The sequence below is a fragment of the Pygocentrus nattereri genome, chromosome 19, assembly GCF_015220715.1.
Source record: "Pygocentrus nattereri isolate fPygNat1 chromosome 19, fPygNat1.pri, whole genome shotgun sequence".
Classification (NCBI taxonomy): Eukaryota; Metazoa; Chordata; class Actinopteri; order Characiformes; family Serrasalmidae; genus Pygocentrus; species Pygocentrus nattereri.
This window is the reverse complement of record NC_051229.1, coordinates 7948807-8068886: the sequence shown is the minus strand read 5'-3', so window position 1 is coordinate 8068886 and position 120080 is coordinate 7948807. Positions and strand designations below refer to the sequence as shown.

At 39.7% G+C, this 120080-nt stretch overlaps 1 protein-coding gene across 2 annotated transcripts; it reads left to right on the top strand.

Moving 5' to 3' along the window:
* Positions 1–24849: 24849 nt before the first annotated feature.
* Positions 24850–117157, top strand: egfra (epidermal growth factor receptor a (erythroblastic leukemia viral (v-erb-b) oncogene homolog, avian)). Of its 2 annotated transcripts, XM_017702499.2 has the most exons (28): positions 24853–25175; positions 74465–74616; positions 75721–75910; positions 78286–78411; positions 78566–78634; positions 80301–80419; positions 82010–82151; positions 84081–84197; positions 85527–85653; positions 88095–88168; positions 90311–90401; positions 90532–90731; positions 90971–91103; positions 92256–92346; positions 93176–93333; positions 93546–93587; positions 95692–95836; positions 97222–97344; positions 98884–98982; positions 101411–101596; positions 103029–103184; positions 105684–105759; positions 107365–107511; positions 107753–107850; positions 109206–109373; positions 112609–112650; positions 114123–114216; positions 115233–117157. In XM_017702499.2, the coding sequence occupies exons 1-28, from the start codon at positions 25094–25096 to the stop codon at positions 115628–115630; spliced, it is 3645 nt and encodes a 1214-aa protein (XP_017557988.1). In that variant the 5' UTR covers positions 24853–25093; the 3' UTR covers positions 115631–117157. The 2 variants fall into 2 exon arrangements, with proteins under 2 accessions (XP_037387011.1, XP_017557988.1); XM_037531114.1 differs by lacking the exons at positions 90311–90401; positions 90532–90731; positions 90971–91103; ... (13 more) ...; positions 114123–114216; positions 115233–117157 and having other exon boundaries at positions 24850–25175; positions 88095–88173.
* The last annotated feature ends 2923 nt before the right edge of the window (positions 117158–120080 follow it).

Sequence of the window (120080 nt, the reverse complement as noted above, 5' to 3'; positions counted from 1 at the left end):
AGTTAAATGTGGAGGTGAAATTTCCCCGTTGTGGGACTAATAAGGGTCATGTAATCACTTAATGACTTAAAAATGGTTGTATTTGTGTATTAGACATCATGACTCCTGGTTCCTTTCAACACCACATCAAGAAAACTGAGTCAGTAAGTTTCTCTACAGTGAACAATCTCACATTAAACCACTCTGAATGACTTTGTTTAACTACGTTTACACAGAATTTTTTCAAAATCAGTGTAATTCCCCTTTAATCGGCTACATGTTTATGCACTCTCTTTTAAAATGGTAAATTCCCAAATGGTTCTTGATATATGGTTACAGTGTGTGAACACCACCTTGTATTCAGGGGGTCCCACGTTGGCTGGCTACTCCTGCACTGGCTGGCTGTTAACCCATTCACAATAGTGATGCTTCAATGGCAACAAAATGTTTGTTTCAACGACGCTTCTTCTGGAAATGCTCTTTCCTAGTTTGGTAATGCCCTCTTCCACACACTAACTGAGATCTTACACATCTCCTCTTTGGCCTTCAATTCAAGACATGAGTAACAGTTCACTCTTTCCAAATTGGGCCAGTTTTCAGATTTACAAATATTAGGTTAGGGTTAGATTTAATGAAATCTTTCAAATTGAACTTGAGGTGTTGTTTTATTTAATAGATATTTAGTTGAATGTTACTTAAAGCCAAGCTGAGCGTCTACAGTGGACCATCCAAATAAAGTGTCACCCAATTAGCATGATGCTAATTGGCATAGGCCCACATATCATGACCACCGAATCTCAAAATCTCCAAAATCACAAGAGTCAGGGTATGGTCTGTGCAATTATATAACACTTTTGAGCATTTGATGACACCACAAATGCACAACAACTATAAAATATATAGTATAAATATAAAGAACACACACTTTCAAATAGAAGGTTTTGTCCCAAAAGCCATGAGAGGCTTCCATTGCTTACCTATCCATCCATTCTAGACGGATGTGAGCATTTGAAACTTGTAAAAAACCTTAACACATATTTAACCTTCCAGTAGTTTTACACCGACTCTTCCAGTAAAGAATCCTGACGTAGACATAGAGCATTTAACCCTTTCCGTTCCAACCAAAGCTTAACCATGTGTAGCATCTCACTACGGGCCATGCCAGACAACTCGTGAAGAGGAGAGTTACTACTCTCGCCCCAGAGTAAGTCCAAAATGAATGGGTTAAGACTGAGCATTTGAGTGAAATCACAGTTTATAAACGTTTAACCATTTTTAATATGAAAGGATACATTCGTCTTCTCAACACAGAACACTGTGTCTGGCACCAACAACCACACCACGTTCAAAGTCCCTTAAATCCCCTTTCTTCCCCGTTCTGATGCTCGGTCTGCACTTCAGCAAGTTGTCTTGACCACCTCTACATGCCTAAAAGCATTGAGTTGTGGCCATGTGATTGGCTGATGAGCTATTTGTGTTAACAAGCAATTGAACAGGTGCACCTAATAAAGTGTCTGGTGAGTGTATATTTATAAAAAGGCACCAATATTGACATTTACTTACTAACTCACTTACTGATTTCTTATTTATTTACTTATTTGCGTGTGTATTCTTTGAGCACATGCAATTCTTTCATGTCTGCATGTTTCATGTTTTCAGGTCCGACATTGTTCTTATCGTGATGTAATGACTGAGAGGTATTTTCAGCTGAGAAACATTCCCTCTCACATGGAGTGGATGGTAATTAGTCGGTAATAGCAGGTTTCTCCAGGCCGCTGATAGCTCTGAGCTGAACTGTAATGGAAAAATTCTGTTCTCATTTCTCAAGCTTGCCCCCCCCCCCCCCAACACACACACACACACACACACACACACACAGACACCCAGGTATTTATTGTTTAACCCGGACGGAAGCCATGGTGACATGCGTGCTCTGACAAGTGAGTTCTGGCTAGTGACGCTCTGCCGGGCCTGTTGGGTAACACTAGATCTGCAACATCAAGTGAAAGAGCACAGAACACAGTCCTCACTCTCACACTCGTTTTTTTTGGAGTGATGCCACAGAAGAACCGCTCATGGCTCCATAAAGATCCTTTCAGTGGTTTGTTCTTTAAAGAATTCTGAAGAAATGAAGAGCCGGTTTTTTAAAGTCAAACAGTAAACAAAATGAATCTTTTTACCTGGTTTGTTCACATTAAGCACAGTTCATCGTCTCATATCATTTAAAAGACAAGCCTCTTGTTTTCCTGCAATCATCCATCAAAACATCTGATCACTAGATCCCATCACTGGATTAGAGACCCTCCCTCCCTGATAGCAGGTTTCCCTCACAAATACATCATCACATGGAGGGAAAATGAGTTATGACTTATTTATGAACCCCGGTGTGATGTTTGTTACTCAGTGGTCTGGTGGACCCACCGCATTATTGTTTATTTAAATGAATACAGCCATAACAAATCATGTAAAATACCAGATGTTTAAAATGTCACCAGCGCAGGGTTCTGCTTTAGCAGCTGTAGCCAGTCAGCAGCCTGTTCATGCTATCCACCCTCATACACACGTACACACATACACAAACACATTCATATACACACACACACACACACACACACACACACACACACACACACTAACAGCAGGCCAAGTAGGAGAACGGAATGAAGGACACAGCACCTCCACACCTTTATTCCCCACGGGTTCAGCCCAACACCACATGTGTAATATAAATGTGTAGGGGGTGAACAGAGTGAAGGCACTGAAAATGGGTTACTTTATATGGTCTTCACAGAAAATGAGCAACGACCAAGGAATTTGAGGAATTTTTTCCTTTGGTAAACATTGAACTTGGGTCCCACAGACCTGAACACCACACAAGGGTTAAGACTCCTAACTGATTCTTGGTTTGGACATGTTGGCCAACAATTATCCTGACTTTATAAATAGTTTCTTCTTCACGTTAAGGTTAGATTTAAGAAAAAATATTTATTTTATTATATATGATTTCTTTTTCTTTTATGAATTGCACAAATATTGGTTTGTGTTAACATTTTGAATGAAAGATCAAAAACTATATGCAATAAACAATGTTTTTATAGTTTATTTTGTTCATGTTTACCAAAGGTGCCAATATTTGAAAAGGAAAGCAGATAAACAAAGTGATAAAAACCAGAAGTTCCCAAACTGGAGTTGATTAAAATGATATAAAGCTGCTGAGAAAATGGGCCTCCTAACAACCACCTGGAAGACCTGGTAGACCCCAAAACTGCCCCCATCAGATAAAGAGCGCTTAAAGCTTTCTTCTTTGAGAGAGAGGAGAAAATCAAGCTGAAAACATCCACAGGTGTTTCTGTCCATCCTTCCCCTGTGAGAAGACGACTCAGCGCTCTGGGTCTGAAAGGATGTGTAGCTGTCAAGAAGAACCTCACTGAGAAAAGTGTTATTAGTTATTAGTTCTTGAAAAAGTTCTTTAAACTTTAAAATATTGAAAAATTGGTCGGATGATGCTTGCGCAATTTTCAAATAGTGACACAGACTCTTGTTTTGATTGAGACCTGGACTTTGACTTTGACATAGAACATTCATCTTTTTGTGCTGCTCTGGGATCCCTGTAGTGTGGCAAGGTGAGGCTTCTCAAAGCTTTAGTTTTTTAGCAGATGGAAGAAGGTTTTCTCGCAGTATCTTGCTGTATTTGGCACCTTCCATCCATCCTTCAGGTTTAACAAGATTCCCAGTCCCTGCTGAGGAAAAGCATCAACAACATGATACTGCCACCGCTAGGGGTGGGCGGAAAACTTGCTTCTTAGATGCATCGTGATGCGGACGTGGACGATTCTGAATCAATTCACAAATGCCAAAAATTTATTTTCTACATTTTTATTTAGAACGTTACGCAAAAGGCGGAACTTGGAAGTACGGAAGTGTACAAAACAAAAACACAGCTGGATGAGCGGAAAATCCGACCGGCTCCCTCTGCAGGTTAGGTCAGGAGTCACAACACAAATGTTAAGAAGAGCCATTTTGTCCTTTCAACAAAAATCAAACCACCTAGGGAGCCACAACATTTAATGTCCAATATGTCTCATTATGTACTGATATCTTAGTGTACGCTAAACAATATTTCCTCCCCTTTCCGTCAAAAAACTTTTCCTCTGAATAGCTTCTTGTAAAATGTCTCTCAACATTCGACTGTTTTATGAGGATGAAGTCGCTTCTCATTCGCCAGCTTCTTGTTCGAATTTTCCAGTTCCACCTTATATGGTGCCTGAGGCCAGAACGTAAATACTGCACCATTTAAGGTGGAACAGGACAACTCGATAGACAAGCTGACTTCTTCACAACCTTTTAAGTGTTTGACAGCCTCTAGTTGCAGATTGAACGTATCAGGAAACCAACTGTCCTACTTATAAATGCGAACAAGTCCGTTCGTCTCCAAATATTCAAGCAAGTGATGTTTGAGCTTCATCCCAATTTGAAAGTGAATTACAAACTTTGTCACAACTTTTATTGCCAGTACTTTCTTTATAAAACTAACTCCACCTTAAATTGATTACCTTTGAACGTCAGCCTTTTGAAATCATTTGTAATGCAAATCCGATGACTTTTTAGGGGGTTGAATACTTTTGCAAGGCGCTGCTTATAGTTCATAAGGGACGTATTATCATGACATATAGGTACTTACATCATTATAATACACATGGGTCATAATGTACATCTCCCATCCTTCATATCACATGAAATAATGTGTGTGTATGTAATTAGATCATAATCATAATCATCATATTGCATTTCAGCCCCATAAGTGCGCCTTTAACCTCTTCAACTCCTTGAGACCAAAACGCACTTCGTTATACTCTTCATTACTTCCATATTTCATAAGCTACATTCAGAAAGTGGGTGTCGTATGAGGCTGTAACATCTTACAGGCAAATAGATGGGTAATGTCATTTTAAACCCTTATCATAAAAGAAGCTGAATCACAGTTTTTGTTTTCTACTAAAATTCGACCCATTTTTCCACAAATCTGGGCTATAAACTATAAACAGATGGTGCCTCTTCAGTGATCTGCTCTGTAAAAATTATTTTTATAAAATAACACAAAGAGCGTCTGAGATTTTTGGCTTTCAGCAGTAAATTGTAAGCATATAGCGATGTGTGTGTGATCATAAAACACATTCTGTTCATTTAAAGGGAGCTTTTACAAAAAAATAAATAAAAAAGTAAAAATCTGCATTAATTCATATTCAATATTTATGCATATTCATACAGCTACTGAATAATTTGCCTTATAATTTGGTCACGTCAGTTCAGATGGACAAACAAAATACACCCATGAGCAGAAGAGGTTAACATCTATTTCACGTCAGCCGCCTCTCTAGAATGTAGAATACATGCTGTTGTTCACTTTTTGTGACACATCTGCCCTCTTATCTTTGGGCAGAGCGGTTGGCTGTGAATAGCCTTAAGAAGACCAGCTGCTGCGGAAAGTTACAGACTTCTTCCTCTCTTTAATTAAGACTAATTATTTCTCCTTTGTGTCGGCCCTGTGTCCACAAACAGGCTCAAATCCCCAAATCTCTAGAACACGCGGCCTGCGCTGCAGGAGTACGACCTGAATGCTGTGTTATGCGTCTCTAATTAGAGCAGAAACAATAGGACACGTGCGGTTGAATGCCTGATCCATAAAGAGACCGAAGACTCCCATGTGGAACCTGCAAGGGCTTCGGCGGAGCCTTATTAGATGCAGCCTTCACAAAAGGGAGCATGAATGCCTGGAAATAAATCTGTGTCAACAAATATATTACAAAATATTTGATGTTTGGTTAACATGAGCCCGGTGTAGTCATCGTTCAAGATGTTTGGTGTCGAAAGTGTGTGTCTTTAGTTTTACACTGAGGCTATAAGGCTAGTGTAGCCAACAAGTAATGGAAGCTTATTATACGAGTTAGCATTGTGCTAACTGCATGCGTAGATCATTGCGCTTAGCTCAAATTGGGTCGAGTCTCTTGTACTGATAGTGTATGTTATACTGGATTGGTGTAGTGTAGTGGATAACACATCTGCCTTCTACACTGTAGACTGGGGTTCAATCCCCCGCCTGACCAAGCACCCTACACTATACTAATAAGAGTCCTTGGGCAAGACTCCTAACTCTGCCTTCGCCTACCTGAGTAAATTGATCAAATTGTAAGTCGCTCTGGATGAGACCATCAGCCAAATGCCATAAATGTAAAATGTACTGGACAAGGTATTCAGCTACGCTGGGCACTTTTGTCTTTCTTCGTCCAGCTTGCCAATGTTGTCTGATTAAGATTAGTTAGCTGCCAAATTGTGTGACCTTTTTTTTTAGGCATACAATTAGTGGTCACACTTTATTTGGATGGTCCCCTATAGATGCTCTACAGATACCTAAATCACGAACAAACTTTCGGGTGATGTTCAGTCGATTATCAACAACAGTATGGTTAAGGTTAGGGTTAGGAGTAGGTGTAGGTTTTGCCTTGAGGTTACGATTAGGGTTAGGGTTAGATTTAATGAAATCTTTCATATTGAACTTGAGGTGTTGTTTTATTTAATAGATATTTAGTTGAATGTTACTTAAAGACAAGCTGAGCATCTACAGTGGACCATCCAAATAAAGTGTTACCCAATTAGCATGATGCTAATTGGCATAGGCCCACATATCTTGACCATCGAATCTCAAAATCTCCAAAATCACAAGAGTCAGGGTATGGTAGGCTTTCAAATCTTGTTTTGCTGGAGATACCTGCCATCATACCTACTCTAAAGCTTAATGACTTTTCGGAACTTTCTATATCCAAAAGTGAAAAACGTATTATTCTGGCTGGACTCACTGTGGCAAAGAAAATGATCGCAGTTCGTTGGAAACCTCCTCATTCTCTCTCAATTACAGCCTGGATTTTTTCTTTCTTGGACATAATGTACATGGAACTCTCCACTGCCCGAGTTAATGGTGCTAATGAAGTTAATGTTAATATTTGGTATGATGCAATTGAAACCCTGAAAAATATGTTGTAAACCCCCCCCCTATTTTATGGTCTTGTTATGTTCTTTGTTCTATCTGTGCTTGTGTTGGTATCTCTGGTGTATGTGTATATTTGAGATTTGTGTTATGTGTTTTTCGGGTACTGGTTACTGCTTTTGTTAAACATAATAAAAATTGATCGCAAAAAAAGAGTCTGTGCAATTATATAATACCTTTGTGCATTTGATGACACCACAAATGCACAACAACTATAAAATATATAGTATAAATATAAAGAACACAAATAGAAGTTTTTGTCCCAAAAGCCATGAGAGGCTTCCATTGCTTACCTATCCATCCATTCTAGATGGATGTGAGCATTTGAAACTTGTAAAAAACCTTAACACATATTTAACCTTCCAGTAGTTTTACACCGACTCTTCCAATAAAGAATCCTGATGTAGACATAGAGCATTTAACCCTTTCCGCTCCAACCAAAGCTTAACCATGTGTAGCATCTCACTACGGGCCATGCCAGACAACTCGTGAAGAGGAGAGTTACTACTCTCGCCCCAGAGTAAGTCCAAAATGAATGGGTTAAGACTGAGCATTTGAGTGAAATCACAGTTTATAAACGTTTAAACATTTTTAACATGAAAGGATACATTCGTCTTCTCAACACAGAACGGCTTTAAACATTTTAACATGTTATATTTCTCAAACATCTCTAGACTCCAGTTACAGGAGTTTAAAACAGCGTCTCATATAGGTTCATGATGTCGGTCAGCGCAAACAGCCAATGAGCTCCTCCACTTGCCAACCAATCAGCATTCAGTAGCAGTAACGCTAGTGTCTTGGTGCCCAAAACCTGTTTGCTGTAGACAAAAGGAAACATGCAAGGTTTCTTTCCTTTTTTAGTGAAATAAATCCTTCTACTTTCTAAAATCAAAGGAAGGTCCAGTGCAAGTGGATAGAAACTATTTTATTTTTTTGTTTTTGGCCATTTAGCTCCATTCACCTTTTTTGCAGGCACTCTCTGGCATTTTGCAGGCATGTTTTGATATAACGGGGGAAATAGGAAGAGGCCTGGCTCCTCAAAAACTGACTCTAGCCATGCCCATGCAAATGCCATGCGAGGAGGCTCATGGAAGGTGTACACCTCCAGAAAAGGGACTGTTTATTGTTGCTTATGTTGTATTCTGTTAGATTACATTGTGCGTACATGTGACCTGTGTTATTTCATGCCAGGCAGTGGGCTTAGGTAGTTGGGTTGAGTGTGTGCTCTGAAGCAGAGATGTACAGCTGGTGATGACCACCCTGCTATTCATGCTGTATGTTATGTACCTTTTCTGATGGTATGTGATATATGAGCACTTCTTGAAGCTGAATCATAGCCCCTTCTCTGTTTTACCATATGACCAGGGTCGGCAACCCAAATGTTAAGAATACCCATTTTATCCTTCCTGCAAAAATCAAAGCACCCTGGGATCCACGATTTTTTATGTCCATTTTACCATTTTGGCTGTCAATATGTCTCAGTATGTGCTAATGTGCCAGCACAGGTTAAAATGTTATATACTTTGCTCTGCTTTAGGCTTTAGCTCATGAATAGCCACTTTTTTCACATCTCTGGCAGGAAAGCTTTCCACAAAAGTGGAATAGTTTCCTGTAAAATGTCTGTCAACATTAATTTTTTTATGAGGCTGAAGTCAGTTTCTCCTTCACCAGCTTATTGTTCAAACTTTCCTTCCACCTTAAATGGTGCCAGTGACAGCAGAATGTAACTGCTGCACCATTGAAGGTGGAAAATTCAAACAAGAAGTTGACTTCAGCCTTGTGACTTTTTAGTGTTTGATAGTTTCTCGTTGCAGATTAAACATATCAGCAAACCAACTGGAGTTATTATAAAGGCAAATAAGTCAGATCATCTCCAAACTATCGATGTTCGTCTTAAATCTCCCTCTTTGTCTTTATGTTAGCTACTAGTTTGACGAGATTGTTAGCTGCGTTGCTATATGATCAGCAGTCTGCGTGACAATCTTCAGGGTTAAAGGCTGGTGAATTAGCAGTTATAGGCAACATTAGTGCCAACATTTAAGACCGTTTATTATTAAAACTGTGTGAGAACGACCAGCAGAGCTTTATTTTACTACAAAGAAGGGTTATTTTAATTTTACTTAAAATATTCGGCTGTAGAGCCACAACAGGGCAGTAAAAGAGTTGCACGTGGCAGACGCTTGCCCTATACTGATGGCACACAAAAAATAAGAGCATTAATACAAAGTTTAAATACAGCATGATACTTATTTTTAATAGAAATGAACTAAAAATACAGACATATTTTTTTATTTTACAGAAATCTTTAGATCAGTCGGTTCCCTGCTGGCAAAACTTCAGATGGGAACTTCAGACACCAAACATGTATTTGATTTTGTTTGAAATAAAGGGAAATCTTCTAAATTTACTTTGTTTTTGTTTTTTTTAAACCAAACTATCCTCTTTAATAAGCCTAATTAGACCACTTTAATTGAAGGAATTAATACAATTATTCATTAAAAAAGGTAACATGCATCTTCTCTTCCCTTGTCCTCAAATAACCATACATCTTTTGTTTACATTTAAGCACCAAGTTATGACCCCATTTCTACATCCAGCATCAGTTGTGACCAGTCTAAACCCCTCAGGTTTTCTTTTGTGCTTTATTGGACGGCGCTTTCGCTGTCCAGCTGGACTCCATCATGCGAGATCAAAGCCGAGTGAGACACCTCCCGCGCCGTGGAGCTCCACATCATTCCTTCTGCATCAATAAACAACTTAATTACTTCCAATCCTCGTCTGATGACGGACCTGACCAGCAACGTTTGCATCGTGTACGCGCGAGAAGGATGGGAATTCTTCATGCATGGAGAAAGTGTTGTTTAGGCTGTTGTGGACATTGTTATTGTGATCTAAAAACACAACAACACACACAGAACAGGACTGTGAATAATTCAGTACGCCCAGATGGCACTCTTGAACCTGCTCTTGACCCCTGCAGTCTGTGTGTGTATGTGTTTTGGGGTTTTTTTTGTTTGTATGTGGGGGAGTGGGGGGTGGGGGGAGGTCTTCATACTGTTCTTTAGTAAAAAGGGATCTTAAGGAGGTCAAGCATTATCTTATCATCCTCTGTGATCTACTTAATTTATTTGCTTTTCCTTTGTGTTCATCCATTGTTTTAAACAAAAATAAATGAATCGTGAAGTCATGTGCCAAAGTTTTGCGCCTCCGGTCGAAATCCATGCTTTGCTGGAGAAATGAAAATAAGTGAACACATCTTCCACAGAGGACGCACTTCTGCACGTTTTAATGCACCATTACTATTTATTTGCTGAATTTGGGGGAAAAAATTAAATATAAAATATGGCCAGTGCAAAACATGGTTTATATTTAAATTTTTTCAATATGTTAAACTCAGTCTGCCCTGCGATGGACCGGCGAACTGTCAAGGATGTTGCCTGCCTTCCACATATTGACCGCTAGGATAGGCTCCTGCTTCCCCCACAGCCCAGAAGGATAAGTGACTTAGATAATGTGCTAAACTCAGCAAATAAACAGAAATTGTACTCTAATATTTGCAGAAAAATGTCATATTTAAGTGTGTTCTCTGTAGAAGATGTTCATTTATCTCAACAAATCAAAAACAAATCAACAAATCAATTGACCGGGGTGCCCAAACTTTTGCAAACGAGTGTACAATCGCTCACTAACCCCTGGGAGCTGCAGTCATCATTGCTGAGAACAAAAGCATGTCATTTGATATTAATTATTAATATAATGGGGTAATTATAGTCTTTTATCAGAAGAAATATTGCTAAAGTTTTCTATCTCAGGACGATGAAGAGAAACTTGTTCATGCATTTGTTCCAAGCAGAGTTGATCACTGTAATGGTCTTCTTACTGGACTTCCTAATAAAACACTACATCCTCTACAACTCGTACAAAATCCTAACAAAAACAAAGAAGTCATATCACCACCTGTATCATTCAGAATAGATTTTAAAGTTCTGCTACTAGTTTTTAAGGCTCTGGAGGTTAGGGAACTGGCCCTGTGACCGGAAGGTTGCTGGTTCAATCCCAGAGGTGTCCTTGAGCAAGACACCCAACCCCAACTGCTCCCCGGGCGCTGCGGATTGGGCTGCCCACCGCTCCAGGCAAGTGTGCTCACTGCCCCCTAGTGTGTGTGTGCTCACTAGTGTGTATGTGGTGCTTCACTTCACAGATGGGTTAAATGCAGAGATGAAATAAGTATATAATAAGTATCAATTGAATGACCTCGAAGGCCCACTTACATCACTAAGTGTCTGTTCCAGCTCGAAATCTAAGATCTGTAGATACTGACGTTCTGTAAATATGTTCTGTAAAATATAGAAAACATGGAGAGACTCGTTTAGTTATTGTGCTTCTAAACTGTGGAACTCAGTTCCACCTTTTATTAGACAGCCAAGCTCAATGCTCACTTTTGAGAAGCACCTAAAAACGTATCTATTTAACTCTAACATTTAATTAAAACCACGTCTTGTGGTAGTTTTATCTTTTAATTTGATCTGTGTCATTGTCGTATGATTCTACATTGAAACTTGTTAATGAAAAAGTTAATGAGTTCTTGTGAAAAGATAGTAGACCAGTTACAGACAGGCGAAACAGATGCTTATGAAGACATAAAAAATGTATGTTTCTGTCAATATTGTGATCTTATTGAAACCCAGTGAAACCCAGTATCTGAGGCATCTAAGCATATTCACTCCAACAATAAGTAGGGATGTTGGGAGGACAATGGTAAAACGTGATATAGTATGGTAATATGATATGGTTATGGAATATTATTGGTAACGTGTTACCATATTATTTTGCCCCATCTGCCTGTGCATGGTGATGTCATCAAACTCAGAAGATGTTTAGAGCTGGGGAAAAGAAAAACCAAATTTGTCTTTTTAATGTTGTGATAAATGGTGCCTAATAGAAGCAAAGACAAGAACTAACAAGGTAAAAAAGGTCAATGTTGTTATCAGGTTGACTTTAAAAACACGATGATATTTACTTACATTAATCTGCTCCATTTCATTTTATAGTAAATTAGTTTGGGCTGGTTTCTGTTTATGAACAGAGGCCTACAGATCAACATAGTAAAGGAGCTCATCTGTGATCCTGAGTTTAAAGCCAGTTTTTATTAAACTTAAACTTGGAACTAAGTTGTAAATAAATCTGAAACTGAAACTTTGCTTGTGTGTAAAAGTGATTTCAGAGCCACTCGGTTCTCCCTGATGGAAACTGTTTACCTTCAGTGTTTTGTGCTTATGATCATTTTAATAGACGTCAGCGTCACTAATTAATGACGTTCTATTAAAAGACTGGTTTACCAAGAGAGACGCTGGAGGACTTTCAGCTGAAATGAGTTCATGAAGCCAGTCTGGTTATAAAAATGATAACAGGACATCAGTCATAATTACTCTTTTAGTACTTTTACTTTAGATACTTAAGTACATTTGAAGGTAAATACTTTAGTACTTTTACTCAAGTGGAGGTCTAAAGGGAGGAACTTCTACTTTTACTGGAGTAATATTTTACCTTGGGCGTCTCTACTTTAACTCAAGTACGTGGTTGTGTACATCATCCACCACTGCCAAAAAGTCACTTTACAGGAGAAGGAAAAAAACATCCTAAATTTTGAATGGAAGTTAATGAAGCAAGAGCTTATTCTAAGTTTTGGATGTTTTCTGTCGGCCCATTCATCATGAAGTTTTGACACAATGTAAAGGCCAACTGGTGTTTTCAAATCATGCCAACAAATAAAAACAACAGGAATGTCTGATCGTGACAATAATGTCATGAACGTTATCTTCACACCCCAACACATCTTCATGGAACAGGCTTTGTCTGTATTGTCTTTATCAAATAAATAAATAAATAAATACCCTGTCCACTCATCTATTCACTGACCCACCAAAACACAAATAATATTTCTTTTTGCTTGTGTTATTATTTAGCCGAGGCTAGTGCGGGACAAACATGGTCTGGGGGGGGGGGCAGTGGAGCACAGTCTGAGGGGCCATAAGCGAGAGAGCTGACACATATATGGGATTAAAATAATCTTTTTTTCCGTTTTAATCTTTTCAATTCAAGGAATATGCACATATGTTTGTGGTTTAATCTCCTCCGTCTCTCCGAGGAGCTGAACTCCACTGCGAAAGAGGGGATTCTTTGATCCTCTCAGCCGTTATGACTCAGAACCGGGCGGGGAAAAGTGTTGAGGATGTGATAGTGTTTAATCTACTGTTATGCCCAAATATCCTACATTGCTGTGTTCCAGTATGTCCGCAGTGGACAGTCCACTAAGACGACGCGTTCAGAGCGTACTCATTCGTTTACCAGTTCACGCTCAGCTATCCTTCTCAGAGTTGACCTGTGGTGTCCTAAAGTTTTCCGCCGCCCATCTTTTCTGAAGATCACACAGAGAGTGAACGAACTAAAAGGGGAACTCCTGGTTAACTGACTCATTTGGTTGATTTTCTGTGAGATAATAAGTTACATGTCCTCTACAGACACACAATTACGGTTTATTTGAGGACTAAATATATTGAGCGAAAAAGAAAACATGGACTGTGCAAAAGTTACAGCATATTTTATATTGTAATGCTGTGCAAAAATAGAGGCGGGAGTGGTCAGAATTTCTGCTGGGAAATGCCCTTTTATTTTGAATAAGGCAAAAAAGCCACTTGAAAAGGACCTGAAATAGAAGGCAGGTCACTCCAAGCCATATGCTTTCCCCTTATGGAAAACATTAGCCTACGCTAACTAAACCCATGCTCCAACACAACAAAGCACATAAAACACATAAACACATCCCAAAGCCCACAAACAACAACTTTAACAACAAATGTCACTTAAAAGAGGAACAAATGCTACTCATGAGTCTTTTTGCATGGTCCTCAGCATGGCCATGCCTACAGAGCCTCTGTATAATACTTGTGTGTAACAAATATATATATATATATATATATATATATATATATATATATATATATATATGCTGTATATGTATGTATATGGGGTGATTTTAAAAAATCATCCAATTTCAATTCAATTTAATTGAGCATAAAGTTTATATAGTCAAATTCATCCCATACTCCATTGAGCATGTCTGATGTCACTGCACTCAAGGTTGTTTCAATGCGATTTCAGAGGTCATCCAGTGCTGTGGAACCAACACTGAATGCTCTGAGCTGTTGGAGGTTCACTGTTGATGAAAATCACGTTGCACAGTTATGCCGGATTCTCTCTTATTTAAGAGGAGAACGCAAAACGCTTCCTGCTCAGGGGTCGCCATCTCCACTCAGACTGAAGGGAGCCATCTTCCAGTGACAGTCAGACACTCTTTGACCCCCTCTTTCAATTAGTATGTGATTGGTTCATATGCGCCTCATGGTTGTAAAATATGGCGCTTTGAAATCAAATGGATCTTTTTGAATCACCTTGTATATTACACACAAGCATTATAATATATATATTTACAGACTGTGTGAAAGTTTCAGGCATCTAAAAATTTTTAAACAGTTGACCTCAGCAGTGAGTTTATCACAATATACATTAGAATAGAGTCGTATTCATAATTCAAATAAACATAAAAACAATAAAAAGTAACAAGAGTTTCTTGGGTCCATATTTTTCCTTGACACCTTCACAGCCGCCACAGAGACTCGTTAATATCATCAATTACATCATGAGCTCAATTTACTGAGCACTGATTCAAACTTTTTATTATATATATATATATAATATGGTCCATGCAGGGCACTTTAAGGCAAAATAGACCCCGAGGAAGACATTTTTTTCAGATTTATCACTATTTTACTATCATCGACATTACATATTAAACCTCTTAAGGCACGTGTAGGTGATGAACAAATTGGATATGTCCGTTGAAGACATTGTGACCCCTGGTTCCTATCACCACCACTGTAAAGAAATCTGAGACAGTAAGTTTCTCTACAATGAACCATTTCACATCAAATCACCCTGAATTACTTTTACGTTTACGTCTCAACAATTATATCACATAAACATTGAAAAATCATTGGAATTTCCCTTTAAGTGACTGTTTACAGACACATCTTACCTAATGTCTGGTGATACATTCTGACACTAAGCCTTTGTCCCCTTTACCTTATTGAAATCTGCCCCTGAGTATTTGGTAAGCATACATGCCCACACTGGTCATAGCAAAATGGATCAGCATGTGGAATTGGAGCTTTCTATGTGCTACTGCATAACAGAAGCTCCGTGCTGCCTTTATTGTTGGATGCACTGTGATAGTTTGCTCCACAGTGAACAATAAAATGAATGCACCTGTGGCCTATTTTACAAACCTCAGTGCCACTGTATTACCCCAAAAACCCCAGCTGTGACTTCACCTCCCACTGCTAGATCTTGTTTTACGTGTCGGTGTTAGGTTGATGACATTTCCGTGGCGTCACTCACCGCTCCAAACTCATCAGAACATCATTTCCTGTCCGAACACCATTCATCGAAGCATTACTTCCTGTAATGCAATAATAGCTCTTAGAAATGACCAGAGATGTAGGAGGACCTTCATTCGTGTCCCCGCTCAGTCTGGCCGGAGACATTATCAAGATTTGTGTCTTGCTTGGCTCGCCGTAATGATCGCTATGAAACTCCCGTGAATTAATGCCCGCCATTACCACGTCCCAGGTTGTGCTCCATCAGCGGCCCAAATGACATTACGGTGACAACAGCGATGTTGATTTCTGAAAGCTACAAGGTGTCAGAGTAAACAGCTCAATCCACATGGATGAAGGTCATTGCAGAAAGCTTGAAAGATCTGTCCCTTAAGGTGACAAATGCACAGGCCTGAAGCTAAACGCTTTCTAAGATGACATACAGCATTTATGGATGTAATACTGAGTGATGGTGTGGCTGCGTTCAACACAATCCACACTACATACAGAGCATTTCATACTGCATGATGTAAGCTGAGGTATAAGGCAAAAATATAGCATCACAATTCCTGACGACATTTTTCACGAGTGTGTTCACGCTACAAGTAAAAGTGGCCCAAATCCGATCTTTTTCTTCACATGAGGCACAGATTTGTCCTTTTGTGTGATATTTTGAATGTTAAAAGCAGCTGAGCTTCATTTCAGATCAATCTAGGACCACAAGAGCCCATTTCTGTGTCCACACAGCTCTGAAAACATCAGATCTGTATCATATTAGGGCTGAAATCGGACTTGTGCCACTTCAGCCTGGCAATGTGAACGTAACCTTTTGTGTGTGGTACAGAAATCTGAGAAAGGTGTGGCACATATCTGATACGTGGAAGTCTTATCTTCACCTATACAGCCATCTTATTTGATGTTTACATGCAGGACGACCTGCCAGTCGCCCGTTGGAAACTGATCTACTGTTGATTATTAACTAGTCAGTGTGGAGCTGCTAGCAAAACCAAGTTAAACCAAAAAACCACCAAAAACCTGAAGCGCCAATTTCAATCTGTCAAACAATATATTTAAGGATACTTCTATAATAAACACTAAAGACTTCTGTACTTAGGATGTGGACTACTCGTCCACTTTGAATGCATTTTTTAAAATTCAGGGTGACTGGAGTACACACAGCACAAAAGACAGTCATGCAGGACTATATACTATATATATATATATATATATATATATATAGTTCTAAATCTGTCTTTTTAACGCATGCAGTTCAATTTCCTTTAAGTATTGATGATGTTCATGACATTCGTAACACAAGTGTATTGTTATTTATAACAATCATGATAACCTATTGTCATTTTGCCCACTTATAGTCTGATGATGCATTTCAAACAAACAGGTCCAACTGTAACGCCACGTGTCCAGTTCAGGATGTCTGATGAAATGTGAACACTAACGTTTTTGGATATTGAGACAGAAGTATTTCACAGCTGACTGTAGCGCAGAGTGGACATGGTGGTAATGCCATATTGCGAAACAGATAAGGATCTGCCACAGGCTAAAATCTGTAATTGTTCCAAAGGAGGAGAAGCCCAATTACATTCTTATGCAGAACAATCCTTTTTGTCCTGGTCATGTTTGTTGTTTTTGTTTGTTTGTTGTCCACAGTTTTTTTAAAGAAATGCTTTTAGGATTCTCCACATGTCCACTGTACACCTAAACTTGGTTTACAATAATTATAATCATCCCCATTCAGGTCATTAAATCACAGAGCTGGTCAGAACTCGCTTTAGAGTCCACCTTAGATGTGTGTAAAACTGCTAATGTTAAAATAAATTCTTAAATGTCTAAAATTCTTAAATGTTAAAATAAATTCTTAAATGTGTAGCTGACATAGCAACTCTATGGATACCTTGAGGTTTGTTCAGAATTTTCAGTAGCTGTGCAGTATAATTGCAATGATATTATATACAACCCCAATTCCAATGAAGTTGGGACGTTGTGTAAAACATTAATAAAAACAGAATACGATGATTTGCAAATCCTTTTCAACCTATATTCAATTGAATACACTACAAAGACAAGATATTTAATGTTCAAACAGATAAACTTTATTGCTTTTTGGAAATATTCACTCGTTTTGAATTTGATGCCTGCAACACGTTCCAAAGAAGTTGGGACAGGAGCAACAAAAGACTGGGAAAGTTGAGGAATGTTCAAAAAACACCTGTTTGGAACATTCCACAGGTGAACAGGTTAATTGGAAACAGGTGAGTGTCATGATTGGGTATAAAGGGAGCATCCCTGAAAGGCTCAGTCGTTCACAAGCAAGGATGGGATGAGGTTCACCACTCTGTGAACAACTGCATGAGCAAATAGTCCAACAGTTTAAGAACATTTCTCAACGTACAATTGCAAGGAATTTAGGGATTTCAACATCTACAGTCCATAATATCATCAAAAGACTCAGAGAATCTGGAGAAATCTCTGCAAGTAAGCGGCAAGGCAGAAAACCAACATTGAATGCCCGTGACCTTCAATCCCTCAGGCGGCACTGCATTAAAAACCGACATCATTCTGTAACGGATATTCCCACATGGGCTCAGGAACACTTCAGAAAACCACTGTCAGTGAACGCAGTTTGTCGCTCCATCTACAAGTGCAAGTTAAAACTCTGCCATGAAAAGCGAAAGCCAGATATCAACACCACCCAGAAACGCCGCCGGCTTTTCCAGACCCGAGCTCATCTGAGATGGACTGACGCAAAGTGGAAAAGTGTCCTGTGGTCTGACGAGTCCACAATTCAAATTGTTTTTGGAAATCATGGACGTCGTGTCCTCCAGGCCAAAGAGGAAAAGGACTGTCTGGATTGTTATCAGCGCAAAGTTCAAAAGCCAGCATCTCTGATTGGGGGGTGTGTTAGTGCCCATGGCAGGGGTAACCTGCACATCTGTGAAGGCACCATTAATGCTGAAAGGTACATACAGGTTTTGGAGCAACATCTGCTGCCATCCAAGCAACGTCTTTTTCAGGGACATCCTGCTTATTTCAGCAAGACAATGCCAAGCCACATTCTGCATGTGTTACATCAGCGTGGCTTCGTAGTAAAAGAGTGCGGGTACTAGACTGGCCTGCCTGCAGTCCAGACCTGTCTCCCATTGAAAATGTGTGGCGCATTATGAAGCGCAAAATACGACAACGGAGACCCCGGACTGTTGAGCAACTGAAGTTGTACATCAAGCAAGAATGGGAAAGAATTCCACCTACAAAGCTTCAACAATTAGTGTCCTCAGTTCCCCAACACTTATTGAGTGTTGTTAAAAAGAAAGGTGATGTAACACAGTGGTAAACACACCCCTGTCCCAACTTCTTTGGAACATGTTGCAGGCATCAAATTCAAAATGAGTGAATATTTGCAAAAAATAATAAAGTTTATCCATTTGAACATTAAATATCTTGTCTTTGTAGTGTATTCAATAGAATATAGGTTGAAAACGATTAGCAAATCATCATATTCTGTTTTACACAACGTCCCAACGTCATTGGAATTGGGGTTGTAATTAGATATTTGTTGGCCACCAGCAAAACCAGCCATGTTGTGTTTTGACAGTGGAATGCTGGTCAACCAGCACGACCCCAGACTATCACACACCAGTATAGACCAGCTCAGGCCAGCATGAAATTTTTTTTCAGCAGGGATTTTTTTCTGGAAATTCTGAAGTACCTAGCTCAGGTTAGCAGATTTGTTGTTTGTGTAAGCTAGCTATTTACTAAGTAAACAGATAAGTTAACTAGGTTTTTATTAAATAACTAATTTAGTTTATTAACTACATGCTAAGTACATTTGCTGCTAATTTATATAAACAATTAAAGTGAGGTTAGATTACTAAACTAGCTTACTCTTGTTAGGTTACTATGTAGCTAGTTACACTTTGTAAGTTTAGATAAGAAATAAGATAAACATTTACATTTTGAATATAAGTGTATATTGTATATGTGTATAGTGTGTGTGTGTGTGTGTGTGTGTGTGTGTGTGTGTGTGTGTGTGTGTGTGTGTGTGTGTGGTCTACTGGGAGCAGTGCTGGTTGAACAGTCTCACAGCAGCAGGAAGGAAGGACCGGTGAAGGAGACGGTTACTGAAGGAACTGCCCAGTGCTGCCAGAGTCTCATGCATGGGGTGGGAGTCGTTCTCCAGCATGGATGCTAGCTTATTTAGCATCCTCCTTTCTCCCACTGCCTGCACTGGGTCCCAGGACCGAGCCGACCCTCCTGATCAGTTTGTCCAGTTTCTTCCTGTCTGCAGTGGAGATGCTGCCGCCCCAGCAGACCACTTCATAGAAAATGGCTGATGCCACCACTGTGTCAAAAAAGGTCCTCAGGAGTGGCCCCTGCACTCCAAACGACCTCAGTCTCCTGAGCAGGTAGAGTCTGCTCTGTCCTCTCCTGTAAAGCAGTGTTGTCTGACCAGTCCAGTTTATAGTTAAGATGCACACCCAGGTACCCATAAGAGTCCACTCTTTCAATGTCCGTTCCCTGGATGTTCACTGCTGGAGGGGGATTTGTGCGCCTGTGGAAATCCACCACCAGTTCTTTGGTCTTCCTTGCATTGATCTGTAGGTGATTCCGCAGACACCAGTCCACAAAGTCCTGAATCAGCTCTCTGTACTCTCCGTCGTCCTCATTTGAGATGTGGCCGATGATCGCTGAGTCATCAGAGAACTTCTGTAGGTGGCAGTTTGGTGAGTTGTACATTGAGTCTGTAGTGTACAGGGTGAAGAGGAACGGTGCTAACACCGTTCCCTGCGGGGCCCCTGTGTTACAGACCACCATGTCGGAGTCACAGTCCCTTGTCCTCACATACTGTGGACAGTTGGTGAGGTAGTCCAGGATCCAGTGTGTTAGGTGATGATCCACCCCTGCCTGTTCCAGCTTGTCCTTCAGGAGCCCAGGCTGTATGGCGTTGAAAGCACTGGAGAAATCAAAGAACATGATTCTCACAGTGCACCCATTCTTCTCCAGGTGAGAAAGAGCTCCATGCAGCAGCTAGATGATGGCATCATCCACCCTGATACCAGTACCACAAGATGTTTTCCACAGTTGTGGTACTCTCCCCAGCTTCAGTCTTGGGTTGAAAATGTGCTCCACTATCCCACACAGCTGATCTGCACAGGACTTGAGGAGCCTGGCACTGATGCCATCCGGCCCTGTAGTCTTCCTCGCCTTGATCTTCCTGAGCTCATTTCTCACCTGGGCCATTATGAAGGTCAGACTGGAGCAGGGGGTGGTGCTGAGTGTTGGAATGTGTGAACTGGGGGTTACAGAAACCAGCAGAAGAACCAGTGGGTGTGAGCTGAAAGTTGTGGGGCTGGGGTGGGTGTGAGAGAGGGGTAGAGCAGCATGCTGGAAGTGCCAGACAGGAGGGTTTCAGCAGAGATGTCTGTGTAGTGGGAGGGGCGGGTGAGTGATCAAACCTATTGAAAAACAGATTGAGATCGTTTGCTAAGCAACAAAGTTTTACCAGAGTTGTTTTACGAGGAGCCTCTTCCTATTTCCCCTATTATATCCAAAACAAGACTGCAAAACACCAAAGGGTGTCTGCGAGTGAGTCCTCAATGAATGGGGGTGAATGGAGCTAAAAGGCTAAAAATGAAAAGTTAAAATAGTTTGTAATCACTCGACTAGAAGTTTCCTTTCATTTTAGAAAGCAGCAGGATGTATTTCACAAAAAAAAGAAAAGAAAACTCACTTTTTTTCCTACAACAAAGAGGTTTTGGGCGGCAGGATGCTAGCCTTACTGCTACTGAGCAGCTCATTGGCTGTTGGTGCTCACTGACGTTATGAACGTACATAAGGCGCCAGTTTAAACTCCTGCAACTCGAGTTCAATACTGCTCAAAAATATAACAACAGTGTTAAAATGTTTATGCTATTTGGTGATCAAGAGATCTCAGACACCTCAGTCATGTGCTGTCAGTGCTGAGGATTGAACCGGCAACCTTCTGGTCACAGGGCCACGTCCCTAACCTCCAGCCCACAACTGCCCCCAAGTCAGTTTACTGAGTAAGCTGACTATTTCTGAACGTACAGTGAGAAATAGCTAAAGGCACCTTCATTGGTTACTGACTAGTCTATAAGGGTTTATAAATACTTTAAATACTGACCTCAACATTACTACAGTCTTAAGCTAATGACAAAAGCATAGAATCCTTATACATATACATACATTATTCAACAGTTTCTGTCAGAGTAACAGTAGAGTGCTGCACCGTAACGCTATGTTTGTTCCCCTTTAAACACCAATGAGAGAGGAACTTTGCTGAGATTGTTCTGTCTCAAAATCACTGTGGCAACATGCCAACCTAAACTACAGCTTGTCTGGAGCACGTCCTGGAGGCAGATTCAGCAAAAAAGACACTTCAGTGCACAAAACCAGAGAACAACATTTGTCAGTATAATTTGAATGGGATGAATACACGACACGCTTGGTTAGGCCACTAAAGTCATCAATGAGGACTTTACGAATTGTGGCACCTGAGAATGTCCCTCATTCTTTCAGCTCAGGCTCAATTACCCCAATGATTTCATTTAGAAATTGGGAACCAAATACTATCCGGGCCTTTTCAAAGGCCTGCCTAGTTCAACCATCTCTCATTGTTTGTCTGCAGCAGGGGACATCCTAGCATATGCGTTGCGATACCTGAAGTACAAGATGTTCTAGTCCAAGGGTAATCAGCTCCAGTGTGTTCCCAGCCCCAGCACACCTGCTCCAGCTCATGAAGGGCTGTATCATTACCTGATGAGATGGCTCAGGTGTGTTCGGGCAGGGAAAACATGAACCTGTGGGTACCAGGACTGAGTTTGAAACCCTAGCTAGCTGTTACCTAACTGGGTCTTTCTCCATTTCAAGCGGGAATCAATGTCAGAAAGGTTGCAGGGCTTAAAAAGATGCTTACAATTGTAGGCACAGCTCCAAAAGCTGGTATGTACATTTCCACAGTTGAACTAAGATGAAATAATATATTTCCGTTATGATTTCACTGATTTTTCTCTTTTTATTCTGTTTCATAGTCACTCTGCATCTGTAAAACAGCTCGTCACAAAAGTAGTTTTCAATATTTGAGGAACAATTTTTAAAACAAAACAATATTTTTAAGAGGTTCAGCTTAGGAATTTGTATAAAATAGATTCATGTTTACTTCTTATATCATTGATGTTATACTACACTTAAAAATGTGTATTTAAAAAAAATCATTTGTCTCAGAGATTGTGGTCACTGGTGTTTTCAGGACTCTTATAGTACATTTTAACGCAATATTTCCAGCCCTATTAAACTGTTTCTTTGGATTGAGGCTCATCAGAGAGGAAGCATCGCAAGGCATGAGAAGGAGAGTCACACTCGCTCACTATATTTAATTAATTTATTAATTATTTTGTTTATCAGGCAGCACGTATCTTCTATGTGTCATCGGTGTTATGTGCTTTAATGACTGGGTAATTAAAATTTGTCAATTATGCTAAATATCATTTTTATTACTGTTTTTAAACCGTTGCACAAGGTCACCTGATCAACCAATGAGTCAATTTACAGAATCCTCAGTTGTAACCAGAATGTCACCGGAGTCACCGGCACTGGTGTTGCACCATATTCATACAACACCGGTGACTGTAAAATATGTGTGGAATGAAGCTCCCCTTTTTGCATATATGATAACAGGAGATGTTACTGGACATATTAAGATTAAGATATTAAGATTTTTTAAATGTATCCACCTGAATTCCCACTTCAAGTGGAGAATGACCCAAACTGTCATCGACAATGCATTTACAGTCTTTGCATGTGTCCCTTTTAAATCTGCTCTGAATAGACTTCCAGGTTAGTCCAAGTGTCGCCTTGGCATTAAAAGGTTGAGCTCTGCAGTTTCCTTCTTACCTTGTTCAGGTGTTTGAAAACAAAACCTGGCTGGAGTTCCTTGAGGGCTGGTTTCAGAATCTCTGCCCAGCATTGTTTCGTAATGGCCTATGTTGTTGTTACTTGCCTGCTGGCGTAAGAGCCCGGAGCCAGCAGGCCCCTCTTACTCCAGTAAAGAAACACAAGTGAAGCAGACTGGGCCAAGAATACAGCCTTCACCTGAACCTTGTCCACCCATCTGCTGCAGCCTGGGTTCTAAAAGTATACACGGTTGTGGGATGTGTGTAGGCTTTGTTGTACATTGAGGTCAGTATTTTGGGGCAGAAAGTACCTGAAACTGTCAAAAATGCAAAAACAGATAAATACTAAACGCAGCATTTTCTGCAGAGATAGCATGTTTGTTTACTAGTGTCACGATTGGCCCCTCCCAGTCCTGTCCATGTGTTAGTGTTGTTTTGGTTTAGCCCATGTGTGTTTGTTTTGGTCCAGCCCCCTTGTTGCATGACTCCGCCCCTGATTGTAAAATACACAAATAAAAAAAATCTGTTTTCCTATTTAACTGTGGTTAAAGGGTCTTTTACTTTGAAAGGACAAATACTTTACGGCATCACATGACCAGGAATTTTTATTATGATGTTGTTATTACCATACATTCCGAACACCAATTAAAACTGTATTAATTTGCAAGATCTGTACATTTTGGGCCACACATTTCACTAAGCAGAAGCTGGATTTGTTTGTCTTTTTTTCAAGAAGAGGATGTTTTTAGACAAAAATGAGATTTATTTTATTAGCTTTATTATATTTTATTTATTATATTTTATTAGCCTTATTATATTTGTTTTGTATGATGCTATGTTTCGGTTGTGCGCTGTTGCCATATGGCACCAATTTACCAAATACCTTACTTTAAAAAAAATACTTTTTTTCTCCACATATTTCACTTATTTAAGCAACTTTAAATAACAAAAGCAAAAAAGCATGTTATAACATTTTTATCATGTTTAAGTAATAATTCATGCTACAGAGGGTTAAATGAGTTCTTGAGGAAGGTACTAAGCACCTTGGTGTTCGAGGGTGTGTAGATCCCATAAGGAATGTCCGAATCTTGGTGAATAAGGCCCATTATCCTTTAATTATCATTCAACCTTATGTGGACATCAAATCTACTGGCATTGTTAACGGTGGCGAAACAGGGGGGGGAGGGTGTTAGCCTGGGGGGCAGAGGGGGTCACAGTCACAGTGGGGCCCATGAGTAGCTGACCTTCTCGCTCATGCCTTAGATAGAAACTCAAGATTCCGGCAGCACTTAACCACCTGATTCAGGTGGACGACAGAGCAGAAATCATGGTCAGGGGTCTCTGTGAAGGGGGGTGGGAGGTGGGGGGGTGGGTGATTGCTGGTTTTGGGGGGGGGTTGACTGGTTTGTATGGAAGGCTGTCCCAGCCTGCCTTGTTTTGAAAAGCCATTCTGCTCAAGTCCTCCCTCCTTTCACTGCGGCTGACGTCAGAAGGCTCCTCTCTCTCTCTGCTGAGCGCGAAGGAGGAGCTGTCAAAAGTTTCCAAGTTCTTTAAAGTCGAGACGGAGCTCCTTTCCACAAGACCTACGTGACCAACTTAGTCATACAGCGTTCCTACAAACGGAGAAGCCGTGCCATTATGGAGTAACAAGCCCCTGTGAGGAGAAACCAAGCGGCCAGGAAAAGGAAGAATAACGAGAACGAGACGAAATGGCAAACTCAGCTGAGGCTGGATTCCTCCTCACCTTCTTGCTCCTCTCCTCAGGCTGGTGTGTGACGCCGGAAAAGAAAGGTATGGAGATACTGAATTAGCTCCTAGTGCTGCTTCACGCCACGTTTTGGCTTGTGTTTGACTCCCGTCGTAGCCCAAATACCTGCGTTCAGGGTTTCTGACCTTACGGAGGGTGACCGAACCGTAAGGGACGGGGGGACCTGCCGTAGCCGCGCGTGGCTGCCTCTGCTCGGGGATGAGCAGGCGTGTTAGCGCGGTGTGGGAACGGGACGGAAGTTCTGCTGTGGGCATTTCTGAGCGCTCACATTAGGGGTCCAAGCACGCCGTGCTGTTTTTGGCTAGGATCGGTTGCTTTCTCTTTTTCTCCCTCGGTTTCTATTCCACTCTTTTCCCACAGAAACATCCCCAGTATGAATTAATAAGCTGCAGTGTTGACTTGAGTGATCAGGACGCTGTAATTGTGAATTCAACACATTTCACTGAAGACTATGTTAAAGGGATAAGAGGCATTTCAACATTGTAGGTGTTAATTTAACGCTGTTGGTTCTCCTTTGACATTAAAAGGGAAATTTCACTCTTTTTTTAATGCCTACACATTTCAGGCATTGAGGTGTAAAGAAAGTCATTCAAAGGGGTCTGATGTGAATTGACTGACTGTAGAAAATGTCATTTTACAGTGGTGGTGATAGGAACCAGGGGTCACAATGTCTAGCTATATTATTTACTACCCAGAACCGCCTACACGTGTCTTCTGAGCTTTTATACGTAATGTTAATGATGGTAAAATAGTGGTTAAAAAAAAAAAAACAAGTTTTCTTTGTCCTTAAAATGCCCTGCATGCACCTCTATGTCATGAATATGTTTAAAAAATACTGATGATTTAGGCCGAAACCTTCTCAAAATTATCATAAAATCAATTACTCAGTTATCGGGCAGCATAGTCAGGACATGTAATAACTTTCTGTGACACTGTAACACTTCAGACGTCTGGTTCCTATCACCGCCACTGTGAACACTTCTGACTCTGCTGCTTTCTCTAGATTTCACTACAAACCACTCTGATTTACTTTGTTTACATCTTTATATTTTAATTATGCAAGTGATTTTAAAAGTTTAAAAGTCTTTTTAGCACTTATGGCCATTCAGCACAGTATAGGTGTTATAGGAGGTCATTTAAGATTGCATGTTAATTCAGTGCAGGTATAAATAAAAGGTAAATGAAGCACTGTAGGTGCATTTTTTGTAACATTGAATGTGTTAATTCAGCACCGTGAAAGTTCATTCCAACCTAAGTTACTTCAACACTGGTGTTAGTTTAAGGGTTTAAGGGTTTAAGGGTTAATTCAGTAATATAGGGAATAATTGTAAGTTTATATTAAACTCTATAGGCGTGCATTCAGCATTGAAGCAGTCATTTTAACACGGTGCAACACTAGAAGAACTGCTTTAATTCATTGCTGTGAGCGATACTTCAACACTCTTAGTTCATTCAGTGCTTAGTGTTCTTTCAGCGCTTTTCTGGGCTGTTAGTGAAGACGCTTTGGAGAGTGCTCACCAGAGAATTTGTAGGATGTGCTTAAGCTTTTCTCCAGGCTGCTCTAGGACTGTTGAAAGCGGCGGCTGTTGGATTTATAAAACCAGGTGGTGACCTTCACAGCAGCTGGGCCATCTTTTATTTTATCCGTTATCCTTTATATTCAAACTCAAAATCATGTCCACGTTTACTCCCATCTCAGCTGAGGTGTTCGTCTCAGGTGCACTGAAGACCTTGTAGTAGTCCTGCGTATTTATTATTCACATTTACAGTAAAGTTGCATTGGGATACCGCCCTGTGATGGACTGGCGACCTGTCCAGGGTGTATCCTGCCTTCCGCCCTATGACCGCTGGGATAGGCTCCAGCACCCCCTGCAACCCAGGAGGAGAAGCAGCTTAGAAGATGTGTGTTTGTGTGTGTGTGCATTGGGATACCAGTAAATGACTCAAAGCATCCTAAATAAAATTGACTTTTGGACACTTGTATACCAGACGGATCACTTTGCCTCGTCTGCCAAAGCCTGCCAGCATGCAAAGTCTTGGGCTGTACCATTAATTGGCCTATTTAGGATGCTCATGTAACGTTGTTTACTGCTGAGATTTGTTTATTTAGAGCGTCTCAATAATTCAGTGTGTTTGTCAGGTCAACTAAGGGGTGTCCTGTGTGTAAACAGTGCACTGTGCCAATATTGACAGATGGGATGCACAGAAATCAGTTTATTACAGTCTGCTTCCTTCTTTGGACCGCCGCTCTGATTCAGGTTATTAAATTCAGGCCAGAACGGGGATCACCTTCAGTTTTCTTTATTGCAAAGCCACTAAATTGCCCACAGTGATTAAGTGCTCGTTTCACAATGCTGTTTTGACATACGAGGGCATTCATTCATGGCCAAGACTGGCATTTTCCAAGTTAATCCACAGTATTTTTTCAGTTAATGGCAGTGAGTAGCTTTCCATCCATCACTATGAGTAAGGCATAATGTGATAATTGTGCTTTAATATCTAATTTCTGTTGGATCAAGCTTCAGATCCTGAATTTTTGTGTATTTTTCTTTTCTTTTCTTTTTTTTTATTTAATAACCGAATTGAAAGGTGCCAGTACTTTACATTGTGTTACAGTGTCACGATGAACAGACAGCTAGAAAAGGTCCAAAATGACTTGTTCTGCATTTTGGAGGTGCAAAGTTTTGTTGCGACACAGACGATGTGAAATAGTACCCACTCTGCGCTAAAGAAGGAACCTGTTTCAGAGGATTAAGGAGGTTAGATATTGAAGAAATGAGCATACGGAGTGGAGGAGTAGGCTCTGCATTGTATTATCATTGGTCATCCATGCTGTGCTGACTTTAATACATGTAATCCAGTTTGAGGCTAATCTGAATAGTTTAGGCATGAATAAAGCTGCCAAAATGAGTTCTTTGTAGCAGTGCCCTACAAGAACCACTTTTAGTTCCCCCAAGAACCTTTCAGTGTATAGTTCTTGTACTGTTCTTGCCTGTTTCTTGAAAGAACCCTGTATTGAATGGTTCTTGGTGGAGGGAAACTGAGTTCTTTGGCAGCAAAGCCCTAGAAGAACCACTTTTGGTTCCCCCAAGAACCTTTCAGAATATGTTTCTTGTGAAAATACTCATGGAAATGAGATGTGAGTGTGAAGAACCCTTTTAAAGCTCAAAGAACATCCACATAATGTAAAGGTTCTATAGCAGTTTAGATTTTTTCCCCACAGAACTGTACATTCTAGACAAGAACCACAGAGAACTGCCATCCTCATGGCCGAGAGTGCGAGGAGAGAAACAAAGGCACCAAACAATGAGCTTTTTTGAGCAGAGTTCATGCTGTTATTGTCTGACCTTCCCTGCCGAGGCCTTGACAGGCCAAGGAGGAATCAGTGATCCAAAAAACGTACATTTCAAATAAAAAAAACTCCAATATATTTGAGATTTTTGCTTATACATTACATGAACCAACACAGTTCTCAGGCAACCAGGAAACCTGGACAGCTGCCCACTTTAATATCCATGTGCTGTTTAGCTGTTTCACTACAGAGCGCTTCTTTTTTCTTCAGCGGGTTCTCGACTGAGACTGAGGTCAGAACTATGTACTACAAGGAAGTGACTGATTTATTTCCCAGAAAGAGACACGGCCTCTCTAAAAGCCAACAGTTAAAGCAGCATTTAAAATAATGGACAACCACAGTTTATTCTCAAGAGTGTGCAAATATGCTAATGCCTCACAGAGGTTTTGTAACAGAACCCAACAACAGTGGTAAATGTGTTCTTTTTTTGGAGAGGATGGTCTTTAGTTAAAACTCAGTAAGATCCAGTTAGAGAAAATATCCTCAAGCGAAGGTCCAGAACATCATATTGTCTGACTTGCATCATGATTCAGTGCCATATACTGTAAGTAGGTATATCAACATCTTATACAGTCAACAACTGAATGTCAAATCAAATACAGGACAGTTCAGTCATATTTCAACAACATTTATTGTCAGTTTTCTCTTTTCAGCACAGCATGTGAAATAACTTCTCTCTGACCCACTTTCTTCTCTGACTGCTGTTTCTCGCCTCTTCTCTCACCTGTGTATGCGTCACTCACTCGAGTCTCAGGGCTCATCGTAATGCACAGATCTGATTGGCTGAGTAGCGTCACGTGGGATATTTACAACGCATGCGATTGGTCTGTGAGTTTCCCGAAACACTAAAACAGTACTGTAATGACTAGAAAAGGTAGGCCGATCAAAAGAGGACCACCCCGTCAAAATGAAATAATTCTCCATAGTTTATCAGTTATAGGTTCAGGCCCGCATACGACAGCATCTGGGTCCGGACTCAGACCGCGGTCCACCAATTAGTGACCTCTGGCCTACAGTCTTAAAAATAAAAGTTGATTAATGGTTCCCTTTAGGTAAGGTGGTTCTTCTGTGAACCCTTTTTGGCACTTTAACAGTGTAGGTCCCTAAAGATCTGCACTGGCCCCTTAATTCCTGGCTGAAGGTCAGAAGCGTGATGCAGCTATCAGGCAAAGCCAGAGACTGTTTAGTCTTTTCTTACTGTTACCTCGCTGTGGGTTCATCTCAGCCTGTTTGGTTAGTTTTATCAGTTACGAAAAACAGCTTCACCTTCATCACTTAACCCCTTAAACCCTCAGGACCTGTATGAGGGGCCGCGCTTCAGTTCCCCGCTCTCATCACTGCATAGGACCTGAGCGAACATTTTAAGGAGCTAATATGGGAATTTTAGGCTGATGTCCGATTCATGTGCACATCTGCTGATATCAGTGTTGATACCAATGCATAAACATTTATAACATGTAGAAACTGGGGCTAAATCTGCCTGGATTTGCTTTAAGGAGAAATATATGGTTACAAGTGCAGTAAAATAAATATAATATGCAAATAGTTTAGTGCTGCTTAAGTGTTCAGCCCTTCTAGAGTAAATTAAACATGCAAATACAGACATCTTCTAAGCTGCTTCTCCTTCTGGATCACGGGGGGGTGCTGGAGCCTATCCCAGCGGTCATCGGGCAGAAGGCAGGATACACCCTGGACAGGTTGCCAGTCCATCGCAGGGCAGACAGACAGACAGACAGACAGACACATTCACTCACACTCAGGGGCAATTTACCATGTCCAATTGGCCTGAATGCATGTCTTTGGACTCGGTGGGGAAACCGGGGTGCCTGGAGGAAACCCATGCAGACACAGGGAGAACATGCAGACTCAGAAAGGAACGTGGACACCCGGCTGGGAAATCAAACCCAGGCCCTATTTGCTGTGAGGCGACAGTGCTACCCACCAAGCCACCGTTCCGCCCCAACACGCAAAAATTGATTTGGAATAGCAGATAACTGCTTGGAAAAACATCAGCATTGGACACGTTACTGATATTTCAAAACATGCAAATATTGATCATTTTTATTATGTTTTATGTCTATTAAGTATTATTTATGTAGTAGAAGTGAGCATGTAGTGGTTTTCAGCTCAGTGTTCTCTTTAAAATGAACAGCTTTTCTTATATCCACGGTGTTTGTTCATTGTAATATAAAATAAGCCACTTATTTTCGGTGCTTTGTTGGTGAGTTTTCCACTGATATTTACAAATCTGCTGCATTTCAACATCAGCTGATATTATTAGCAAGCTGATATATCAGTTGAGCCCTACCGCATACCACTATATGGCCAAAACTATGTAGACACTCCTCCTAATTACTCAGTGACTCACATAGCCGTGCAGTCTCCATAGAAAAACATTTAAAACTCACTACAGAGTTCCAAACTGCCACAAGACCTGTGTGGGAGCAACTGCATGCAAGTGTAAGATCACCATGTGCAATGCCACATGTCGGATGGAGTTGTGTAAAGCGCCCCACCACTGGGCTTTGCAGCAGTGGAAACATTCTCTGGAGAGAATGTATAGTTAACTCAAAGTTTGCTGGAGGTGGGATAACGGTGGTCACGGGCTGTTTTTCAGGGTTTGGGCCCCTTAATTCCAGTGAAGGGTGCTGTTAATGCCATAGCATATAAAGACTTTTTAGGCAGTTATTTGCATCTAGCTTTGTGGCAAATGTTTGAGCAAGACCCCTATCAGTTACAGCCCCTATGCTGAAAATGAGTTTCATAAAGACATGATTTGATGGGTTTGGTGTGGAGAAACTTCAGTGGTCTGCGCAGAGCCCTGTCCCACTGAACACTTGAGTTGGGTTAGTTGGAATGTCAGTTGTGAGCCAGGCCTTCTCGTCCAACATCAGTGCCTGACCTCACAAGCGCTCTTTGGACCGAAGGGGCACAAATTCCCGCAGACACACTCCAAAATCTTGTGGAAAACCTCAGAAGAGTGGAGGCACTTATGGCCACAAAGCGAGGCAACTCCATATTAATGCCCATGGTTTTGGAATGGGATTTCCAACAAGTGTCCACACACTTTTGCTCATGTAGTGAAGTGTATGTATTAGTTTGATAGTAGCTACTGAGTAATAAGTATAATGGTTAATAACTTAATAATAAGCTTGCTGTTTAAGGGTTTACTATCTGACATCAGGCCCGAACACTCATATCCGTGTTGGTTTAGAGTTGAGACGCTGTACTGGAAGCTCTCAGGCCTGAGTGTACCTCACTGAGCTTTGCTCTAACTGTGTGTGCAGTGATTCTCCGTTTGTTTAGGTGGGTCGGGCGGATCTGACTGGGACTTGCTGAAACAGTAAGGCTGTGGGAATGCATTTGTCAGCATGGAAGGCTCGTCTAAAACCGTGCTTTACAACCAGGCCTGTAATGGAGTTCATATGAATGGTCTACACACTGACGCTGCTGTTACTAACCACTGCAGAGGAGTGATTAACTTCTAGCTTTAAGCCTCTTTGCACTGACCTTTAGTAGGTGTACATAGGAGTTTATGAGTGAGTCCACTGTCTTAATCTGTTTAGAATTGTCATAATTCCTGAGAGTCTTTGCTTCAAAAGAGATCAGTAGTAGTGTCCGGTTATTATAAAAAGTCATTGTGTGTGAATGTATCATACACTCTTAAAAACAATGGCTCTTCAAGGGTTCTCTTTGGGGGCAGTTGTGGGCTGGAGGTTAGAGAACTGGCCCTGTGACCGGAAGGTTGCTGGTTCAATCCCCAGGGCCAACAGTACATGACTGAGGTGTCCTTGAGCAAGGCATCTTACTCCCTGTTGCTCCCCGGGTGCCGTGGATAGGGCTGCCCACCACTCTGGGCAAGTGTGCTCACTGCCCCCTAGTGTGTGTGTGTGTGTGTGCCTATTCACTAGTGTGTATGTGGTGTTTCACGTCACGGATGGGATAAATGCGGAGGTGGAATTTCCCTGTTTGTGGGATCAATAAAGTATCACTTAACTTAACTTTAGTAAACAAAATGGTTCTGTACAGAACCATGAGAGGTTTTTATTGTGTCATGCAAGGGTTCTTAAGAATGTGCTGTAGAAAAGGGTTCTATATAGCATCAAAAAAGGTTCTTCTGATGTTACTGCTAGCTTTGGCTGCTATATAGAACCATCTACAGCACATTGTCTGTCAATCTGAAGAACAGTTTCATGATGCAAAGAACTCTACTAAGGAACCCTTGAAGAACCATCTTTTTAAATTGTGTAGGTTAGCATTAGCATCCAGCATAGGAGTATTAAGCTTGATTAACCAAGAATTGTACCAAGCAACTTTGGTACCAAGCAAATTTGCTGATGCTAATTAGTGGCTATTCATGTTAATTCGCCACAGCATGTAAAGATTTACTCGCTTTTCAGCATCTGGGCAAGAAACAGAGCAGATGTGTTTCACAGACAATTCTACAGAAACCTCAACACCTTCATTTAATATCAACATTTCCAGCTTTGCTTGCCTTTATTACAGGTTTCGTTCATTTCAGGAGACTTGCTTTCAGTTTTTCAAATAATTTTGCAGTGAGAGCCTCTTTACAGCTACACATCCTTTCAGACCCATAGTGCTCAGTCGTCTTCTCACACTGGAAGGATGGACAGAAGCACCTGTGGATGTTTTCAGATCTAAAGCAGCTTGATTTTCTCCTCTCTCTCAGAGACGAAAGCTTTAAGTGCCGTTTATCTGATGTTTACCAGGTCTTCCAGGTGGTTGTTAAATGGATTGTCTTATAACTGTCATACAGTGTCAGAATAAGCTACACAGGCAAGTCTGTTTGAGATTACTGATCTCGACACGGTTTGAGAGAAGAGGAATGAGGCCTGCAGTTAGTATAGTGCTAATTAGAGGCCTGCTTCTATTACTTGTTAGCTTCATTAGTCTTGTATCGCCAGTGCGAAGCTAACCCCAAAACCCAAACATGTGTAAATTATTCTCCAAACTGTGACTTTAACCAAAAGCACTTGCCTGCCTTGACCAGCTTCTACTGCAAACCGGTGTGTTCACCCAATCATAACAAATCCCTAGTGTTTGTGAGCTTAAAGACAGATCTCCCAAATATTTCAGGACGGCTAAACAAAACAGAGAGGGTGCGCTAGACGCTTGCTTATAAAGCGGAGAGCCGGCCCTGCGCGAGGCCTTTGTGAGGAGTTTCAGAATGCAGGATGTTCCAGTGAAACCTTAAGTTTTGCGTAAGCTTTTACTGAACTCACATTTACGTGTATATGCAGTTGTTATTACTGCTCTACTTCCTGAGCATCTCGGTATGGACCGGGACCAGCGCTTCATAAGATTCTGAGCGGCGCAGTTGTTGATGAGCTTTCCTTCTTTGTTTTTCTGTTTTTCCAGAGCCTAAGGCAGATGTTTCTTTTACGCATGACTTCTTCATCACGCTCATCAAAAAAAACACCCCAACACTCTTGCCAACACAAACATATTGTGCGTATAAAAAAATTGCCTACCTGCAAAACATGGTCAAGACTACTAATTTGTCAAAACAGGAGTTTCTGGACTTGTCAGCAGTTACTGCTGAGATAATAGGCTGGTTTTCTGGACCTGTGGGGTTAGACTAAACAGGGCTTTCATTGGAGAATCCCTGCTGGAAACATAATTCAGAGCAATTTAGACCAACACCAAGCTGACAGTGGGGAGGGATGCCATTGAGGAGCACTTTTGGTTCACTAAAGGACCTGAAAGGAGCTTTCACTAAGGTTTCTTAAAGGAGGATTCTTCTGACTTTTCTTCAGATATGATACCTAATGTAATCACTGAGATGCAAACAGTAATTTAACATGGTTTGGTGTGAAATGGTTAATTGTAGAGAAACTACTTTACTTCTTGTAGAGAAATAAATGTAATTCGTTACTGTACAGAAGTAGTTTTTTCATGTATCTTTACTGAAGTTTTTCCATTTTGGGTGATATTTACTTTCACTCCACTACATTTCAAAGTCAGATATTTTACTTTTTCCTCCACTACATTTTGAGAAATCTGTTGTTCCTTTTGGTTCATGTGTGGATAAAAATGTAATGTCAAAATGAAGGAAACATGTAGCAAGAACACCAATCAGGGCGCAGCGGTCACTTTGTTTTGAGCTTGTTTTGACCTGTTGGTCATACCGACCCAGTGCAGCACACAGTTCAACATCAGCGCAGCAGCGTAAAATTTTGGGAGAGTCTGTTCAACATAAATGATGAACTAACCTAACTTTGTGTAAATAGAGCACAATATAGAAATATGTCCACATATGCAGTCGAGACTGACGCGGCTTTTTTCTGAACTTCTACAAACACCATTTCATTTTATAGTGAATTAGTTTGGGCTGGTTTATGTTTATGAACAGATGCCTACAGATCAACATAGTAAAGGATCTCATCTGTGATCCTGAGTTTAAAGCCAGTTTTTATTCAACTGGAAACTGAAACTTTGCTTGTGTGTAAAAGTGATTTCAGAGCCACTCGGTTCTCCCTGATGGAAACTGTTTACCTTCAGTGTTTTGTGCTTATGATCATTTTAATAGACGTCAGCGTCACTAATTAATGACGTTCTATTAAAAGACTGGTTTACCAAGAGAGACGCTGGAGGACTTTCACCTAAAATGAAGCGAGTCTAGTTATAAAAATGATAACAGGACATCAGAGCCAGAATTACTCTTTTAGTACTTTTACTTTTGATACTTAAGTACATTTGAAGGCAAATACTTTAGTACTTTTACTCAAGTGGAGGTTTTACTTTTACTGGAGTAATATTTTACCTTTTGTGTCTCTTCTTCAGCTCAAGTACATGATCTATGTACTTCGCCCACCATTGGTGGTGATAGGAACCAAGAACCAGTCTCTTCTTTCGGCTGCTCCCTTTAGGGGTCGCCACCGCGGATCATCTGCCTCCATCTTGCCCTATCCATTGCCTCCTCTACTTTCACACCAACCATCTCCATGTCCACCTTCACTACATCCATAAACCTTCTCTGAGGTCTACCTCTTCTCCTTCTACCCGGCAGCTCCATCTCCAGCATTCTTTGCCCACAAACAAAGTTTGTGTTGTGTCTACAACACAAATATAGCCATTTTATTTACTATCCAGAACGGCCAGTGAACCTACATGTCTTCTGAGTTTTATATGTAATTTTGCTCATGGTAAAATAGTAAAAAAATATCTTTGGGTACTGTTTTGTCTGCATGCATGCAGTAATATCAAAAAATCCTTGGAAAGTCTTTTGTAAACGAGATATAACTAAATGTTCTATATGAACTGAAGGCATATGCCCAAGATCCATTTGGGAACCTTAATTTTTAAAAGTATATATGACACAGGATTGGAGATCTAAACTTGGTTCTGATTTCAGTCTGTCTGAGAAGATTATTTTTGAAGCCTCATTTTGCTCAAACAAGCCTTTCAGACATTTCCTCTTAACAATTTATGTGCCATTTAGTTGAAGATCAGTGGACGTTAATGAGGTTTTCTCCATCGAGGTTGCATATCCAGTTTTTGATTGAAAAGCCATCAGTGGTCCTGTTTCCTACAGTAATGGTGGAAGGATCTTTCGTCCTGCCATTGTCCCCCTCAAGGGGTTTGAATTCGTTTAGTCAGTAATGTTGTACATGGGGAACACATCAGCCTTTTACTGCGCTCTGATTGAGAAGAAGTTTGGATTCAATGACGCTTTTTTTTTTGGCCATTACTTTCTTCCGCTGGAATCTGGACTTTTTCAGAATGGAAGAACATCGTCAATTCCAAGAACTTTTATGTATGTATTTAACTGTAATGCATTAAGTGTGTTGTTTCATGTATTGAAGAACATCCTCAAGTGTCTATTCCAATTGGGACTTTTACAGAAATGTGCAAAATTAAGAGCCCATCCTTCTGGTAACAACCCTTTTCGTAATTTCTAGGCCTAGGAAAACATTTGACACAAAATGTTTTAGTATTTCACTCCTTACATTCATTACATCTTCCATTCTTTTCAAGAGAGTTGTAACCAATCCTATGTCTTATTTTTAGCCCTACACCCTGTTTTTGAGTGTCGCCTGCTAGCGATTTTTTATGCTTGTCATGAAGAAAAGGATCATAATACAATGAGATAATATTAAACTAAGATAATATAACGTTCATTGTAACTTTTTAACAGGGAAAGTCTCATATTTGTGGGTTTCTTTGGTCCATCTTGCAGATGTCTTTTTCTTGTGACACTCCATTTGGAGTAAGTCTCTGAAAAACCTCAGTTTGGAGGGCCATGTAGCCCTAACACTTCACTCTAACCCTCTATCTCAACAAACATTGGGACATGTGGTAGGGGTAAGGGGTGAAATGGGGTTGCTTTCAGTTTTCAAAGAAATCAAATTTTTCCACAGTCTTGGAAGTTGGTTGCATTTCCTGCTTCTCACAACCAAGCTATCCCAAACACATTCCGTGATGTTGAGACCTGGGCTCTGTAGGACTGAGAATACCAACAACTTCTTTGTTTGATTTGATTTGGTCTGTCTAATCTTCAGAAATATCTTCTGAAAGATGAATAGCTTGTGCTTAATGGCTGTTTTGAATGGAAAGTAAACCAATAAAGGGTGGTGTTTGACTTTTGCACAATCCTGGCTGTATAACTGTAGGCCTTAGCTTTGTCAATCTTTCTTGTCTGGTTAATCTCTCAACAGCAGTTTGTGCTACTTCTCTGTCATCTTGTCAATTTACCACAGCTTTGCCGTAGGTTTTGTCTGTCTTTGTGAGGTAAACAATAACTTTTGACAAGGCTGTCTCAGACGGAATTTTTGATCACATTTCATTTCATCATCCTCGAGTCTCAAGTCTACATTTTGTACATATTTAACATATTTTTGTACTACTGAGTTAATCGTTGACTATTTCTTGCACTGTAGTTGTAAGATTGACTTTTGAGGTTGCAGTGCTTCAGGATTGTCCGTCCCTTCTTTGAAGGGTCAGCTGCATGCAGTTTGACTTGAACACTTCTACTTGAATGACGCTTTCCAATGTTATGTTTATAGAATCAGTCCGCAAGCTTGAGCATCCTGCCATTGAGTAAACAACGGTCACCAGCCACACGTGTGCCACGTGGTGTCAGTTTTGGCAAGAATTCCGTCTGTTATTGGCCTAAAGCAAACAACCCTAATGCAGTGGTTTATCTAGAAAGGTGGAGAACCTTGAAGCAAGTACCTCCAAGTCCACGTCTTTTTAAGTGAACTTTTAAGCCATTTATTATGCTGAAAAAGCACATGTGGAAAAAAGAAGACTTTTCTTGCCAATTGCTTAATACATGTTAAATCATACACAGTATTTAATGTTAAAATATTATATACCTGTAAGCAGATTATATTCTTCCAAGAGGGATTTGAGGGGCTAAACATATACCAATTAAAAACTCAAAAACTCCAAAGATTACATTAGATGTAGGTATACTGGCTTACAGTTGGTCATTAGGGGTGGGCAATATAATGATGTGCTATTGTTATTGTGATACAGTTAGTCACAATACACTTTTCCAAGAAAATCAGGGTAACATCAGGACTACACCACTGCACAATATTTCAAAGAAAAATACACATATGTATTGCGATGTTTAGTTTTTCTAAAGTTAGAAAAGACAAAAAAGAATGCACACATTGATTTGTATTCAACATTTTAATTGCTTTTTAGTATGTTTCAGACTTAAACCTTATCGTGAAACTACTATAAAACAATATGTCAGGCAACATGAAACATATTCATCATCATTTAGTGTAACAGCTTTCTTTGAGGGAGGTATTCAGAGGTAGTAAATACTTTAAATGACTGAAATATGCAGAATTAAAAAAAAAAAAAGGTAATTTTCCTGACAATATCCACAATGCGCTCTGAAAAGTACTGGGATGTAAAAGTGTTGTGTTACTAACTCATTCGTGTTATGCGGGCTAAATGTTCTCCACAAGGGGGCGCTCAAGTAGCTTTTAGCACTTTTCATCTTTGATTGCGTTTACATGCACTTAATAATCCGATAACTGCAGAAAAGTTTTCCCATTCAACACTTTTATGTGCACTTGAATAATCAGATAATGGGATTTCTGCTTTGCAACCAGCCAATAAATTGACAGAAGAAGACGTGACAAACATGTAAAACTCAAATTGTTTTTAAACTATCACACCACTTTGCCTGAAAATATGAACATATGTCATCTAGAAGATGAAGAATATTTAAATCCTTCCTTTCATCAAGCATGTAGTTGGTTTCAGCATCGCTCCAAAAGTATTTTGTTGCCGTCTTGTGGTCATGATGTTAAACGCTCCTCGCTTATTTCTGGTACCGCTGCCTGTTTTTGCACATGCTCAGAGAAATCTGAAAGAAATCAGACGCTGAGAAACCCGATTAAACCTGAGTTAAAGTCCAGCTAACTTTTTCAGATTTCTTAATCAGATTTCTAGACCTTATTCCAGTCTAAGAAATTGGAGTGTGCTGTTTACATGACCATTTGAACAATCAAATAACTGCAGAAATCTGATCATGATCAGATTATTAAGTTCATGTAAACACAGCCAGTGACATCGTGTCCTTGTTTAAATGTGATGCTTTGTGTCTGATAAATAGTGTCAGATATATTGTGTATCGTGAAAATATATTTTTTGTGGTCATATCGTGCCTTAATGCCGGCTGTGATTTAAGTCAGGATAACATCTAAATCATGTGAAACTGCTCTTCTATCTGTTTGCCTGTATCTCCCACTCTCTCCCATAAAACACCCACACTATTTGCATGGGTTTTGCATAGCTGTGCTATTCATTTTCCAGCCCCCAGTCTGTGATTTCTCTCAGCATTTGAGCTCTCTGCCCTTCATCACTTTCCTTCTCCTACCTGTATGGCTTCTCCTCTAACTTCCTCCTACTCCACCACCGCTAGCTTTCTTTCCAGCATTTCATCAAACGCTCTTTTGCATTCTGTTATCGAAGCCCCCTCTTGGGCCTGCCGAGCGTTCTCGGAGGTACAATTGTTAAAAATGCTCAGTTACCAAGGAGGCATCTGAATGTTGGTTCCTGATGGTTCCCCCTGATGCTTGGCTTTCCCAGAATCACATCTGCAGAACAGCTTGGCGCTGCTGCCTCTGCTGCTGAAATTAAGTGAATTGCTTGGGAAAAAAACAGCATGACCTCCTGCTTGGCTGAACTGTTGAGCAGTTACCTAAACCTGGCATAACCTCCTCTACCGGCAATTCTGAGTGGTTTCTTATTTGACGGAGAACAATGGGTAGATGGCTGCTAACAGCATGGCTTGATGGCCGAAGTGTCATGTTCCATGATGTTTTTACCATTTGCAGTCACAAAGTGCCTGTGACACTTTCACTGCTCTGCTGATTGTAATGACATTGAGTGGGTCTGAAATGGCCAAAAGCCATTTAGAGCTGGACGCCATTAGTCCCCTCAGTAATATAGCTGCCATTTCAGACTGTGTGCTATTCTGTTTCATTTCTTTTGGTTGGCTGGGCATTGGATGAGCTTTTTTTTCTATTTAAAGCTATAGTTAGGCATAAAAAAGGTCAAATTTATAAGTTTCCTCCTAAACCATGTGAGCCAAGATGTGTTTAGTGTCTGAAATTGCTGCTTTAGCTTTGCACTGGAGCTCTGAGGCTAATGTGGCTAACTTAAACTTATACAAAAACACCGATAATTTTATAGAAAGGTGTGTCAAACAGTGACAGAAACCACAAAAGCACATCTTTTTGAGATTACCGAGCAATGCAGCACATTTTGAGACAAGTGTTTGATGATTCAGGCATGCAGTTAGCACAGTGCTAATTCTTGAGGTAAAAATTCCTTTGTTGTTAGCTACATTAGCCTCGTAGCTCCAGTGTAAAGCTCAAAAAGCTAACATGGCTGATTGACTACGGTCACACAAAGGGGGGAAAGACTGTAAATTTGCTTTGTGAACTATTCCTTCAACACATGTACGCTTGTTCAGTCTTCAGTCTTGCTTGTAAAAGACCATATGTTTCTGAATCTATGATCTCTTTCTCATCCTTTGAGACATGTCAAGCGACCCAGCGGAAGACACTGTTGTTTGGAAAGCTGCGAATGTCCCCTAAAACCTAAAATAGTGCACGGTAGCGGAGAGCGTCATGAGCTTTATTGCATTTCCATGATCGAATGGGCCACTGCGGTGGAAAGCGACCTTGGAATTCAGACTGGAAAAAACACTTTCCCATTAGTTTTACATCTCATTAGGCGCAGGTTCATATGAGCAGCTCTGAGCAGTTAACAAGTTATAAAGCCGCACTGCGTGTGTTTCTTGTTCTCAAGCTTCAATTCACTGCATATGGTCTCCTAGGGGTGTACGATAGGATGATGTCTTATCATTATCATGACAAATTATGTCACTACGTGCTGTTCTGGGTACATCATGGGTTCTAGATTGCAGAGCAGCTGCATGTAGGGGTGGTCAATATGGCAAAAATTGAATATCCCAACACGTCAAGGGATTTTATGGTACTCCATGTTTATTACAGTATTTAGTTTTTGAGTCTAAGGGTTGATCATTTGGAACGGATAAAAGAACCAATAGTGCCACGTTAATAAATACTATCAAAAACTATTAAAACAGTCAGCCTGTAAACAACTAGTGCATATCAACTATATAAACTGCACTGTATTGTGAATTTAACCCTTTCAATCATACATTCTCATCTAGAAGAAAAATACATGTAGATGTATTTGCTTATATTAAAAGGATATGTGAAATATATGTAATGTTTTAAAATAAAGCGGTGAATAAATGTACATAAATATATTAAATAATATGCATATATGTAGATTAAACATATCGCTGTTGTTGGGAAAAAAAACCTTGTATCTCCATTTTTTCCAGTTTTTGACATCATTTGAAAATACCTGTTGCCCTCTGCATTGCGTGTAAATGTCATGATGAATGGACTAAAAGAAACAGCCCAAGATGACTTGGAAAAAAATCAATTCAAAAATTCTTACATTAAAAGTACAGTAAGTTTTTTTAAGTTACCATTTCAGCGATACAAAGTTTGCTTCCAAGAACAGCGATATGTAATAGTGTCAATTTTATCTGTATGTCAAAAATATATGGAAATATAAGTTGAACCTGACACATTTTGACTTACTAAAATATATTTTAATAATCTAATATGTTTAGATTTTTTCTCTAAATATCATTTTAATTACAAAATAAAACTGTCCATATATGTGGACCATGGATTAAAGGGTTAACCATTGCCTATGCTTTTCCTATTGCATTTTTCCTATTCGAACTTGCAGGCCTACTTATGGAAAGTGCAAAACATTGTGATACAGGTGGTGTATCACAATGTATTGTGATGCTGTAGCCATGCAGTCTACCCTTATTCTCTTATGGGGCTTTATATTATTCCTGATGTATTAACAGATTGTTGTATACAGTTGCTCTGAGGTCTAATATGGGAAAGAGAAATCATTTTCGACATGATTTCAACACAGCCAAAGCACATTACAAATAGAGTTGGCTCCGTGTATCACTGCAAAAAGCTCGCCAAATATTTGACTCTAGCAATTGAGCAAACAACACCAGTTGTTCTAGTGCATAATGCGGCAGAAGAGGACGGGATCATCAGGCAGTGAGTGACTCATATTTGGTGATATTCAATCGACAGATGTTGGGAGATGGTGAAAATGTGCAATATTGCCTCTCGGATTTAGCGCTGTGCGCCAGTCACACAGCCTGTTAGCTCACAGGAGTGCCGATTATAGCCAGCGAAAACAAGAACGTGCTATAATTCAGTGGGAATTATTTGTCGCTCATAGCTCATTGAAACAGGCCGAGGAATCTTGTGGAAAGTGCAGATTCCGACCTTTTAATCCAGACCACATTTGTGTTTGTATGTAAAATAATTGTATCATGTTTTCTGTTTGATGGAAAGTTATTGTTGAGTGGTCATCATTTACATTTTTACCATGTTTCCATGATCTGCTGTCACTGAAACAAACAGAAAACAGTCGGAAGCTGTGAAAACAGAATGTCAATGTTATTCCAAGTCTAACTTGATGTGTAATTAACCATGTAATTGTGTATTTGCATTTGAAAGTACATCTAAATGGCCTGGGCTGCCCCTGCCCTCATCCAAAGAGAGAATGAACATATTTTTTATACTATATGACCTTAAATTCTTATTTTTCTTTTAAACGTATATATATATATAGAAGTATTTTAGTAATTAATTGTAAAATACAACTGGAATTTGAAACCTACCTACCTTTTGGTTAGCATTTGTGTATTGTTGTGCCTGTTTGCCCTCTGTCCACCACATATATTGCACTTGGGCCACCCCCCCAAGAGAAAAGGTTTGGGCACCCCTGCTTTAGATTTGAAAGACTGGTTTCAGAGACCTGTTGAAAATAGCTTTTGAATTTGAAAGTACAATTTCCAAGGAAACTGACATTTCTGTGGTATATTTAGAAATTGCTGGAGAAAGAAAAAGCATTGAGAGGCAGGATGACAGTTCTAGGCCAGCAGGCCCTGACAGAAAATCACACACACGCTCACTCATACACACACATACACTTTTGAACCTGTAACCTATTCATCACTGACGGAGCTCTGCTTCAGTGCCTGAAAAAAGACTGTTCTTTTGTCACAGTGTCCTAGAACACAGAGGTGGTGCCACACAAATACATCTTTTTTCACACAAAAGGTGTTGAGGAGAGAGAGAGTGAGAGAGAGAGAGAGTGTGTGTGTGTTTGTGTGTGTGTGTGTGTGTGTGTGTGTGTGTGTGTGTGTGTTTGTACATTTTCAGGAAAAAAAATGTCTTAATTTTGTAGAAAAATAGGCCAAACCTACAATTTTCAGTGGTAAACCACAACTTGAAGGTGAAGTAGCTTTTACATTTTCTGAAATTTAAGGTTAAGCTTTGGTTTAGGATTAGGTGTAGAACAGTCTTATTACATGTAGGTACCTAAATAAAATACATATGGGACATATTATTATTACACATATTTACATACCGTCGCTGTATCTCCAAAACAGGAACTTTACAGGAAAAGGCAGCAACATTCTTTCAATGCAAGTTGATATAAAGAGAATGTATTCCAAGTGATTTTGGAGCAATGTAAAGTCTGTTTCATGGTAGAGTTTGCACAACGCTGCCATGTTCACATGATGGAGAAAAATAAAAATAAAAATCAACAAAATGGACATTCATTCTTTTTGAAGAGCAACGATAAACATATTACATATGCAGTATTATTACAAGTGAACTAGGTGTTGTTATTGTCACTTTCGCAACAACCTCATATCTCCATTTCTCAGTTTTTGACATAGTTTGAAAATGGATGTTGATCTTTACATTGTATGAAAATATGAATTGAACCAAAAGATATGGCTCAGAATTACTTGATAATACGTCTGGTTCCATTGACTTACATTAAAAATAAAGTATGTTTTTCATTCTCCTTTAAAGTTACCGTTTTGGAGATACAAGGTTTTGTCCCCACAATAGCAATATATATGTGTGTATATATATATATATATATATATATATATATATATATATATATACACACACATATATATATATATATATGTGTGTGTGTGTGTGTGTGTGTGTGTGATGGACACGTATCAAACCACTGGGAGTCTGTGTGTTTGGTTTGCTACGTGTCTATTCGTTTCTGACTCACCGAGCAGCTCTGCTTAGCAACGCTAATATTTCTTATTCATCTTTCTCCAACCGTGTCTCCCTAAAAAAGACCATATTTGGCCACCTGTTCTAACTCCTGCTCATAGATTGTTCATGAGAACTAGAGTAAAACTAATTTACGGAGTAAGGTAATCCTGCCCTGTTCTGGTGAAGGACACAGAGTTGAATATCCCCCTGTGTCTTTCAGGCAGGCTGGATTTCAGCATGTTCAATAAGCAGAGTCAGGTTTCCCTAACAATATAAAGCTTGACAAACGGCGCTCTCCCTACACTCACTTCTATAGAAAGTCAAGTGAAATGTTTTGTATAAAATGCCAGTGTGTCGGATCCACTGTAAAGGGGCCTTTCACGTTAATGCTGTGTTTATGGGACTGCACTGAAAGTTAGGTTTCCTTTAAATAGTGCAAGGAGATACATCAGGAAACAGAGGTCTGTGGTTAGACCTGCACAATATGGACAAAGGCCCATATTTTGATTATGTTGCTGCATATTGTGAATCTCTACTTGCCACATCAGTGCTTACTATAGAGAGTAGATTTCCTTCGCTTAGAAAAGAACAGAAAAACAGGGCACTTATAATAGAAGCTAATGGGCAGATGCTGAAGCTTTGATATTATCCTCACTTATTGGTAGATGCTGCAGATGTAGAGATTGAAAATGCTGGAGTATTTCGTAATTCCTCTATGTGACGTGTTTGAAACAGTGAAAAGGGGACAGGTGTATTCAGGTGCCCACAGGAGCTAGAAGGTAATTGCTGCACCATTTAAGGTGTAGCAGAAATTTTGAATCTTGAAGCTGACAAACAAGAACCAAACAGCGGTTTTAATCATTGTTTATCATTTCAACCACCTTTAAAATGGTCTGTAAAGTCTTGACACATTTGTAAGTGGATTTAATTGTTGTTTTTCAGTCAAAAGGTTTTGACCTAATTTCTGTTTTGGATGAAGACAAAAAAAAAAAAGTGCTTTTGAACATTTCTGGCTGAAAATATTCGATGGCTAAAATCTCAGGGCATCCCTAGTCAGGGTTCTCTAGCACAATGAAACGAAATTGTGATTTGTTGGAGGGCTCATTTGCATATTAGCCGTCACAAGTGGGCCTTGAAAAATCCTCTGGTGGTCCTCTGGTGGACTAATCTTTTTTTGTCAGATAAATAAAAAAGTATTGACTTAACAATAAAAAAGAACAATGAAATGTTTCCAAATGGTGAACAACATTAATTTGAGGTGAAAAGGGAGCACAAAAACCACTTTTTTGCCACTTGACTCTAAAAACAGAATATTCTCCCCTGATGATTCAGCTGTCCGTCTGCAACTCTGCGAAAGGAAATTGTGTTGTAGAAACAATCCACTTAACCTCTAGCATTCTGTTGATATTTTAGGGTGCATATTGCATGAGTGGACACGCTGCGCTAAAAACATCCCAGAAATGAAGTTTTTTGGCAGAAAAGCTGCCCTTTGTTTTCTTGTGGGCCTTCATGCTTGCTAGTGACAACCTAGTGGGCCTTGAGGTGGTAAAGGATGAGAACCTCTGTATTATGTGACGGAGCTGTCAAACATATGTTGCAATAGAAAAATGAATCCGTTTTTAGCACGTCTTGGCCCATATATACTCGTCTTTGTTTACCACCTGGCTTTCCCACCTTCTGTGAGATGAACATTGATAAGAATCGGATTTTCTTACTGTTGGGTTTGGTTTTCCGAGCCTGAGGCATTTAGCTGTTAAGACGTGTGAGAACTTGCTGAAGCTATTTTCTGCACTCTTTTGTATCTGTCACCGCACAGGAACAAAATATAGGCACAGTATTTGTCGACCTGCTCGGCACTCTGTGTTGTGTCATACCAAAGCGAGACCAAAAGCCTTTGCTTGATTCGTCTTTGAAAGTCAGGTTCCGAGAAAAGCCACTGTGGTTTTTGCATGAGTGCTTAACTGATAATGATTGCTTGAGCAAAGGCAGGTATTAATGCAGTGAAAAATAGCACCATGCTTCATGAAGGAACATGTTACCTTCCTTACATACGAACAAGTGTGCCGTGTGGAATCAGATAGTTGTTGTCTTTAAGAATATCTGGAGCCTCGAAAGATATCGTTGGACGAAAGCCTGCTATGGCAGACAGGGAGCTGTGTTTTGTCTATAAATGAACCTCAGCTCAGCTAAGAGGAGACCATTTGTCTCCACGTCAAGGTCTTACTGTGCAAACTTCATATATTTGGTGATAGTAGGTACAACAGTAGCTTGGGCTTAAGGTAAAGAATCCACTACTACATTTAAAAACCTAAAAAACGGAGTAGGATGATTTTTACAATTCAGCATTTGTAAAACTACGTCACATAAGAAGGAACAGAAGGAAAGAACAAAATTGGTAAAAAAGAATACATGAATAAAGTAAGAAAGCAGCATAATGTGATGTCCAGTCAGCCACTTGTTACTATGCAGTTCCTACACTCTGGTTGTTATTTAAAGGCTCACTATAATCAGTCTGAATTAAGGATATGCATTCTGTATAGTTTTGATATTCAATCCATAAAAGGCAGTAGGCTTATTTTTTTAGGTAAAAGAACAATCAAAATCTCAAAGATTTCACCCCATGCAGAGGAATACGTCAGCTTTTCTTGTTTTATTCAAACATAGCTGTAAGAAATTAGCATGTTTTGGTCAGGTGAGTAAAAGGAGGCTACCCTTTTAGATGAGCTAACAAGCTAACACTACAGCTAACTGGTACAACTTTGACACTGTCAAAAGGGCTTGTCGACTTCTGCACGAGGTCTTTTTTCCTCTGTAGGCGACGTCTCAACATGTTAATTTGTAAGAGAAATACATTTTTGGCTGTTTTTGAACCTAGCTGCCATTAAGTACAGTAGTTAGCCAAGTTAGCGAAAAAGCCGCCCCAGAGTTGGACACCCACTCTTCGCAAAACTGTCCCTGTTACATCCCTGTTAAAAAAATGAAAATGCTGTTTCTTTTTTCGTTAGACTGTAATTTCTTCTTCTTCTCAAGATGAAACAACACATTTTTGGTATTAGAAAGCAGCACCTTTAGTTAAGCGAGTTCTCGAGTATCAGTGCACATCTCTAGTGTAAATCTGACTTTTTATGATGCGTGAAGTTGTTCCGTGCTCTAGAAGTGTGAACACTACCTAGAACACACTCAGAAAAGTGTATCTTGACGCAATTTGTCACGATCACGTCTCATGTTGTCATATTGCCCTCCTAGAATAGGAATTTTGCCTTTTTTTGGGTTAGGGTTGCACCACGGTATCAGAATCTTATCAGTATCTGCAGGCTTTTGCTTATCAGACAGACGCTTAGATTTGACTGATATTTCAAACCGAGGTTTGATGAGGTTTTATTGCACGATGTACGGTTAGAATTACCATTTACTCCTAATTTCTAAATAATAGAAATGCTCACAGCTCCCGTATGGGTACATCCCTATTCTTTTGTCACATAAAGGCGCGTCAGGACTGAACAGCTCTAGTTCATTTTCCTAGTTTGAGTCCTTGGAGAACTAAATCTGAAGTGATTTTGGTGGAGTTTTTGTTGGAGTTAGCCAAAGGGACCTTCACCCCAAATTCAAGTCATTTGTATGTGAAGTGCCTGAGCAGAGGATAGAAAAAAGGGAGTGAGCTAGCCAAGTCTTTCAGTTTCACCCCTATAAAGGCCAGGACCAAGTCTGAGTTTACACTCATGTCTCCACGGAAACAGCTACCTGTCAGACAAAAGAGTCTTTATTCAGAGATTTGCAGTCTTTGAAGCAAGATTACCTTCCAGCGCTAGCGGCATAGCACCGTGTTTGCTTATGGCTTTGCCAAAACTGTTTCCTGTCTTTAACTCCAACTCTGTGGTAAAAGTCTATTTTTCATACACTGTGCTGTTAAATAAGAAAGTATAAGGCAAAGACACCTTGCAAATCTACCTGGTTAGCATTAGAGTTAGCATACGTTTTAGCTGTGTGCTTAGCTTTTCCACAGCAGGAAGCTGAATCACTCCACTCTGTTCTCCTCGTCTCAGAGAAAACACAGCGCTAATATGGTTATTAGAGCAGATTTCCTCCTCCGTAATGAAGAGCTTTGTGTCATTTCATTTGTCATGGTTACTTAATTGAGGTAATATAGTTAGATGTACCCCCAGCAGTAGCTCTCTGATGGTCCTGACTGCAGATACAAGAGCTTTAACAAGCAGTCCACCATCGGCTTCACAGGAGTTGACCTTTGTTGCCCTTATACTGCTTTAAAAAGAATCAGGAAGCTACAAATAATACAGCACGATGCCATTCTGCCATTGTCGCTGGGTTTTTAGCTTTGTTTAAAGAGTTCGGATGTAACTGAAACTACAGGTGACAGAAACACAAAGGCCGTTTCTGGCCTGGACTCGACTGCTGTGGTCTTTTGTGAGGTACTGACTAGGCAAGTTAACAAATGAATGCTGGCAGGAGGCCAAGAAAAAGAGTCTGTTCTCATTTCTGAAATGTATCGGGAATAAGACAGGCCTGTGTTTTCCATCATGGAGAATCAGTACGGTCTTTTAAACCTGACTGTGGTAAATTAGTCAGAAAAAAAAAGAGATGTGCTCTTAAAGTCACCCTCATGTGAAAGCACGAAGAAAGGTGAAAAGCTATCATGTTAAAGACAGTTTAAACACATTTGAATATGCCTGTTTACCTGAATATAAAAAGAAATGCTCGGGGTGCTACTAACTCCCGGAACATTCCAAGTCGAGGCACTCCCTAAACACGACTGTAATAGTGACAGGGGTTTCATTTCGTGAAATTCCACAAGACAATGTGAGGTTTGTTTATTTTAACCACAGAGAGGGTTGTATGGACTGAAACACCACAGGCTCGTACAGTTTTTGCAGTGTGTTCCTAATTAGCCAGTCCTGGCACTGGAGCTCCCCTACATAGCATATCTTCCCTCTTCTAACCTTTACTCAAGAAGAACTTGGTTATTAGCTGACTGAACTACTCACTAATGTATTCACATCTCTTCAGCCATGCTACAGTAGCTGGTTTCTGTGGTGTATGATGTTAAAAGGAGGTTCTGGCCTAAAAACTATCAATTTAATTGTCATGTTAGGCAATATTATGCAGTACAGTATGCATCCCTCAGTCTCATCAGTCTGACAGAGGTCACAAACCTGTATCCTTTTTGTGTTTTTGTCTGGTGTGTTGGTGTGTTTTTACTACAATACCCATCATGCATTACGCAAGTTTCATTTCATATCATGCAACCATTGGAAATCCCCCAACATCGATGGAAAATCCACTGATATAGAGGCTAATGAATACAGATGGTGACATTCACCTTCCTTGCAGTACCATTAGGTATCTGGCTTCCTTTGGTGCTATCCAGTTAACAAAAAAAGCACGTCTTCATGTGTAAGTGCTTGTAGTTCTTTCAGAGGTCCTCCCACCTTCAAGATACATCATAGGTAGGGAGTTTTTCTAGACATTACACCAAAAAAACTCACTCTAGAGACTATTGCAGCACCGCTGTAGGAGGCGAGTAGGGTTACCTTTGCAGCAGATGTTGCAGCCGGAGTGTAACATTGAGTTAGCTACTTAGTTACTACAAAATAACTGAAGCTGGTGACTTCTGCTATAGCCTATCCATGAGGTGTTTACCCCTAAAGACTCACTTACACAGCAAAACCACATCATTTGAAATGCATGCATTTGTGCGCTACACTTTCTCATTAGGATGAATGGATTTTTTGCTACCGTTTTACTAATAAGCTAATGCAACCTCACAAAAGCAGCTAGAAAGTAACGCCTTTGTGAGAGAAGCATGGATAGGTCAACTGGGGATAGGGAAAATGCTAAACTAGTGTAGTGCATGTGGACTCCAAGCTTGAGGCGACGCTAAGCTATTGTGTTAGAAGTGTTTGTTCCTTCTGAGCTATCAGAAGGTGGAACAAATAAGAGTCTGTTACCACTTGAACCTGTGTTTGCCCTGAAGGCGGACCAAGTTGTGCAGGCCTTTATGAGAATAAAGCAAAACCACAAATCCTGTTTCAATTACATTAAATATTCAGTTAGCCTTTCTTGGATCAAGCTGATCTCATTAGCATGATATTAAGCTTTTTCGCAAAATGCACAAAATGTCTTCTGAGGCATTTGTCGATCAAAACGTATTCAAACTATTGTCTTTAAAGGGTGTTCCGAGCATTAGAAGCAGGCTTCAGTATGATTGAACGGAAGTGACTTGGTGCACTCCGAAGCAGCTCATGCAAGCCCATTCCTGGCAATAGGTGCGGAGACTTTCCGGGGCAATGACAAAATCTCCCTCGAGCTTTAAATGTGGAAAGCATCCAGCCGAGGAGATTAACTGCTTCGCTGGCCTTGGGACATCAAATTTAAGCCTCGCTCCAGGCTGATTATAGACAGGACATTCGGAATTTTTAATATACTAGCTCTTGTTTTGGCATTATAACAGCTTTTCTCGACATCTTCAAAAATGACCTACAGATTAGAGGCCTTACAAGTGCTTCAGGAGGTCGAGAGGGCAAGTATGTGAGTGAAACTGTGTTGTCATAGCAACTGCCCTGAACTATGTATGGAATTCAAGGCAGCAACAGTGCAGCTTGTGCTGTCTAACACTGCTGGGAAAAAAAATGGCCTGAATTGTTATTTTCACAGTATTTTAGGCCAAAGTGCTTTGGGGCTCTTCACCTTCTTGGGTGTTATTTACTCTCTACATGGGACTGGCTTCAAGTGCGCCTGGCATGCGGACAAGATTTCTGAACAAGTTAAATTTACTTCTGATACTCATTGTAATGCGAATAATATTGATTTTGATCCCGTTCTACTTGCAGTTTGCCAGTAGAAAGCATATGGTCAAGTTAAACTTTCAAAATGCTGAAGTTAAAGGACTTAGTCAGTAAATATGAGACGTGTGAAGTCACTCATTGTTCTGTCTCATGGCTTATCGATGAGCACAGATGGTATCAATGGGTATCAAAGACGTTTTCACAGGAACATGAACAAAACTGAGTCAGTAAGGATGCCAACCTAGTGAATGAATAAAGCCTTTAGATTCCAGCCTTGCCTGTTTGACTCTACCTGTCAGTTTTGCTAGTCATGCACAGTCATTACAGCAACACCGTTCTCCTGAAGCTCACAGTGGTATCAGCTTTAAATAATGAGCATTTCATTATAGGAAAGACTTTATTCCGATGGACAGAATGGAGTGCTACATGCAGTAAACACGGTATCGAAAGGCAAGAGGCAGAACAACTTGTTGGCTAGCATGTTTGGATAGCAAGTATGCTAGCTAGCGTACTAGCTAATTTAGCTTGAAGTTGTCAACTAAACTAACTGAGCTTTTAATACAGATTATGTTGCTTCACAACAATAGAAAATAAGATAGATTAGTTAATACACTAGTTAGCTAACATACAAGCCACAGGCTAGCCAACTGTTTCTAGTTGTTTTTCCTCTTAAACACTGCATTTACTGCATGTAGCCTTTCAATTTTGGCCTTCAGACTGAAGGTTTTCTGTATGATTGGCTCGTTATTTCAAAACTATACGGATTTTAGTGTGATTTTGCTTAATGCAGTTCCTGCAGCTAATAATGAACTAAACTGATTCAACTCAATTCAACTTTATTCAACTCATTATACAATACAGGGTAGTACAGTATAACGAAACACTATCGGGCTACTTTCCAGTGCAGTAATAAATGCTGCATAGTAAACAGTGCAAAGACAAAAGACAGTCAAAGACAGACAAAATGTGCATGGTCAGTAGGTACAGGTGTCAAACGTAGACAAGATGTGCAGAGGCCAGTGTTATAGGTGTATTGGACGTATAGACAGTTATTGCATAGTCAGATATTCAAGTGTATCAGGTATATAGACAGAATCAGCCGACACTGAATTTTTTTTAGCATCAGTATCAGTACTGGAAAAGAAAAGGTAGTATCATGTCATCTCTAGTTCTGCCTCTACTGCTTAATTAGTACATATTGTTTATTTATACATACAGAAAAGTCAGTATCATTATTTCACTGTTGTCGGAAGAAAACCTCGTATCTGAAAAATGTAAACTTTACAGGAGGAGGAAAAAACCTACTTTACTTTTAATGTAAGTTAATGGAACCAGAATTTTTTCCAAGTCATTTTGGGCAGCTTCTGTTTGTCCATTCATCATGAAATTTTCAAACAATATAAAGGACAACATGCATTTTCAAATGATTTCAAAAACCAAAAAACAACAAAAATGAAGATGCAAGGTTTTCTTCTGAGAGCAGCGATTTGTATGTGCTATGTATGATTATTCAAGAAAAATTATATATTCCAGTATGTACAGTTACTCCAGGCCATTTCTGTGTTCTATGTGAATGAAATGTTCATACAAAGTAAAAGGACTGCTAACATTTAAAAAAAACAACAGCAACAAAATACAAAAAAATGATTTATGAGCTTGACAGCTTGTCTTTTTTTTCTCCTATATTCTATTTGTTTATGTTACCATCTTTGTGCCAACATGCCAAGTCCAGTTCCTTGTAAGTGATATCTTACACCAATTTGATTCAAGAGTTAAACTTTGCTTCTCTGGCGTGCCATCTTCCGACTTAGTAAAGTTCCTGATTGTTTTCATTATCTTCTTTCCCGACACCTGCTTATGACGTCCTACGCACATCTAAAGCGATGGAACTTGCCAAATGCTATGACGTGCAAGGGGCTCGGGGGCTTGGCTCAGCTGGGAGATGTTCTGTAATGTTCTGGACGCAGCAGAGGGTTTCAGCCAGATTCTCTCACATCTCTCAGAAAACACAGCGGCCAAAGTGGGAACATGGAACATTCTTCTGCAGACGTATAATTCTATCTGCAGAGAGTTAAACATCTGTTCCCCAAATCACTCTGATGTCATCTAGTTATGTTATGTTAACAGCGTTTGCTCGTTTTGTTTGGCTTGTGTGGCAGTTAAACGAATGTGTGTCAGGAAACATCTTGATATTACCATGAACTTTTTATCATTTGTTAATAGGATTGAATGGTGTTTTTCTGACATTTATCCCTTTGTGTAGTGGTGACACTGCAGAGTCTTTGTCTGAGGCAGCCAAAATCAACCCAAATCAGAAATCAAATACAGTTGGACGTTATCCAACTACGTTACATGAACATTGTTATGGTCATTTTTTAAGGTAAATGAATGTGTGTTGGGAAACATGATTTGTGTTCAACGCTGTGTTTGTTCTATACGTCTGTATAAATATATAAGTAACATCACGTTTGGGGCCAAATCTAAATTTTTTAATTGTTGGCTGAAAAACTTGAATTTTTTGTAAAATTTTACTTCTCTATTTATATTTTTGAATGAATAGAGTAAAAAAAAGGAAGAAAAATATGTTTACAGTTGATAATTCAATCCTTTCAGTAGGACAAGTGTTACATTTTGACAGACTAGTTCATATTTTATTTATTAATCATTTAATGTTTTTTTTTTGACAAAAATGTTCTGCCGTTTTTCAGTTTTAACCAAAAATAGAAAGTGCCACTTATGAATTACTACTATGATCAATTTTCTATATTAACATCTAACACTATATTTCATTTTCGTGGGTCAGTGGTTTGACATTCAAAGACTTTACAGATGGAAGATATATTGAAAACAGTGAATCCCTCATATTAGATGCCCCATCCATTTATTTATTCACTGCCCTCTGGGGTATTGCATTCCAGATATTTTCATCTCTCTTTTCCCAGCCCAACTCCTCAGGTCTTGTTTCAGGGCTTGAATCAGAGCCAGGCCTTTTGTAAGAAACTCCACTAGTATCTGGCCCAAAGAAAGTATGCTGATGTCCAACTGTCATGGCTCAAATGAATGATGCAAGGCAAGCAGCAAGGGAACCTTTGTGTTTGGAGTGAGGGGGTGGCCTTAAAACAACTGGCTTGGGTTTGCGTTTGGAGCTTCAGACAGCAGAACCATTGTTTCTGAGGCCACTCTGCCACATCCTGTGGCTTCTTTGACACTGGAAAAGATGACTGTCGCAAGCGGGCCATGGATCAGGCAAACTTAGAGCCTGAAAAACCATTAACACCTCATGTTCAGCAGCTGAGAGGTGCAGTACCCATTCTGATGCCTTGTAGAAATCTCTTGGAGGCCTGACATATGGATCCAATTAATTCATTTCCTTTGCGGAGTTGTTCACATGCCCTACCATGGAGGGTTGGTCGGCCTCTTGGGCCATTCTCAACATTTCATACGTGACTACTTGTTGTGTCATCCGCAAGTAGTAACAGGCCTTTTTGAATTTTGGCATGAAAAATCGATTGGTCACGCCACAGACGAAGCTGCCAAAATGATACAGAATGCATGTCCTGCTATTGCAAAATGCGTATCGGCCAGTGGAAGCCAGCGCGAGTAGTCGTGGTTTGTGTACCAGTCTCCAGGAGGAGGGAATTATTCATCTGTGAGCGAAGGCGCGTGTGTCATAATGTGCAGAGCAGAGCGAAACAGTGAGTGTGTGCTGACTAACTGCGGGGGGGAGCGAAGGAACTAAGTTCGTCCTCCTTCTCACCACTCCTGGGTCTTCACTCGACGTGTTGTTTTCTTATTCAGCCCATTCAAGCTATATTCCAGTGAACTGACCAGCATTTTCACTTTTTCTTTCTGACTCAACCCATTAGGTCTTGCCCAACAGCTTACTCACAGCAGAAGGAAACTAGATTGCTGCTGTATATCAACAGAACCTTGTAACGCCGTTCTTTTGGCTGTTACAGGCCACTGACATTGTGTTTCACTTTGTAGTCAGCATCATGCCCAAACGAGAAACTCTAGGCCGATTTTCTCAATGGTCACTCACTGTCACGCTCTGTGGTTGAGCAAGACTGTTCTAAAATGTAGCGCTTTTTCCTACCTATATCCCCCCAATTTTACTGGATCCTTTGAATTAGGACATCGCTAAGGAGTGTATACGACACTGCAAGCTAACTGCTGACCTCATAAGACTGGAAATCTGGCCGAAAACCACTTCACATGCCAGCAGGTTTTGTCATATTTGGCAGAATTAGCCTAAATAGCCCATAAATTGGCATTATTAGTCTAAATTCTGAGTAGCTTATGTTATTATATAGTAGTGTTAAAGTATACTTTCACTTGATTGTACGTTCAATGCGCAGCAGTGTTAGTTAGCTTGCATGTCCGCTCTTTGTTGATCCCCTAATTGAAACGATCCAGTGATATTTGGGGGGACGATGTACGTAGGTCAAAGCGTATTTTGGAACATTTTTTGCTCACTATAGTGTGTCAGCAACAATGTTTTTTTTCAAAATCGCCATTAAATTTTGCCTAGACCTAGAGCACCTTATTTGAGAATGACGTTGACTACAAATCTGTGCAGTGAACTGACCACACATGAACGTACATCCTGTAATGTGCTTTAACACTGTTATATAACACACCAACTTGTCAAATTTTAGGCAACTACCCCATCTGACAAAGCTTGCTGGTTTGTGTGGGGTATTTTGGTCCAGACTTAAGAGGTCAGCTCAATGTGCAGCAGTTTTAGCTTGCATGTAGCAATATTCATGTTCCATTAATGAGTTCTGAATTCGAAGAAACTAGTGAAATTCTTGTTCACAGAACAAAATGTATTGCTTTGGAGTACTTTTGTTAACAACTGAGTGTGCTAGTAGTGATTTTTGCTTTTCTCATAGAGAAAAACAGCTTAGACCCAAAATTCCTTATTTGACCTTATTATAGACTATTGAATAATGACGCTATTTGAGAGGTCTATTTTTTCAAACCGTCAACTGCGGTTTCGCATTTCTTGATGAACTGACCGATAGAACTGGTCCATATTGACTTGGAATGAAATCTTCCTACATTACCAGGCGTTAAATTTAATTTTACCCTTAAAGGTAATATTTTGAAAATATGAGGCTTTGTTATGGCAGCGACAATGTATTTTGGACTCTTGTGTTTAGAGTAAGTGGGTGGCCTTAGAAAGCATAAAGCGCTAGGTCAGTTTGTGGTCAGGTGGAAGGCTAAGCTAGACCAGCTATGCTAATGTAAGCCAACCCAAATCTTGCTAGCTGCTGCCTGGTTCCCGGAGTGGGAAAAGCTTTGGAAATGTTCAGGCTAGTGGGGGGGATTCCCGAAGAGCAGCTGTTTTTTTCCAGCTGGAATGATGTGTGAAATGTGTGGGTTATCCAGCACTGTGGTGGAGTCTCTCTCTCTCTCTCTCTCTCTCTCTCTCCACAGTCACTCTAAGGAGCTTGTGGTGAGGAAGAAAAGAACCTTCGCTTGGCCTCCGCTGCCCACTCGCTCACTTTCTCCTTAGACAGCCTCCTCTATTTCCTCTGTGAATGATGAGAGGGGCAGAATGTGAGCGTGTGAGGAGCTGTTGAGGGCTGGGGGGGAGGTAGGGATTGGTGTGGGGTACTATTTCTTTGAAGAACAAAATATTATGAGCAAAAATAGTGATGTAGATGGGTGTTCAGAACTTTTTTCACTGAAGATAATTACAGACCATACGATAGTCTAAAGTTAGAAATACTTGATACTACAACAGTCCCCTGCTGTTGACTACAATGTCCTAAATGAGTCAATATTCTATAAACTTTATATTTATAACTTTATAATACTTTCAAATCTTTATTGTAATAGGCTAACACTATGTTGGCATTATATTCTGCCTATATGTGAATCATTGTGCATGCTAATATGACTCAGATGGGCAGACATGTACTTTAGCATGTCTATATAAACTATATGAGTGGGCAGGATTGGTTGTTGACAGTGGAGGTTGGGGTGTGTGATCATTTGCCATGATTATCACTAGCCTAGCCTAGCCTAGCCTAGCATAGACTGCACAATATAGCATTCCTGTTGTTTTGTAGTGTCCCGGCAGATTCTATGGTAGTGGAAACAATGTGTATCAAAAATGTGTAAGGGGCGAGTTTTATTTGGTAAAATGTAACTAGGCTCCTAGAAAATACAACATAAGACTGATCTGTACTTATTTTGAATACAGTGTAATGAATAGTAGAGCTATTCGTCCCTCATCCCTCACCCCTCCCTTTCCAAGCATTTAGTAGAACCTACAGTCAGGTCAGGTTTTCTGCCATGACTGGTTCTGATTTCATTTTGGATTTTTTGATGCAGAGGATTCACTCTCCTTTGCTTTTCCTCATGCTAAGTAAGACGTTGGGTCTTCCATGTGTCAAAATTTGGGTTCTCAAACAACACGAAACAATTAGCCAGTGCTGGCAGAAACCACTGATTCTTCTTCCATACGGAGCTACAGCGCCACCAAATTCAAGCTGCCGCTTTAACGTAAAAATTGGTTTGTCTGTTCGGGGCTACTGTAGAAATGTGGTGCCGCAACATGGAAGAGGACTCTCTCTCTATGTCGAAGGGCTCAATCTAAGCTAATGAAAACTTGTAGTTAGGTGTAATTATACACTAATGAAAACATGGTTCTGTATGCTATATTCCCTTTCTGTTAATAGATCCCCCTACATCTCAGACACTGGACCATTAACTGAGTAACTAAATATCCATGCACATCCCTTGGATCATTTTGGCATTGGGCAACATAGAACTACACTTTGGCCCAGTCCCATTTCTTATTTTTACTCCTACCCCTTGTTTTTGAGTGTCCCCTTGCCCCTTTGGAACTGAGCTACAATAGGTAGTGGTTGAAATCTTCCTCTGCGAAATGGGACCCTCAAATAAAAAAGAGCATTACTTCTTTAACTGACTACTAGCGCTGCTCTGTAGGCAACCCTGTCCGTCTGCAGTGACAGCAGAGGAGGGTAAAGTTCAGCTCCTCACTGCTGGGCTTTAGTTACATTTAGAGCATCATACGCCTTCAAAGAGGGGGATATGACAGTTATTTATTATTGCCCACCCATAATTGTTTGATGATATGAAGCTAAAGTCAGCTATTCGCCAGCTTCTTGTTTGAATATTCCAGTTTGACCAAAATGGTGCAGCAGTTCTGATGCCTGAGGCACTGGAATGTAAAACGCTATTTAAGGTGGAATGGGAAATTTTGTTACTTGCTAGTTATTGTTATATAGAAAAGGGCCATAATACATTGAAATGACACTAAACTAAGATAATATAATGGGTGCTGTAATTTTTTAACAGACAAAATACTTTTTTGGTCGCTCTCGCAGTCATCTTACCTTTTTTTTTACCGTTTTTCTTTTTTTCTTATAACACTGTTTGGAGTTGTGCCTCTGAAAAACCTCCATTTGGAGGGCCATGTAGCCCTACCCCTCTATCTCAACCTACCCCTCTATCTCAACAAAAATCGGGACACCTTACCTCTAGGCCTGGATGTGCAAAATGGAGGGATAAGGGCTAAGTGGTAGGGAGCAAGGGGTGAAATGGGATTAAGCCTTAGAGTCAGAATTGACTTTTGTGACAATTCGAGCAAGAGTCATGTTAGAATGCTAATGATGATGAGCATGTTTCTGACGTTAAGAATACATAAACACACTATTCAAATATAACACAGACTCATGATTTGATAGATGCTCCAGAAGCCAGGAGTCACCTTTAGCACACCCTTTTGACAGAACCAGTATATCATTGCTGTCCAAAGAAAAACAAGTATCTCCAAAAGAGTAACTTTACAGGAGAGGGCAAAAACGTTCTTTACCTTCAATGTAAGCTAATGGAAAGAGATTTTACTCTAAGCAATTTTAGAACATTTCTTTTGGTCTAATCATCATGAAATTTTCGCACCATGTAAAGGACGGCTGCTGAGCTTAAATGTCACAGAAAAGTAAAAATGGCAAAATAATGGAGATACATGTTGTTCGTTGGACGTCGACGGTATATCAGACAGCAGCAGGTTTACTTCTGATGAAATTTGCAATGTTTGTCTTACAGTTGTTTCACAGACACCACTTTTCTTCACTCAACTGACCTTACATCTTTCTAAAATAACCTTTCATGTGTTTTCAGCTTCACTAGGTGCCATGATAGCTTGAAAACTGTATAATCTGTCCAGTCATCTGGCATTAAGTGGTTGTGATGGGTTTGAGGCGATGATTGCTCTACTGTAGACACTATATTGTGGGGTTTCGTGTGTCGTTTGGAGTCCTGGCCTGGCTTCCTTTTGGAGATTGGAAATGGATGGCTTATTTGCAAAAACATGGTCCGAAAGCAATGGTGCACACTGTCATTAGCTCATTAGCTAGCCAAATGTTTAGCTTGACAATGATTTGAAACAGAACTTCAGTCTTTTCCATATAAACCATGTTACAAGGCTGGTCTTTCTGTTTTGGGTTGAATTTCAAAAAGGCCCTTATTTAAAGATAAAGCCAACACAGCCATATCATGTCTCATGTTAAGGCCACAGAAAGAGGTCATTCACTGCCATGGTTCTGACACTAGCAGCCCGTTTTTCTCTCACTACAATGAATGAGGTCTATAGCTGTGCAGACACAAGTGATCACATTAGCAATTCAAAGGGGTAATTGATCCAAATGCAGTGAATGTCGGGTTTTGTTCACACCAGACATTGTAAGATTGATGATCTCCTGCTCGAATAGCATCCCAGGCTTTCTTTTATTGGACCTAGCGTTGAGCTAACTCCTACAGACATGATTTCACTGCAACATAATCACATTTGCAATGTAGAAAGGGGACTTTACCGTTTCTTTTGAACTCAGTCAATGGTTAGCATGCTCATGTTTGACTCTGTGCACTAAAGGGACTTTTTCGCCAGCATTCCAACACTGGGCCTCAGGATAAACACAGCTAAACTTTAGTAAAGTGTAACTGGAGATTTACACTGGCTTGTTAGGGGAACCTTTCCAAGAAGGATAAACATTTCCCTTGCTTTTGGTCCTTATTTGTGTCTGTACATTGATGAAAGCAAGAGATGATACACCCAGAGATGATTTAGGCTGTTTTTCCACCCATTTCTCATTAATATGATGTATGCCTTTTGAGAGGGACTCAGTTATGTTGAGGATTAAGGTCAGTATCTTAAATCTTTTTTAAGGGTAACACTGTGTTGTTTTGTCTCTGCATGACAGTATGTGATTCTGAAAACCTATAGGCACCATTAAAAGGGAGACTCCAGTAATTTCCATCGTAACATCTGACACATCTGTACATCTGTACTGTCCTGTCCACCACCATAGATGCCAATTTTGACACATTTCTGTGTACTGGACCGTACAGGCATTAAAGGGCCCATATAATGGGATACTGAATTTAAATCTATTTAAATATACTCAATTTTTTTTCATGTTGCAAATGTTAAAGTTTCCCTCCACAGTCCATATATGGAAACTAAACTGCAATAACAGCCTGTTTTGAAGTCACTGTTTTTGTGATGTCACACTAACCATCGCATGTCTGTATGTCCACCTATTCAGCCTAGAGCAGTTTCGCCCCACCCACTCACAGTGGATTTATAGAGAGTTTAAAACTCAGACTGTGTTTTTCAATGGAGAGTACAGTACAGTTTAGCCAATCAGAACAGAGTTCATTTACATAAATTTTAAAGGGTCAGCAACAAAAACCACCTGTATTATTCTAAGATATATAGATAGGTTGGAAAATGGTGATGTGAAAATAGACTGTTTTTGGAACACAGATGTTATAAGTGGACTTTAGGGGGAAAATATACAAGAAAAATGTAGGATATGGGTCATTTAAGGAGAATCAGACTTGAGAATATCTGATCAAAGCTGTTCTTATGAAGTTTTGTCCTGCTTAATGCTGGAGCACAGTTTTGGGAACTTTTGCTTTTTCTAAAATTCCATGCGCAAAATTCCATGCTTTTTGTTTGGAAATATCAAAACAAACCACACCCATCTGGGAAATGGCTTATTTCCTACATTTTTCTTGCATTTTATTTTTTTTCCCCTGAGGTCCGTGTGTGAGGTTTGTGTGGTTTGCTGTGCCAAAAGTAGTCACAATACATTTCCGTGACCTTTTCCAACCTCGTTTTTTCCCCTAGAGTTTACCAGGCTGTTCTTTTGTTACTGTGCCTTTAAGACTTTGTGAATAAGCTGCGTTCTGATTGGGTGCTCTGTATTGTGCTTCATTCAAAAAGCAGTCTGGGCTGAAACATTTCTTACAACAGCAATGTGAATGGGCAATGCTACACTGCTCTACACTGAGTAGAAGGATGTATTTCAATGCGCTAATTTTCACAAAAAGTATTATTCAGTAACTACAGAGACTGCAATGCAAACTAATGGAACTTTTTTTAGGTTATGGAAGTGTGTAATAAAACTGCCCTGCCAGTGGGCCAAATTCTGGGGGTTAAACTCATATTTAGAAGAAGTGATGATGTTTTGGATAGCAAATAAAATTTGTGTTGTAGATTTTGAGGCCCCTGGTTCCTATCACCACCACTGTAAAGAAATCTGAGTCAGTCCATTTCCCTCCAATAAGGCACTTCACAGCAAACCTCTCTGAATGACTTTCTTTACATCTCAACCACTGAATTAAGCAGAACGTTTGAAAAATAAGTGGACGTTCCCTTTAAGACCTTCAGACTAGCGTTCATATATCCAGGCAAAAAGCTGTTTTATGGCTCGCATGGAGTCTGTGCCGTATTGTTTTTCAGGTAGTCCAGGCCATTAATGCATTTAACATTCCTCAAATGAAATGAAACACAGTGCTTTTCTGTAGCCCCTCAGCATCTGGGTTGGCTCACAAGCGTGCCTTCCTCCACAGATTGGGCCTTGAGCTGTCTCAAAGCCCCCACCATCCTCCCTGGAGGCCACTAGCATCTGGGTTTGTAGCGCAGCGCTTTGACTGACCCCATATAGGGAACTTCCTGAAAAGTCAGAAGGGCCAGTTTTTTTCACTGTGAGGATGAAGAAGAGTAGGGAGGTGCATCCTTCGGCCCCCATTCAAACCCCCCACTTCATTTGGCACTCCCCCAGACTTAATCCCGGCTGCATTTTGGTCCAGTTCCTGCTCACCAGAGAGATTCTTCTCATTTGGAATTCATAGTAGCCGGTTCAAAGACATCAAATGCACTGCGTGCATCTCCCCCCAGATGTGGATCTCTTTATTGCGTTGTGGTATTATCTTTGTTTAGATTGTATGTAACGGATAGGCCTCCTCCTCCTCCGCTCCCTGAATCTGTAACAATTTCGATCTGGCAGGAGAAGGAAGTGTGTGTTCAATACACAGGAAGAATTGAGGAAGTGCTTTATTTTCCCCCACTAAAACCAATAGTGGACCTCAGAGATTTGGGCCTGCCTTCAAAACCGTGGGTCTGGGAAGGAGAGGTAGCCAGCTTTGCTCTGGATTCAGCGAGGAGCATATCAAGGATATCAGAAATGCCTTGTAAAAACATCTGCTTTGTTTTTTTCTTGTCTTTATGGTCAAGTGAAAAACAGACTGGAGAGCATAGCATATATATGGGGCTCAGCATTAGGGTGAAGTTTTATGTGGTTGAGAATATTGAATAATATTTTATTTTATACTTTATATACCTTATTTTATGCTTATTTTATACTAAGAATATAAAACTGATTCAATTAATATTTTTTCAGAAATTATTCAATGCGTCATGATGCCTCATCAGAGATTTCCCCACCATTCAATTCAATTTGATACAATGATTGATACAATTCAGAATAGTCCTGTGCCTAGAGACAGTTAACTGAGTTGCTATAGTCATGGCCCAAAGTCAGTGTAAAAGCTCATTTATTACTGGTTTAAAAAGCATCTTTTGTTTCTTGATTCATTTCATATGAACCATAGAAAGACACTAGAATCCCACACATGAACACATAAAATGTTGGACTATATGTAGATGACCATATTTATTGCATCTAACATAGAGATTGTAATAGAAGCTTGGCTGTTGTGCTGCACTGGTTGAACACGTCCGGCGGAGGCAGATAGCATGACTGTGCATTTCAGTGTACATTAGAATGACGCCAGATTTCAGACATCTGACAAAACGGCTCCGGGTCTCGTACATCAGGTAAAACAGGTTGTTTGAACCAGACAGGTGCAATGATTTAAGATGACTAGGTGTTAGACTAAGTGGCCTGAAAGAAAAGTATTTTATTTATAATTTTAAATACGCTTGACTACACCAATATTCATCCTTTAAAAACTACTAAGTCAATTTTAATTGATATCAGCCCAATGCCACAACCTATTGATTCCAAGACACCACAAGAATGATTGTAATTATTAAAATTATAAAAAATTATAAAATTATAATTCCAAAATCAAAGCACTTGAATTGCCATCTTCAGGTGCCTTTTAACCTTTTGATACTCATAATTTATACATATTTGTATGTTCAGGGTTCGTATTTGCACGTTTGAATGAGAAGCATCCTGTGTGACATGAGTATATAGTCTGGACTGTAATATCGCACGGATTCCCATAATAATGAAAGAATGATTGAAGACTAAAGGACACAAGATTGTAATTGGAAAACTGTTTAGCATTGCTTCTTCCTTATAAGCATGGATATGCTTTCCTGTAATTGGATTAATAGATGCTGCTGGCTAATGTCATTGTGAGCAATGACACTATGAGAAAAAAAATGGTATACCATGATTTGGTTTGGGTTGTGGATAAAATTCCATCCAATACATTTCACTTCCTGTGGTATAGTGCTACTTCTGGTAAGTGGTAAATAAATCCTGTTAATGGTCATAATAAATCAGTATAATTAAATTACACAGTATTAAGTTTTGCGCCTTATTGATTCAATTTATTGAGGTGCATTTTGACTGCTCGTGTCCACACCTGACTGTGACAACAGCTGTAGTCTTAAGAAACAATCAGTTCACGCCCTGTTCTAGAAAGATCTCTTTAAATCTTTGTGTACACAGTGTAGTTGACTAATCTGACCACATATTGTAAGCAGGAATGGCCAACCCACAGCTTGATGCAAATCTCAGTGATGCATTTGGAAGCAGTAATGCATAATAAAAGTAATTAGCTGTGATATGACCCATCAGTGTTTATTTATATGAATATAATTTAGGAATAATGGCTGAAAAAGAGGCGTTCAAGATGAATCACATAGAGAAATCCGAGATTAATTCAGGTCTTATCTGCATGTGTTTTGAATCACAAACTGTCATCTAACCTGAGATGTTTACACACAGATCTTAAATCTTGTGTACATATTACACATTTCTCTTTATCTTTGTTTTAAATTATTAAAGTGTTTATTTTTTTACATAAATGGTTGCAACTGTAACAACTGAAATTTCCCTCTGGGATCAGTAAAGGCTTCTGATTCTGATCATTCTGAAACTTGGCCACTTTTGTGCTCCATTCAGAGTGAAAATACACACTTCAGCACAGCATTCATTGGTGAACTGCATACAATGCGCTTTTCTTATTCATTACCAGTTTGTGGTCCCTCAAGAGCTTTTGTAGAGTACTAAAGCTTTTTACGAGTCCATTAAGGCTTGACTTGCCAACAAGACACAAGCATATGAAACTGTGTTGCCAGCATAAAATTGCAGGTTACAGTCACTGACTAGAGACAATGCAAAGCAAACATATAGGAAGCATTCCTTGGACCTAGAGTAGAGCCCTGTGGAACCCCACTTGTGATCTTTGAAAGCTTTGACTTTAACCTGTCAAACTCTCTTTTGTCCTGACCTACAGGACCAACAAATGATCCTGACTTTGTAGCGCGTGTTTTATAATAGCTACATGTTTCATTTTTTTTTACTACAAAGGGAAAAACATTTCTTTTACTGAGGTTAAGGGTTGGGCTAGGCTTAGAAAATTCTTGTATGTCACATATTCATGCTTCTATAAATATGATGTAGGATCTTCCATATGTATAATGTAGTACATATGATCCCTAAAAACAATATGTTCCATACTTCAGTAGCTATGTTTGATCATCTACAACCATCAATGGTTTTGGAAACTGTCTAATAGTGGGAGTTAGCAAGGAAAAAGTAATGATGGCAGGATAATACTGTGAATTAAAGCTAGTTAATGACAAAACATCTGACCAGTTTCTGCCAGATCTGATGACTAACATCCTTTCTGATGTCACCCATTCTCACCAATACCTGTAACACTGTTCAAAAATGTTTCTGTGCACTAGAGCGTAAAACAGTAATGCATACAGTCACAAGGATTGCCCTAACTGTATTGCACTAGGCCAACTTCTGCCTGTTCCTGCCGGCCACTCCTTACCTGCGTCAACTTGGCCTCGGACCAGAAGGGTTGCTATGGCACCTGAAGGAAGTTAGCCAGTAGGCCAGGCTTTTATGACGGCATGTATGGTTAAGGCAACTCTGGCCATGTTCAGATTTTCAAGGCTACATATGGCAAAAACACATTATCAGCTCCAGCGGTAGACAAAGATTCTTTTCTGTTTACCTTCATAAGCCACACAAGACATTATTATTAGACTTGTTTGATTAGCATTAACCTTCACTTCTAACATTATTCCCTGTACCACACTCATCAAACAACCACTCCTTTTTTCGTTGTAGTTAAACAGTTGCAAAGTTATTATTATTATTATTATTATTATTATTATTGTATTCAGAGGTGGCAAGCCATGATGAAAACCATGTGTCTGTCAAAAAGATGTTGCCTTAGCTTCAGAAACCATCCATATGGCCTGTGACCAACACAGGAAATGAATGGCTCTTTATCGCCTCTCCCAGATAACAACCAATAAAGAGCTGTTTAGGAATTTATCTAGTCCCCTGTGTGGGAGTTGAACTTATGGCTCAAGCTGGAGCTGTAAAACATAGTGAAAGTAGCACAGCATGGCACACAAAGGGGTTTTCTTACCTTGAACTTCACCTCCTTGACAGAGCCTCCTCCTCATATCACTCTAATCTCAGCTACATGCCCCTCGGCTAAATATGAACTAATTGCTTCTGTGGAAGTCAGAAAAATCCCTCATAACCTCTATGGGAAGTGCCCTGAGCATTAACGTCTGCAGTCAAGCTAATGAGCGTTGTTCATTTACAGGCTGTAGGACCTATGTTTTGTTTGCATGGGAAAGTCTCTGTTTATTATCTACAATATCTTTTACAAGCACTTGAGGGATTGCCGCTTTTGATATAATTAAAGTCTTAGAAGAAGTTACAGCTAGAGTTCCCATCCAGTTCACACACTACACGCCACTCGTTTTAAAACTTGGCCTCGCCATTTCTCCTTGTGGGAAGCTCTCACACCAGCTTAAGGGTCATTTCCTTTTCCTTATTAGCTGAAGTTTGTTAGATGCCCTCTCAGAGGGGAAGGGGACTGACTGAACGCAAGTGTTGACAGCAGCAAAATTTCATTGCAATTTAATACATTTCCCCTTTCAAACACAAATGAATGGTGAATAGAGCTGTTGAGCTAATTGGTAATGAAATATTTTTAAATGCTGAATATTACCAAACCATAACTTTTAATTCAATATGCTCCGAATAGTGAATATAAACATATGGGAAATATTCTTGGACCTAGGGTGGAGCCTTGTGGAACCCCACTTATGATCTCTGAAAGCTTTGACTTTAAGCCATCAAACTCTCTTTTGCCCTAACCTATAGTACCAACAAATCATCCTGAATTTGTAAGGTCTTTGTATGTGTTTATTTTAACTGAAAAGATAGAGGCATTTCTTTTATTGACTTTGAGCTTAGCTTGCACATTAAACACTAAATATTGGCACTTCCTGATAAATAATACATGTAGAATTTACACATTGGACCTTACATAAATATATAATGCATATGGGACATATTTTTTATAACATATAGGGCCTTTCAAGTACACACACACACGTGTATATATATATATATATATATATATATATATATATACACACATGCATAATAGTCATGACAATTAGAACCATACTTAAATAGCTATGTTTGGTCGTCCATGATGGAGTGATCTGTACCTTAACCATCTGTCACACCTTCTGTAGCAGAGACCAATTCTCTGAATTCTCTGGGAGGTCACATGATCAGGACCCTCACCCATCCACCTATCAACGTTCGCGCTCACCTTAGTATTGATTGATTACACCTGTTTCAAGGACTCTATATGTTGTCTTCTAGTGCAGTATCTTTTCGAAGTATTGTTGCAATCCCTGTGCATTAACAAGCCTTGTTTTTGTGTATTGACTTTATACTGATATTATGATATTCCGCCTGTTTCTGTTTACGACTTTAGCCTTATTCTTTTTTGATCTCGTGCGTACTGACCCTCGACTGCTTGTACTTTGATTTCGGATTTTCCCTGCGTTAAAACTTCTTACTATAGCCTGCTCTGCGCTCGTCTGAACATTCATCAGCTGTTACACCACCAATTACAATGAAAACTGACTAATACTGGGATAAAACAAGTTAAAACAAAACAATGATAATAATGGCAGGACAGTAGTATGAAGAACTAGTTAATACTGGTGTGATCTGACCAGTTTTTGCCAGATGTGATGACTAACAGCCTTACTGATGTCACCCATTCTCTCTAATACCTGGTACACGTACACGTTTCCTACGCACCTACAGCCTGGAGCATATACAACAATAATACATACAGTTACAAGGATTGCTGTAACTGGTTTGCACAAGTACAGTGAGGGCAGCTTCTGGCCTGTTCCAACTCCTTTTAGGTCACTACACCATTTACTAGACTTGACTGCAGATACAACTTCATTACTCTGCTTGCCTGCTAGTTAGCAAGTTAAAGGCTACCCAGTTAGCAACAACACAAAGACATGTTCTAAACCAAAGCAGCCAGACAAAGTGTTTATTCAACTTTACAGGGCTAGCTGTGTAGCTCACTGAGGCTAAGCTACACTTTAAAGAAAGGTGGGTTCTCCAAGGGTTCTGTATAGAAGCATTTTCTTTGCTAAAGAACCATCGTTTTTGAGCATGTAGCTAATGGTGAATACGTTCCTTTTCAGTAATCCGCTTCTCACTGTTTTCTCCTCCTCTTGTACTGCGAGGAGCTACAGTATTTAAACAGGGCCCAGATATTAGGTTTATTCTGTGGACTGTTGGTTTATACACTTATTGGCCACTTTATTAGAAACCCCTCCACCTTACTGGCGTACAGTTTAAGACTGTAGCCCGTCTGCTGATGCACAGTTTGAGGTGTTCTCTAGCTGTCCATCAGTGGCAGCAAAACCCCAGCAACACCACCATGTCTGATACACTCGTACCAGAACCACCATGCTACCATGTTGGTGTCACTGTGTTGAGAATGACCCACCTCCCAAGTAATATATGGACAGCAGCTGTCCTGTGGTCAGAAAATGACCAGTGATTAAGGGGGTAGAGGGTGGCAGACAAATTGCACAGCAACATTCGGGCTGCAGAGGATCTGTAAGGTAGGTGGAACTTAGAAAGTGAGTGGAAGTATGAAGAAATTATTGATAGTAAAGTGGTCAATGAGGCAAAGCGCAAAGAAGTCATATCTAATAAAGCTGATGGTGAGTGTAGGTGTACACTTTTGTTTTGGTTTTAAGAGCCTAATGACCAAGTATTAGCACCACAGGCAGGAATATAATCAGAGGTAATTAAAGTTGAATTATGTGGAAATTAAAGAAAGCAGCTGGATTCCCTTTAGCTCTCAGCCAGCACTGGCACCCTGAGGCACCAGAGCGTGTTTGTTTGGATTACCATTGCATGTAAGAAAGATTGCAAAGGCAGACAGTCGTGGCAGATAGTGTGTACTTGTTATTGTACATAAAGCTGTGGCCTTACAGAAAAACAAGAGAAGAACATGGTCAAGCTTCAGGACCAACAAAGTGCTTCTGATCTTTTAAAGTAGTTTTAGATGTTTTATTATTTAAACTGTAAGAGCAAAACCATTTATATAAAATGTGGGTGTGTGTGTGTGTGTGTAATATATACAGGCATATATATATATATATATATATATATATATATATATATATATATATATATATATATATATATATATATATATATTACATAGTTACATATATAATATGGACGGTACATCTATATCTATATATACATATCTAATATACTATAATGGGATTTATTACTGTAACATATTTGTACTTATATATTTCATATTGGAAAACCTTTTATCTCCATTTTTCTCAGTTTTTAATATAATTTAGAAATGCCAGTTGCCCTTTACATTCTGTGCAAATTTCATGACAAATGGACCAAGAGAAAAGGACCAAAATTACTTGGAAAAAAGTCTGGTTCCATTGACTTACATTACAAGTAAAGGAGGTTTTTTCCTGCTCCTGTAAAGTTGTCATTTTTGGAGATAAGAGTTTTTCTTCCAACAACAGCGCTATGCATACAGCACCCATTATTATTGCATATAGATACTTACATATGTGTAATACATATGTATTACCATTACGGTTAGGTACTCATATACATATAACGCCTTTGAAATATATTATTATGACAATTTAGGAACTTCTAAGAAGGAAGCAAGTGCAAAAGGCCAGTCTTGCCTCATCACCAATGAACATTTGAGTGCAACAATAGAGCAGGCAGACCCAGCCAACCTGCTCATCTAGGGTGCAGGGTTTTAGATTCTGTATGAATACTCATGTAATTATTTCTCACAGACTGCACTAAATGATGACTTTGGAACCTCACATCATCATCTTGATGTCACTCTTTCTCCATTAAATCTTGCGAACTCTCCAGCAAAGCAAAGCTCACTGGCTCAGTAATAAGCAGCTTCTTGTTGTGTGGTCAAGAGCAGACATGTCAAGGAATGCAGCCTAACGAACGTTACCAGCCAGTATCGAGGCAGAAAAATCTCTCCTCTTTCAGCATGTTTACGCCAACATCAGCCTTCAGATTAGAAAAGGCATGATTTGAAGAAGCTTTAAAGGAGCGTTATTCCTGGTGTCTGTCATTTTTCAGGTATATTTATCCACAGTAATGTTCTGTATATCAGTGTAAGTCTGCAGTTTAGGGCTGCCAAGATTAATTGATTGAACATGATTATTTGATATTTGATAGCAATTCAAGTTTATCTTCCTAATGAATCGTTTGCAGTTTGCATGATTATAATTTTAGATTTTAGATTCTCCTGCTTCTCTCCTTACAGTAAGAAACATTTTTACCAAGTAATGCAAATTTAAAAACTGTAATGTAGACAAAAAAGGTACTTTTAGATTTTATTCAATATTTCAAGTATTTTGGTGACAACGAGAAGTCCAGCTGGCCTAAACCGTATCAACCCCTTAAATGACCAGTGTCCACCCGTAGGCCCAAGCTTTATTACATACATCTATAGACTAAGAAAACCTCAACCCGTTTAAATTGAAATCACTGTAGCTACTGAATAATAAGCCTGGGTGTGTAATAAGCCTGTTAAACCTTGAGTGGGAAATAAACAAAACATTAAAAATCCCATAGAAGTGGAAACGAGCTTGGTGTTATCTTAGTGGTACTCAGGCTACTTATAAAGTAAAGATTTCTGCAATAAGCACTGCTACATAGTGTATACGTAGCAGGGACGTAGCATTACAGATCTGAAATTGGCATTTTAAAATGCAGTAAATTAAATTTGCTAGCATGTCCTGATAATGCATATTTATGAATTATGAATACCACAGTTTTACAAAGTGTACATAATTAAATGGTTAAGATATAAGTCACTCAGATTAGTGAATGAAACAAGACATCTGAAGAGTTTAATGCCTCTAAACGCTACGCACTCAAAGTTATTACATGAAGTGTTCATGAATATGCCGCCTGATGCCGGAGACATTGTTTTATGATAGTGTTTATGAAGTGATGTTTTGGCCTAAAAACACATTTTATATATATTTTCAATGCATTCACACTTCTTTTTTCAGATTTGTCATCACCAACATTACACATAAAACCTTCACTGGTGGTTTTGGACAGTAAATAAAATGGCTATATCTGTGTTGTAGACATTGTGCCATCTGGTTCCTATCACCACCACTGTAAAGAAACCTGAGTTTCAAATCAAAGCACTCTGAATAACTTTGTTTACATGCCAGGGATTGAGTTACGCAGAAATTTCAAAATATCTAAAATGTCTATTTTCCAAAAGTAAAAAAATTAAAACATAAAAAATAAAATAATTTTATTGCTTGGCCTTTATATATATTTTATATATGATTATTCCGTTATTCCTAAACATTATAAAAAAAGAACTGTATCAACAAAATGAACAGCATGAACTTCATGAACTACAAATCTTAAATACATCTCTTCCTCCTATAGGCACCGTATTATAATCATGTTTATTTCCATTCTAATCCAAACATGAGGCTTTATTTAAACATGAATCTTTATTCAAACATGGGGTTACGTAATACGGGATTAAGAAAAAGGCCAACTTTGACCTGAGCGTGTTTGCATTGCACTCTTTCTAATAGCTTCTTTGTTATCAGAGCCTGTACCTGCTGCCACCCACAGGAATCTACCTCAGTGAGTGGCGGTATCTAAAAGAATCTTCACCGCTGTGGAGGTTATGAGAGCCGTGAAATACGTAGGCTTTATTTTCATGAGATGACGGCGAAATGTTCTGGATTTTAAGTATGAACCAGTATGAACTGGCCACAGTTGCACTACTTATGCAATTTTCCCATGCTGGTAGAGTTCGAACGGCATTGTTGTTTTTGTTCTGATTTTTTTTTTTGGGTATGTCCTCTACCTCATGTCTTTTACTCCTTTGTTATGTTTTTCGGTTGTTGACTTTCATTACTTGTGATTGATTTGGTATGTTAAGCTTTCTTTTTCATCCATTCAGAAAGTTGGGAAGCTTCGATCTGTGCTGAAGACTGTTTGAATCATGTCCAACATATACATTTCTTTCCTTCGTGCATTCTGTACTGCTCTTTTGGCGAAAGCCCTCTTGATAGGCTCCCCCAAGACACTCATCTGGCTGCAGGTATATGATGAAACGTAATGCCTTTCGGGAATGGAACGTTTGAAGTTGCTTATACTAGCAGTAGTAGCATAAATCTGAGCAAGAGGAATGAAAATACAGTAAGTCATTAAAAGTAGTTGTTTCTGTCTGGCTGGTTGACTTTCTGTCTGCTGGCTTTCGTGCTCAGTCACTGAATCATGAACCAGTTTCTTCTTCCTGCCTGCAGACAGTGCTGTCAGTGTTGGTGCACTTTGTTTCCAGTGTTAGCAAAAAAAAGGCATTTAGAAACTTACTGGGTTGGATTTCTTTACAGTGGTGGTGATAGGAACCAGAGGTCTTAATGTCTACAACATAAACTGTAGCCATTTTATGTTGCTATACAAAACAAACAGTGAATCTACTCATGCCTTTATATGTATATTTTGCCTTACAACACCCTGCGGGTACCTCTATACTGTAAATGAGTTTTGTGAGTTTAGACAAAGCCTTCAACATGGTGGTGGTAGTATGAGGGAAGGCTGATTAAGTGAGGGGGAAACACTATGAGGCCTTGGGCTGGAGTTCTGGGCAGCTTTTGTCTGTAGCTGGAACACCGACTCCTCTTTTCGGGGATTGTGAACACTTCGTCGTGTGAATGGAAGGTGAGGATGTGAATTTATAGGGCGTTAGATTGTAAGAATGAGTAGTTTCAGGCATGCCCCCCCCCAAAACCTCAGTTATAGCACAACTACATTTTAAAAATAAATGTTTCAGACCAAAACCTTTTCACAAAATGCTTCTGAAAGGATGTCTCAGGTAGCAGGGAACATATTCATAACCATTTCATCTGAGTACATTCTATGAGGGAGCTTTCAGAAGCATTAAACTCTTCAGACATCTGGTTCCCATCACCTCCACTGTTAACTAATCTGACCCTAGTTTCTCTAGAACAGTGAATTTCACATGAAACCACTCTCACAGACTCTGAACAACTAATTCTGTGTCTGCAGATTGATTATTATGGCATGGATGATCAAAGTTGGCGTCTATTATACTTCTATAATACAAATGAAGCACAAAGAGATTAGATTAGATTAGATATGCTGAAATATTCCTTTAAATCTTTAAAACCAGAATTGGCTGTTGGATTGGTTTTAGCCCACATGATGCACAGTTTGTGTTAGTCATACTCTACCTCTGCATCAGTGGTTAGTTTCTGACCACAAAGTAGCTCTTGTCTGGATATTTTTGGGTGGTGGTCCACTCTAGACCCAACAGTGACACTGACATGTGTAAAAACTCCAGTAACACTGCAGTGTCTGATACACACATACCAGCAACACACACACTGCTGTGTGAAAATTAGACCACCACATCTGGTCAGTGGTACACAGACAAGTCATTCCCTCCTCACACTTTTGACAGTCAGAGCTTCACTCACTCGATATTAGGGAGGAGCAGTTCTGGTTCTAATCAAAGAGAGAGAGAGAGAGATAGAGAGAGAGAGAGAGAGAGAGAGAGAGAGAGAGAGAGACCAAGAAAGAGTAAATGAGAGAGTGGGGGTGAGAGAGCAAGAGCAAGAGAGGAAGAGAGAGTGTGAGGGCAAGAGCAAGAGAGGGAGGGAAACAGAGAGAGCACGTTAGAGAAGGAGAGAGCGAGATAGAAAGAAAGAAAAAAGGAAAGGAAGATGCAGAGAGAAGGAAACAGAGAAGAGAAAGAAGGAGGGAAATAGAGAGAAATAGGGAGGAAAGAGAGAGAGTGGGGGTGAGCAAGCAAGAGCAAGAGAGGGAAAGCGAGTGAGAAGCTGAGTGTGAGAGAAAGAGAGAAGGAGATAGAGAATGAAAGAATGGAAGAGAAAAAGAAAGATTTTCAAAGATATTTTTCCACACCTCCAAAGTTCAGTCTTAGAAGTTGGTTGCATTTTCTGCTTCTCACAATCCTAATAATCCCAAACACATTCAGTGGTGTTGAGGTCTGGACTCTGGGGTGGTCAGTCCGTTGTTCAGCTTCTTTGTTTGATGTGTCCGTCTCCTTTTCTCAGTGAGGTTCTTCTTGAGCAGCTACACATCCTCTCAGGCCCACAGCACTCAGTCGTCTTCTCACAGTGGAAGGATGGACAGAAACACCTGTGGATGTTTTCAGATCTGAAGCAGCTTGATTTTCTCCTCTCTCTCAGAGATGAAAGCTTTAAGCACTGTTTATCTGATGGGGGCAGTTTTGGTGGTCTACCAAAGTCTTGCATGCTTGTGAGGAGTCCCGTTTTCTCAGAAACTCTTAATCGTTCTGTGAACAGTTTTGGAAACTCCTGTTTTTTCTCTTATTTTCCTTTGACCTACTTTTTCCTTATGCAAGTGGATTATATCATATCTAATCTCCTCAGGAACATCTGCTGAAAAATGAATACCTTATACTTAATGACCAATTTGACTGGAAATTGAATAAATGAATGCGCTCTGTCTCTCTTTCTCTCTCCTCAGTATGTCAGGGAGGGAATAACAGACTGACTCTTCTGAGCAGTGTTGACGATCACTATCAGAACATGGTGAAGATGTACAGCAACTGCACCGTAATTCTGGAGAACCTGGAGATCACATACACCACGGACAAACACGATCTGTCCTTCCTGAAGGTACAAACAAGAGTCCTTTTTTCCCAGTCACAACCATGAAACATCCTACACACCCACGCCAGACAAGCAATAGGGTATAACATCTAGTATGATTTATACAGACAGTTTAAAGACACATAATTGAGGTCTTTTGCATATTCAAGTTTTGGTACTCACACAGTCTAATTTGGAGAACAGCGGTAACTCATCTGAAAAATACTTTAATGAAAGAAGATCACACAATTCACTGTCTGGGCTATATGGTGCATATATGGAAAAGATCGATTTTCAATGCACTTTTTGTGATGTCACAAAAACCAACACATGTATTTCTGACAGTTTAACCTACAGACGTTCACTCTGCCCATTCATTTTGAAGTTATAATGAGTGTTTCAGCTATTTGAATGAGATGGATAAATGGGGCATCAAATCAGAACAGGCGTCATTTACATATATCAGTCTTAAAAGCACAGCCTTATATATATATATATATATATATATATATATATATATATATATATATATATATATATATATATATATATATGTGTGTGTGTGTGTGTGTGTGTGTGTGTGTGTGTGTCTGTTCTCCGGTTTCCTCTCACAGTCCTAAGACATGCAGTCAGGCTGTTTGGACATGCTAAATTGCCCCTCGGTGTGAATGTGTCTGTCTGTCTGTCTACCCTACGATGGATTGGCGACCTGTCCAGGGTCTATCCTGCCTTTCGCCCAATGACAGCTGGGATAGGCTCCAGCACCCCCCAGTGACCCAGAAGGAGAAGCGGCTTAGAACATGTCTGTGTGTGTGTGTGTGCGTGTGTGTACGTGTGTGTGTGTGTGTGTGTGTGTGCATGTGCAATATATCACAAGTTTATATATGGGAGCAACAATCAAATAAAGAAAAATATCACATATTGGCCCTTTAAAAGTTTGGCATAATGTGATTATTATTTTTTTTTTGCATAAGAAATTGCATAGAAAGTTGACAAAAAAGATTTTAATGATAATGAAACATTCTCATGAAAGTAACTGCTGTGCAAATACCAGACGTTAATGTTCCCCATGGTAAAAGTCACTTGAATGACTGATAAAATTAAGGCTGACCTTTTTTTGTGTGTCTTCAGACCATCGAGGAGGTTGGTGGCTACGTCCTGATAGCTCTCAACCAAGCACCGGAAATTCCACTTACCAACCTGCGCATCATCCGTGGCCACACGCTGTACTCTGACAACAGCTTTGCCTTAGCTGTTCTGTCAAACTACAATCAGTCCACAAGAATGGGCATGAAAAAACTGCCCCTCACCCGCCTGACCGGTAAGCCATGACCAGTGAAGTAGTCTAGTCTGAAGTAGTTGGTACACTGTGACTGGCTGGTTGTAAGGCTAGCCTAGCTGGCAAAGAGAAACACAGGCATCTAATTGGCATCTAATGTAACCTGTAGAGTTGTAGACCAGTAGTGCAGTGCTTTGTACGGGAAAAACAGCTTAGACCAGCATCATTTCTGTGGTTTGTGCTGGTCTGGTGCTGGTTTAGTTGGTCAGCAAAGTAGCATCCAAAACACAATGTATGCTGGCTTGGCTGGAGACCAGCTATGCTGCTCCTTGCTACTTTTACTAGCAAGGCTATATGACGTGATGCATCCAGTTTGTGTTGGATTTTAGTGCTATTTTGTTATTATGTAATTGCTTAATTAGACTAGCCCAGCCTAAACTTGGAAATCTACACTAACTAAAACACTTCACTTCATGCATACATGTCACCAGGTACCTTTACCTTCATGGTGCTTTTTTTTACTTCAGATATAATTTTGTATGTTTTTAATAATAATTGAATTATCATATTAATATTAATGTAGTCATATTAAGCATTTTTTACATAACTTTCTTTAATGTTCATCAGTAATAATTCATGAATTTTACCAACTAGGCCTTTAGCTTGGGAAATAAAGGTCAAAATAACCGCCCAGGGCTGTGAAAATATGCGTGTCCGGTATTTAGAGCATAGAGTCATTATGAAACTAAGCTTGAGAAACACTTAAACTATGAGCTGAATAAATAGAGGCATGTCTATCATAAAGGGAGTGAGTGAAATGTGATTGCATAAGAATGTTTCGTTTAGAAACATTTTAAATCACTTAATTAAGTAGCCTTTGTTCAACTGACTACCACTACTGTGATAATGCTCATTTCTGCTAGTGCCTCTCCAGCTAGTACAGTTCTGGGCCCGTTCTAGCTTATATGTGTGTGTGTGCACAACAAGCATGTTCACATACATTTACGTTATTTGTGATGTGTAATGTTGGTATAATGAGATTTGAGAATGCACAGGCTAGCTAGATTAGCTAAGGACCAATAAGAGTCCTTGGGCAAGACTCCTAACACCACCTTGGCCAACCTGTGTAAAATGATCAAATTGTAAGTCAGCCAAATGCTGTAAATGTAAATGGCTATCAGCTCAAGGTTACATTATCCTTAATTGCAAGTTCTTCATGGCTAATGTTAACTTATTCCTTCTAAATGCTCAAGACAGTATCTGCAGGGTTTGTAATGTTAGCGCCCAGCTAGCAATGGTGCACATGAACATTTTATTGCAGACTTCACTTAAAAACAGACATTTAGAGCTGGTAAGTAACATATAACACATCGCTGTTGTCAGACAAAAACCTCGTATCTCCAAAATGGTCACTTTACAGGAGAAGGAAAAAACCTACTTTACTTTTAATGAAAGTCAATGGAACCAGACGTCTTTCCAAGTCGTTTTGGGCCGATTCTTTTGGTCCATTCATCATGAAATTTATGCACAATGTCAGTGCCAACAGGTATTTTTAAATTATGTCAAAAACTGGAAAACAAGAAAAATGGAGATACGAGCTTTTCTTCCGGCAGCAGCGACATATAGCATAACACCTGCAAAGCATAAGCTAGCTAGATTGGCTAACTGATTATCAGCTCATGGTTTAGTTGCTTTATGCTTAATTGTGAAGTCTTCATGGCCAGTGTTAATTTATTCCTTGCAAATGCGGTAAAGCAAAGCAGTAACTGCAGGGTTTATAACGTTAGCACCAAGCTAGCAATGTATGAACATTTTATCACAGACTTCACTTAAATACAGACATTTAGGGCTGGTGAACAACCTATTCTAAGCCTAATCCGAAGCCTATAACAGTTGATCAGCATATATTTTACCTTGCGTGTAGCAGTTTACAGTGATGTCATCAGTGAATCACTAGAATGGCCATCACAAATTCTAATTTCCAACAATCCTGTTAATTACTGCAAACCTTAAATACAGGAAACATCATGATTTCATGAAAAAAAAATAAGCTAAAATTAAAGTCTTCTTTATAAACGGGAAACTAGAAAGCCTCTAATATTTATGAAGGAAAGTAATGTAGCTAAAACAACTATAGTAGCTAATATTAAATCTTCAGAGCCTTGATTTGATATAGACAGGTGTGTTGTCACCTTGTGGTGCCCTAAACAACCAGGCTGGCAAAGGCAACAGCCGTTTTTAAAGGGAACACTAAAGCTAAATGGAAAGTTCAAGGGTTCCTAGCAGTAGTTACTGCATGTGCAATGGGTGGGTGTTGATACTGCAAAACAAGTTATTGTTTGTTTTTATCAATGATGTGATATAAATGACCACAGTAATCACAGTGCTGGATTAAGATATGGATTCTTCTTCCTCAGAAATACTCAAGGGTGGGGTGAGGTTTGCCAACAACCCTTCGTTATGTCACATGGAGACCATCCAGTGGGCAGACATCCTAAATATGAAGAGCAGTCCGCTCGACCTCGAGCTCAGTAACAAATTCTGTGAGTAACGCCACAAAGCCCTGAAGGATTTACTAGAATACCCTGGTCACTTGGTGCATGGGTTTTGCATCAACCAGTCCACTGTTTAGTCCAGCTGACTGATTTGTTTGATTTGCTATGGTGGAGTGGGGACTGACTGTTTTTCCTCCTCCAGGTGAAAACTGTGATTCGAGCTGCTACAACGGCTCGTGTTGGGCTCTTGGTCCAGAGAACTGCCAGACGTGTGAGTAGTAAATATTCGAGGCAGTTTGGTGATGGAATGAAATGCCTCCCATTGTATGGCTCATACATATTGCAACATGTAGGCCACACTGAATAATTAAGAGAACTGAAAAGCTTTCAGGAAAAGTGCTGAGCTGCCCAAATCACTGCAACGTCCCAAATGCAGACGCTGTCACTGAAATCTTTGTTTTACAAGTATCAATAATTACAAACAACAAAATGTGATATGGCTCTAATTTAAATGCATTTTTTCTACAATTATATTGTCATGCATGCACTTAAATAGATGGTTCTTCAAGGGTTCTTTTGTAAAGAAAAGGCTTCTGTAAAGAATCATGAGCACTTAAAGAACCCTTTGCATGATCAAAGGGTTCTTTGTATGGGGAAAGGATACCTCACTGGTGTTTTATCACCAAAAAGGGTTATTTTATTGTTACAGACTTAACATTGTAGCAATAGTAGAAGTCTTTTAGGTGCTTTATAGAATCCTTTTCAAAAGGTTCTATAAAGCACATTTTCCATCAATCTGAAGACCCATTTAATGATGCAAAAACCCTTTAAGCATGCAAAGGGTTCTTTGAGTGTGCATTTTCTTTACTAAAGAACCACCTGTTTTAAGAGTGTACACGAAAGCATAACTTTAGAGAAAATGCATTTAGATTAGAGTCGTGTCACATTTTGTTGTTGAACCAGTCAGCACTGCATTCAAACATTCGAATGTCTTAAACACAGACGTAAAACAATATTGTGTTTAGTTATTAATAACAAAAGAAATTGAGAAATCTATAATGCTACTTTGAGTCAGCCGTTTCCATCATAATGGCCATGTACATCATTATATAGGAGTGTTTACTGCAGAAATCTTCACTTTATATGTAGAAGTAAACACAATAATGCAAATTTCTGCTAGCTGATCTTTGGGAATTTCATTAGAAATATTCATGTATCTTAGTGCTGAGCTAGTAATGGTGTATATTAATTTGTATTTATTCCCACATTTGGTTTAATACTTAATCCAGTTTTTTGTATGTTGATGTTTTACAGTGAATTCTCCAGTAAAGCCTAATATTCACTCTGAATATGGTTGGATTCGCCTGTCAGCCTATTAGCTGTCTGCACATTTCAGCCTAGGCCTAGTTAAACTCTTTTACTTCATATACATGTTTACTTCTTCTACGTGTAATTTCTAATAATAAACATTTTTTTCCCTAATGGACATGCAGTTTATAACTGGAAACATATCTGCATGGCTCCTAATGGCTCTCCCATTGTGGAATGTCTTCCGGCGTTAGTCCTGTGGATAGTCTTGTGACCCAACCTGATTCATCGAGAACACATTTTTAATTCATTTATTTGAGTAATCACATTTAATAACATAATAATGACAGCCCAGAATAAGTGGTTTAACCATTGTACGTGTTATTATTAATCAATGATGCGTAATTGCATAATATCATAATTATTCAAAATGTTGGCTTAAAATATTCTGACCATATTGACATTTTTGGTAAACAAAATCTGATTCCTGGTTTCCAAGCCTTGCAACCACTTTTAAAGCTTAGTAGTCAGGAGTCTTAGACTCAGTAAAACTTAGTATTGGAGTCTTGGACCAGTGTTTTGTTTCTTTGGAATGTCTAAGAATCCTGTGCCATTTGATATGTTTACAGTTACGAAGCTGACGTGTGCAGAGCAGTGCTCTGGAAGATGTAAGGGGCCTAAACCCAGTGACTGCTGCAATGAACACTGCGCTTCTGGCTGCACTGGACCCAGACCTACAGACTGCCTGGTGAGGAAATACACTGAGAATATCATATTGCTGTTTCAGTAGTTCCAAATGTAGGGTTTATGTAGAAAAGGTATGAAGGCAAGTATCTTTTTTAAAAGTTTTAAAGATATTTTACAGTTACGTCAGTAAACTTTCATGCACATTAATGTAAAGAGCTTTAATTTCATGTCATTTTGTCATTAAATAAAACCAAAAAATGCTCTTTTTTTAGTTTTTGACTTACAAGGTTTTTAAATTACAGCGACAGTCCTTGTTTCTTAAAAAAGAACATATTTTGGCCTGTAGATTATATCGGTAACGCGTAAGGGATTTACTGGTTTGATTGCTCTTTGAATGTCAGAGCAGAAAGCAGCCTGATGCATATCACACTAACACTGCGGTCTGCAGGAATGGACAGAATGTGCTGAAATGACCACGAGTTAAACACCTTCAGAGTGGAAATGATAATGTAACATAATAACTTAACCACAACTAAGTAGCTGGTCATCTCTTCATTGTTGATTAAGCACTGTGCACTGTGCATGTCCTCAAGGACATAGTGGCCCATTCCGTGCCAATGAAGCGTCCCATCAGTAAGAGCATCATGCTGGAGGAAGCTTAACCCCGTGAAAGTGAGAAAATGCTCTGTTATCAGATCTGAGTGTCTGTGTGGGTGTTTGTTTTCATATATTTTCATTTTCTGACTTTGTAGTGAAATGAGAGAAAAGGAGGACCAACCTACCCACAAAACACTCCTGACTTTGTTTATTTGCTTTTACAAAAGTGCCATATTTTATGTTTTTCAACTAAAAGAAAAGAGCTAAGAAAATGTCTTTTTGGTAACTAAAAGGTTTGTTTGGTTAATGAGGCTGAGTTAGGTTTAGGGTTAGGCTTAGTAAATTCTTAATAATATAGAAAATTATATACCTATTGGACAGATTATTGTTTTATATAGTGATACACATATAATACATATCATCTTACTTGGAACCTCTTATCTCAAAAAACGGCAACTTTACACAAGAAGGAAAAACACTTGATTTTCAGTGGAACTTAAAGGGACAAGACTTTCTTCAAATTCATTTTGGAGCTTTTGGTCTCTTTCTGATGAAATTTTGAAAGAATGTAAACAGCAGGCAGCGCGTTCAAGTTCTGTAAAAAAAAAAAAAAAGTTCAAAATTTTAAATAAAAATTTGTTCCCATATAGAACGTATATTTGTTTTAAAATATGTGCGCTAAATATATTTAACTGTCATTTTTGAATATTGAAATGCATACAAATAAATGCACATGTATGTCAATATACCGAAATATATGCAAATGTTATAAAAGGAGATTTATGCATTAGGATCAGTGTTTTTATATTAACACAGTATGTGTCAAATATACAAATATTTGTTTACACATGTTTAAAAAAATATATGTTAAAACATGTCCTTTGCATGTGAGTAAACATATAACATCCAAAATATTATTATTAATTATTAATATCATACGATTCAAAAGTATTTGACACTGGTACGTACAGGTTACATGTATATGTACGATCATATGTCCTGATATTGTATAGAAACTAGTGTGTGTGTGTGTGTGTGTGTGTGTGTTTTGTAGGCCTGCAGGGACTTCCAGGATGAAGATACATGCAAAGACGCATGCCCCCCTCTCATGCGTTATAACCCCAACACCCACCAGCTGGCCCCCAACCCAGACGGGAAGTACAACTTTGGGGCCACGTGCGTCAAGAGCTGCCCACGTAAGAGCTGGAGCTAAACTGATTTTGGCCATTTGTTGAGTCAGCTGGATTCAATAAAGCATCCAAAGTTTCTTTGCAGCTGAATGAATTACACTTGACATAAGAGCATAATAAATACATGTTGCTTCTGCAATAGATGCTTGTATGGCGTAAAACAACATGAGAGATACGCAACATCTACATCTACATGCTGCATTGTTCAAGGCCTGGCTTGACCAAAATATGAGTTTATACAAGTTCCCCCTCACCCCAAATGTAGCCTGTCAGCCAGGACATGTTTTTACTGGAGCTGTGAGGCTAATGTAGCTAACAAGTAGTGGAAACTTATAGCTCACCAATTAGCTCCGTGCAAGCCGCAAGCTTAAATCATCAAACAGTTAACCTCAAACCATGAACTGCTAAATAAGGTCAAATAGACTGTTTTTTGACACCGTATGACACACTATGACCAAGAGTCACAGAACTGAGCAAAAGTACAGATGAAATTCAGGATACATGATGGCTATTGGCTGCTATTGTTTTTAGTTAGGTTAATGTACTTTCATCCATGTTTATAGATAATAGTTTGTCTGACTGTGTCAGAAGCCACATAAGTAAGTCTATTATAGTTTAACGGCTTGGTGCAGTTTGAGCTACACCAGCCTCATAGCGCCAGTGCAAAAACTTCAGAAGCACAGAACATCTTGCCTGATTGTCTACATTACAGTTGAAGGAAAAATGTTTAATTTTTTATATATATATAAAAAAATCTGCATAAGTAAGTACATAAAATGTAAACTAAGCCATTTAGCCATATGATGTGAAATTCTGTCTTTTACACTCTCAGAAAAAAAGGTACGACACCGTCACTGGGGTGGTACCCACAGGCTACATCTCTGTACTTTAGTCAGGGAACATAACTGTACCAGAATCCACTGAAATTACTGACTCCACACACACTGCCTCGCCTTCAGGCTGTTTTATTAAATGGTTCTGTTGTAAAACATTAGTTTAGAAAAAGATACAAATATCTACTTTTGCACTTGGATAAACTTATTTAAGGTACACAATTAGACCTTAAACCTTAAACCTTTGAGGGAATGTTTGCATTGTTTGTACCTTGATGAACAAATCATGTACCTACATGGTACCTTTATTTCTAACAGTGTAGAAAACCTCACAGAGTCAGAGCTGTTCATAGCGGAGGTGATAAGAACCAGACGTCTGTTGAGCTTAATGCCTCTAAAAGCTTCATCATAGAAAGTTATTCCAAAAATGGTTATGCATGCACTGCAGGATGCGTGAGACATTGCGTTATGATAGTTACACACACACACACACACACACACACACATATATATATATATATATATTTTTTTTTTTTTTTTTTTTTTTTATGGTGAAGAGTTACATGCAGGTGTTGTGAGGCAAAATAGTTCCCAAAGAAAACATATTTTCTTTACATTTGCCCTTATTTTACCAATTTCAACATTCAATATGAGCAAAATATATAAAGAAGTCACATGCAAGCTCACTGGTTGTTTCTGTGAAAGTCAAAAATGGTTATATTTGTGTTGTAGACGTCATGACCTCCAGTTCCCATCACCATCTCTGTAAAGAAAATATAATTCTATACCGTGCAACACTTTGTTTACATCTCAGTGCAGAAATGTTGAAAAAATAGGTCATTATTAGGTTTTTCTTACATGTGGCCTGACGTTGCACATCTATGTGCCAGACACCCAAAGTTAAAATGTGAGCAAACCCACCCAAGACAAAGACAATCATTCAATCTGGAATCATGAGCCTGCATCAGTTAACCAACTCGGCTAGTTTCTCAATAACAGCGGCCGCAGGTTGTTCCTCGTGAATGTTTCAGAGAGATTCACTGCTGGTATTTTGTGCTGTATAACTCCTGGCTGACTGCTGCTGGCTTGATGTTTGTTTCAGATAACTATGTGGTCACGGATCACGGTGCCTGTGTGAGAGCGTGCAGTCCAGGCACCCACGAAGTGGACGAGGATGGGGTCAGGAAGTGTAAGAAGTGTGATGGCCTGTGTCCAAAAGGTAACGTTCCTATTACCTTTTTCTGAACACTCACATTACATCTGATCCAGCTCATGGTTGTTTTTTTTCCAATTGACTTTCTGAATCTTTGGTGTCCTGTTTAGTCATTGAAGGAATATTCCAGATTTTTTTCAAAACTAATCTTTTTTTTCTGCCACACATGCAGCGTATGGTTGATTTCCACCAGCCATCAGTGTAAGATGTTTCTGTGTACTTTGCAAAGAAAAAAATAACATGGTGACTTAAAACACACTTGTATGGAAAAGTTTAAATGCCCCCAGTCAGTTTGAATGTTTTGTTGATTTTCACATCCTTTACAGCAGAGGTCACTAAAGGGCGGACGATGGTCCGAGTCCAGACCCAGAGGCTGTAATATGCAGACTTGCACCTACAACCGATAAACTATAGGGAATTATTTAATTTTGACGGGGTGGTCCGATTTTAATTGCGTAACTTTTCTAGTGGTCGTTTTTAAAGGGCCCATAACTGACCTCTTCTGAAAGTTTGAAGTAATATGGAAAAGTGTTTGGAAAATTGTTTGGCGTGTACATATATATATATATATATTATACACAGGGTGAGTCAAAAGTCACAGGACAGGTTTTATTTCATTTTATTTTATATTTTATTATCGACTTTTATCTCTGGGGTCATCTTAAACAAATTGTGTATGCTGAGAAAATCCACAACAAACACCACATTTAGCACCACATCGTGGAGGCTTGTGATAGCATAAAAAATAAAATAAGATAAAACAGTGTCCTGTAACTTTTGACTCACCCTGTATATATATAAAGTACAGTAACAAAAACGGCCTGTTAAAAGTAAACAAGAAACAAAGAGAAAAAAATGTAACATAACATAAAAAAACAAAAATCAGTGATATTATAAGTGGACTTAAAATAAATACAAGAAAAATGTAGGACCTGGGCCCTTTAACATACTGGAAAACATGCCACAACTTTTGTACTTTCCATTGTGTTCAGTTTAGCAAATTAACAGTAGCTGTGCATTAAAAAGTGTTCACTTATGTACACTTAGAAAATCAACAAAACGTTTCACCAGGGGCGCCCAAACTTTTGCATACAACAGCATCGTAAATACCAATGGGCAGTTGCTGAAGCATCTTCCTACTGGCTTCTATTATGAGTTATAGTTCTTTTTCAAAGTACAGGGACATTATTGTGTGTGGTTACAGATCATATTGCTACAGATGTGGCAGAAATAGATTAAAAAACACTGGAGAAGTCCCTTAACAACACTGCTACAGAAAGCACGGCTCACCTCTACTCCTCCGTTAATCTTTTATCATGTGTTGCTGTCTTCTAGTTTGCTCTGGACTTGGAGTGGGTCATCTGACTAATGTCTTGTCAGTCAATGCCAGCAACATTGATTCATTTGAGAATTGCACAACGATCAATGGAGACGTCTTGATCCTTAAGACAACGCTTACTGGGTAAGCTGGAAAAACAAAAAACAACAGCTTGTCATATAAAAGAGTCTACGGCCAGGATCCCATCTAACTGTCGAATCCAGTGGCCCATATCCTGCATTTTTCTAGTACTGTTTTTTTTCTCCCTTATGCCGTTTGTGTGTGTTTATGAACCAAAAACAGTAATGATTCTTTTTACGTGACCGTTTTCTATCCCCTTTTCATCCTTTAGAAATAAACAGGCTGTTTTTCTTCCTGAGCCTTGTACACTGATATATCGCTTCTGTTGGAAGAAAAACCTCATATCTCCATTTTTGTCGTTTTTCACTTTTTGACATAATTTGAAAATGCCTGTAACTCTTTACATTGTATTTAAATTTCATGAAGAATGGACCAAAAGAAACGGCCCAAAATGACTTGGAAAAAAGTCTGGTTCCATTGACTTGCATTAAAAGTGAAGTAGGTTTTTTCCTTCTCCTGTAAAGTTACCATTTTGGAGAGGCAACTTTTTTCAGACGACAGCGATATGTAAATGACCTCTCATCTGTTGCGCATCCTACCGGCTGTGAGAGACACTTGGGAGACTCCATCTCCCAGAATTCCTCCTGACCTTCCTTCATGCTCCAATCAGTGCTCACAGTCACCAGAATACTAACTCTGTACACCTGTCTTGTTGTCATATGACCTATGTAGTTTAGTATATAAGCCCGGGTTTCAGCATAGACTAGTTGTGAGGTATTGTATCTCTCTTGATCTACTGAGCAGTCTTCTGTGTATATTATCTTTCCTGTGTATGACCATGTCTTGCCTGTTTTTTGACTCTGCCTTTTGCCTGACCCTTTGTGGACTGACTTCTGTTCTGTTTGCCTTTTTGTGTTGGATGTATTTTGACCCAAGCCTGTTTATTGACCACTGTTGTTTATTCTCAGTTGTGTAGGTGGGATGATGAAAGCTCTGTAGACACTGAGTTTAAACATGAACAATTTATTCCACATTAAAGATAGCGCTTAAAGCCCTTGTAGCAGAGACCCAGAAGCCAATGTGGAATCTCCTCCAAGTCCAAGATGCTTCAGCTTTTTAAACAAAATTTACGCACACACATAACGCAAAATCCATACATTAACATGTGAAAACATCTTATGGTATGGCTTACATCTGGTTTTTGTTATTATGGCCTCAGCTTCTAGAAAGACAGAGAGGCCCAACTCTTTCCTGGGACCTGAAACTAGGGCCCCCTCGCTCGGGCTCCGTCGACACACATAGAGCCTTCTCTTTTCAGCCAGGGCTCCGTTGAAACATTTGGAGCCTTCTCATAGTACTTTCAGACAGCAGACAGCTACATGTATATTAGAGCCCAATATCATGTCAGTATCATATATAACATTTTATCAAGCCTGACACACTTCACCACGAACCTGGATTGTGATTCTAACAGTAAAGCCTCTCTTTTTCCTTTTAACCGCAAGCGTCTGAATCCTTCTGGCACGTTACATCCTCTGGTTGTCCTGTATTGTGCCTTGCTCAAAAAGCGGCCCATGCTGAAACACTCATAAGAACTTGAGCATAAGTGGGTGGAACTAGACTGCTGTAAGCTGAGTAGACAGATACACGTCAATGTGTTGGTTTTTTCGTGGCGTTGCAGAAACAGTGAATTCAAAACAGGCTGTTTTTGCAGATTAGAGTCCATGTATGGAGCGCATGGACTGTGGCGTTAGCTCTTTTATTTAAAAAAAGTGAGGAATGTTTAGTTTCCGCTGATATGAGTCCAGTAATGCTGGCTTCCAACAACTCTGAACAAGAGAATAAAACTGTCACTTTCATAAAAAATCATGGGGAGAGTGTTAATATTGAGCAACTTCTTCTCACTGTTTAGTTTAATTTCATGGCTGTATTTTACGTCATAAGAGTGCAGAGACAAAACACACTGGCCAACACAACTCAAGATCTGTTGCACTCTGTGTCTGTTTGCCTTCTGATTTTATTGATAATATGAAGGTATTTGTTCATTTCTGTATTGGTGAACTGATATCCGCTGCTATCTGTCATGTTCTGTAGGTACCACCATAAACCAACACAAAAACCTGATCAGTATCACATTTTTACAGTATTTATTCAGCCAGTGCGTTATGTCAATTATGCCAAAATACATAGCATGTAGACACAAAATCATTAATAAAATCCTTTGATGTATTCATTTTACCAGTGATCTCTTTAGATGCAAAGCGTGCCATGTAACTTACTCTCTCGTGTTTAGCAGGCAATAGATTCTCCACAAGGGGACACTGTTAGCACTCAAATGGCTTATGATGCTTCACAAGAGCGGTGAACCACAACAGAGTTCACACTGTGTCCTTTTTAATGGCTAAGTCCTGACAATCTGCTGCAGTTGGACTCTTTCTGATGAACAAAACACAGATAAAAAGTTCCATCATGATGTCTCATATTTTTTTTCCTGTTTTCTGCAGAGATATCTTTACAAAGACTCCCAAGATGGATCCTGCCAGGCTCAATGTTTTCAAGACAGTCAAAGAAATTACTGGTTAGTACAGTTTCTAAATAGCTTTATAAATGGGACGCATTTCATATTTGTGGCATTTATATTTGTTAATAATAGTGGCTCAAGATAAAGCTTTCGAATGAGAAATTGAAACAGATGTCAACTGGGTTTAGCTGGAGATTATGTTCATATGTTTTGGTCATGGTCAGTTGTGAAGACTTTATGGCTGTATGTCATCTTGTCTGGTCATTTGTCCGTCAGCGTTCCCTCGTCTCCAGCCTTACTTTTACTTCTTGATGATTCTAATTTCATGCTTACTGTACAACAAAGAGAAATCATGATGGCAGCCTTAAACTGCGGCCAAGAAATCAGCCTCGAAAGGCTGGTTTGAACCTAACCTTTCTTTATCTCAGCTCTGGTCTGGATATTCTTATTCTAGAACGGGCAACTGCCAGATTCTACCATGCCAAGGCAGCAACGATTCGCTTTTGGACTGAGGCCATTAATTATGTTAAGACTCTGTAATCATACACATCTTGCTTATGTTGGATGTGTAGAAGTGTATGATGTATATGTATGTATGTACGTGTATGTGTGTAAGACCCCCCCCCATCCTTCTGTGGCATTGTTGTGCTGAAAATGTTGTTTGTGTGTTTACCATAAAAATGAACAAAAGTTATTCACAAAGAAAATAAATACAAGTGGCTCAAATTCAGACCTGCAGGCCAAAGCACTGTGAGGCTTAGTGCTTTCCCAGCTGAATAAACTCATCAGTGATCTTTAAGCCCTTAATTGAATTGATTACAGCAGGAAAAACTGTGGAATTCTGTGGCCTTTCTGGACTATTGAGAAATAAACTTAATCTGTGACTTGAAGCTTAGATTGGATTTTTGAACTTGTATTTGCTATCAAGGCTAGTGTGGCTTATATATGACAGCTTATGATATGATAGGAATGATAGCTCTTATCCCACCAATTATCCCATCATCTCAAATATAGTTTGTTTTGAGACTATTTGACACTTATCAATAAAAAATGGACACACTGAGAACCAAAATTCAGTTCAAGACGGCTAAAAATTGGATTTTTGAACTGATATCTAAAAGATGATCTGTTTAAACCTCTGCATACTGCCTGTCAGACAGTGTCAGACTCATACAGTTTGTGTTTAAGAATAGTATTAAAGCAGTTACTTTACACGCTTTTTTCCCTTTACCTCATTTGTAGCAGATTAGCCAAGATATCATTGGTGTCCAAAGTTTGGTTCTTTAGCTACGAGGCTAATGTAGGTAACAGGTAATGATTGTACTTCAAATTCTTTTTATATCTCTAATAGACTGGTTAAAGAGGTTTCTGACACTGCTTGACATTTTATTGTCTATAAACATGGACAAAAGTGCAGACTAAATTCGGGCAAATTCGGGTTGTTTTTAGCCATGCAGTTTACTTTTATCTCAATTTTATGCATAGATTAGTATCTCAAACAGTGTCAGAGTGCAGTCTGGAACAAAAGTTTAGGTGCTTCTGGTCAAATGCCATGATTTTGTCAACACATCCTATACAGAGAACAAACTTCTGCACATTTTAATATATAATTCCTGTTCATTTGCTAAATTCAGCATATTGGAAAAACTAAACATAAACAGTAGCCTGTGCAAAGTTATGACACGTTTTATATTTGATGTTTTATTGTCTTCCAGTATGTAACTCAGCAAAAACAGTGGCCAAAAAATATGCAGAAAAATGCCCACCAATCAGTTTCTTCCCTGTAAAGCATGTGTTAACTTATTTTCCCTTCAAAAAAACGTTCCTATCAACGTGCAGTTTGACAAAAATGTGAATCACAAAAAAAAAGAAATAAAAAACTGAAAGTAAAAGCCGTCTTGAACTGAATTTTGGTTCTCAGTGTGTCCATTTTTTATTGATAAGTGTCAAATAGTCTCAAAACAAACCATATTTGAGATTACATGATGGGATAATTGGTGGGATAAGACCTATCATTCCAATCATATCATAAGCTGTCATATATAAGCCACACTAGCCTTGATAGCAAATACATGCTTGTTTACAATTAGCTACATTTGGAAAAGTGGAAAGGGGGAAATTTCTGAGAATTTTTTCACCAAAATATTCCCTGAAAACCTTATTTTCACATATGACGCTCCTGCTCATCTGCATTTACAGGAACGCTGCTGGTTCAGTATTGGTCACCAACTATGCCTTCCCTCAGTCCCTTTGAAAACCTGGAAGTCATCCGCGGACGAACAAAATATCAGTAAGCACGAGTCGTTGTTCACAGTGGTGCTCTGAGACATGTTATATCTGCAAAGATATTCATTTATGGGTTTATAAGAAAAACGAGCACTAAAGGCTTTTCCTTCTGCCCTCATGTTGCCCCCTGCCAGAGGCACAATCAGCCTTGGCGTCAGCAGACTTCCCATCACCCACCTGGGCTTGCGTGCTTTGAGGGAGATCAGCGACGGGGACGTTTCCATCACATACAACGAGAACCTCTGCTACAACAGTCCTGAGCACTGGACACGTCTCTTCAAATCAGACAAGCAGTCGGCCCGACGCATGGAAAACGCTAACGAAGCCGCTTGTGGTAAGACATTAAAGGGACAATATCTTGGAAGAATCATTTTCCTTGCTTTTTTAAAGGAAAAGAGTTTGTTGTAGTATGTAAACACTGTTAAAATGATGAAACGGACCATTCACTCCTCAGTCCATATGGTCCACCTATGAAGACTAAGCTAACTTTTGAATAAACCATTTTTATGACGTCATGAAATTGTACTTTAAATGTTCCTCTGAACTGAATTTTCCCTCGTTCTCTCTGTGCAGCGGCGCAGAACCGCACCTGTGATGAGATGTGTACTTCTGAAGGCTGCTGGGGTCCGGGGCCCACCATGTGCTTCAGCTGTGAACACCGGAGCCGCAAAAGGAGCTGCGTGGCCTCCTGTAACCTGCTGGAGGGGTGAGTGACCTCACCTCACTGCTCACACCTGAACACTGTATGAATTGTAAGACCCTTACACTGCTCGTCAAAAGTTTGGGGACGCCTAGCTCGTCAAAACGCTTTCACTACAAATAAGTATGTTTTCTTCGTTAGTGACTTTTACATATGCTAAAAAGCTGCAAAACCGAAAGAAAATGCAAAAATGCCAGCGTTCCACACATTTTACTCTCTTATTATGATGTTAGCACTCAACAGCACTCAAATCTTTCAGGCGTTGAAAACACCTTTGGGCCAGAATAGTTTCAGGACGTACTTTTAACAATAGTTTGGAAAAGAAACCAGCTCTTCATACAAAACAAGACATTTTGATGAATATGAAGGAAGGAAGGAAATAAATAAATAAATAAATGGGTAAAAGTAAAATTAAAAGTAAAAGTAATATTAAATTGTTGTTTTATGTTACCAAAACCTTTTTTCCCGCTTGATTGAAAAGTAACAGTGAATATATCAACAATACAAAGGCTCCCCAAGGAGTCTTAAATGACTTCCTTCTCCCTACTCATATATATCCCAAATTTGAGTCCCGTTTGAGTCCCAAATGACTCTTTTTAGACGTATCATGTGCAGTCTGGCCTACATAGTGGACTACATAGGTAGAAAGGAGTCTTTTGAGATTAAGCCAGTGCTTTAAAAGAAAAAGTTAGATGTCAGTCTCCGTCTCATAATTAACCCAAATTCAAAAGCTAGCCTGTGATTAGCGCACAAGCCCATTGTGCTAATTTGTATTCTGTTCAAAGGCAATAAAACCACCCTAAATGTACCTTTTTTAAGCCTGAAATATGATGACTTTTACTAAAGTGACTTAAAATGTACACATTTTTATACACGTGCTATACAAATTTGCACATAGCTTAGCTGTTCTGGGTCAATATATTTTGACCTGCATGTACTGAGTGAGTCATATTTTCACCAAAGAAAATCATAAAACAGGGAAACAGTAACACTCATGACATGGTCAGTATGTGAAGTTTAAGAGTGTCATAGCTGTCATGGAGCTCAGTCTGTGAAAGGTAATCTGAGGGAACATGTAATCTTTATGAGCTCTGTTGCATAACACGTTTGTGGATAGTGAAACCAGTAGTGATAATGCTGTTGTTGTTTTTTCCACAGTGAGCCACGGGAGTGTGAAGTCAACAAGACATGTATTGAGTGTGACCCAGAGTGCAAACCCCTGAATGGAACATTAACCTGCAAAGGACCTGTGAGTTTGTTCAGCCCAATGGCTGAAGCTCAAAACCTTGCGTCTGACAAGCGTGCTAGATCTTGAAGATTCCTGCCTTGTACTTTATTACAAGCACCTACCTTGTACTTCCAATCACTGACCACTTTATTGGAAACACCTACCTTGTACTTCTAATCACTGGCCACTTTATTACAAGCACCTACCTTGTACTTCCAATCACTGGCCACTTTATTGGAAACACCTACCTTGTACTTCCAATCACTGGCCACTTTATTGGAAACACCTACCTTGTACTTCTAATCACTGGCCACTTTATTGGCAACACTTACCTTGTACCTCCATGCACTGGCCACTTTATTAGAAACACCTTGTACGTCCACTCACTGGCCACTTAATTTGATTCACCTTGTACTTCTACTCACTGGCCACTTTATTAGAAACACCTACCTTGTACTTCCACTCACTGGCCACTTTATTAGAAACACCTACCTTGTACTTCCACTCACTGGCCACTTTATTAGAAACACCTACCTCGTACTTCTAGTCACTTGGTGCCTTTGTTTTTTCATTGAAGTAAGTAAGGAAGTGGTTTATGTTAACAGAACCTTTAATTTTTTTACTTAACTGAAAAGTAACATTGCATCATTACATGCAGCATTTCAGAAGTAGATAAGATGTTCTTAAACTTTTGATGCACAGTATATGTTCTTTCTCTGTGTGTGCACTTCAGAGAAACCATGGATTTTAGCATAAACGGAATCAGTTCCTAAAAGTCTAGAACAAAGATAGAAGTTGGCTGGCTATGAAAGAGTGTTGTTTGTCTAACGTTTGGCTTCTTTTGGTTCAGGGCCCCGACGGCTGTGAAGAATGTGCCAACTTCAGAGACGGACCACACTGTGTGGCTCGTTGCCCACAGGGCGTCCCAGGGGAGAGGGACACCCTCGTGTGGAAATACCCCGACAGCATGCGGGTGTGCCAGCTCTGCCACCAGAACTGCACTCAAGGGTGAGTGTGCCGACCCTGCGCTAACACGAAAACACAATATGGCAAGACGTCTTTACATCCTTGGATGACGTGTCATCTCTCCTACATGCTTTGAAAATTTTGGACTTTTATTATGTATTATAAATGTGTTTTTGTATTTATTTGTTTTTTTTATAGAATTATGTAACATGTATAACTATATAACCTTTTTATAATCTTTTATCATCTTTTAGATGCGCTGGACCGGACCTGAAAGACTGCAGAGATTTTAAGCCGTGAGTTGAGGAAGAAAAGGGAAAAAGTGTTTGTAGTCATGAAAGTTGTTATTTTCACTGCGATAACAACTTTCTTAACATTTAATGTTGTGCAAAAGTCAGAGATCATCCTCAGTGGTGGAAATGTAATTCATTACTGTGCTGTAGTTTTTTTGTGTATCTGTACTTTACTGAAGTTTTTCCATTTTGGGCGACTGTTTACTTTCACTCCACTACATTTCACAGTCAAATATTTGACTCTTTACTCCACTGTGAACCAATCAGGGCACAGCACATGCTTAATTTTGAGCTTGTTTTGACCTGTTGGTCAGACCGACCCTGTGCAGCTCACGGGTCAACGTCAGCGCAGCAGCGTAAAGTTTGGGAGAGTCTGTTCAACATAAATGATGAACTAACCGAACTTTGTTTAAATAGAGCACAATATAGAAATATGTCCACATATGCAGTCGAGACTGACGCGGCTTTTTTCTGAATTTCTACAAACACCATTTCATTTTATAGTAAATGAGTTTGGGCTGGTTTATGTTTATGAACAGACGCCTACAGATCAACATAGTAAAGGAGCTCATCTGTGATCCTGAGTTTAAAGCCAGTTTTTATTAAACTTAAACTTGGAACTAAGTTGTAAATAAATCTGAAACTTTGCTTGTGTGTAAAAAGTGATTTCAGAGCCACTCGGTTCTCCCTGATGGAAACTGTTTACCTTCAGTGTTTTGTGCTTATGATCATTTTAATAGACGTCAGCGTCACTAATTAATGACGTTCTATTAAAAGACTGGTTTACCAAGAGAGACGCTGGAGGACTTTCACCTGAAATGAGTTCATGAAGCCAGTCTGGTTATAAAAATGATAACAGGACATCAGAGCCAGAATTACTCTTTTAGTACTTTTACTTTCGATACTTAAGTACATTTGATTTACTCAAGTGGAGGTCTAAAGGGAGGAACTTCTACTTTTACTGGAGTAATATTTTACCTTGGGCATCTCTACTTTAACTCAAGTACATGATTTGTGTACTTCGTCCACCTCTGACCATCCTTCATTTAATTCATTTCCAGTCACTGTTAGTTATATCACTGACATTATTAAACTTCAGGATATAATTCTAAGAGTATCTCATGTCTAATTCTAAGGAGATTAGACATGAGATATTCCACTATCATAAGGAAGTTGAAAGTTGAAGAAAAAAAAATGAAAATAAAGAGTTAATATAATATAAAATAATTGAAAGCTAAAACGGGATTCTCAGCAACCATATAAGACCTGGAAGACAACAAAACCGCCCCCATCAGATAAACAGCACTTAAAGATTTCATCTCTGAGAGAGAGAGAGAGGAGAAAATCAAGCTGCCTCAGATCAGAAAACATCCACAGGTGTTTCTGTCCATCCTTCCACCATGAGAAGTCTCAGTGCTGTGGGTCTGAAAGGATGTGTAGCTGATCAAGAAGAACCTCACTGAGAAAAGGAGACGGACACATCAAACAAAGAGGCTGAGTAATGGACTGACCACCCCAGCGCCCAGACCTCAACATCGCTGAATGTGTTTGCAATTACTTGGACTGCGAGAAGCAGAAAATGAAAACAACGTGGAAAAATATCCCTGCAGATTTCTTTGAAAAACTGAAAGTGAAAAGAAAGGAAGCCATAATAAAGGTAAAGACTGGACACTGAACCACACTGAAATATGCTATAATATTTACTTGCTGAGGCTTCTGTGTAGTTTTTGTGTAAATACATGTTTTCTGCTTCTTTTTTTTTTTTTTCCTGATGCTGAAAAATGAATAACTTGCACTTAATGTTCATTTTGACTGGAAAGGAAATAAATAAACGGTGGTCTCTGACTTTTGCACAGTAATTGTTTAAACAAAGCAAAGTAATTTTGGGCTCTGTTGGTCCATTCATCAGGAAACGGAAAGAGGAAAAGTTTGAATCGTTTCGTTTAACGCATCGTTCACTTGTTTTTTGTGTGCATTACATAAAGCGTGTCAAATCCCAGAACAGTAGGGATGCACCATAGTAAGGTTTGTTCATGCTAAAGAGAAGTTATGAAGATCTTTCAGTGACAGCAAATTAAAAAAATACATTTTGTATCCCATCTTTCAGTTATTCAGGCATGTCCGTGATCGCTGCTGGCGTGGTCGGTGGTCTCCTGGCCTTTGTTATCCTCAGTCTGGGTGTGGCGGTGCTCATAAGGAGACGACACATCAAAAGGAAGAGAACGCTGCGCAGATTGCTGCAGGAGAGAGAGGTTCAGCCCTATTCATTACCCTACATACTCTCCACCAGCTACCACGGTCACACCAAGTGCTGGATAACTGGAGAAAACATGCGATTTTTCCCCCCTTAGCCTAAATGTAGTCAATCAGCCAGGGCATGTTTGGTGTCTGAAGGTTGCTTCTTCAGTAATGGAAGCTTAAGCATGTTAGCATCATGCAAGCTGAGTGCATGCTGGCCTCAAACCAGGCTGAGTTGTTAAGTATAGGGCGAGTCAAAAGTCACAGGACACGTTTTATTTCATTTTATTTTTATTTTATTATCGACTTTTATCTCTGGGGTCATCTTGACCAAATTGTGTGTACTGAGAAAATCTGCAACAAACACCACCTTCAGCACCGCATCGTGGAGGCCTGTGACAGCATAAAGAATAAAATAAGATAAAACAGTGTCCTGTGACTTTTGACTCACCCTGCCAGTGTCCAGCACAGTTTGGAGGTTTCCCCACTCAAACACACCCATTTAACCTGCCAATTAACAGATGAGTGTGATCAAGTGTGTTCAAGCAGGTAAATCACCAAACTGTGCTGGACACTGGCCCTCCAGGACCGGAGTTCTGCATCCCTGCTATAGACAATATGGACAGTATGGCTAAAAGCAGTAGTCATGACCAGAGTTTCTTAACCACTGGGCCAAGGACCACAAGTGGGCCGCAAAGCACTCCTTACTTGTCCTTGGACCTGTACCAAATTGAGCCAGAGGTCCATAGGGGGCATGTGATGGCACTTCAGTGAAAAATAATCGACTTAACAATAGAAAAGAAATATGCAGTGTTTTCAGATAGTTAACAACATTAATACAAGCTCCACTGTAACACCAATGTTGCACCAATATTCTGCCGATGTTTCACGTTCACTGATACACATCACATATTGCAAGAGTAGGCCCCCTCATGTAGAACATTTCCTAAAAAAGGACATTTTTAAGTAAAAACACTTTCTAAAAAACATGCTTTCTAGTGATAAACAGGTGGGCCTTGAGGGGGAAAAGGCTCTAGACCAACTGTGATAATTTAGGCATGCTATTTACACAATGCCAATCCGTTACTTGCAAACCGCTTAGCCTTATAGCTCCAATGCAAATGTCTTGGCTGATCGACTGTGTTAACGGCAACTGCATAAAAATCTAATTATCAGAGTATCACTCTATTATCTAAGTATCACTTTAAGCTGAAGCCAGAGCAGCAGGCCTACTGTTCTGTTGACAACTGTTGACACCGATAAGTGGAAGGTGGCTGTCTTAACAAAGGCCAGTGTTGTCCTGGTCATTATGGGAGAGGAAACAGCAGATGTAGACAGGATGTGCTCTTTAGTGATTGTGTAGAAGTGTTTTCCTGAGAGAATGTGTTTGTCTCCTCAGTTAGTGGAGCCGCTCACCCCCAGCGGAGAAGCTCCAAACCAGGCCCTGCTGCGCATCCTCAAAGAAACAGAGTTTAAGAAGATCAAAGTGCTGGGTTCCGGAGCTTTCGGCACTGTGTATAAGGTGACTAATCTTCTTCTGTTGTCCCATATTTAAATAAACAGAAAAGCCCTGAATTTAAAGCAGAATTCCCACAAAATTTCAGAATGTCTGCATAATTAAATGTTAGCAAATCCAATCAGAGTGATGTGAAATGCTACGTTCCAGAGAATCTTCCAGTGTCGCAGTTGTTTACTGTGGTGGTGGTAGTTGTCTGGGGCCTGATTCATGAAAGAAAAAGTCTAAGAAAAAACGTCCTAAGGATCTGCTCTTAAATTCATAGGCAATTTGATTTTAAGAAGACATTTTCAAATATTCTCATAAGAAAGACTTATTTTCTTAAGAAAATCTGTGTAGGCTGTGGAGAGTTCGGATGTAATTTACCTAGGTCTAGTATTCAGAAGCCCCTGAAGGCCTCGCTCACCTGGATCAGGAGTGTTAGATTACAGTTGGGACTAAGGCTGCATCCCAGGACCAGGATTGGGCAACCCTGCTAGCAGTTTTTCGTCACGTAGACCCAACCCCGGTCCTGAAGTAACCCCCTGCCTTGCACATTTCTTTTGTGTTTTCCTGCTCTTAAACAAGTTCAAGCCAGGAAGGGCTTGTTAATTAGTTGCTTTGTTGAATCAGGTATGTTGGGAGCAGGAAAATACTACAATGCACAGGGAATTGGGTTCTCCAGGACCAAGATTAGGAACCACTGATGTAGACTATCAACATCCTGTTAGATTTTACACACACATATAACTGTGTGTGTGTGTTTGTATATATATATATATATATATATATATATATATATATATATATATATATATATATATATATAAATCCTATGTTTAAACTGATTGTTCAGAGTAATCACATCAGTGCATAAGAACAGCAAAATGAAGGTAAAACAAAATCAAACAAAAATAGCAAACAAAAACTATGTGACGGTGGAGGAAACAGCCCACAGGAAATATCCTCCTTGGTTTATTTTAACAGTTATATGTCAAATGTGAGAGTGACATAAACGTAAGAAAACAAGAAAAATATATATATTTATTTATTTTATTTTTTTTAACTATTTCAAAACTTTATATAATTGTTATTTAAAGAATAATAATATATCCATTTTTTCCCTTAAGTATGTAGTTAAAAAATGGCACATTTAAGAAGATTTGATGCATTGAATTCACTTGTTGCAGTATATCAACACATTTTTGCCTTTCAGTAAATTTGAGTTTGTTGATGCAGAATATTTTATTGTTGTGGAAATGATCTGCAAATGTGAAAGTGCCATTGCTTTTTTCAGTGTGGACAGAACACATAATCTCACTGTGAGACACTCAATCCTCATTGGACTTGTGTTGTTTTTGTATCTGCTGGCATGCCTTTTTAATCAACGTGTTTTTAGGCTATACATCATCTGCTCAGTCTCTTTCCAGATCCAGGCCAGTTCCAGTGAGCACTTGGCTCATGGCACTTGTTTACGAGTGCTGGAATTTCAGACCTTGGAACTGAATTCCATGCTCAGCGATGCAGCCCTTTTGAAATCTTGTGATAATATGCCTCTCATTGCAGGGCTTGTGGGTCCCAGAAGGGGAAGATGTGAAGATCCCTGTTGCCATAAAAGTTTTGCGAGAGGCCACGTCCCCAAAAGCTAACAAAGAAATTTTGGATGTGAGTTTAAGGAATGTTTGACATCTTTATCAATACAATATGACTGTACCAGATCACAACAAAGAGTCTTTATTTCAGCGGTTTTGAGCTGTCAGTGCTAGAAAATCTATTACGACATTCATTTGGTCTTGATTAGCAATTCATGACGTCTCATGGATTGTCCAATGTTCTTTTTATTTAAATTGTGCAATGATTATTCTGTTATTTTCAATTTATGCACAGCATGTTCAGAATCTTCAGCTAAGTCTTTACAGGCCTGTCAGCATGGCAGAGCTGTTTTCATAGCAGTTATTCGAAAAAGATGAAACTGCCAGGTGAGCAGTGCCCCTTATGTCACTGGGGTGGTACCACCAAAGGGTACATCTCAGTATTCAGTTTAGTCAGACAGCATAACTGTACCCGTACTGTACTGTAATCCATTGAAATACTTTTTTCTAAGTTGGACTGACTCCACACACCCCGTCTCGTCTTTAGGCTTTTTATTTTATTGTTCTGTTTACCTTTTACCTTTTAAACATTGTTTACCTTGATGAACGAAAAATGTACCTGCACAGAACCTTCATTTCTAACAGTGTAGAGCTTACCAGAGGTTTTAAACTCACATTTGTGCCACAGCATAGCAGATTTTACCATTATGTTAAGGCTAATGAGTTGATATAGGTATAAAAACTATGCTCAAGTTATCCTGTAAAGATAATTTTGTAGGGTTAATAATCTGAAAAAAAAAAATTTAAATGATTTGATTATATGAGCAAATGTATGTAGACACCTTTCACCACATCACGCCTATATGAGCTATATGGACATCCCTTTCTAAAACCATAGGCATTAATATGGAGTTGCCTGCTATAACAGGCTCCACTCTTCTGGGAAGGCTTTCCACAAGATTTTGGAGTGTGTCTGTGGGAATTTGTGCCCATTCGGTTCTTTGTGAGGTCAGGCACGGATGTTGGACAAGAAGGCCTGGCTCACAGCTGACATTCCAGTTGATCCCAAAGGTGTCCAGTGGGGTTGAGATCAGGGCTCTGTGCCGGCCACTGGAGTTCCTCCACACCAAACTCATCAAACCATGTCTTTATGGAGCTTACTTTGTTCCCAAGGTCATTCTGGCACTGTAAAGGGCCTTCCCCACACTGCTGCCACAAAGTTGAAAGAATATAATTGCCTAAAATGTCTTTATATGTACCTTCACTGGAACTAAGAGGCCTGTGCTTCGATCAAGGACTATGGGAACCAAGAATTTTGACTTTTAAATGATATTGTCATGCTTGATATGACCATGTACATAACCTAAGAAGGTCAAAAAGTCAGTTTTGATTACTGTAATGCACATGAAAGGGATGCATCGTCGGAATCTGGACATAAATGCCATGCAGTGTTATGTGTAATGGCACACGGTGGAATTCTGAAAAAGTCAGTTTGTTCTTGGACCTGAAGGAGCAAAGCTCCAACTCAAGATAAAAAATCAAGTTTAAAAGAAAATCCCCTTTGATTGAGAGGATGTGTTTTTAGTGATAGCATGGAAGTCAGAGTAGCTCTGAAGATAACTCGACTATGTAAACATGGGCGCCTTTGATAGGAGGAAGAAACAGCAATCTGACAGAGAACAGGCCTGTAAATATTAATAAGGACATGCTGAATCAAGGACCATCTGAAATATCAGCCATGTACTCCCTTGCGACTTAAAAGAAAAGAAAACAAATATTTTTGTCGGCAGTGCCAGAAGTCTACAGAACTTCCAGTGTCTTGTCCAGAGTTACATTTTAGCATCGAGTAGGTTTTTTCTTGGTTGTCCTTGTGATGTTCAGTGAACTGAGGCCTCCCAGTAAACCTGCCTTCCTTTTGAAGTTGAACATCCAACATTTCTGCAAACTTACAGACATGGCGTAGTGCCTACTGGGAGTGTACCTATGTTCTCAGATCACGAAGTTCCCAATATTCTATGTTCTAAAAGCCTTACGTTTCCAGGGTTCTATGTCTCCCAGGGTTCTATGGTCCCTATGCTCAGCTTTTTACATCGCTGTCATCGGAAGAAAACCTTGTATCTCCAAAATGAGAACTTTACGGGAGAAGGAAAAGACATACTGTACTTTTAATGCAAGTCAATGGAACTTTTCCCAAGTCATTTTGGGTTGTTTGTTTTGGTCCATTCTACATGAAGTTTGCACACAGTGTGCAAACAAAGGGCTGGGATGCATAGAACCCTGGGAACGTAGGTATGGCCCCATCTCAACATGCTAACTTTTCATTAAAATTCATTTTATCACCTGATGAAAAGTTCACGATGTTCCACTCAGATTGTTCTTTTGCATGATTTTTCTAACAAAAAAAGACTAGACTAGGTTTGAATTAGGGGCTGAGATTGTGCTATGTTGTCACTTGTCCAAGCTCCATACTTCATTCATGTTAACTGCCTTTGTACCTTCAGGAGGCCTATGTGATGGCCAGTGTGGAACATCCTCATGTATGCCGCCTGCTGGGTATCTGCCTGACGTCCACAGTGCAGCTAGTCACCCAGCTCATGCCCTATGGCTGCCTGTTAGACTACGTCAAGGAGAACAAGGACAACATTGGCTCTCAGCACTTGCTCAACTGGTGTGTGCAGATTGCGAAGGTATTGACTGCTTTTTTAATCTTTGTTGACAACCATTCTATTATTTTTAGGATCATTTTCACATCAAAGTAGCGGAGCAATGGAGCAGAGAAGTAGAGTATTTTATATTTCCATTTTTAAGACTCAATTTAAAACTTTAATTTTGCTTATCTGAGTATGAACTATTTGACAATAAAGATACATCAACAGAAATTGTACTGAGCTCCTTAAACCTTTTCATGGTAGCCATACGATCCTAAATCCACCTGTTTATAAGGTCTTTGGGTTGAGCTGTGCATTTTGAGGCACTGTTGAAATATATTTGTATATTAAACAAACTGGAAGTGAGCTGGTTTTCTGTCTTTGTAGGTGGTCAGGCAAGTTAACATTAATAAAAGTGTTTTATTATGTTTAATTCTGTTTTTTATTGTGGAAGCACACGATTTGTTGATATGAAAGAAACTGCAGTTGCAGCTTCTGTTTTGTGTCAGTACAGCCATCTTTGTGGAGAGGTGTGAATAGTTTCCCCTAGTTTTTCAACACGTCTTGCTCACTAGCAGCTCAACACAGGGTCACACCATTTCACACAAGCAGAGCCAAGAGCATCCTAATTAATCTGATAACAGAGTTACGGGGAAAAATATATAGTTTCATTATATTAACTGAAAATGTCCACATCAGTTTCCTTTCTGACAGTGGAATGGCCATAGGGGCCTTGCAGAGCCATCAATTCATTATCACATATATTGTCAGTGGAAGAAGGCTAAAGCCAAGCTCTTAAATGTCTTACAGTGTGTCTCAGTCTCAGGGTGATTTAGTATCCCTTTGTGGATCTTGAGAAATGATTCCCAGAAAAGGCCTGTCCAATAAGGACCAGGCAAGCTTTCACAGAAGTCTCCCTGCTACTGTACTGGCTCCTTCTGCAGACCAGAGTGTTAACACAGCAATATTGCCTTGGTCCACAAAGAGCTATAAAGAAAAGTGGTTATTACAGCCATTCAGAGAAGCTTCATCATGTTTGAGAGCGCCAGCTGCCGTGCGGTCTGATGTGCTGAATGTTATCTCTATCTGATACGCTTTGATAAATTCTAATTAAACTCTAAAGGAAGGCAGTTGAAGAATTTTGCCAGTGTTTGTCATATTTCCCCGGTGGTCTTCAGAATGAATTATATTTTCCCTGCGCTTTGCACTTCTTAATGAGATGATCAGATAGCTGTGGCGAGGACGTGGAGAGAGAAGCGAAAAACATTTCATGTATCATTATGTTTTCACATACTTGGGAGCCTGTAGCACAGGGTGCAAATGCCACGCAGTGTTCTGTCAAAACTTAATGGAATTATGCTGTTTGCACAAACAAGAATACGCAGTAGATTGGGAAAAACCTGTTTCTCATTTCTGTTTCTCATACTCTTTGTGGAAAGTCCCTGAACTTTGTGCTTGCCATCTGTTTCAGGGAATGAGCTACCTAGAAGAACGCCACCTGGTGCACAGGGACCTGGCTGCGCGTAATGTGCTGGTGAAGACCCCTCAGCATGTTAAGATCACTGATTTTGGGCTGGCCAAGCTGCTCAGCGCTGATGAGAAGGAGTACCATGCAGATGGTGGGAAGGTGTGTACCAGAAAGAAACTCAAAATATCACTGGATTGGCACTATAATGCCAATCCAGCATTAGAGTGTCCATCCAGAGTTAAGGCAACAAATTCGATTTTTTAAAAGGGGAAATTAGCCTGTATTACATTCAGCATTCAGCAGATATTTTTTTATCCAAAATGACTTCCAGTCTGTTACAGAAGTAAGCTAATGTAGCATTAGAGCCTTGCCTAAGGTCTTTAGGTTCTTTCCGGACCGGGGAATCAAAGCCTGGTCTGCTGGTGGAGGGTTGGGTGGTGATATCCATCACAAAAACATACCCGTGTTTAATGCAGTTCTGTCTGGAGGGCTGAAGATCACAGGCATTCACTTGTGGTTTTTGGCCTTGCCCTTTACGCACAGTCATTTCTCTGAATTCCCTGAATCTTTTGATGATATTATTCATTGTAGAGGGTGAAATACAGTGGGGAGAACAAGTATTTGATACACTGCTGATTTTTCAGGTTTTCCCACTTGCAAAGCATGTAGAAGACTGTAATTTTTATCATAGGTACTCTTCAACTGTGAGTGATGGAATCTAAAACAAAAATCCAGAAAAATACATTGTATGATTTTTAAATAATTAATTTCCATTTTATTGTGTGAAATAAGTATTTGATCATCTATCAACCAGTAAGAATTTTGGCTCTCACAGACATGTTACTTCTTCTTTAAGAAGCCCTCCTGTTCTCCACTCATTACCTGTATTAACTGCACCTATTTGAACTCGTTACCTGTATAAAAGACACCTGTCCACACACTCAATCAGTCAGACTCCAACATCTCCACAATGCCCAAGACCAGAGAACTGTGTAAGGACATCAGGGATAAAATTGTAGACCTGCACAAGGCTGGGATGGGCTACAGGACAATAGGCAAGCAGCTTGGTGAGAAGGCAACAACTGTTGGTGCAATTATTAGAAAATGGAAGAAATGCAAAATAACAGAAAATCTCCCTCGGTCTGGGGCGCCATGCAAGATCTCACCTCGTGGAGCATCAATGATCTTGAGGAAGGTGAGGAATGAGCCCAGAACTACACGGCAGGACCTGGTCAATGACCTGAATAGAGCTGGGACCACAGTCTCAAAGAAAACAATCAGTAACACTCTACGCCGTCAAGGATTAAAATCCTGCAGTGCACGCAAGGTGCCCTTCCTCAAGCCAACGCATGTCAAAGCCCGTCTGAAGTTTGCAAATGACCATCTGAATGATCCAGAGGAGGAATGGGAGAAGGTCATGTGGTCTGACGAGACAAAAATAGAACTTTTTGGTTTAAACTCCACTCGTCATGTTTGGAGGAAGAAGAATGATGAGTACAACCCCAAGAACACCATCCCAACCGTGAAGCATGGCGGTGGAAACATCATTCTTTGGGGACGCTTTTCTGCAAAGGGGACAGGACGACTGCACCATATTGTGGGAAGGATGGATGGGGCCATGTATCGTGAGATTTTGGCCAACAACCTCCTTCCCTCAGTAAGAGCACTGAAGATGGGTCGTGGCTGGGTCTTCCAGCATGATAACGACCCAAAACACACAGCCAGGGCAACTAAAGAGTGGCTCCGTAGGAAACATCTTAAGGTCCTGGAGTGGCCTAGCCAGTCTCCAGACCTGAATCCAATAGAAAATCTTTGGAGGGAGCTTAAAGTCCGTGTGGCCCAGCGACAGCCATGAAACCTGAAGGCTCTGGAGGAGATCTGTATGGAGGAGTGGGCCAAAATCCCTGCTGCAGTGTGTGCAAACCTTGTCAAGAACTACAGGAAACGTCTCATCTCTGTAATTGCAAACAAAGGTTTCTGTACCAAATATTAAGTTTCTTTTTCTGGTGTATCAAATACTTATTTCACACAATAAAATGGAAATTAATTATTTAAAAATCATACAATGTATTTTTCTGGATTTTTGTTTTAGATTCCATCACTCACAGTTGAAGAGTACCTATGATAAAAATTACAGTCTTCTACATGCTTTGCAAGTGGGAAAACCTGAAAAATCAGCAGTGTATCAAATACTTGTTCTCCCCACTGTACGTAAGATCCTTACAATCGCTTGTTGAGAAACACTGTTCTTAAACTACTAGATTATTTACTGATGTTTTTGTGCACACGGTTATAAGGAACTAGGCCTTTCCTGGAGACTTGTTATACCCAAGGATGATTGCGTCACTTGGAACAAATGTTTTTTGAACATTTCACAATGTTCCTCGTCCTAAATTCTCACCTTTTTGGAATGTGTTGCAGGTGTTTGAGAATGAGTGAATGTTTACATTTTTCATATTTACAAAATGTACATGTACAAACAATATACACATATTTACAATATAAAAAGGTACATCAGGTATAAGGTAAAGCATTAAATATCTTTGTTCTGGAGCTCTTTCGTTATTACAGCTGCTGAATTGAGTGAGGAATGTATATTTCTAAGGGCTGAGGTCATCGACGCGTTAATACTAAACAGGAATTTCCTTTTTTGTTTAGGTACCAATAAAATGGATGGCGCTTGAATCCATCCTTCACAGGACATACACACATCAGAGTGATGTGTGGAGTTATGGTAAGAAATCCTTCTCAGCGAACTAGAGTACACTGTCAGCGACAGAGTTACTGGTACCCCTGGTAAAGATTGGGGGGGGGGGGTATGTTTGTGGTAAATTAGCTCAGTCTGACTCTAGAAGTTTCATATGAAATAAATTTAATCTAAGAAAATGAAAACCTTGCAATTCAAGATCATCCAGTGTGCCACACTCTTAAAAAGATGGCTCTTCAAGGGTTTTTAGTAAATATAGAACCATGAACACTCAAAGAACCATCTGCGTGATTAAATGTTTCTTTGCATCTTGAAAGGGTTCTTCAGATTGATGAAAATGCATGAACGTGCAATAGATGGGAATCTCTTTGAAACGGCTTCTATACCGCACCCTGAAGGGTTCTTCTATTGTTACATGCTTGACATCATAACAAAAGAAGAACCCTTCTGGGTGCTGTATTGAACCATTGTCACAAATATTCCATATAGAACCATAGCACATTCTCCACCAATCTGAAGAACCTTTTCATGATGTAAAGCATCCTTTAATCATGCAGAGTGTTCTTTGAATCATCATGGTTCTAAGCAGAACCATTTTCTTTACTAAAGAACCCTTGAAGAACCATCTTTTTAAAATGTGTATGTTCTCTCTTCTGGGCTCACCTCAACAACTCACCACACAGGTTTTCAACTGGGTTCAGGGGACTGCAACAACCATGTCACAAGCTTGATTCTGAGGTCACTGGACCACTTTTCTGGATTTAGACGTATGTTTTGGATCGTTGTCTTGATCCAAGCCTGACCCAATTTTTAGTTTTTTGCCAGGTTTGTAATCAAAATATCCTGGTGGTGTCCATGATGCCATGTATCTACATTTCTCAGGGCCTTTGGAGAAAAAACAACCCCAGACATCACAGAACCAACTTAACTATAGGTGTAAGGTTAATTTCTATGTAATTCTTCAGATCCATCTTAATTGTTTGTTACCGGAAAGCTCTTTATTTGTCTCTTCTGTCCAGTGGTGTCTAGTGAATTCTAGAGGATTGTTTCTTATAGCACAGTTAGATGGCTAAATCTAACTTCGTCTGTGATCCTTGGAGAAATATTTGCCGATATGTTCAATGTGAGATCGAGCTGCTTAATCACAAATGTGTTTTTTAATGTCCTACTTTACGCATCTTTACCAAAAGTGCAAACAATTATGGAGCCGACTGTATTAGTGCACTATGCTATATTACACTTCTAGGTTGTGTTTCAAAGACATACAGATCTGGACTGAAGATCTGAGAGCGTATTTGAAAGAAGGTGACTAAGAATGAATTTATGGCATCTGGCAGATGCTCTTATCCAGAGGGACTTACAGTTTGATCATTTTTACACAGACAGGTGAATGTAGTGTTAGGAGTCTTGCCCAAGGACTCTTATTAGTATAGTGTAGAGTGTTTGTGATTGAACCCCCGCCTACAGCGTGGAAGGCAGAGATGTTATCCACTATGCTATACCAACCAATGAATGGAAACTTGTAGCCTCCAGTTGGCATGCAATTTGCATCGTGCTCATTGACAGCTATTTGTTTTCACTCTTTTTTGACTGAACCATTCCTTCAGTGTCTGTTTAACATTGCCTCTGTAGGCGTGACTGTCTGGGAACTGATGACGTTTGGGACGAAGCCGTATGACGGAATCCCTGCCAGTGAAATCGCAGGAGTTTTGGAGAAGGGAGAGAGGCTGCCACAGCCTCCGATCTGCACCATCGACGTGTACATGATCATGGTCAAATGTAAGGTTGCTCCGCATCCTGAGATCAGCCTAGTCTTGATATCTGGATCAGTATTTTTAGAAAAAGAATCACCTGGACCTGCTGAAGTTTCAGAGTTAATGGAATCGGAGAATGAGAGAAGTTTGACTATAATTTCGAAGACATATTCAGAAGATTCGTTCAGCTGAATATTGAGGCTTTTGCAAACCAGACACAAATGTTATTTCCTCATCCTCATCATTGTGGTCATGTTCTACCTCAGGCTGGATGATCGATGCAGACAGCAGGCCAAGGTTCAGAGAGCTCATTGCAGAGTTTTCCAAGATGGCACGAGATCCAACACGCTACCTTGTCATTCAGGTGAGAGCTTGAATACCGTTGTTGTTGGGAACAAAACCTTGTATCCCTAAAACAGTAACTTTACAGAAAAAGGGGAAAAGGGTCTGGGCTTTCAATTGGATTTCATGTAAAGTCATTTTGGAGCATTTCTAGTGGTCAAATCATGATAAAGGTTTGAAACAGTGCAAAGGACAGCTGCTGTTGTCAAATATGCAAAAAAATAAAAAACAAAATGGGGCCAGAAAAGATACAGTGATGATATACTCCCATTGGCCATTTTATACCTTGCATCTACACATCTACATTGTTCCTTTTTCCAGCTCTACTTACCATATAGTGGCAGTTTGTAGCTCTGCAATTGCAAATTTTAGTCCATCTGTTTCTCTGCATACATTTTACCCTGTTCTTCCATATTCAGGACCCCCACAGGACCCCCACAGAGCAGGCATTTTTTGGGTGGTGGATCATTCTTAGTACTGCAATGATGCTGACGTGGTATTAACCACACCTACCTTGTTGTTCCACCATGTAGATGTAAAGTTGAAGAGGACAGCTCATCTGTTGCTGAACAATTTGTGTTAGTCATCCTCTAGTTCTTCATCAGTGGTCAGTTTCTGGCCACTGTTGGCTGGAAAAGTGAGGAGTAAAGGGAAGCTAACAAATTATGCAGAGATACAGACGGACTACAAACTGCAATTGTAGGACTACAGAGTGTCCTTTATAAGTGGACCTGAAAAAATGGACAGTCCATGTAGGTGCAAAGTGACCAGTGGGTGTACTGTGGCCACTGTGCAACTCTGATTTGATTCAGTTATGATTTTTTAGAAAATGTTTCTGGATGAACTATATACACAGTATTGTAATATAGAATTAGAAATAGAATTTTTACAGCTGAAAATAGCCTTTAAATTCAATGAAAATGATTTTATTTAGGCCAAAAATGGTCACACTGAAGGACAGTTGGATGCAAAAGTTTGAACAATCGAGTGAAAGTACATGTTTTGTTGATTTTATAAGTGAAAATAAGTTAACACATCCTCTACACAGAACAAAATGAAATGTGACATGAGATATAAAATGTACCATAACGTTTAAACAGGCCACAATTTTATGTTATATGGTTCCCCACTGTATTCAATTCAGAAAACACACAGTAATTGTACATCAAATGTGCAGACGTTTGTTCTCTATGGGGAATGCGTAAACTTTTTTCACTTAGAAAATCAATGAAACATGCCATTTGACTGGGGCGCCCAAACTTTTGCACACGACTGTATAGTAGTCTAATCAATTCTGCATTTTTACATCAAGTCTTACTCTCAAAAAGGCAAGGAGAATTGTAGGTGAATGAAAGCGGTTGATTTTGTCTTGTGCAGGGTGATGAGAGGATGCACCTTCCGAGCCCCACAGACTCCAAGTTCTACCGCAGCCTGATGAGCGGTGTGGACCTGGACGAGGCTGTGGACGCTGATGAGTATTTAGTGCCCAACCATGGCTTCTTCAGCAGCCCCAGCACTTCCCGTACACACCTGCTGCACTCTGTGGTAATAACACACACACACACACACACACACACACACACACACGCACACAGACACATACACTTGTATTAATACCTTTGAGGGGGTAATTCCACATACAGTGCTTGGCAAAAGTCAGAAACATCCCTCCATTTATTTCATTTCCAGTCAAAACAGCCAATCAGTTTTTCTTTTCTTAGTCTCAGGTTTCTTTTCTTAGTAAGTTCAGTACTAGACATTAGTCACATTTTCTGCTTCTCATCATGCAAACAACCAAATTTAGACTCAACAGTCCATACAATCTCACTCCACATGGGGGCAGTCATGGGCTGGAGGTTAGGGAACCAGCCCTGTGACTGGAAGGTTGCCGGTTCGGTCCCCTCGGCTGTCAGCTCGCTGGCCCCTAGTGTGTGCGTTCACTAGGGTGCATGTATGTGGGTGTTTCACTGCACGGGTGGGTTAAATGAGGCGGTCTAATTCCACAACATGCAAACACAGTTGGCTGATGGTTCTGAATGCAATTATGTCCAGTTTCAGTTTTAAAGAAACAGTCAGAAAATGCTTACACAGATTTCGCCTTTCCCTAAATGTTTGGCGTTTGAAGTTTGTGCTGAGGCTAATATAGCTAAGCCTATAATTAAGCTTAATTAGTCCTGTGCTAACTGCATGCCTAAATCATCGCCTCAGACGGCACAGAGATGCAGAGATGCTGCGTAATAGACTTGGTTGTGTGGTTGCCTACACTGTTATTATGTAAAAACTGAAAAAGTGTATCATATATATATATATATATATATATATATATATATATATATATATTATTAGAAGGCTGAACTTAGTTATTGTGCCCATGTTTATAGATAGCATGTCATAAAGTGTCAAAAAACTACCAAGTCTACTAGTTACTACTAGTTGAACTTAGTTATTGTGCCCATGTTTATAGATAGCATGTCATAAAGTGTCAAAAAACTACCAACTACACTACCAAGTCTATAATAGTGTTTATAGAGCATCACCAAGATTTTTAACATGTGCAAAAGTTTGGGTACCCTAGTCAACGCATCCTTCACTTGCTGAATTTTTAAAAAAGCTAAACGTAGTCTGTGCAAAAGTCATGGCACAAAAGTACACTTTATCGTAGATGTCTTCAAAACTGTATCTCGAGTCCGGTTTCCTGTTGTGGATTTTGCAATTTCTGGTTGGAATAACACTAAGTAACCAATTACAACGGTTACATCAACAGTTCAGTTAACTGACAGTGATTACAAAATCAAGGGTGTGAAACTGAATTTAAGGTCTTCATTTGAGTCAAGTCAAGTCAAGAGGCTTTTATTGTCCTTCCATCTATGTCCAAGTACACAGTGGAGTGAAATTACGTTCCTCCAGGAACATCACGCGGCAACAAGGAACAAAAAAGAAAGAGTGAAAACATGCAGACATGGTGTGCAAACACTGTTAAAAGTTGAAAGTAGCCCTTTAAATGTTCAGGGCGTCATACGCATGATGACCAGCTCTGAGTTCCCAACTGCAGAGGTGGATCTGCTACCTGGCCTGCTTCTTGCTGGCCCAGCGTCAGTCGCCCATTTCCTGCTCTCCTGTCCAGCCCCCCTCCTCACTACCACCTCCGCTTCCTCCCAGGTGCCCGTTGATTAATGAGTGTTCTGTGTGAAAAAAGCGTCTGAGTGGCCTGCCAGGCCTCAGTGTCCTCGTCGTTTTTTGGCCCTTTGCCTGCTCCTGAGTGCTCACTAAACTCCCCCGAGCCTTTCAAGTGTGATTGCCTTTGCAGGCAACACTTCTTGTTCAAAAATATTTGACTGGGGAAAAAAAAGGGCCTTAGCTAAAATATTGGCTTATATAGCACAGCTGTCGCTCTGTAGCCATGTATGGGCTGGATCCCATGTCACAGATGGTAGCCTAGTTAGCTCCTTTCTCTCCTTTGTTTTTTAAAAGAGAGTTTTGAGAAAGGAAACGTTTTAAGTTTGGAGGTTGGTTATTAAGCTGTGGAGGCTTTGGGTGGGAATGTGTTTCTTTCTGCTTAAAACAGCCAGGCTGTGAACACAAAAGAGAAGTTATTATCTTGTCTGCAGTCTGTCTATCAAATGGTTCAGTGTGGCTGGGACTGGCAGGAACGGAAAGTTGACCGATCTTTGCTGCGGCTGCTGAAGAAAAATACTGCGAAACTCTTTGACAGTTCACTGAGACTGAGTATCCAGCCCCAGCGTAATCCAGCTGCTCCATTCAAGACAGAACAATATGTTGATAAGCCTTTTGATAAAGCCTATGATAAAGTATGATAACCAGGTAGCATATATGTGAAACATTCAGGAATTCAGAGACCGCCCTCCACTGATTTCATTTCCAGTCAAAAAGGACGTAAAATTACGTGCAAGTTATTTATTTTTCAGGAGATATTTCGAAGGAGGTTGGAGACAATGAGATAATCAACATGCATGAAGAAGAGATTAAAGGAAATGAGTTCAAATAATGATTAAACGATACAAAGAAAATGAGACTCCTAACAACCACCTGCAGCACCTGGTATACCACCAACACTGTGCCCATCAGATAAACAGCATTTATAAAGCTCAAATCTGGAAAAAGGTTAAGTGTTTTTGTCCGTCCTTCTGCTATGAGAAGACAACTAAGGCAAAAAAGACAAGCAATAAGAAAACTTTAACTAGGACCTGGACATTTGAGATGTGGAGTGAGGTTTTATGGACTGATGAAAGCAAGTCTCCTAAAAAGAACAGAAGCTGTAATAACTGCAGAGTGGACACATTAAATACATAAAACATGATATATTTACTTTTTGAGGCTTCATTCTTTCATAGTTTCTTATTAAATTAAATACATAGAAGGGCTTCTGACTTTTGCATGGGCAAGGGGTGGAGCCAGTGAAGATCTGACCGGCCCCTTAAAGCCAGTGTGATTGGGAAATCATAAGACGTTTGTTTTCAACATACTGTATTTCCTCTCACAGTTTCTTCATTGTGTTTGTTCAGGATCACTTCAGGTGCCAGCATATCGTTTAATTAAGCGTAAAATATGTTTATGCTCTATTAATTATAGAGGTGTCAGAATTTGAAGGTATCTATTGTGGCCCCACCAAAAAAAAAATTATTTCAAAACCCATGAGAGACATTCACTAAAGTAAAAAAGAAGTAAAAGACAAAGTTCTGTGTGTGTGTGTGTGTGTGTGTGTTGTATTTAAGTAGTTGTCAAGATTGTGAATAAGACCACGTCTTTGTTGTTTTTGCAGAGTCTCAACAGCAGCATCGGATCGTGCCTGAACAGGAATGGGGTGAGTGAGCGATGGCAAAAGGCCCTGAAACTGTACTAGTGTCACCAAATGTGACCATTTCCTGTGCAGCACTTTAAACAGTCATACCAGTTATTCCCCAGAAATCAGCTGATTTATTTATAAAGCATTTTTCATACTAACGTAACAAAAATAGTTAATCCTTGAAAAAAATGAAAGATTTTCAGAGGCTCACGTGCAGAACTGTAAATATTACAGTGTGACACTGAAATTGACATTGTACAAATGTTTGTTCCACATCTCTGTTTACTTTAGCGACCTGATATTTAAGTCAGTGTGTAATATAAGATAAAATGACCAATGAGAGGGACAGGGTACCTAATAAACTGCCAGAGCCTTGCTAAGTGTCTTTCTATTGTGTGTTATTAAGTTGGCTTGTAAAAGTTTGCAAAACTTTGGAACGCTATTCATCCTATAGCTTTAGCGCTAGAACCGTGAAGCTTTGCTGGATTGTAGAGCCTATACCTAAATAGGTTGCTGGTACTTTAAGCAGTTCGACTTGGGCTGTTCCTACAGTGCTCCTTATGGCACTCATTGAAGCACCATTTTTTTCCCCATAGCACATAGCACAGCAATGGCCTAACAACTCCTTAGCAACCACCTGGGATACCACAGCAATGGCCTAGCAACACCTTACCAATCACCTAACAACCACCAAGCCATGCCTAAATAACAAACTGAATCACTGTAGCAACCTCTCCTATTAACACCATAGCAACTGCCTAGAATTACTATTCTATTACTGAAGCTAAATTCCTTCAGTAGGATAACGTCTTCATCTCCATCCTGAACATAGCAGGTTTAGCTGTATCACTGCACACGCTTTATGCATTTATTTGCATGTACGAGTTTAAGTTTAACGCGTCAACTGCTGAGAGCATTGACTACTTTTGTTACACCAGTAGCAGCTCAAACTGCTTCACAGACAGGCAGTCAAGTTAGAGTCTGAATTCTTTTGTTATTGTGACTGCCATAAATGCAGTATAAGAAAAAAAAATAATGAAAGATAATGAAAAATAATGAAAAAGATACATATCGCTGCTCTCGGAACAAAAGCTCGTATCTTCATTTTTGACGTTTTTCAGTTTTTGACATCTTTTGAAAGTGCCTGTTAGCCTTTACATTGTGTGTAAATTTCATAATGGATGGACCAAAAGATAAGGCCCAAAATGACATGGGAAGACGCCTGGTTCCATTGACTTGCATTAAAAGTAAAGTAGGTTTTTTCCTTCTCCTGTAAAGTTACCATTTTGGAGATAGAATTTTTTGTTCCGACAGCAGCGATAGTCACCATTAAGACATAAGACATACACATGGATTAAATTGGTCTCAGGACATCTGTGTAGCTGAAGTTATAGCCATGATCTAGTTTTAGGAAATATAACGTTCTTTGCTGGATTATACGTTTATGAGTGGTGCGCATGTACTCGCTAAGTAAGGTGCTTTTGTTTCAGAATCTCTTCCCAGTCAGAGAGAACAGTCTCGTGCTGCGCTACATTCCAGACCCGACAGACCAGTTCCTGGATGGAGACTTCCAGCCTGCCCCAGGTGAGTGGCACTGAGTTCAGGTTTGGGCTTTGCCCCCAACCCTCTTTTATTGAATGAGGCTATTGCGTGAGCTATCTGTCCATCTAGACTAGGCAACAGCTTAATGAATAGAGTTAGGGAGGTAGTGCTCCCTTAACAAAATGAAAGGAATACATTTTTAAAAATATATAATTTACACAGTTTTTCTCTTAAACCAAACATCGATCAGCCAAGACATGTTTGGAGTCTGAAATTTTGCTTTGCACCCGATGCTAATGTGACTAAAGTGAGTAATGGATGCCTACAAGCTAACAATTAGCATTATTCAAACAGCAGCACTAAATCCACTCACAACTGTCCCAAACCACATTAAGCTGACAAGTGATCTCATATAATTTGCCTTCTGACACTCTCTCATACTTTATGTATAAAGAGGGACAATTATTTACAGACTTAAGTTATTTTCTATGTGAAATAACGTGTAGTTTGCACATGGTAGTTGCTGGGATCTTAGCTTTCAGGTATTATTCGCTTTATTGGTCTTAACTTAAAGTGAAATTCTATTCAGAGTTTTTAAGTCTGGATAATTCAGTTATTGGGATGTAAACAAGTCATTTAGAGTGGGTTTATCTAAAATGGTTCATTGTATGGAAACCGATTCAGATTCCTTTACAGTGTTGGTAATAGGAACCAGGCGTCTGAAGCAGTTATAGCCATTTTATTTATCTAAAATGACCAGTGAACCCACATGCGTCTTTTGAGTTTTTATATATAATGTTAAAGATAGTGATCAATCTGTTGTATGCAAAAGTTTGGGCACCTGGGTCAAACTACATATTTTGTTGATTTTATGTTCTATTTTATGATATTTTGTTGAGTGAAAATACGTTAATGTGTCTACTACAGGGATCAAGTTCAAATATGGCTTATATGAATAGTAAATATTAATTATTTAATCATGCAGACATTTCAGTATAAAAGCCCTCAATTCATTCAGTTCCCAGGTTCTCTAAATATTCATTTGTTCTCCTCTCCAGAATACATGAATCAGCAGAACGGTGCCGTTCTGTCAGACATGTCCAACCCCAACTATCAGCACCCAGCCCCGCCACGTACGGCCCACCCCGCAGGTGTCTTGGACGAGACAGAGGAGGAGTACCTCAACTGCTTCAAAAACCCAGCAGCCTCTTCTGGAATTAGTCCGCCTGAGTATCTCAACACATCCCAGGCTCATCTAAACAACTCTCAGGCTCGTCTCCTCTCTCCCTCCTCGTCCAGTCACTTCCGGCCCAACGGGCACAGCTTCATCGCCCAAAGCAGCATAGACAACCCAGACTACCAGCAGGACTTCTGTCCGCTGGGGGTGAAGCCAAAGGCCAACGGTCACCTTCCTGCTGCAGAGAACGCAGAGTACATGGGTGTGGAAGTGCACTAGCATGTTGGACTCCTGTGAAGACAGGAACTGTTTTGAAGCTACAATAGAAACCTAGCAGGCCTCCTTTGTTTTGTAGAGGGAAATGGACCCACACAAAGTTGTCTTTGTCTGTGTTGCACGGCTCTACATTGCCTCTGACTCTGTGAGCGGAGCTAGTTATTTAGGTGTTTCGGGTTACTTTCCACACAAAAATTTTTTTTCGGCTAGACTACAAGGGCGTTTTCACACTTTCACGTCTGAGAATACTTGCACAGAAAGTTCGCTGCATGTAGTCAGCGACATGACCCCCTGAAAACAACAACATGACCACGCCCCTGACAACGACATGAAAACTCACCCCTCGCCACCTGGAATCTTCAAATGAATTCAGGCGCTGTTTGCACCGTGTTGGAAAACTGGGAATTAAATCAAGTGGTTCAGTGTTACTTTCCTTTACTATCCTCTTCATTTATTCAGAGTGGTCGATATAAGTATATAATATTTCTTTTTTGTAGTTACACAATTCAGCAGGAATGAATTACCACCATGTTCTTCTTCAGTAAATGCATAAAATCAAAATTAAGTTCAGTATTGTTGTACTAAATATAGAGGGCAAAGCCTGGATGGCAAAGAAATCTTCTCAAGTGAGAAAGCTGCAGAGTTCCCATGTGTTCTTGTATGAAAGATGCCAGCAACAACTGCTGTTCATCACATTTTTAGGGTATAGATGTTCACAAGGTGCGAGAACAAACCTGCTTGTCTCAAAGTGAGCCTGGAATCGAACCTGGAAGTGCATTCACAGCAGGTGTGAAAGTGCCCCAAGTAAGGCTGGGTATTGTTCAGTAGTGTTAGGTATCGATACCAATACTGACACCTTGGCTCCAATTCCTGAACAATAATTCTATTAAATAACAAACAAAGCGGGTGTGGCTTAACCTAGAATTGACCAAAAGAGATTTCAGTCTAATCAAGAAGCACTGACATTAGTTATACACATTGTATATGAATGAAATCTAGGCAGCCAATCACCAGTCTAGATTTTAGGATTTTGTGGGCAGGCATGTGCACAGATAAAACCTGGTTTGGGGGGTTGAGGGCTTGTGTTGGGGCTTGAGCCTTGCCCCTTTGCCCTTAGACTGTATACATGCACTCTTGGTCAATGTGTATTTTATATTGTCTCTACCATTCTTCGAGATCAACTTCAGTTAAATTAGACTCTGCCTGGCCCCAGGAATAGAGCTTCTGGGTGGTCTTGGGTTCAACATGATTCATTGATCTTGGGCGCCACCTCTGGTGGAGTACTGATCTCCAATGCGTCACCACAGTACTGGAAATCCCACCAATAGGACGCTGATAATCTCTTTAAGAAAGCTTCACGTTCTGTAAAATAGATTAATGTGGGACTTTTTGATGCTATTATAGCTAAACTATATTGCCAAAAGTATTTGCTTGCCTGCCTTCACACGCATATGAACTTGAGTGACATCCCATTCTTAATCCATAGGGTTTAACATGATGTCAACCCACCCTTTGCAGCTATAACAGCTTTAACTCTTCTGGGAAGGCTTTCCGTGAGGTTTAGGAGTGAGTTTATGGGAATTTTTGACCATTCTTCCAGAAGATTTGTGAGGTCAGACACTGATGTGTCTCACTCTAATTCATCCTAAAGGTGTTCTATCGGGTTGAGGTCAGGACTCTGCACACCAGTTAAGTTCTTCCACACCAAACTCGTTTCTCCATGTCTTTATGGACCTTGCTTTGTGCACTGGTGTGCAGTCATGTTGGAACAGGAACGGTCCGTCCCCGAACCGTTCCCACAAAGTTGGGAGCATGAAATTATCCAAAATCTCTTGGTGCTGAAACATTAAGAGTTCCTTTCACTGGAACTAAGGGACTGAGCCCAACTCCTGAAAAACAACCCCACACCATAATCCCCCTCCATCAAACTTTACACTTGGCACAATGCAGTCAGACAAGTACTGATCTCCTGGCGACCACCAAACCCAGACTCATCCATCGGCTTACCAGACGGAGAAGCACGATTTGTCACTCCAGACACGTCTCCACTGCTCTAGAGTCCAGTGGTGGCGCTTTACACCACTGCATTCAACGCTTTGCATTGCGCTTGGTGATGTAAGGCTTGGATGCAGCTGCTTGGCCATGGAAACCCATTCCATGAAGCTCTCTACGCTGTTCTATGCACAGGTGGTGTCCGATCATGGTACCACGCTGGAATTCACTGAGCTCCTGAGAGCGACCCATTCTTTCACTAATGTCTGTAGAAGCAGTCTGCAGGCCTAGGGGCTTGGTTTTATACACCTGTGGCCATGGAAGTGATTGGAACACCTGAGTTCAATGATTTGGATGGGTGAATACTTTTGGCAGTATAGTGTATGTAAGTGATCAGATGGTGTAGTGAGTAGCGCCTTTCTGGTAACAGGGTTCGAATCCCTACATTGGTAATTGCCTTAGTGTTTTTGGCTGCCTTTAGAAAATTCTTCAGACTACATTTGATTTCCTCTGAAACATGATCACGCTGTATCTTTTGATAAGTGATTACAGCATACAGTTATACAATATACAAGTTTAATTCATGTTCACGTTGCCCCCTTTTCCCCTTTCCCTCAAAAAATATCTGTGCATGGGCCTGCTTATTGGCTAAAGGACACTGATAACATTGGCCATTCATGTAGTGAAATCTGATCTCGAATGATGTTAAGGTTTCAGTGCTGGGTAGTATTGAAGTCATTTGGTCGGTACCATAAGTATTGAATGACCCAGCCCTAAGTCAACAAAGTGATGCTCTAGCATTTCGACAAGGACGCTTCTAATTTCAGCACCATTCAGTGTCCAAAATATATGCCTAGAGCACATTCTGTGTGTAAGCTCCTCACCTAAGGACACTGATGCTTCCAAAAGATGACTTGCAGAAAATTTTGGATGACAACCAACACCAGTCATGTGTCATGTATTGGGGCCTGTGCTGTGTAGTATGTATAGCTTTGAAACACTACAAAGACTCATCAGCAAATCACAGGAGGCTGAGCCATGAATCTTTGCTGTGAATAAAGGACAAAATGGGGGCGTTAAACCCACTGAAGGTTCACCACCATTTTTATGCTGGAAGTGTCTGTTGGCCTGAGAGAAGCAGGCCAGCTCACAAACGGTACGTGCACAAGACTGAAAGATATGGCTGAAGATGATGGTGTTATCGCATCTATTATAGTATCTTATTTGGTATCATACAAGCTGTGTACAGGGTCACGTGTATCTTTCACTCTCCGTCAATTTGCTGAGTCTTTGCATCGTTGCACTCCTTCAATTTTATATTGAGCTGAAAATCATTAAAGCTTGCAAAGTGTCTTTTTAGAATGATCTTTTTTCTGTTGGATGCGTCCAAAACTGCATATCACCATACTAAAAAAGTCCTTTCACTACAGGAGAGCATTCGTTGGTGTAGTTTGTAGAGTATAGTGTGTGGTTTTGGATGCCTTTTGTAAATCGCTCACTGAATTTTCTGTATAATTTCTGCACAATTCAGCTGTGGAAATGTAAACAAAGTCATGCAGGTGTGATATGTGTGATATGGTGTGATATGAAATAGTTCAATGCACAGAAACTTACCAGACATTTTTCTTTACAATAATGATAAATGGAACCAGGAGTTGCAGCATCTACATGTGTCGTCATATGTAATGTTTTCATGTATAAAGTTGATGGGAAAAAAGTGGAAAATCTGAAGGAAATGGGGTTTTGGGTCTATGTTGCTTTGCTTATACCTCTCCACCTTAAATGGTTGCTAAAAGTCATATTTTAGGCCAAAATCTTCTCAATACTATTGTAGAATAATGCTTCAGACGTCAGGCAGCATATCCATAACCGCTTAATGTAATGTTTTTCTTTTTAAAGGCCCAATAATGGCATAATTTCCAAAAATGCAATAGGCCTAAAATGTAATAAAGCCCAATGCAGTAAAAAATCAAACCTGAAAATGCACTAAATTCCCAATAATGGAATATTGCATTATCATTTAAGACGTATTACAATATTGGGCATGTTATTCCATTATTGGGAAATGATTAGATTACTGGGTTCAACAGGCATTGAGCACTTCACACATCTGGTTCCTATCATCACTGTAAACAATGCCGACATGGTAAGTTTCACATCACTTTGTTTACATCTTAATCATTTAAATATGCAAACAATTCTGAAAAATCTGTGGAATTCCCCTTCCAAACACCCACACCATTGTAACATTCCCACCATTACTGCTCATTGTTTTGCCCTTATGTCTGTAATTATTACTTGTAAAAAGTACCAAGAATAAAAGGCCTTTTTTTAAATAAAAAAAAAATCTAGCTAAATTCAGAGGTTTATCTGAGGTGTTTACTTGATTACATCAGTCAAAGCAAGCTGAAGACTTTGGCTGGCAGTCTAATCATGGCTAATTTAATCAGAGCTCTGTGAA

Excerpts from the sequence above, each read along its gene's own strand:
- egfra (XM_017702499.2), top strand. The coding sequence starts at position 25,094 with ATGGCAAACTCAGCTGAGGCTGGATTCCTCCTCACCTTCTTGCTCCTC. Across the intron at positions 80,420-82,009 it reads CCAGACCTACAGACTGCCTG|GCCTGCAGGGACTTCCAGGA; the intron begins GTGAGGAAATAC and ends TGTGTTTTGTAG. Across the intron at positions 85,654-88,094 it reads CTTAAGACAACGCTTACTGG|AGATATCTTTACAAAGACTC; the intron begins GTAAGCTGGAAA and ends TGTTTTCTGCAG.